The sequence below is a fragment of the Onthophagus taurus genome, chromosome 11, assembly GCF_036711975.1.
Source record: "Onthophagus taurus isolate NC chromosome 11, IU_Otau_3.0, whole genome shotgun sequence".
Lineage (NCBI taxonomy): Eukaryota > Metazoa > Arthropoda > Insecta > Coleoptera > Scarabaeidae > Onthophagus > Onthophagus taurus.
Window position 1 is genome coordinate 2,019,478 of NC_091976.1, and position 144,179 is coordinate 2,163,656.

The following is a 144,179-nucleotide window of genomic DNA, read 5'->3' on the forward strand; positions in this document are numbered from 1 at the left end:
ATTCGTACGAGGAGGAGGAGGTTAATTAACTGAAGGAAGTGATGTTATTTTGAGGAGGTTCATAAAAAAATTATCATTAACCTGTTTACCCAGACGAAAACAATGATATTTGTGTTTTGAGTCCCTTTTATCATCGTGTGCGTTAAAGAATGTATAAATGACAGTCGTATTTTAATGATGAAAAAGTTTATTTAAGTTTTTCAGTTTCTACCGGTTTCGGCGTGTTAATGCCATTCTCAGGAAACCACGTTATACGATTTTATGTTTGTTTAAAGTTTCAATTCAAATATAAATTTTATTTCTTTTAGTGACATTTATTGATGTATATAGTTAGATTTAAGTTGTGTACATAGTAATATTAAGTAATAATGTTTCTTTCCTTTTGGGGTTCATCGAGCGTTTTATTTTTAGACCTCCGAAACTTGTTTTCAAAAATTCACATTCTTCTTCTAGAATACAGAGACTTCAGTCAAGTTTTGTGTTTCATTTCGACTCTTTCATTAAGTTCTTTAATTCAAGAAAAAATATAGCAAAAGTGTTTATTGCAAGTTTTTATTATTTCGAGGACACTAACAAGGGAAGTGTCACAACTGTGTCTCACCGATTTCGATGCAATTTGGTACAGTCATAGAATGGGCCAAAATAAGGTTCGTACATTTTTTTATACGTGCGGTAAAAGCCCCTGGGGCGAGTTATAGGGGTTGAAAGTTTGGAGAAAAAGTACGTTTTCACTTATATTTTAAAAATGAAAAGTGCTATCAAAATTTGGTAAATTGTAACTGATATTCATTTTAAAAGAGCTTTCTTTTGATGTATCACACATATACCAGAGGGTTAAGAAGGGCGAACTACCCCTATTTTTTTGGAATTATTTAAAAACCACCCTATCGATTTTGGCGGCATTAAGTATACTTCCAGCACGTTCAAAAATATTAGTTAAGGGTTTTTTCCCATTCGCTCTAGATCATCCCCAGCGAAGTTACGGGGGTTAACATGTAACCACTTTTCGTAAGAATGATGTGATAAAATTGTCAGGTATTTTGAAAATACTTTAACAAAACCGTAAATTAGTCGCACAATAAAATGTTTAATGTAAAATAAGGCATAATACACCATTTAGGGGTGGTTGGGGTTAACCACCCCCTTAAAAATTAATTCTATCCCGGGCATTACTTGTTGATTACGGCGAAATTTGGTACTGTGTTTGTTTTATATAGTTTATTAGTTTATTTTTATTCTACATAATGTTGCCAAAAATACACCTACCAAAAAAATTTTGGCACAATATTTGTTTTTTTAGTGCCGCTTGCTAAAGGTCATTTCTCAAAATAGTTTTTTCTAGTATAAAAGAACGTGTGCCCAGTGGGTAGATTTTAGTTTCAGAGCAACTGACAGAAGCAATACCTTCACCTTTTTATGAAGGTGAAGGTAAAAGTGAAACCAATATTTGGTTGTAAGTAGGTCTTAATGCAGAGTTATACATATTCACTTTAAATTATGAAAAAGTTAACCTTTAAGAACGACCGTATAAATTTCAGATAAATTTCATAAAAACTGAACCGTATTTGGTAAAAATACGTATATTTTATTAAAATTGGTTTCTCTTGAAAGTAAAAATGGTTGTAAGATATCGAGGAGGGCGACAAAAAAATAACTGTACATATATATCGAAGGTATGAAGTTGAAAAGTGTTAGTGCTTCATACAAGTGCTTTCCAAGTAAAGTGAACAAGCTCCAATATAACATGTAAGTTACAATTTATCTCATTTATAATTTTTACTACTATATAAGAAATACATATTTACTACCTTCAAATTTCACATAATGAATCTGAACGATATAAACAAAATAGCAGGCACATCGTTTATGAATGGTGAACTGTTTAATGAATTCTACAACGATCTTGGGCACGATTGCGGGCGAGGCTACTATTTATACAAATTTTAACCGAAAAAATGTTTGTAGATACATATTTGTATATGTATGTATGTATTCTATGAATTATATTGTATATTATATGTTTATTTTATATATTGAGCTTGATATCTTAAATTTTATTAAAACTAAGAATTACATATTACAAGAATTATTTCATTTTTTGATTCAGTTTAATGTCATTCATTGAAGAGATTAGATAGGTATATGTATGATGACCGAGGAAATATATGTTTCAACATAAACATTATCGGTTTCAATTATAAATGTTATTGATATATTATTAGTAAACGAATTAATTAAAAGACATAGTGAAATATCCGGTGGTAATTCCAAGCGAGGGTTAATTATTGAAAAATCGGGGGCTGAAAAGATGAACCTTATCCTATCATTACTAACTGGTGCAAGTGGTTTACGATTCCTCAATATATATGTTCTAGTTCTTTAAATCAGAGTAAATATGAATATCTTCGAAATTTACTGCAGTCGTTGGATGATTGTGGGTATTATGAATTACTAATATCAATGATTTTGTAACACTAGCCGAAGTTAAGGACTAATCGCTTGTAATATTTGACGACGTAAGTTGTCGTTGTGGTCAAAACATTATAAAAGATTTTTTTTCGTATGGACGTCATACTAATATTGATTGTTTCTTTTTATTTCAAAGTTATAGTGCTATCCCTAAACAATTAATTCGCGACAACTCTCTTCAATCTTTTTGTTTTATTTAGAAAAGACCTAACAAATATGAAACATATTTTCACAGATCATTTGATTGGTTATTGATTTAGATTGCACTAAGAATTGTGGTAGATATCGAAAAGGATTTGATGAATATATAATACTTTAAAATGAGCTCATCTAAATTAGTATAAAACAGTCTTCTACCGGATAAAGCTGTATCAATGTAATGTCAGCACCATGCATAAAAATTTAACTCAACAAGTAATCAATGCTCGTGATGATCTATATCAAAAAATTATTACATTAAAGGGAGACATAGAAGAATCAAAGCTACGAGTTGAATTAGAATTTGTTCCATTTACGTGTCACTTAAAAACTATCTCTACAAAGTTTGGAGTATTGAAAACAGAACCGTTGACCTTTAAGTCAGAAAAAGCTGATGGCTTTTCCTGTGATGATGGTGATGCTTATTCACGAATTAAAAACTTACAATCAAAAATTGGTAACAAACCAACTACTTATCGACCTAAAACACCTAAAGCAACAAAATAAAGATGAAACGAAAATTACTCACATCAACACCACAGAAAAAAGCTGATGATTCACCAATCAAGGATGACTCTCCATATCTAAAGAACTATGATGATAAAATATTCGAAAGACTTTCTGGTGAAGAAACTATTAGCGAAAAGAGCAATCGAAGCTAGAAATTGGGGGCTTTCCCAATTTTTCACGCGGCGTGACATTAGTCAATTCTGGACTCCCCTTGAACATTCAAGGCCAAGGTCATTCGGCGTGGCCTTAGCCGACTTAGGAATTTGCTCCTTGATCAGTCAAGATTAAGGTCACATTAGCCAATATCTACTACTACTGGTAAATCCTCGACCTTTTTTTCTACACTGACTTGTGTCCTGATTATTTTCAACTTAGTTAATTCATATAACATATTATGTTCATCGTATTCGTTGGTATTTTTGAAATCAGAATAATCTATCGTGGATGTTAAAAATCAATGTACGGACAATGTTTTCATGTTGAATTCCGGAACTTGTCGATGTCCCCTCATTATCAACGTGGTAGACTCGTACAGGTACATTTGCTTCATATGTTGTGTTAAAAGAAGGAACATACTGAACTCAAATAAAAAAAATTAAAAAAGCTGGAGTGGTTTCATTTTTAAATTATTGAGAGATATACTTATCGATTGAAACACAATTAGAAAAAAAAATATATTGTTCATTTATCTTTATTTAAAGGAAATTTCCACTCTAAAGTGTCACTTCCGGCAGATAAGTTTTAACCTAAAAGGAGATACAGATCTATGTATAATCTGTGTAAAGAACCTTTCAACAGCTCTCTTTAAGAACCCCTTAAGAATGATTTCTTAAGTGTTAAAATTATCTTCATTTTTTGCCTCTATTGAAGGCAATAAACAGGCTCTAATGACATGCGTTGCGTTAAAGGAAAGGGTAGGATAAAGAAAATAAGGACTAACTCATTTGCAAATAGAAAAACAGAAACAAAAAATACAATCATTTTGAACAAGGTCTAGGTGCTCGGAGAGGTGCATCGCTTACTATGACCACGTAATGATTATGCAAAATTACTTGCATCTCCTGTGATTAATCTTATTTTTGTTGTTGGTTTATTGGTTGCTCGCCATATAATACGTTTGCAGTAACGGTGGATTATATTCTTCTGCGTTAAGAAATTGCTAATTGATTCTTCTTTAATATCTAGTTCGACATTACATATAATGGCTGAGTAGGGTTCAGTAAATTGAGATTTGGATCAAGGTGTGTAAGGATCACAGGTGACTTTCTGATTTTTAAAGAGTTTAAAAGTATTTTCAGTCGTGGTTTATGTAGATTGCATTTGATTAAAAAACCTTCTTTGTTGAAGGAGATGATGTCGTCGCTATTAGTTTTATATTCATTTTGTGTTTCTGATTATTGTATCGAAAATTCAGCACATGGGAGCATTTTGTTATAGGGAATCACTATGTAGCAAGATATAAATTTTAGGTTTAATTCCCTCATCTTATCACTGTGTGTGAATGTTTGTTAGTTGTTGGTTGTGCTTTCGAAAAGTTTCTGTTAGTTTCAGTATGTATTTTGTTTAGTGCATTTGTTTAGTTTTTATTTGTGTGTTTTGAATCAACATAAAGAGGTTCCATAAATACGTCGTTTAGCTACTCATGTTGTTGTACGGACTGGTTTCTTCCGGGAAGTTTTTTGATCAGGTCATTTGAATTTTCATTTCTCCCTATGGGTAATGAAACTCTTAAAAAATAAGTTAAAGCGAGAACTCGAATGACAACACGTCTATCCCCTCTTGTTGTTTCTCAAAAACTAGTAGTACTCTCTATATTAATTCTTTTTCGACCTCTATCAGATCAAAAATTGTTCAATCCTAAATATTAAGTATTTTTGATCAAATTTTATTTATTTTATTTTCTTTTACTTCCGAAATTACAGGGTTGCTCCTAATTACAAATTTCCAAATTTAAGTCTACTAGTACATAATATAACCAATAAAAACAAACAAAACAACCACGATCAAGAATACATGTTAATTAATGTATCACAGAACGCGCGGAGCATATGTTGAACCAAAACTATAAAAAATGAACAGAATTACATCACAAATTACAGAATTCAATAATAAAAATCAAGTTTGGCTACTGGGTGGCTGCAGCACTTATCAAAGGTGTCAAATGTTGTTTAAACGATCTAATACCAATGCCAAACAGAGGTATGACGGAAGAAGCCGACAGTGTGTTGTACAGTGAAAGGATTCTAATAAGAGAAGAATTTCGTCTCAGCTCAGTTGAAAACCGAGAAATGTAGAAAAGATTCTTAGCCTACCACAATATGCAGGCGCATAGAAACCAATATTTTCTAATATTAATGGAGCATTTATACTATTATTCAACACTTTATGTAGAAAACAGAGCGATATAATTTTTCTTCTGAAAGACAACCTGGTGATCTTAAGTTAAATAATTTGCGTGCAAATTCGTACGATCTAAAATTGAACAGTAATTGCAGCGTCTGTAAGTTTGAGAAACTGTACCCATTTCTAAATGACAAATCCTAAGAGACGCAAAGCTGTGGTTGCTGTGACTTTAATATGTTCAACAAAGCATAAACCAGGCGAAAACAACACACCCAAGTTTCTCTTTTTAATAACACACCTCAAATTCACATTATTTATTTTATATACAAATTCTATAGGCCTCTTCCTCAATGTATACGTCATTGATTCATATTTAGACACATTAAAATGGAGCTTGTTGAGCCGACACCAATTAAATACGTTATCTAAATCAGACTATAAGGACCGGCAGTCAGTTAAGTCATATACAGTTGTGAATATCTTCAGATCGTCCGCCAAGAGTAAGCATCTGGTTGAGTTAATTACCAGGGGCAAATCATTTATAAATAACAAAAATAACAAAGGTCCCAGATTACTATCCTGCAGAACCCTTGAATCAATCCCCAACATATCTCCTGTTTAGCAAAACAGAAGATTACCGGTATAGGTCTATAATTTGAGGTCCAGATTTGTGAATCGGAGTCACTCATGCGACCTTCCAAACATTTGGAAATGTATTCGTCACAAGTGATAAATTAAAAATTATGTATAATGGCATTACAAAGGCGTGTTTGCAGCCCTTCACAATGTAAGAACGAATACCATCTGGTCCCTCTGTACGTTTAGACTTAAGCTTATTTATGGCATCACCACTTTCATTCATTGAGAAGCATTCCAAGTTGAACAAATCGAATGAGTTATCGTTGATAATGTCATCATAGAACGAAAGAGAATAATTCGACGTTGAACCATAAACGGACAAAATGATTTGCAAAAGCAGATGTGATATCTTCGCTAGAAGCAAGAAGAACTCCGCCCGCCCTGGTTGAAGTTATCCCTTTTGCTACCAATAAAATTCCAAAATGCCTTCGGATCAACTACAATATTATTTTCAACATCTCGTGTATAACTATTGTAAGCTATTGCAATGTTCCGCTTGACCCTGGCCCTATGGGCTTCTCTATATTTATCCAAATGGTACGTGGAACCTTTTGTGTGTTTAAAATGGAAATCCTTAGCCTTAATATCTTTTATTATACCTTGATTAAACCACACTGGATATTTACGAGCCCCAACTTGCCTTATCGGGACACAATCAGCTAAGATATCATATAGAATATCATAAAATTCAGCAACTGCACCATCCACATTAACATACGTACTCAAAAAAAAAGTATGAAATTCGCATTCTAAAAGTTAATTTATTTGCGGATTTGTAAGATAATTTAATTTCTAGACAAGGGTGGTAAAGATCTTCCTCCTCAAATGGTAAATCAAAAAGGCCAACATCAAGCGCAACATCTGACAAAACTAAATCCAAGGGTTTTTCCCTATTATACTGATGTGCGAGTTGCAATTGCAAAAACAAAGAAAGTCGCCAATTGCATTGTATTTCACACTGTTGACAGCAAAAAAATCAGAGCTGGACTCGTTCACCAAAGGCAAATTAAAATCACCTAGAATTATAAACTTCGCATCATGCGACATATATAAATTACTCATAAGCTCGGCAAACTTTTGATACACCCCCACACCGCCAGCTGGCCTAATGTAAACCACCACAAAGATAATAGAAACATTAAAGAAATGCGTCCTGCCCGTAACAATCTCCAAACCAGTATCCAACGGAATCTGAGATGATAAAAATTTTGTGCTAATAGCCAGCAGTACACCGCCACCCAGGGAACCATACCATACCTACGATCAATTTTGTACACATTGTATCGAGAATCAATTACTTCAGCATTATAAATTGACTCATTTAACTAAGTCTCGGTAAGACAAATAGCTGAAAAATTGTGATTAAGCACATTTAATAAGAAAGACGTTGTTTTAGATCGCAATCGCCGCACATTCTGATAATAAATCAACAATTGTTTCATCAAATGAAAATTAATTGAACGATACAATCAAAAAAAAACAAAAATACTGTTGGTTAAAAAAAAAGAACTATATAGTGGTAGAAAAGGTATTATGGTATTATGTGAAAATAATAATAAGTTGTACAGTATTCACTCATTTATTGTCACTATTAAGTTCTTTTTAAATAAATGCTGTTAAGAAACGTCTTAAAAAAATTAGATAAAATAGCTTACAAAATTTTAAAATTGCAGTTTCTCCAAAAATTAATAAAACACATTCAGAAGAAATATGAGCGCTAAAAGTCAAGGCCCTTCAGTTTAGAGACCGATATCTTTGCAACCGATAGATTAAAAAAATTGCGTTAATGTTTATTATAATCACTGATCATTTCTACATAACATATATTATGTGAATTTGATTCACATCTGATTTGGTTGCGTACCCGATAAATTAAATGAGAAAAGTACCCGATTTTTGAGGGTTCCGGCAACTTTGTCCACTTTGCGATTATTTTTCTCAAAAACTATATGCCGAAAAAATTTTAAATTTGAAAAGGTGCATGAGGGGCATATTTTATTTTTGCGATATTTTTTATAGCTTCGCGAAAAATCGTGGTTTAGTAGGATGCGGTTATGTCGAAAGTGACTGGGTGAATTTCTACGCGGTTTCAACCGAAATATTGCAAATAATTACGTTTGTCCCTCTAATAGGGCCGTTAAGTATTCTTTTTTATTGGCTCATTCGAAAGTTTTTTAAAATTGATTGACCCCATATTTTTTAATTTTTGATTCTGAGGCTTAGTTTTTCCAAAAAAAAATAATAAAGTTAGAAATTACAGGCCGCGAATTTAGTAGCGCGTCACTCAGATTTGAGCGTACGATTGGAGCGTATAAAAATCAATAAAATTTCTGGAGAGAGACAATGCTACGAATCTTATGCGCTAGAAGAAAACAGAATAAAACGGGAGAGAAATCACGTCTGTGATTTCTTTCTTCTTACTTAAAACGTCACAATGAATCAGGGGTGGGGAATTTTAAAGTTTTACATTAATTATTGCAAAAATTAAACAATTTTCGAACGTGAAAACGTTACTAATCCGTCTAATTTAATTTACATTATCGATTTTTTTAAAGACGGTCTTTCTAATCGATTGACCGTAACGGCCCTATTCTTTTAGAACGATTTGCGTGAATTATAAATTAAAAAAAATAGTAATAAGGCATGCGGGGAGAGAGGGGTTCCATCCAATCGAAAAAGATGGTGCTGATGTGTGTTCTAGGTAGGACGCCGCGCCTTTATTTCAATATGTAGGTACAATAAAAGCGTGACGTCCTGTCTGGATCACACACAATCCTAACTGGACAGAAACATCTTCTTTCCGCATGGCTAATTTCTGATTCTTTGTAATTTATAATTCGCTTAAATCGCTCTAAAAAATTAGATAGGCATAACTTTGAAAAGCTGATAACGAGATCCGACAAACACAATTATTTGACATATTTTGGTTAAAACCGCGTTGAAATTCACCAAGCCGTTTTCGACTTAACCGCGATTTTCGCTATAAACTATAGGTATTATAGCTATTGTGTTTTAATTGTATACTCAAAGTGGTAATAAAGAATATTATGTAGATATATGTACATAATCTTATTCTACATCATAAATGTTAATCTTCTGTTTAAATTGAACCGATTTCATATCTACTTTATTTTAGCTTAATCTAAACGTGTTAATTCTTGTTGAAATTATACTTTTTAACCATCCGCTCGGATACTCGTTAATCGGTTGGTTCCCACACATTTTATATTTTTTTAAATAGGTCCGCTCGCTTCATAGATGTGATGCACTCTTTCTATTTCTTTTCTTTCGGTCGATCGGTTGGTGTGCTGGTTGGACCGGTTAATAGAGGTGATCACTCACTTATTTTCGTTCGGGTTTCCATAGATTAAACGCATTTTTCCTAAATGTAATTAACAGTAAAATGTATCTTACAAGTTATATCTTGTCTTATTTGTTTTTTTTCTAAAATAACTCCTTCCCGCGCATTTTTAAATTTAATGAATCAAAATTACACCAATCAAAGCTTTTTTGTGTATCTAATTAATAAATCTATAAAGAATGGCTGCTTGACGCATTAAAAAAAATTAAAATGATCCCCTTAAAATTTGGTTTTATACCCGCTGTTCACCATAAACGGTCACCTTTTTGTCTTTTATGCCAACAATCCTTGACCAACAAATCAATGACGCGAGGTCATCTTGAGGCACATTTGAAAACGAAACTTAGTGACCGCTTAGTGAACAACAAACTTTTTCTCTTATATTTCCACCTATTTCTCGGGCCCATATCTTAAAATAAAACTAAGCACACGGTTGGAAAGCTTGGTCTTTTCTCTGTCCTAAACCAAGTTTTCGTCCGCCGATATGTTGATAATGAGAGCAAAAAATAAGAAACGTCTCACTGCATTCAAATTACCTCAAAATTACCAAACTTCACGGCCTTGTGCAGCCGTTATCAGATGGAAATTCAACAAATGCTTTACATATCCGGAAAGAGGACTATCCTATTCCGAGTGTTCGTTCGCCAATATCTATCAGCGTCTGTAAGAAAAACGCACCTGAAAAAGCCACTAATAACTTTCCTATTTGACAGGGAAAAAACTCTACAACTATATTCAGCTTATGGAAAATTTCCTGCTCTTTCCAACGGTGTGTGACACACCGCGACCACACGTTTGCACAATCATTTTTTCTGACTAAGAACTACCTAAACCACTAATTTTTGCCGCGGCTAAACCACGTTTGGGTCAATAACTCTCTTATATGACGGAGAGAAAACTCTAGAACTATATTCATCTCATAGGAAATTTTCCGCTCTTTTCAACTGTATATAACACATCTCAATCACACGTTCGTACAATCGTGCAACAAACTTTTCCCTTGTATTTCCGGTTTACATATTCGAAAAGAGCTAACCTTGGCCTGTCTTATCTCAAGTTTTCATAAAGCCAAGCATTCTCGCAGCACAGGATGCGACATCCTCTATGTGCGGTATAAACGATAGTCTGCTATGAAAAATTACTCCCAGATCTCTGACAGAAGTTAATTTAAGCAGGGAGATTGCACCTATACAGTAGGATGAAGAGCTGATTACGATCGCACCATTCCACCAAGATATCAAGATGCGACTGCATCGAAGCCACGTTATCATCCGACTCATAGGTCATTATTGAATTTGGAGCCTAACATTTTTGCATTTAATACGAAAACGGTGGTTTTTATCAATATTCTCTAAGAATGATAAAAGTTTCTAAACTAAATTTACTATTAGAAACTGCAAAAATAAATGTAAGGTTTATGATAGAATAAAAAAGTTTTGAGTAAAGAAATTTTAGGAACATCTGTATAGCATTGTTGCCTAATGATTTTACGTGATATTAGTTTACACTGTACTAAATTTTAACGCTTTACCCTAAATAGTGTTTAAGATATTTAGAAAAATGTATTAAAATTTCCTAACTTTGATGGCCTGTACTTTGCAATTTGAGGATTTTTACTAATTTCTTTTTACATGAATCGTCATCATTTCCACTCTAGTATATGTGGTTACATTTGTTCCCTGAGTCACCGCAACACACTGTATAAAATGTTATTTAAAAATCATATTATTTTAAGAAGATACGATTACGACTCTGTTTAATTGGGATCGGTTTGCTTCAGAGTGTTCCATTGAAAAATCTTATGGAAAAGCCATTAGAAAAATACGCGGCTATTTAACTTAATATTATCTTTCTTTATTGAATTATAATGTTGTCAATATTATACAATAAATATAATTAATTCAAATCGGTTTAAGAAAAACAAATAATTAAAATATAATTAGAAAATCAATTTGAAGTGTACACATCTATATATTTTAAAATCAAAGTTTTATAAATTTAGCTCTGTTCTCACAGAATCTTAAAAAACGGAAGAGAAAAAGACAGAACCAATTTGCGTCCTTTTCCTGCGCACAATTTCTGCTTTTTATGCTTGCGCTGCAATCTCTACTTTAGTTTATTCTTAATGCTTACAAACGCATTTTTGTCCCAAGTCGCAAGTGGTACTGAGTGCAGTAACGTGTTAACTATCGTTATAGCCAGGTGATTTTCGTTATATCAAAGAAATAATGATTGTGGTTAATAAATCGTTTCGTTTAAAATGAATCCTGATTTATGGTAAGAAATTGTCGCTTTAATTTTTTTTGTATTTCAACTTTTAGAAAATGTTTAATAAACAAATTAATACTTTAATAAGCCGCTTCACAAACATTTATGCATATAAGACGTAATAGAAATAATTTTATATTGATATAAAATCTCGTTGTATATTTCCGGTATTTAAAATAAACAGTGTTATCGGTTTTAAATGTTACCATGCAGTTTGATAATAAATATCTCGTTAACGTTTGATATATGTAAATATTACAGGGAGCTTTGATAGATAATAATTTTACTTGGACTGCTTCCAAAACTTTTTTAATGTAATATATGTATATGATAAATTTTATTTAATGTAAATTGACTTGATTCATCTAAATAAAACGGAGAAATAACTAGCGATGTTTTAAAAATTTTAAAATCGTTATAAATGCTCACGAAATGATTAGAAAACTTCTAGACATTCTCTGAAATAATCTGCAAATGTTTGAAAATACGCAAATGAATACCAACTTACTTGTTTACTTGTTCTTAGAAATTGCTAAATAATTTTGGAAATTTACTGTAAATTGGATCGTCTTGGAAATCTATACCATCTAAAATAATCAGAAAATCTTTGAAAATACGAATATGGCTGAAATAATTACCAAAATCACTTGCAAACTCTTGAACACTTTTGAACATTTTCTGAAAATGTTTAGAAATTGTCTGTTAAGCTTTTAAAACTTTTGGATAGTCTTGGAAATCTATATTATCTGAAATAATCAGAACATCTGCAGAAAATTGGCCAAGATGGTTACCAAACCCACTTGGAAATTCTTGAAAATTTTTTTGAAATGTTTGGAAATTGTCTGTTAACCTTTTGAATGTTTTGGATCGTTTTGGAAATCTATACATCTCGACTAGATCTCAGAAACGCTTATAAACCCTCTTGAAAAAGATTGAAAAATCCACGAAAATTCTTTAAAGTCTCAAAAACTGAGTGAAAATTCTTAAAACCTTAACATTCTTGGACATACTCTAAAGATAAGGTAAGAACATAAAAAAAACCGCAAGTAACACAACGCAGATTGGAGAGGTCCATGTTGAGGTTGACAGATCCATAATGAAGTGAGAAAAAGAACGGTCGTAGAGGACATCATCGTGCGTATCGCAAAGCTAAAATGGAGATTGGACATGTGGCTAAGTTAACAGATAGGTAGGTTGACGAAGAAAATTCTGGAATGGCAACGGAGGGCTGACGATGGATAGAAGACCTGAAAAGAATAACAACGAATTGGATTGCAATGGCCCGAAACAGAGACTACTGAAAGTGTCTTGATGATGATTAATGTTTAAAAGTCTACCGCTAAGAAGACCTCAAGAATTTCAGTAGCAAGTACCGCATCCACGTCCCACCTAAATTTTCTTTTGTTCTCAAAATGATGAAGGTGCAAGATGTTCAGCAAATTTAATAGAAAGAAAATGTGAATGCACTGTGGACCAGCTTTTCCATAAATATACTGTCAAAGACAATGGTTAGTGGTGGTATTTTATAACATCATAAACATTAGTGCTCTGAACGTTATATGGATTCATCTAAATGAAGACTGGAAAACAGAGGTTACAAAAGGAAAATTTCTCAAGCAGTTAGCAAAAGAACTGATTAATAGTGGAAAACGTAGAGAAAAATTCACGATGTCACAACAGTGTTCTCAAGAAATCCAAAGTTTGAAAAGAAATATATGAAAAAAACTATTTTTGTCTAATTAATCGGTTATTATTTGATTATGTGATTAGATATGAAAACTCTACAAAAAGATAAACAATTGTGAACAATTACGGAAATTATTAATATTTATTTTTAAACTAGCAACTTATAAGTGTAATTATCTACGATAATGGTTTATCCATAACATTTTTAAATTTAAACTTATTTATTACATTTTATAACGCCCATGCAGTTATACATACGTTTTGTGATTACGACTTTTATTTAATTAAGTAGTGTGACTCTACAATAGTCATTATGGGTAAAATCAGAAAACAATTTTCCCGAAAAAAATCAAACAGAAGACAGAGTTCCAAATGGACTGCTTGGACACACATGTAAGAGACTAATTTATTATAATAATATAAAGAAAATTATGACAAACTTCTCTAATTATGTTTGCGATTGTCAATTACTAATTACTAACAAAGGAAGTCATAGCAATTCTCCTAGAAATGGTTAAAGTTACTCAAAAAACCTGTAAATATTATTAATTAACTTTAACAACTTGTATCTCAAGAATCAAGTGTGATTTTTCAAAACGGAGATTTTAATTATAAAGTACCACTGTGTCACTTGCAATGATGACGTCGGGTACGATAATTAATTAACACACTGTAGATGCATTCATTAATAATTGGTGAAAATTTCACAACAATTTTTCAAGAAGTTGATTTTTCAGAAATTGTTAAAGTTACTCAAAAAACCTGTAGATATTATTAATTAACTTTAACAACTTGCATCTCAAGAATCAAGTGTGATTTTTAAAAACGGGGTTATTCATTATAAAGTAGATTTCTTAATTAACAATTGGTGAAACTTTCATAACAATTCTCCAAGAAATTTAATTTTTTGAAGTTATTAACTGGTTGGGTGGATGACTCTGTTTTATTAGCCCTTCTGACCGAGTAAACAGCTATGTACATTTGAATTGATGAGGAGTTAGGAGTTGAGTTATACGGGGTCATTCAAAAAACCGCTGACATACTTCTGGAGTAGATAATACATGAAAAATTAAGATGAGTAGTCTTAATATACATGGGGTCGCAAATGCCTCGTTGACGAGATATAGCGGATCAAAGTTTCTTTAAAATTAAACATTATCTGCTACAAAAAGCACTTTTTTAAAAATATTGTTTACGCCATTGCTCTCTACGCGTGTAAAGTGATCAATTATCTTACAAAACTTTGATGAAAGCAATAGTTTTTAAGAAAAACGCGTTTGTAGAAAATTTGTGAATTCAATCAAAAGCTGTAATCAAAGATTTGTAAGAGACCAATTGATAGATAATTGATCACTTTACACGAAAATACTGCCCGTTCGACAAAATTAGCAGTGGAGTTGAAAATATTTTTAAAAAAGGGCTTTTTATTGCAGATAATGTTTTATTTTAAAGAAACTTTGACTTGATTCTTGATTTTTATTTTTGGAGTCACTTATAAAGCAGTGTATGCCACTGAAGTTAATATTGAGTAAGAATTGCGAAATTGGTTAAATGCTGCTGCCAAGACAATCCGCCAACACCCTGGTTTAGGACGCGCTAGTGGGAAATCGAGCCCAATTGTTTATAGAAACTTAGAGAAATAACTTCGAACACTTGCTGTGATGTTGTTTTTAAATGTTCTTTGTATTGTTGATTTGAGAGTAAATTTCACGGATATCCAAGAAACTTTTTTTCACTTATTAGTCATTATTTGTCATGAGGAATATATCCCTAAGTTTATATGTATAGGTTGAGAATCACCCTGTATAATACCTATATTCGGAAAAGTATTCGAGATAATATTAAAACGACAAATTTATGAATACCTGGAACGTAATCAATTATTAGCAGGCAGTCAATTCGGATTTAGACAAAATAAATCAACCACATTGGCTATTAACGATCTCGTAAAGTACATTCAGTTTTGTTTTGAGAACAAAGTTTATGCCTAAGCGCAATTCTATGATCTGACAAAAGCGTTTACTCAAACTAAATTTTAATATTAATTCAGTTAACTTCTATCGCTCTTACCTGTGAACCGCCAACAATTTGTGTCATTTAATGGGCAACAATGTGCCCCTGAAATTCTCTGCCCCTGAAACATGAGATTTCACAGCCTCTACAGGTTTTCATGTCTCCGTCTCTTTCCTACTGTAGTAGTAAAAAGAACAAAGACGGGGTTGTAAACAGGTTTCATTGTAGAATGCTGGGATTCTTCACTCAGAGCCGCATTAAAACAACACTTACATGCAAATTGTGAAAAAATAATAGGTTTAAAATAATTTTAGTTTAAAAAAATTTAAGTTCGACCCTGTTCTTACGTCAGCTAAAATATGTTGTTTTCTGCGAGTACGGATGAGTTGAAAACTGTTAATTTTACTTCAGCAACTTACACCTCCCGAACCAAGAGTGATTTTTCAAAACGGAATTATTCATTGTACCTAATGTAAATCCTTTAATTAATAATTCCATATCAATTTTCTGAAAAGTTAATTTATCAGAAATTTTTAAACGTAATCCGAGAAATGACAAAAATTACTGATTGAGTTCAGTGACTTGCATCTCAAGATCTAACAATGATTTTCTTTCCAAACGAACTTATTCATGCAAGGAAGATGCTTTAGTCAATAAGGGTGAAAGTTTTTCGTGTCCACGAGGTTCATGCGTATAATGTTGTGTTACCGTGATTAGTGTGGCTCGCGTTGTGTGGTATTTTATTCGCGTTTAACTCTTGTCCAGAAGAACTGTACCAAATTTTACCGCGCAAGTGAACCCCTCAATGATTTTAAGTAACCCATAAAGGGTTACATGGGTTTGAAAATGTCAAAAAAGTGTCTAGAATAAAAAAAATGTCTAGAATATTCCGAAAATTCCAAGAGTAAAACTCTGGGAGATAGAGGAGTCTAGGAGAATAGGGCTATTTTAAATATTTAAAATTTATTCTAAATATTTCTTACCCAAGAGTACAATACGTTGAAGATATTTGTCGAAAGTTTCAAGTCAATCGGAGTAAAAGTCAACGAGATAAAGCCTTTGGAATATCCCACGATGCTTAGCAACTGGTGTGAAGTTATCCATAAATCCCAGCAATAAACTTAAAACATTAATAATTCCGTAACCAATACGATTTGGGTAACCAAATTTCACACACAGGTCACTCTTATCCTCAAGAACAGCTAACCACCCCCATTTGGTAAAAAAAAATTTTTTCAACCCTCACCCCCGAAAAAGGGATGTTTTCGCCCTGATGGGCACCTTCGAATTAAACGAAATTCTACCACATAATAGAACACACTTCTAAGTATTTTTATCAATTTTCAAAACACCGTAAGCCCTAACGGTTTTCGAGAAAAAAAATCAGTATTATAAACCGCGGATGGGACTTTAGGGGTGAATTTGACCCCGTTGGGCACCTTCAAAATTGATGAAATTTTAGGATGATTTAGAGGATGCCTTTAGCAATTGAAATCAACCATCCAAACACCGTAAGGTATAACGGTTTCCGAGAAAAAAAATGTGTTATTAGACACTATAGGTACACAGCGCGGCGCGGACATTGGGGGTGAATTTGACCCCGTTGGGCACCTCCAAAATTGACGAAATTTTAGGATGATTTAGAGGATGCCTTTAACGATTGATATCAACCATCCAAACACCGTAATGTATTACGGTTTCCGAGAAAAAAAATGTGTTATTAGACACTATAGGTATACAGCGCGGCGCGGAATTTGGGGGTGAATTTGACCCCGTTGGGCACCTCCAAGATTGACGAAATTTTAGGATGATTTAGAGGATGCCTTTAACGATTGATATCAACCATCCAAACACCGTAATGTATTACGGTTTCCGAGAAAAAAAATGTGTTATTAGACACTATAGGTATACAGCGCGGCGCGGACTTTGGGGGTGAATTTGACCCCGTTGGGCACCTCCAAAATTGACGAAATTTTAGGATGATTTAGAGGATGCCTTTAGCAATTGAAATCAACCATCCAAACACCGTAAGGTATAACGGTTTCCGAGAAAAAAAATGTGTTATTAGACACTATAGGTACACAGCGCGGCGCGGACATTGGGGGTGAATTTGACCCCGTTGGGCACCTCCAAAATTGACGAAATTTTAGGATGATTTAGAGGATGCCTTTAACGATTGATATCAACCATCCAAACACCGTAATGTATTACGGTTTCCGAGAAAAAAAATGTGTTATTAGACACTATAGGTATACAGCGCGGCGCGGAATTTGGGGGTGAATTTGACCCCGTTGGGCACCTCCAAGATTGACGAAATTTTAGGATGATTTAGAGGATGCCTTTAACGATTGATATCAACCATCCAAACACCGTAATGTATTACGGTTTCCGAGAAAAAAAATGTGTTATTAGACACTATAGGTATACAGCGCGGCGCGGACTTTGGGGGTGAATTTGACCCCGTTGGGCACCTCCAAAATTGACGAAATTTTAGGATGATTTAGAGGATGCCTTTAGCAATTGAAATCAACCATCCAAACACCGTAAGGTATAACGGTTTCCGAGAAAAAAAATGTGTTATTAGACACTATAGGTACACAGCGCGGCGCGGACATTGGGGGTGAATTTGACCCCGTTGGGCACCTCCAAAATTGACGAAATTTTAGGATGATTTAGAGGATGCCTTTAACGATTGATATCAACCATCCAAACACCGTAATGTATTACGGTTTCCGAGAAAAAAAATGTGTTATTAGACACTATAGGTATACAGCGCGGCGCGGAATTTGGGGGTGAATTTGACCCCGTTGGGCACCTCCAAGATTGACGAAATTTTAGGATGATTTAGAGGATGCCTTTAACGATTGATATCAACCATCCAAACACCGTAATGTATTACGGTTTCCGAGAAAAAAAATGTGTTATTAGACACTATAGGTATACAGCGCGGCGCGGACTTTGGGGGTGAATTTGACCCCGTTGGGCACCTCCAAAATTGATGAAATTTTAGGATGATTTAGAGGATGCCTTTAGCGATTGAAATCAACCATCCAAACACCGTAATGTATTACGGTTTCCGAGAAAAAAAATGTGTTATTAGACACTATAGGTATACAGTGCGGCGCGGACTTTGGGGGTGAATTTGACCCCGTTGGGCACCTCCAAAATTGATGAAATTTTAGGATGATTTAGAGGATGCCTTTAGCGATTGAAATCAACCATCCAAACACCGTAATGTATTACGGTTTCCGAGAAAGAAAATGTGTTATTAGACACTATAGGTATACAGCGCGGCGCGGACTTTGGGGGTGAATTTGATCCCGTTGGGCACCTCCAAAATTGACGAAATTTTAGGATGATTTAGAGGATGCCTTTAGCAATTGATATCAACCATCCAAACACCGTAATGTATTACGGTTTCCGAGAAAAAAAATGTGTTATTAGACACTATAGGTATACAGCGCGGCGCGGACTTTGGGGGTGAATTTGACCCTGTTGGGCACCTCCAAAATTGATGAAATTTTAGGATGATTTGGAGGGCGGACTTTTGATAGAAAAAAAACTTTTGATAGAGAAAGAAATTTATTATATTAATGGTCTGTTTTACTTATAATTAAATTGTGTAATGGATTGAGAATATGATTATAATTACTTGCTACCGCGTTCCAGACCGTTTCCAACCCTTGTTCATTTAAGTAAATGTCATCCCTGTGTAGAAATTTGTATTAAATACATAAGAAAAGAAACATTTTTACGTTTTGTTACCCTTCCATCATGGTTCTGTTAACAATTGCTTCAATGTCGGTACAATTGATTTGCTTTTCAGCACAAAACCGTCGAATGTAATGATTGATTTCCTATAAAGGCATGGAGAGTATTTATTTATAGCATGACAGAGAAGTTATAATATCTTACGTTCACAGACTCGAAGTTTTTGCAGGGAGGAATTGTGCAAATTTGTATTCCTTTAGGATTTAAGGAAAGAAGGAAGCGGAAGAGGTGAGAATATTGGGACTTCAGTTGGGATGGTGATGTTTTATGGAGTATATCTTTAGTTCTTATCATTATAACGATATGACGTTCAACAATATCTCCACAAAAGCAAGGGTAACATGTTTTTGGAATACACTTTGCGCGCCGCAAAAGTTTTAGTATTGTTTGACCGCCTGCTGCTAAGTCGAGGAAATATTTTCCGTTGCTTGACTGTTTTGGTTGTCGTCCTAAAATATATACCATTAGTAGGAATTAATTTCACATCTGTTAGAACAAATACTTTGTAGTTAGTTCTAGTACGTAGCATTCGGCAAAAATTACTATCGCCCAAAAACAGTAATTTCGTCGACATCTTCACTGGTCACTGGTTTTAACAAGAGATAACTAGAACAGCTGATCTCTGCAATAGCTGAGGAATCTTTATATATTATAAGTTTACTCCTCACCTTTCGGGCAAAATCTAAAAAATGTGTATGACGCTCTAAAACAACACCGAATAAGTCGGCAACTATTTTCCCGGAATGCACTTATAATGCAAAAAATATGGACATATTTTTTCCTTAATACCTGCGCCTTTTGTAACTGCACGTGGCGGAGTTCTTACCCTTTGCCAGTAACGACTAAAAGCCCATAAAACTACAAAATGCCTTTCTTAACAAAATTTATTTTTTCCATGAAATATTAAGAGTTTCGCAGTTTTCATAATCTATTAAAATCGCTAAAGGCACCTACTATCTGCTCTACATACGTGTACAATTTAATAACGAAATTGTTTCTCTGAAGCCGTGGTCGGTGTTTGGATGGTCGATTTAAATCGCTAAAGGCATCCTCTAAATCATCCTAAAATTTCATCAATTTTGGAGGTGCCCAACAGGGTCAAATTCACCCCCAAAGTCCGCGCCGCACTGTATACCTATAGTGTCTAATAACACATTTTTTTTCTCGGAAACCGTAATACATTACGGTGTTTGGATGGTTGATATCAATTGCTAAAGGCATCCTCTAAATCATCCTAAAATTTCATCAATTTTGGAGGTGCCCAACGGGGTCAAAATCACCCCCAAAGTCCGCGCCGCGCTGTATACCTATAGTGTCTAATAACACATTTTTTTTCTCGGAAACCGTAATACATTACGGTGTTTGGATGGTTGATATCAATTGCTAAAGGCATCCTCTAAATCATCCTAAAATTTCGTCAATTTTGGAGGTGCCCAACGGGGTCAAATTCACCCCCAATGTCCGCGCCGCGCTGTGTACCTATAGTGTCTAATAACACATTTTTTTTCTCGGAAACCGTTATACCTTACGGTGTTTGGATGGTTGATATCAATTGCTAAAGGCATCCTCTAAATCATCCTAAAATTTCGTCAATTTTGGAGGTGCCCAACGGGGTCAAATTCACCCCCAAAGTCCTCGCCGCGCTGTGTACCTATAGTGTCTAATAACACATTTTTTTTCTCGGAAACCGTTATACCTTACGGTGTTTGGATGGTTGATTTCAATTGCTAAAGGCATCCTCTAAATCATCCTAAAATTTCGTCAATTTTGGAGGTGCCCAACGGGGTCAAATTCACCCCCAAAGTCCGCGCCGCGCTGTATACCTATAGTGTCTAATAACACATTTTTTTTCTCGGAAACCGTAATACATTACGGTGTTTGGATGGTTGATATCAATCGTTAAAGGCATCCTCTAAATCATCCTAAAATTTCGTCAATCTTGGAGGTGCCCAACGGGGTCAAATTCACCCCCAAATTCCGCGCCGCGCTGTATACCTATAGTGTCTAATAACACATTTTTTTTCTCGGAAACCGTAATACATTACGGTGTTTGGATGGTTGATATCAATCGTTAAAGGCATCCTCTAAATCATCCTAAAATTTCGTCAATTTTGGAGGTGCCCAACGGGGTCAAATTCACCCCCAATGTCTGCGCCGCGCTGTGTACCTATAGTGTCTAATAACACATTTTTTTTCTCGGAAACCGTTATACCTTACGGTGTTTGGATGGTTGATTTCAATTGCTAAAGGCATCCTCTAAATCATCCTAAAATTTCATCAATTTTGAAGGTGCCCAACGGGGTCAAATTCACCCCTAAAGTCCCATCCGCGGTTTATAATACTGATTTTTTTTCTCGAAAACCGTTAGGGCTTACGGTGTTTTGAAAATTGATAAAAATACTTAGAAGTGTGTTCTATTATGTGGTAGAATTTCGTTTAATTCGAAGGTGCCCATCAGGGCGAAAACATCCCTTTTTCGGGGGTGAGGGTTGAAAAATTTTTTTTTTACCAAATGGGGGTGGTTAGCTGTTCTTGAGGGTAAGAGTGACCTGTGTGTGAAATTTGGTTACCCAAATCGTATTGGTTACGGAATTATTAATGTTTTAAGTTTATTGCTGGGATTTATGGATAACTTCACACCAGTTGCTTAGCAAGGATGTGCTTCCAAAGCGCTGTCCACAATAGTAGAAATTGCTGCTTTAGTTGCCACTTGCAAACGAAGGTATCTAGCTTTGCTGATTTTTTGCACGGGATGGATATAAAATTTGGCCGAAATAGGCACGAGTACGCGCAGAAAGAGGATGAATATCGCATAGTCATAGCTGAGAAAAGAGTTGAGGCTATAACTCGAGAAGCAAGAATTTGATTCAGGCAGGAACACAAGGATGCCCTGGACATTGCAGCTTCAGCAGGATCTTTGCTTTACGAAGCTGGAATTGACGATTGTATTTAAATGCCGAAAGTTTGAGTTAGTTTAAGTGCTAGTGTCAGTTTGAGTGTTAGTGCTGATGTTAGTTCTAGTGCTAGTATTAGTTCTTGTTCCGTACCAGCCTTGAAAACCTTTGTAATATTAGTATTCTTACCTTTTACCTAATTTTTATTGAGATTTTGCTAGGGCTTTTCCTTTTTTTCGATTAGAACATATTTTATTAGTACTTAAAACTTTAAACGTGTTTTTCTTAAAACTCTATTTTTGAAGTCGGTAGACAAGATTACTCGGAAAGTAATGCATCGATCTTATTGAAACTGTGTACACTTGTTCACACTAACTGTTTGATTAGAACTGATTTTACAGGGCTTTACGTAGTTAAATATGTACCAACAGTGCTACCTTTTTTTTAGAAAATATTTTAAAAAATCTGCCGGTTAATATCTAGCTAAAAATATTTTTTTAAATTAATAAAACCGTTTCTGAATAATCGTTTTTTTTGAGGGGTCTTCGAAAATCGCATCCCACCGGCTGAATTTTGAAAAATTTTCGAATTATAATTTTCTGAAATATTGTCTAAATGTTTTTCTTTTATATGTATTAAAAGTTATTACTATATTAAAAAAAATGAGATCTTCAATTTATTACCAAGGAACAAAAGGGATAGTTCTCTAAATGGACACTCTTTTTCAAGCGTTCTTGTGTTAAGCTAAGTTTCCATATGCACGGATTACTGGCACCAGTTCATTTGCATGTGGAAATAGCAAAAAACTACTAGCGCCAATAAAGTTGTCGCTGCTTCTACTTTTTGGTGCCAGTAACAGTATTTATAAAGAAAACGTGTAACTATGAATGTGTTAAAATTTCACAGCAAGTCAATACACCTCAACCTACCTGCGATGAGTTTGAAGCATTTGGGAAAACAGTTGCTGCCCACCTACGACAACTTCCATTAAACAAAGCCTTGGAAAGTCAGGCTGAAATTCTTAATTATTTAGTAAAATAAAGACTAAGAGCCGATTGTAAAATGTACCGATAAATCTACGTGATAACTATCCGGCCGATAAACTTACTGGGAGGATAAAGATATTCGCTGTTGCACAAACTGTTTTTATCGGTAGGATTGCTATCGGCGAAATAAGTGTCGCTTGGTAGTAGCTTTTCCCATATCTAGTGATTTGTGTCGTAGGTTGGTGACGCTAACGTCTTTCTTTGAAGTTTGAATTATGATTTTGACAATGATAGTAATTGTTTAAAAAAATTGTTCACGACAGACAACTGATACAATGTACGTATAGCGTTAACGGTTAATGTTATAGGTTAATTTATGCAGTAACCATACAACGTTTTTATATAAAAACCTTGGTAACCATAAATATCTGGCGGATAACTGTCTTACCGGCACCGCTGAGTACCCGATAAGTTATCCTGCCGATAATCTCACCAACAAAAATATCCGTACATTCTAATACAGCACAAACTAACTTATCGGTCAGATAACGCTGTTGGGAAGTTTATCGCTATATTGTACAACCGGCCCTTAATCAGCCAAGTTCACTATCAGCATCCCTTCAGCTTCACAATTCAAATTCAAATATCTGTTGGTTTTTTATGGAAGATTCATCTACCGCTTTTGGATTAGGAACAGAAGGCACATCTTATGATGACAATTATAACACTGCACGACTAATACGGGAAGCAATGAATGATGCAGACTTAAATTTATAAAAATATCTATCTAAATCATGATGAAAATTTGTAATAAAGTAGTAGTCAATAAAAACATGAAACTCTCTTAAGTCATTCTTAAATGATTAAAAAATGCTTCCTGATTTTCATGGCATAATGCTCTAATTAAAGTACTAGACGCACCTAGGTTATTTCTACGTGCAATTCACGATCTAACTCAGCAACTACGTTTTCGCTTTTTTGTTAATAACGTGTGCAGTTCCAAGGAGCACAGTTGGACTACCACATTGATGCCAGCGCGAAGTACATCATTTCACGCCATTTTATTACTGTGCCAGTAATAATAATAATAAACATATTTATTGACTCAGAGAAAACTACAATAATAAAAATTAAAAGGAATTACAGAATAAATTCTGAGCAAAAAGGATCGAGTCAGTCTTACCATTAAGTGACACTGTTTTTCGTTGATCCTTTTTAACGAGAGAAAAACAAATAGCAAATGTGTAATGAATAAAAACAATCAAATGGAATACAGGGCCAAAAACTAGGTATTATTGAAAAGAAAAAACAAAAGAATAGTTGTTTATGACAACTATTCCCCGACAAAATATTTGAAAAGGTCAACCCGCTGCCATCACCTGCCGAGCCAGCAAGTGCTCCTTAAGTTTACGCCTGAAACGCTGCTTACTCCCCAACTTAATTTCATTTGGGATTGAATTATAAACACTAGACACAACATAAGAGTAGGGTCTTTTAAAAATTTCTAAACTATGTGTAGGTATCGTTAAAGTATAGGACTATTAAAACTCTAGGTTAACGATGAAGCTATATTTTATTAAAATTTATCGGTGCAACAAGTTTCGGAATAACTTATTCCTTCATCAGGCACGACTGAAAGTACACTGTGTAATTTAATTAATTAATTAAACGGAAAATATACAATTAAGTTACCGTCAAATTAAAAAAGTTGGAATTTGTAAAACCACATACGCAATCGGATTGAAAACTGGAAAATTAACAAATATTACAGAACCATCACAAAAAATTCAAATTGAAATTCGGAAACCTTAAAATGTTTTTCTTAAAAACCAAAAATTTAAAAATTTAAAATCCTGGAGGACGTGTTATAATATATTTATAATAAATTCTGAAAATTTCAAGGTTAGTGTAAATTCATCGTTAAAAAAATCGAATTATTATAAAAAACTTATCAAAAGAAAAGGAATTTTTCCAATATTAAACTGTAAAGAAGAGAAAGGGTATTATTTGGTTATGTAATGAAATTTATTATCTGTCTCGGATGGTTGATAAATTTGGACTATTGGAACAAGTACGAGAAGATGATCTGAAAGGAGGTAACGCATGCGTTGACGTTGGAGTTTTTTTTAAGAAGCTGGGAAATTTGAATATGAAAACAAGCTTATTTTATGAATTTAGTGAAATATCTAAAGTTATTCAAATCATTAATGTCATTCATAAGGCGACTATTGTAATTGTTGATGTTGATGTAATATTCTTCTAAAAGGTCTAACTCCTTAGATTTGTGGACATTTCTGACAAGTTTTAAATTATTGATATCTATATTATGATTAAAGTTGTGAATATGTTTGTAAACAGCTGAGTTATCCTTCGTTAAATGTTCCTTGAATCTTGTTTGTATATTACGACCCGTTTGACCAATGTATAACATGTCACATTCTGAACATTTTATTTCATAAATGCCACTAAGTTCTTTCTCTCCAAATTTATGTTTGTTATTGAAAAGTTGGTTGTAAATTTTATTTTCGGTGATTTAGGCCCACTTTTACCATCCTCCTGATAAACTATCTAGAGGATAGTTGCCATGGTTACGGCGGTTTTAAGCGCTCTCATTGGCTAAGGCTCGTTACTACCATCTTCTGGTTAAGCTATCTAAGGGATTATTACCATGGTTACGGCTATTTTACGCGCTCTCATTGGCTAGTAGATGGGTTTATCTGTTAGATAAATTTAACTAAAAGATGGTAGTAACGAGCCTAAGAACTGGATTTATCTATCGGATAAATTTATCAGGAGGTGGTAAAAGTGGGCCTTAGTCAAAGAAGGTTGATAAGGTATAGATAAGAATTTTTGTGTATATTTGTTGTGTGAGTATACTATTTTATTAATGTGTGAATTGTGGACATTGAAATATGTTTTGCATTTCGGTGATACTGAAGTTATTGTTTATTCCTATTTTAATAATTTTTTGAATTTCTGAGATGGTATCTCGCTCATTAAGGGGTACATTGTACAGGGTGTCCCAATTTCGATGTCCGCATAGGCTATCTCCGAAACTAAAAGAGATACAAAAAAGTAGCTTACATGTCATGATCTCGTTTTTCGAAAAAATACTAATGCCGAAAACTCCGAACAGCTATCGTCTTTTGTTTTCGCCCTATCGGCAAAAAGTGAAAAAAGTGAAAAAAAAAGCGAATATCTCACTTATTATCAACGATGGAGTATTATAAATAAAACATTATATGGGCAACTTTTTACGAAGAATTCAGTGGCGTAGGAAGAATTTTTTTCCCATCTTTTATTTTCGAGATTTTAGACGTAACTTTATTTTTTTAAATAGAAACCATAGTTGGCTATGACCTAAAATAATTTGTTATTTTCTTCTGATAACAAATATATATAGTTTGTAGGGTATATTTCTTATAGTTATTGAATAATTAATAAAAATTCATTTTGTTCTATCTAAAACTAATGTACGTATTTAAAAGTTAATGTTGGTGATAACCATACTATGATGGAACATAATGTATCAAATAATTGCCAAAGTTTTTATTTAAAAATTCAATAACAACTCTATCATTATGAGCTGGTACGATGCACCAGCATGTTAGGTGTCAAAGTATAACAAAACTGAATAAAACATTACAATGAATTTCGAAAATTATGAAAATGTAACATGATGGAATGTGGAATGCTATATATTATCAGATAAGAATGCGACGTTAGCCGCGGAATTATATTTCACAAGGTATCCGGAAGAAAGGCAACCGCACGTAAGAACCTTCAGCCGGTTAGCAGAAAATTTAATAGATTTTTGGTCCTTCCCCAAACCACGTGCTAAAACACACCAAAATGGCCTGCAAGCGGATGAAGTCAATGTATTGGCTTCACTTGCGATAAATCCATCAACATCTTGCAGAGAAATTGAACAAGACATCTGACCCAAAAGCCGCTGCTCCCGAATATGAAAGAAAAATAAGTATAAACCATACAAAGCGGGGCTAATTCATTATTTACGTGCCGGAGATGTCAATCTAAGATTAGAATTTTGTAGATGATATTTAGAAAAATTAAATAATCTGCTGTTTGTTCAAAATGTCATCTGGACCAATGAAGTCTCTGACTGTTCAAAGAAGGTTGTTCAATGTATGGTGTGCCCTTTTAGATAATAGAATGTTGGCATATAGTATCTACCATAAAAACTTAAACTCAGGTAATACCCCAATATGTCAAGGCAGCACATCGTGCCTTTGGTCGACAATTTGCCATTAAATAAGTCTCAAATGATATATTTTCAATATGACGGAGCACCAGCACATAATGCCAGAGTTGTTAGTGAATTTTTAAATACTACTAGGTACAACCTTTGGCAATAATTGGAAACAACGGGCACGTTCAGCCGGTGTCAACTGTTGAGTTGCTATATTAGCAGGCGCGGCTGAACGATATGCTAAGTCAGCGCTGTTACGCAGCAGTTTAGTAAATATCTCAATGTAAGTAATCTGCGCATAGTTTGTCAGCGGTTGTAAAATTCTAGGTGAGGATTAATATTTTTTGTTTCTCCCCTTTAATTTTGAAAACTGGCAGAACTGTATAAAATGAAATGAGCCTTAAAATCAACATCATCATCCATTATCTCTTGTAATAACACAAAATTTTCAAAAATATTATTGTTGGCCATAGTTTTAGGTTATGCTGAACTGCTAATTCTTAATTGCTTGTTCAGCCGATTTCGTTCCGCTGTATTAAAGCTCATACAACTATACAACTGACTGATTTAATTCAACTGTTGACACCTGCTGAACGTACCCAATGTTTTCCATCATGGTATGGTTATCACCATAACAACATTAAGTTTTAAATACATACAATAGTTTTAGAAAGAACAAAAAAAATTGATACATTATATTCCATCATAGTATGTATGGTTATCACCATAGCAACATTAACTTTTAAATACATACATTAGTTTTAGATAGAATAAAATGAATTTTTGTTAATTATTCAATAACTATAAGAAATATACCCCACAAACTATATATATTTGTTATCAGAAGAAAATAACAAATTATTTTAGGTCATAGCCAACTATGGTTTCCATTTAAAAAAATAAAGTTACTTCTAAAATCTCGAAAATAAAAGATGGGAAAAAAATTCTATCAACGCCACTGAATTCTTCGTAAAAAGTTGCCCATATAATGTTTTATTTATAATACTCCATCTTTGATAATAAGTGAGATATTCGCGATTGTCGTTTTCGCAAAATTTTCAGTTTTTGCCGATAGGGCGAAAACAAAAGATGATAGCTGTTCGCAGTTTTCGGCATTAGCATTTTCTCGAAAAACGAGATCATGACATGTAGGCTACTTTTTTTCTATCTCTTGTAGTTTCGGAGATAGCCTATGCGGACATCGAAATTGGGACACCCTGTATAATCTATTAAAGAAAAATCTAAAACTCGTTGTTTTATGTTGATAACAGTTTAATATTGGAAAAATTCCTTTTCTTTTGATAAGTTTTTTTATAATAATTCGATTATTTTAACGATGAAACACGTGAGTCATAATAACTTTTTAGAAAAATTTACACTAACCTTTTACACACGCCCTTCAGGATTTTAAATTTTTAATTTTTGGTTTTTAAGAAAAACATTTTAAGGCTTCCGAATTTCAATTTGAATTTTTTGTGATGGTTTTGTAATATTTGTTAATTCTCCAGTTTTCAATCCGATTGCGTATGTGGTTTTACAAATTCCAACTCTTTTTAATTTGACGGTAACTTAATTGTATATTTTCCCTTTTATTAATTAATTAAATTATACAATGTACTTTCAGTCTTCAGTAAATTTTAATAAAATATAGCTTCATCGTTAACCTAGAGTTTTAATAGTGCTATAAATATTAAACGATGAATATTGAATCTACAATTGCTAAAAATAATCGTTAAAGTATGCCTGTGTCTAATGTTTAGGTTGTGGACATCAGGTCTAAACGTAATTTTATTATAAAGATAAGGAGGAGATTTATGCATAATAATTTTATAAAATAAACATGCAGAATGTAACTCTCTACAACGCGACATACTCAACCAACCAATCCACCCCAAAGTATGCGATATTTTCTCGTACCTTCTTCTCTCCAGTACACAATTATAACATTTATGTGGAAACAACTTCTGGCGCCAGCTAATTGGCGCCACTAAACTGGCTTCGTACTGGCACCAGTAATCCGTGCATGTGGAAGCTTAGCTTTAAGGTCATTTAATGGCCCGTAAATTCAAAGATAAATAGTAGATGCGCGCCCTTCAACCGCAGTGGTCCTATTTCACAGCTCTGAATTCCGTTCAGATCGCAGATTTTCTACTCGTAACGCTGTTTCTACTAATTCAAAGTTAAATTCTAAGTCCGCACCGAGATTAGTACTAAATCTTTTCTTCGAGTACAAATAATTAAGTGCAACGAGCTTAAGTTTTGAATTATAATAAATAATCTGCTTAAAAAAAATGGTGAGTGTTTTTATAACAAATTTGTGATAATTCTAAGAATTGTTTTTTCCTTCTCATTTTATTTTAAATAACATGTAAAGGGGTATATTCAAACAACTTTTTATCAACCGTAGAATGAGAAATATTAATGTAACAAGTAAAAATAAGAACAAAATAATTATCAGATTCTTTTTTTAAAACGAATATGTATTGAACTGACGAAAGAAATTCATGTCTTGATAATTTGCTTATTATTAGAACAATTTATATCGATTATATTTTAATACCCCTCTTTTTTTTAATATTTTATAGGGGCAGGTGGTCAAACGATGATATGGACGTATTTAGACCAAACGACGAAAATTACGCCGTATCATCGACGACGCACCATCACGAAAGGGCACGATACCACGGGGCCTTGAAAATGAAACGACATATGTAAGTAATTTCATTAATGTTTAATCGGCACGAATGAATTTAAAACGATAAAAGTTGTTTATTTCTTTTTATATGCAACTTATGAGTCAGGTGCACAGATATTTAGCAAATATACAGGGTGATTCACATAAGAACCGACACAGAGCAGGGACATGTAGAGGACAATAAATTAAGATGATTTAAAGTAACTTACCTCTATACTAAGTTGTACACCTGAGAAGTTATGGCCTTCAAGGTTGGCTCTTAAATTTTTAAAAAGTTTAATATCTTCGTAATAAATTAAGCTAGAACAACCAAATTTGGTATACGTTATGAGTGTACCAAGGATATTAATTGGTAGCAAATTGAACTCAATTAAGGTATTTCAAAGGGTTGATTAAGGGTGATGGTACCATAAATTTTGACAGATTTTTTTAACCTTTTGGCGGATTTAATAAATGACTACTTCATTTCATGTGGAATTTAATTCTAAAACTTTTCTTACCCTTATTATTTTTTAAAAAACTTTGTCGTTTTCATAAAAAACTTAAATAACTAAAGACACTTATTTCGTAATTTTACTTAAAAGAAGCGAAAATTTAGTAGTCGGCTATGAAATTGTACATTAAACTTGACAAATAGGTTAGAAAGTTATTTGACAACAAGATTTTATAACCTATTTGTCAAGTTTGACATACAATTTCACAGCCGACTACTGAATTTTCGATGATTTTAAGTAGCATTAACGAAATACGTGTCTTTAGTTATTTGGGTTTTTTTTAGGAAAACGACAATGTTTTTTAAAAAATAATAAGAGTAAAAAAAGTTTTAGAATTAAATTCCACATGAAATCAGGTAATAATGCATTAAATCCACCAAAAGGTTAAAAAAACCTGTCAAAATTTAGGGGACCATCACCCTTAATCAACCCTTTGGAATGCCTCAATTGGTCTCAACTTGCTACCAGTAATACCCTCGGTACACTCATAACGTATACCAAATTTGGTTTTTTTAGCTTAATGCATTACGAAGATATTCAATATTTTAAAAATTTAAGACCCAAGTTTGAAGGCCTATAACTCCTCAGGGGTACAACTTAGTATAGAGATAAGTTGCGTTAAATCATCTTAATTTATTGTCCTCTACATGTTCCTGCTCTGTGTCGGTTCTTATGTGAATCACCCTGTATTTATACAGGTGTCTCAGCGAGACCGGTCATTAGACGTTTCTGGAGTTTTGGCCAAAATAAAAATTTTAGAATTCAGATTTAAGTATTATCAATTGCGTTCTCTTCGACTAAAATATTTTCAGATTTCTAACACTTCCGGTTATACCGGAAGTCGCCACCTAATTTATTTTTTTAAATGGAACACCTGTATATTTTTACAAGTTTGGATTTGTTTGTTTTCAAGACTTATGAATAACTTTACTTTATGCAATTTGATTCAGCCGTTCTCGAGTTATTCGAATTTTTCTAAAAAAAATCTGCCCCAACAGACATTTGTTCAAAAGATCAGAGAACACGCGATTTTTGAGATATCAATTTAGGATTCAGAACATGCTTAAGCAACATGATGGAGTATGTTTTGGTGTCGAGAACGGCTGTCTAGATCATTTGATCACTTTACTATGGCACGTTAACTTTTCGAAATTTCGATGTACCATAACTTCATTTTTTTAAATGGCACCCCCCATATTTTATTGCTTTGTCGTCTTCCGCGTCTCATTTTACATCTTTCATACTCCATATGTCCTATACCTAACATTAATAGTTTGGGAAATAATTAGGGTTTTTTGAAAAATGCTCACATATTCACATTTACCTCCGATGGCAAAAGGTAAATTTAGAAAAATAGAAGCAAATTTTTTGCATTTCGGACAAATTAATCACTTGTTAAACTGACCAAAAAATGTAGTACATAATGCAGCGGAAGAGGTGAATACCTTGGCTTATTTCGAGCTCAGTCCTAACGCCTCAATTCGAGCTGCCAAAGAAAATCTGGTAATCTTACTACGAACTTTGTTGCGCTTTTCATGTATAAAAATTATGTTATTGTTATCGATTTTAACTCTTTTTAGTACTAATATTAAGATACCTAACAGATAATTATTAGCTCACATGCATCAAGTGACGTAAACAAGTGAGTCTTTGACAAGAACTCATTGAGAAGGCTTGTTTTCCATGGCACACTAGGCTAAATATCCATATGATATGTGTGCATTTTTCAAAAAACCCTAATTATCTCCTAAACTATAAATGTTAGGTATAAGACATATCGAATATAAAAGATATAGAATGAGACACCGAAGACGACTACGTAATAAAATATGGGGGGTGCCATTTAAAAAAATGAAGTTATGGTACTTCCAAATTTCGAAAAGTTAACGTGCCATAATAAAGCGACCAAACGTTCTAGACAGCCGTTGTCGGCACCAAAACATACTCCATCATTAAACTAAAACTAGAACTAACACTAGCACTATCACTAGAACTAACACTAGACATATTCTATTTTTTGCTCATATTTTGTATTGTTTCGTTTTGAGAATGCTATTATTTCAAATACGGCTGGACGGATTTCAGCGCGTTTTCCACTGTTTTGTGTGCAATAACTCTGTATGTCGAATTCCGGTAATAGTTTTTCAAAATTAAAATTTTCTGATTTTTTAGAGCGAGTAAAGTATTTGAAAGAAATCGGAGTTAGACAGACCCGTGTGACGATAGCAAGTAGTGGTGGAACGGATATTCGGCCGATCCGGTCATTTTTTTAAAATCCGCCCGGATACCGGATAGTTACCAAATATCCGGTTTTGGCCGGATAGTAAAAACCTATTACTTAGTACTCCACCATTCACAGGAATTAGTATCTCTTTTAGGTTTTGGACACTGCAGATAATAATCAAGTTCAACCCCAATAGGACTTTTTTCATTGAATACAACTTTATTTATCATTAGCGACCCCATTGTAACAATCCCAATACGATATATAAAATCTCTAGTTGCAGTTTCGTCTATTTTTCTTTTCTTCGCTTATAATTCATCATCACGTTCATTACTAACAGAGCTGTCGCTGATATCACTTTCGATTATTAATTAAAGTATCCTCTTTTGAATGCAAAAAGCTGCTTTGAAAAATCACTTTCAGCTCTTCAGAAATAAATTTTTGAAATAATCGTCAATTTTTTCGAATTTTGCAATTTTCGCCGATTAAGTTTTAAAAATTTGTATAAAATCCATTTCTTGGAATATGAATTTGAAAATTTCACAAAGTGCTAATAAAAGTGTCCTCTTTCCAAGGAACCAACACGCTTTCAAAAATTAGTTTTACTTTTTAAGAAAACAATATTTGAAGTTTTTATAAAATTTTGAAAAATCACTTTAAGTTCTTGAGAAATAAATTTTTAAATTATCGAAAATTTTTTCGTGGATTAAGTTTTAAAAATTCGTATAAAATCCAGTTCTTGGAATATGTGTATGAAAATTTCCCAAAGTGTTAACAAGAGTGTCTTCTTTCCAATGAACCAACCCATTTTGAAAAATAGCTTTTAGTTTTTGAGAAAACAATATTTGAAGTTTTTAAAAAATTTTCGATGTTGCAATTTTCATCGATAATTATCAAAATTCGCTATGAAATTAAGTTCTTGTAGAATCCTTGTGGAAATATCGCCAATTATTAATTAAAGTATCCTCTTTTTTGAGTTGCTTCGTGAGTTAAATCAGCATCAAAAAAGTTCATTTTGTATCTTGGATCCAAATAAGTTGTCATATCTTATCAGCTTTCATATTAATTTAATTTTTATTCAAATATCGCAATACTGTGGCAATACAGGGTATCACTTCAGAAATGCACCAACAATTATAACCGTAATGGCCGGAATAATTTGGATAACCGGATATCTGGCCGAAGGAGATGTCGAATATCCGGTGTCCGGATTTTCGCAAAATCACTATCCATATGGCATCCATATGGCAACAAACCTCCCAGCAACAAAGTTTTACCCGTAATTTCTTATCTATTTTCTTAGCTGATATCCTCCTTAATATTAGAGATAGCGAAAAACTAAATGCATCACTTAAAAGCTTGATTCTTTCTGTAACAGGGTTTTCATCTGCCGATAAGTTGATACTAAGATCAATAAAAATTTAAGAACACCGCTCTGTACTTAAAATAGCTCAAAATTAGCAAACTTCAAGACCTTGTGCAATTGTGATCAAACCGAATTTTAAAAACTGTTATCACAGTCAGAAAGAGCGCTCCTTCAGGTATCTTAATCCGGGTTTTCGTCGATCAATATCTATCGGCATCATGCTGAAATCACTCTTAATATACACCTTTACACGCAGAAATGCTTAATTGCTCTTTCTCTAAACAACTTTCTTATATGATAGGGGAAAAACAATAGACGTATATCTATCTTATCGAAAATTTTCTGCTCTTTCTAATGGTGTATAACACGCGGCGATCACGAGGTGCACAAGTACGTTTTTGGCCAAAAACTACAAAATTCACACGTTTTAGCCACTTTTAAACCTTGTTCGGGTCGATAACTTTCTTATATGACCAGGAGAAAACTCTAGAACCATATCTATCTTATGGAAATTAATAATAACCCCTGTAGACCTCTAGTGTCCACAAGGGTGCGTTATCTCCCACTTTGACAAAGACTGTTTTAAAATAACCGTTGGCTATTGTGAAGCTTTGTTCTTATTGGATAATTTACCACCTAGCAGCAATACCTTGGTGATTCTCCATAATACGGCGTCAGTTTTAGCCCCAGTGTCCCTTCTGGTTATTGTTATTCTGTGGCGTTACCGGTAGTTTTATTATTTCTAAAAGTGTGTTTTGAACTTTATTGTCCGTTCTTAAATTTTTGAGTTTATAGTTTACTGTTTATTGTTTACTTTTTTCGTGGTGTTAGTTGAGTTTAGTTTATGTAAAGTTTTTATAAACAATGGGTAATTAAATAATTATAGTTAAAATCCATTATACCAGTTGTTTGATACGTGAGAAGGTAATTAAATTTAATATTCTTAGTATTGTACTTTTGAAACTGGTTTTATTATTTATTTAATTAAGTCTTACTAGTTTCGGCCCATGGCTATCTTCAGAGACTAATGTCATACGAGTTAACTAAGATGTCATATTGCACACGTTAAAAAGAAGTTCTTTTTAATGTGTCGATCTGTTGTTTGTCGTAATCTCAAAGTAATTTTATTTAAAATATTTGCAATTACGTATAATACTTTATACACACTATTTATATCTAGAAGACTATTAAAAACAAATTGTTTGCATGAATGAATTTATTCGAATAAACTACTCGATAATGGGAATCATTCATTTACTAATTTAAAAAAACAGCGTCCATCACTGCGAAGAGTTAAGTAACAAGAATTAGATGCAACATAGAAAGGAAGTTAATTAAAAAGAATTGACGGTTTTGGAAAATAACTTTTATTAGGTTTTCAGGTTTTCGTATTTATATCTTGTTCAGATAAATTTATTTCTTGATCAATTATCTTTCCTTTATAAGCGGTATACGGGGTGTATATTATTTAACCGTTATTTAGAGTTTTTTTTATCGAAAGAACGTTTTAATTATTTAACTTTTATGTAAAATTACAATTTATATCATAAGACTTTATGAATACGGAAGCGTAACTCGAACACCGCGTCGGCGATTGGAGTACTTCGTGGAGTCGGAATTACAATTCTCCAGTATCGAAGTATTCGCAGTTATTTATAACAAATATTTGCTAACGCATCACATTCGGTGATTACAGTTGAAGGGTCCAGGGAAAAAACGTGATAAGTCACAAATGCGTAATTTCATAAGAGAACTATTTTAAAGTTACCAGACTTTTTCTAGGCCGATGGGAAGTAATTCTTCGATTTTGCTATGGTAATTAATATTCGAATTTATTTTTTATTGATTCTGTGAACACGATAATTCTTAAATGTTTGCGTTCTACGCGTAAATAAAGTCAGACTAAGGTAACAAATAGAATTGCAATGCAAGAAAACGGTAAGTCCCATACTTATCATCTTTTTGCTCTTTACCAAAGAAGAGTTAATGGAAAAAAATTTAATATTTGAGGAGAGATCAATGCAATAATAAACACAGGTGCTTATAAAACAAAAAAAAATATAACTACATTATTTAAAGTATCAAAATCAATTTTATTAACGAAATCTGTAACAGTGTAATGTTTCAGTGATTCACTGAACCAAGGACCATTATAGGCAGCTTTGTACCGTATAACATCAGAATCTTCCTGGTTAATATCTATAATTCTGACGGGTCTTGATTTAAACGGTAATTTTTTTTTATAAAGAGTGTCCAAGTAAACGGTCCAGCTTTGAAAGAAATTTTGCTGAACTGGAATTACATGAAAGGGAAATGGCTTCCTCCGTGCATTTTTAAATACTTCCAGCCATTCATCGTGATGTTCCACATTAATCTTTTGATTCACAAGAGCCATGTTCTTATCACACTCTAGGTATGAGTGTCCCCTTATGGGAAATGTCATTTTCAATGATGTCAATTTGCGTTCTTCGTGTACTACGTGATGTAAAAAACGAAACATTGTCACATTTTTGTTTTGGCCACCACAAGAGTCACAAAATATCTCAAGCTCTTTCACTTTAGTGTCTAAAATGTTATATATAAAGTGGTGAAGTAAGGAGCAAACATCATCGCTACCTTTTTTACCAACAGTTTCTGGGTAGACGTAAAACACGCTTTCACCAGTTGACAATATATGGATATTGAAAGCAAATACAGAAAGTTGTCGTTTATAATAAACATCATTGGTCGGTATATTGAGGACTGGCAAATTTTTACCAAAATCTAAGCAGATTGCTTCTCTAGTTTCAGATTTCTTACACGACTTCCTAGAATTTCGCTTTTTTCTATAAAAGGTATCTGCGTTTAAAAGATGAAGTTTATTTTCTATTGCTATGCGATCGACTTCAATTTTAAGTGTTAAATGTTTTTCCCTATCCGTTTCATTGCTTATTTGTGATAGTAAACTCTTCTTTCTTGCTGCAAACTCATCACAGTTGCTACACGTATCGGTACGTGGGTAACCAAACGCTATGTTGAAGTCATTATTGAAGATTGTTCTATATGTTTCATAAGAAATCTTCAGTTCGCCATGAATTTCTTTAAACATCAAAAACAACTTTTTGATGTTTAATTCTTCAGGCAGATATGTCTTAGTGGAATCGTGCAAACTGTAGTGACTAGATCTTCCTTTCAGAGATTTAATATGGGCATGAACAGCACTCTTCACCTCTTCAGAAATTTTGTTGGGGCGATTTTTGTGTTTGCCTCTCTTATCCTTTGGTGCTGTTCCGTAATTTTTTAACGATGCTAGTATATAATCGACTTTTGATCACCCTATACCATGCAGAGCCATAAATGCTACCTTACAGACAACTTTTCTTCCACATTGTTATCCATGACTACGCGGACTTTATAACAGTAACTAGCTTCCCGAAATAACACTTCTGCTTCCGGTTTTCTGTTCCTTCTTCGCCGAATTGGCAATATAGATATTAATCCTGCCAAATGCAAATTTTGTTCGTCCTTTGACTTTAATTTATTGAAATGATTAATAATTTTTTCTTTACTTTTTTTAGATAATAGTTGTTCAAAACATTTTTTCTTGAATGTTCAGGGTCTTCTTGTTTCATGGGTTTGTAACAGCAATTTCTTACCGACCTCAGTAATTCTTCCAAATATTTTTCTTTTCTTTGTTTTCAACTCTTTACATCCACCGCTATCATCTTCACTTAAACCAACAGATGGACTTTCAGACATTTTGAGATATTTTACAACACAAAAACCACAGAACTACTATATTGTTACTAACAATGTGTTGATTACGTCGTCAAGGCGAAAAAGAACACGTTTTGTTGCAACAATAATAGTTATTTAGGGCTTAATGTCGCGATACACATTATATTTTTTCTGCATTTGTTACAATTTTATTAAAGTATTTAAACCGTTTTGAATTACGTTTACCGGCTGTCACTGTCAACTAAAAATTTAATAAATGACAAGTAATACCAACCTAAATATTGTTGTCATTGTATATTTTTTATTCGTTTAAATGGACTAAAAAAAGTCTGCTAACATATCTTGGGATACTATTAACCACAAAGAATTATATTTTTTTTGGACTTAACGGTTTTTTAGACTTACCATGTTTTTCCCCTGTACATCTAAACTTATTTTGTGAATATCTCAAGACTAAACATGTTTTCATCTAAAACTCATGGATCATCTAGTAGGTCGTAATTTTTACTACAAGATTCAATCATTTAGATCAATTAATGAAATATTGGACTTATCACGTTTTTCCCCTCAACCCTTCAGTTGTTAAGGGGCGGCTACATTTGGTAACTTTATATCTACGTAGAATTTTCCCTTAAATTTCAATCTCACAATGTTGTGTACCATTTCTACCCTGGTTCTGAAGTTCCATTTATCTATTCGATTTGTATAATTTGGAGCTTGTACTTTTGTTCCAATTTCTAATTCTCTTCTAACTTCGTCGCGTGATAATTTTTGTTCCTCTCTAAGTACGTATAATCTACTCTATCTAGTCCTGTTCTTATTTTTTTGTTTAACAACATTTCTGCAGGGCTCTATACTTGTAAGTACTTGTACTTGTGTTTTTTTTAAATCTAACAATACTTTTCACACTGTTTATTCCATTCAAAGTTAACATTAGTTTTTAATAATCGGTACAAAGGACACAATTTTGATGTAAAATTCGCTAAAAATGATTAATAGTAATAAACCAATCCTAGGAAACTTCTTAATTGTGATATATGTATTTGTTGCTCGCTCGCATTTAGAATAGCCTCTACCTTCATCAATTATGTATCTAAGGTAAGATATTTGCTTTCTGCAAAACTTACACTTTTTCTTGTTTAAGTGTAAATTATTTTCACGTAATCTCTGCATAACCGAACGTAAACGATGATACAATTCCTCAATAATTTAATTCTAAATAACGACACCATCCAAATCCTGTACCAGTCTGTCCATAAATCGTTGCCATGTAGATGAGGCAGTTTTAATACCAAACATTAGTCTCTTTACTTTGTAAACATTTTTATGGGTTCATATAGCCTGTGTCATGGAACTTTCTTCGTCTACTTTCATGTGACACCTTTCATCTTATTGAAAACATCTTCTATCTTTGGTATCAGGTAATGATCATCTTGTAAATATTTATTTATTGTGATATTGTAAGCAGCACATAGACTTATTCTTCCATTTTTTTTTTGGAACTGGAACTATTGGTGTCCCCCGAGTCGAATGAATTGTTTTTTCAATGATTTCTTGTTTTTCCAATTCTTCTTCCACTCTGGACTGTAAAGCATATGGTACAGGTCGTGGTTTGCAGAAAATTGGTTAGGTATTCTGGTCGACGAATTTGTAACCGTAATTGGTGTAATTCGTCAGAAAAAACTTTTTTGTATAAATCCAAAAACGTATTCAACTTTGTAACCTATATACTATGTATATGGCATCTACTTCTAAAGGTAGAACATACAACTTCTATTCAACTACTTGGTCATTGTAACCAATGTTGACTGTCGTTGAACCAGTATTGTGAATGATTTCTCCTGTATACGTTCCTAGTTTCACATTTGTGTTGGGACATATCCCTTGAATTGTTGCATCGACATTGTAGAAACTGCTGCACCTGTATCCAATTCTATGTTACATTTCCCTTCGTTTGTTTGAATTGTTAATAGAATTTTCGATATGTAAAGAACTTATTGTAACAATTTTGTTGAGTGTATGTACTTCACCTTCTTTCTCTTTTTTTGCCACATCTAAAACATTTGATTCGAAAATGTTTCTGGGTATTCATTGTAAAGCTTTCATGTTTCCATTTAAATGGTTCGATTGCTTCTGGATTGCATTTATTTGATCTTGATGAAAACTCATTTTTAAGTCCTCATCTCTGCACGAAGACGCCGCACGTGTTATATATTATTCCCGGAATGACAGACACCCGACGATTCTTGAAATTAAAATTACCTATTATTATTTTTCATCTGCTCACTATGCTCAGTTAAATTTTTCTGTATTTGTTTCAAGTTCCATTTAATTTTTTATAGGCTTAGTTAGATTTCTCTTTATTTGTTTCAAGTTTGTTCATTGTTCAAGAAATAAAATTTTCTGTACAAAATTCTTGAAGTTAAAATAACGAAAAATAAAAACTTTTTAAAAACGGTCTTAATCTTATCGCGCCACCGACTCTTTTTTTGGAACAAATTTTATTGCAAAAGCAAAAACAGATGAAGATATTATTGAATGACTAAATAAACTATTTGACCGTGTGGCGGACATCTGGACGACAGAGATGAAAGTAGAAAGCCTTTACAATTCGAGAAGGACAGGTATGTTTGTAACCCTTACAAAGAGAATTTCTCGGGTTGTTGAAGGGTACCACTCATAAAAGAAAAACTTTTTTGTTTGTGTATCGATTTGAACGATTGATAGCTTATTAGAAAGATCTCGTAGAGTAGGGCCACAACAACTTAAATTCTGCGAAAAACAGTAAAATACATAAAAAAATCTCTGAGTTTAGAGTCCTAAAAACTTAAAACTAATTAACATAATATCAGGTATGATTACCAAATCAGACTGCGTATACTGTCATCTACACATAAGTGTATTTTAGTCGTCTCTAAATCATATCGGCAATTACTTTTTTCTAGTAAATCCATAATCACTGAGGTGTATGATTTAAAATAAGGTAAAAATTAAAAGAGCTCATTCTCAATTTTCTAATAAATACATATACTTACAAGGGAAGTATCAGAACTGTCCCTCACCGATTTTGTTGAAATTTGGTACAGCGATAGTATGGCTAAAAATAAGGTTTACGTATTTTTTTATACGTGCTAATAAAGCCCCTGGGGCGAGTTATAAGGGTTGGAAATCGGGGCGAAATATATATATTCGCTTATAGGCTGAAAATAGCTATCGAAATGTGGTAAATGTAAACTGATATTCATTTTCAAAGAGCTTTCCATTGATGTATCACATATATATCTGAGGGCTTCAGGGGGTAAACTACCCCTAGTTTTTTGGAATATTTTAAAAACTACCATGTCGATTTTGGCGATATTATGTGTCGTTATAGTACGTTTAAAAATATTAATGACGTGTTTTTTTTATTTGCCTCTGACCATCCCCTGCAAAGTTACGGGGTATGATAGATAACCCCTTTCCTTAAGAATAATGTGATAATCAGTTACACTTTTGAACACTATTTTGAAGAAAACTATTAATTAGATCTAAATTAAGATTTACGCAGTAAAATAAACCCTATACGACATTAAGGGGTGGCGGGGGTTAACTACCCTAACCACCCCAAATAAATTTTTTTTTGCGAAAATTGTTTGTCGATTTTATAGCAATTTACCACGCTGATTTTTTTATACGTTAGTACTATTGTAAGAACTTACAAGGGTTAGAAGTTTGGGGTAGAAAATATATTTTCGCTAATAACTTTCATACTCCTACAGAAAAAACTTTTTTATCCTTATTCTATTTAAATAACATAAAAGCTAGGATAATTATATAAATATTTATTAATAATGAGTTAAAAAGCAACTGAAAAAAAATGGTTAAATATCACAAATTGTATTCTACATTGTTAGAATCCTCTGGTACGTTTGGACCGAGGGTAATAAATACAATGTTCAAAGCAGATAACACATTCGTTTTGGCATCAAAGTCTGGTAAACTGACTTCTGCTCATATGAAAAATTGGTTACAAAATGTCTATTTCCCAAACACCGGACCCAAATCATTACTATTACTGGATTCTTGGAGTGGCCACTGCCAACAGGTCAAATTCAACCCCTGGATGTATTTGGTTTTAGAATATGGAATAATTTCATTAGAAGATTTTCTGATCAAATTATTCTCTATCAGTACGATGTCAATTTGCATCAGCGAGATAATATTTTAAAATTGCAATCCCTAACGCATAACCAGTTGTCTTCCCCACGATTTATTAATGTTTTTAAATACGCGTGGCTTGCGTCTGGATATATAGAGGAGAGACCAGAACAGTTGAAAATCTCGTGGAGGTTTGTTTTTCTAATGAAAAACCTACGTGCGATATCTGTGGAGAAATAGCTCTTGTAATTTGTGCATGGTGTAAACAATCGTTGTGTTTAAAACATTCTTTCCATGATTTTCATTATTGCCACCAATACATTGAATAAAAAAAGTAAAAAGAAAGAAATTAAATTAATAATGTAGAATACAATTTGTAATAGTCAACCATTTCTTTGCCAGTTACTTTTTAACTTATTATTAATAAATATTTATATAACTACACTAACTTTTGTGTTATTTAAATAGAGTAAGGATAAAAAACGTTTTCTGTAGGATTATGAAAATTATATGCGAAAATATATTTTCTACCCCAAACTTCTAACCCTTTTAAGTTCTTTCAAAAGTACTACCTAACGTATAAAAAATCATCGTCGTAAATTGCACCAAAATCGATTTTTTCGCAAAAAAATTTAATTATTGGGGTGGTTAGGGTAGTTAACCCCAGCCACCCCTAAATGTCGTATAGGGTTTTTTTTCCTGCGTAAATCTTAATTTACGTCTAATTTATGCTTTTCTTTAAAATATTGTTCAACAGTGTAACAGTTTATCACATTAGTCTTAAGGAAAGAGCACTTTGCAGGGGATGGTCAGAGGCAAATAAGAAAAAACATGTCATTAATATTTTACATCTAATTAATAGTTTTCTTCAAAATAGTGTTCAAAAGTGTAACTGATTATCACATTATTCTTAAGGAAAGGGGTTATCTATCATACCCCGTAACTTTGCAGGGGATGGTCAGAGGCAAATAAAAAAAACACGTCATTAATGTTTTTAAACGTACTATAACGACACATAATATCGCCAAAATCGACATGGTAGTTTTTAAAATATTCCAAAAAACTAGGGGTAGTTTACCCTCTGAAGCCCTCAGATATATGTGTGATACATCAATGGAAAGCTCTTTGAAAATGAATATCAGTTTACATTTACCACATTTCGATAGCTTTCGATAGCTTTCGTTTTCAGCCTATAAGGGAATATATATATTTCGCCCCGATTTCCAACCCTTATAACTCGCCCCAGGGGCTTTATTAGCACGTATAAAAAAATACGTAAACCTTATTTTTGGCCATACTATCGCTGTACCAAATTTCAACAAAATCGGTGAGGTACAGTTCTGATACTTCCCTTGTTAGTACCGGTTTCGATAATTACATATCATCATCAGCTAAATCTACAAGCGAAATTATAATAAAGGCATATAGAAATAAATAAAATAAATAAATAAAATAAGTAAACTTACAGTCAAATAAATAATAAAAGTCACAATATAAAATGATTTAAAAATTAAAATAACGAGAAATAAAGATGTAAAGTGGACGACACTGAACAACACTACAGGTTAAAATGGAGTAATCACAAAAGAATAAAACAAGTTTCACGGATATATTAAAAACTAGAATTTTAAGTGTGAGTATAAAGGTTTGTAAATGAAGCAAAGCTGATCATTCATTAATTTTAGATTTTTATGTTTGTGTTTATCTATCTCGAGTTGTTCTAAAAGGTCTAATTTTTTGCCCTTCTTACAGTTGTGTAGGAGAGACACATTGTTATAATCGATGTCATGATTAAATTCCATTTTATGTTGGTAGACATTTGAAGAAGAAGTGTTTTTATGTTCCTTAATTCTTTTTGCGAGTTTTCTACCTGTTTGGCCAATGTACAGGGTGTCCCAGACCACCCGTACCAGCCAATTTATTCGGAAACGGTGAGTCCTAGAGAGTTGAAATAAAAAATTCGTCAACTAAAGCAGACACCCTCCTTCTAGATAGTGTGTTACGACCGACCAACAACATCCGGAAGTGGGTGCAATTGAGTAGTACTTTAATATTTTATATGTAAAGAGGGGTCAATTACGATATCATCGTAAAGAACTCTTCAATAGAAATCTCTTTCGCTTGAAAAAAATTTTTATATTGCTAATCGTTTTCGAAATAATAAACCCTAATTGTTGGTACTTTTTACCGGTGTTATTTAAGTTGACAAATAGATGTCGCTATTCGTCGTTTTGAAAAATCGTGTAATTTAGAAATGGCTGGTTAATAACAAGAAATTGTTTTTACTAACAAAATGAATAAAATAACAAGGAGTTTTTTTTACCACAGAAGAATATTACAAAACACTAAATAATAAAACTTAATAAATTAAAGTAAAAATACCAGTTCTTATTAAACAAATGAATAAAATAACTATGGAAAGGAATTATTTGGACGACAAAACGACACAAAACGCTCAATCTAATAAAAAATTAACAAAATCAAGATAATAAAGATTATAAATGTTCAAATTGTCTACCATTTTGAGCAACACATTTTTCAAGCCGGAGCCTTACACTATCTACCGCATTTAAAATTTCTCTTGCACTTAAATTCTGACACGCTTCTTGAATTCTGTTCTTCATTTCTTCCTTTGTTGTTGGTCGATGTTTATAAACTAAATTCTTAAGTCGACCCCAAAGATAGAAATCAAGAGGGGTCAAATCGGGTGATCGTGCTGGCCACGCCACACAACCTCCTCTTCCAATCCATCGCCCAGGGAATTTTTGGTCACAAATCGCACGAGATACCGCAGCATAATGTGCTGGGCAGCCATCTTGTTGTAGCCACAATCTCCTCCTTATTGCTAGTGGAATGTCACCCAACAAATCATGCTGCAATGTGCCAGCAAGAAATTCCGCATACCTGCGACCATTGAGAGTGCCATCAAAATAAAAGGGCCCAATTATGGTGTCGCCCAAAATCCCGCACCACACATTTAGAGACCACAGATTTTGATTGTTCATTTCAACCATCCAATGGGGGTTAACTTCTGACCAGTAGTGGGCATTGTGCAGGTTTAACTGCCCATTACTTTTAAATGTCGCTTCATCTGTCCAAAGGATATTCCGATGAAAAAATTGAGTTTGGCCTAATAACCAATTACAAAATTGTAATCGGTTATTAAAATCTTGATCTCTTAATTCTTGGCAAAGATTTACATGATAAGCGTAAAATTTATTTTCTTTTAATATCCGTTGGACTGAGCTCTTGGTGATATCGAATTCCCTTGCCATATCACGGACGGATAAATGAGGGTATAACTCAACACCGGCTATTACCTCCGCTGTTCGATTGTCTTGCACGGTTCTTTTTATTCTGTGTCTGATGTTGTGATGAGGACGAACTACCCCAAATCGCTTAACTCTACAAGCAAGACGACTGAAGACATGACGACTTTGCTGTGGTCGGTAAGGAAAGCGCTCGGCATACAATCTTTCGGCAGCCCGAAAATTTTGTCTGCATTCCCCCAATAACATCAACATGTCATACGCTTCTTCATTGTTGAAAGGCATGTTGATGTTTAAATAAAATTCTAATTAGTTGTTCAATATAAATACGAAGAATTGATAACTGCTAGTTTCACAAAGTTGACGTTCTGTCAATAACATTTTGTTAGTAAAAACAATTTTTTGTTATTAACCAACCATTTCTAAAATACACGATTTTTCAAAACGACGAATAGCGACATCTATTTGTCAACTTAAATAACACCGGTAAAAAGTACCAACAATTAGGGTGGATTATTTCGAAAACGATTAGCAATATAAAAATTTTTTTCAAGCAAAAGAGATTTCTATTGAAGAGTTCTTTACGATGATATCGTAATTGACCCCTCTTTACATATAAAATATTAAAGTACAACTCAATTGCACCCACTTCCGGTTGTTGTTGGTCGGTCGTAACACACTATCTAGAAGGAGGGTGTCTGCTTTAGTTGACGAATTTTTTATTTCAACTCTCTAGGACTCACCGTTTCCGAATAAATCGGCTGGTACGGGTGGTCTGGGACACCCTGTATAATGCCTCACATTCGTTACATTTAATAGAATAAACACCATTTTTATTTAACATATGTTCTTTGCTTTTGAAATTAGACAATATATCTATAAGTTTGTAGCTATTTTTAAAATCAATATTGATATTGTGTTGTTTTAGAATACTTTTAATTTTATAATTTATGTCATTATAAGGTAAAGAACGAAATGTGGTGTGTTCATTAGTATCCTTAGTAAATAATGGGTTTAATTTTATTATAACATTATACATATAGTATTTTATTAATTATATTTGGGGGATAGTTATTTTCTATGGCAAGTTTATTTATGAAATTAAATTCGTTTTGTATAGAAGTTGCATTAATAGAATATCTTAGCATTCTGTAGATGTACGATTGGAATACAAATTTATGATTATTAGGATGGTAAGAGTCATAAGGTATAATTGTGTTTAAGTTTGTTGATTTCTTATATATGTCATAATTTAGATCTAAGTCATTTCTATTTATAGTTAAGTCAAGAAAATTAATTTTTCTATCTTTTTCAATTTCTAAAGTGAATTTCAACTTCTCATGAATATTATTTATATAATTTAACATTGCTATAAGATCATCGTTGGTACCTTCCCATAGACAGAAAACATCATCCACATATCTAATCCATTTTTTGATGTTGTTAGAATAAGGATTAAGTTTGTTTATAATATAATTATTCTCTATATAATCTAGATATAAGTCGGCGATAAATCCAGATATAGATAGACCCATAGGTAAACCTTTCTCAAGTTTATAAAACTTTTCGTTAAATTTGCAATAATTCTGTTGAATAATAAATTTGACAAGTGATGTGATATCAGAAGCTATATTTGTGTCTTTATAATGTTCCTCAAATAATTTATAAACAATGTCAATAGTAAAATCAGTATCAACATTTGTGTAAAGATTAGTTACATCAAATGAGATCATAATATTGTTGTTAGGGTTTATGTGTTTTATTTTATTAATAAAGTCAAGTGAATTTTTTACTGTGAATTGAGGATTAAAATTTAATTTTGTAAAAATATCATAAATAATATCAGTAATTTTTGACGTAGGTGATTCGTAACAAGCAGTAATAGGTCTTATAGGTAAATCGGACATCTACAGAATGCTAAGATATTCTATTAATGCAACTTCTATACAAAACGAATTTAATTTCATAAATAAACTTGCCATAGAAAATAACTATCCCCTAAATATAATTAATAAAATATTATATAATGTTATAATAAAATTAGACCCATTGTTTACTAAGGATACTAATGAACACACCACATTTCGTTCTTTACCTTATAATGACATAAATTATAAAATTAACAGTATTCTAAAACAAAATAATATCAATATTGGTTTTAAAAATAGCTACAAACTTATAGATATATTGTCTAATTTCAAAAGCAAAGAACATATGTTAAATAAAAATGGTGTTTATTCTATTAAATGTAACGAATGTGAAGCATTATACATTGGCCAAACAGGTAGAAAACTCGCAAAAAGAATTAAGGAACATAAAAATACTTCTTCTTCAAATGTCTACCAACATAAAATGGAATTTAATCATGACATCGATTATAACAATGTGTCTCTCCTACACAACTGTAAGAAGAGGAAAAAATTAGACCTTTTAGAACAACTCGAGATAGATAAACACAAACATAAAAATCTAAAATTAATGAATGATCAGCTTTGCTTCATTTACAAACCTTTATACTCACACTTAAAATTCTAGTTTTTAATATATCCGTGAAACTTGTTTTATTCTTTTGTGATTACTCCATTTTAACCTGTAGTGTTGTTCAGTGTCGTCCACTTTACATCTTTATTTCTCGTTATTTTAATTTTTAAATCATTTTATATTGTGACTTTTATTATTTATTTGACTGTAAGTTTACTTATTTTATTTATTTATTTTATTTATTTCTATATGTCTTTATTATAATTTCGCTTGTAGATTTAGCTGATGATGATATGTAATTATCGAAACCGGTACTAACAAGGGAAGTGTCACAACTGTGTCTCACCGATTTCGATGCAATTTGGTACAGTCATAGAATGGGCCAAAATAAGGTTCGTACATTTTTTTATACGTGCGGTAAAAGCCCCTGGGGCGAGTTATAGGGGTTGAAAGTTTGGAGAAAAAGTACGTTTTCACTTATATTTTAAAAATGAAAAGTGCTATCAAAATTTGGTAAATTGTAACTGATATTCATTTTAAAAGAGCTTTCTTTTGATGTATCACACATATACCAGAGGGTTAAGAAGGGCGAACTACCCCTATTTTTTTGGAATTATTTAAAAACCACCCTATCGATTTTGGCGGCATTAAGTATACTTCCAGCACGTTCAAAAATATTAGTTAAGGGTTTTTTCCCATTCGCTCTAGATCATCCCCAGCGAAGTTACGGGGGTTAACATGTAACCACTTTTCGTAAGAATGATGTGATAAAATTGTCAGGTATTTTGAAAATACTTTAACAAAACCGTAAATTAGTCGCACAATAAAATGTTTAATGTAAAATAAGGCATAATACACCATTTAGGGGTGGTTGGGGTTAACCACCCCCTTAAAAATTAATTCTATCCCGGGCATTACTTGTTGATTACGGCGAAATTTGGTACTGTGTTTGTTTTATATAGTTTATTAGTTTATTTTTATTCTACATAATGTTGCCAAAAATACACCTACCAAAAAAATTTTGGCACAATATTTGTTTTTTTAGTGCCGCTTGCTAAAGGTCATTTCTCAAAATAGTTTTTTCTAGTATAAAAGAACGTGTGCCCAGTGGGTAGATTTTAGTTTCAGAGCAACTGACAGAAGCAATGGTTACAATAAACCCAATGAAGAAGCAATGGTTGTAAGTATATTTATTAGAAAACTGAGAAAGAGCTCTTTTAATTTTTACCTTATTTTAAATTACTTTTTTGGTGTGATTTTAGTGTGTGATACCAAACATCCAAAAGTCGTAATGAAAACTTAAATTCCGTGGGATTAATATATCTATCGCCTATAAGTATAACCCAAAATTGACATTAATGTTCCAATAACAACTAATTGAGACCATTAGTACGAGCGGCTTGCAAAACGAAACTAAATGCCCTGATGGTGGTTCCATCTGTGGATAAATTTTTGCATAGATTGAGTACCGCCTCTTACAGGGGTGTTCTATTTAAAAAAAAATCGTTTAAGTCTCTAGGTAGCACATTTGAACGATATGGGCAACTGACGTGTTATTGCTATATAATTATTTAAGCTTTCTAAATAACTATTTAAATTATATCTATAACATTTAAAAAATTGGGGTGAATGGCATAAATAAGCAAAATAAACCATTAAAACTAGTTACGCTATTAAAACATAAAACCATTTCCAATTCACATTTCTCCGTAACTATTCCTGTAAATTTTAACCTTCTATTTTAATAATAATTTTCTGAAAAAGAGTCCTATAACATTTGTGCGTTAAATGGGATTTTCATTTTCGGACAGAGGAAGTATTAAATAATGCAAAAAACCATATTGATACAGAGACCTTTCTTCATGAAAAAAAATTAATTGTTTTGAACACGTCAGGTCGTAAAACCCTACAAAAGATGTAAAAAAGGAGAAGAGGTCGGTTTTGAAGAATTGTGAATGGGGTAAACAAAAAAAAAACAGAAAAAAAGGATAGAGTACTTATCCTAACAGAGATGTTTCCTGGACAGTTGAGAGGGCTAAAGTGTTCATTCTTATTCTAACAACTCTGTTGTTTAAACCACTCGGTAACTTATTTGAGATATCTATACCGTATTTATATTTTAGTTAACAGTTTATGGATATGTTAGGCATGCAAGAAGCAAGATTTCTATAATTTCTTTTTGCTATTTTAACTTTGCATTTTTGTCTCTCATCGATTCTCTCATCGATTGAGTCGAAGGAGGAGGTGCCAAAGGTAAATGATCGTAAATGATCTACATACGTATAATGCGTGACGTTCTTTTAAGATATCGTCTTTAAGATACTACAACTACTTCGCTGTAAGAAATAAATACTTTATTATAAAGACAAATTCAATTAATAAAAACTTTTATTTAGAAATCAAGGCAGCATCCATGAACCAATGAATGATGAATTGGAGAATTTTCGGTCAACACAAAACACGTATATGCAATTCAAGTTATATTTACGTAAAAAGATCTCTAATAGATCCGTAATAGAAATTATAGAACATCAGAAAAATGAAATTTAGCTCATAATTATGTTTCGATTCTATTTGTACTTTAAATCTTACTTTCTAAGTTACTAAACATACCCCCGTTCAATTGTTGCCAACTCGTCGCATCACTAGCTATTAGAAAAAGACAAATCAGCCGTCGCATTTTTAAACGGCTTCAGGACTCCCAATTTTTTCTGCGCCCTTTACCACCCCTCTGTAGGCCTCTAGTGCCCACAAGGGGGCGTTATCGCTCACTGTGAGATTTATTGGTATAGGATTATTTTCGCCTTGGTTACACAGAACTTTTGCTGACAAAAGTTTGTTTTGGTATTTCGGTCCTTTGGTTTAGTTCGTTCGTTTCGTTCGTCGTGTCCACTCAAAAGAAAGCACGGTTCGTTGAATAGTTTAGTTTAGTGTATAGATTTAGTGTTTAATTAGTGATTAAAGTTTGAGATAGTGACTACAAATTTTGCATGTAAAATATGGGTAAAATTAAAACGCCGCATTCCAAACTGAGCGCTTCAAGCCAGCGAAGGTAATTCTTTATCGTACTGTTGATTTATTATAATTTCCCATAAGCCGATAGTACACGTTAATAACATTTTTCTTCGCATATTTGTAGAATAATTCATTCGTACCTCTTTGCTATTAATTGGGATACAGAGCTAAATCGATTCAAGACAATATGGTTTCTTTGCGAATCGGTCAGTGGAGAGCAACCTGCTTGAATAGACAAATTATATTTTAACATCATTTGATTAATATTGTCAAGTTAATTCTATTTATACCGATTTTAACAAGGTTTTTGATCGTGTGGATCACGGACTTCTTTTATCAAAACTTCATGGTTTTAGCGTTCATGGTGGGTTATTCCGCTGGTTTGATTCATATTTGCGAGGTAGAAGCCAGATTGTGTCTTTAACGGATATTGCTCTGACTTTATGTCAGTTCCCTCTGGCGTACCTCAGGGTAGCCACCTCGAACCCTTGTTATTTAATCTCTATATAAACGATATATTCAAGGTTTATTTCGAGCTTTATCTACGTATCTTTTTGCAGACTGACCTTCTCAGGATTTCTGACTTTTGCACTAAAAACCACTTGACCCTAAATTTGTGTAAATGTAATGTTATTTCTTTTTCGAGAAGGAAGAATATTGTTCATTACGACTATAGCATCGCTGGCGAAAACTTAACACACATTTCCTTTATTATTTATTACAGACCTTGGAGTGACTCTCGATTCCAAGCTTCTCTACTCACAGCACATTGACCTATTGTTAATAAGGCTTGGCGTATGCTCGGTTTCATTATGAGATCCACTTCTTCCTTTATAAGCGTTGACGCAAATTAAAAATTTCTATTTCGCCTATGTTAATAATAATAATAATAACAATAATAATCATTTTATTGATACTGCACAAGAACAACACAATAAAAAAGATGTGTATATGTATATAAGCATTGCTATTACAATATCACTAGGGATCCTGCAGAAAATTCTGATTTAAGGATCACTTAAAAAAAAAATAGAGAAGTAAAGAAAATAGTAATAATACTAACTACTACATGAAGCAAATAACAAAATAAACATAACAATTGTTTCTATTTTAAAATAAAAAAAATAAATAAATGGATCTTTCCACTATTAATAACAATAAGCAAAAAAAATCATACAAGATAAATGAAAGAAAAAGAGAAAAAAAGCAATTAAAATAATAAAAAATAATAATAATGCACAATCAATGAGTCATTAAGTACTTTTTGTATTTCTTTTTGAAAGAAAACAAAGAACAGGCAGCACAATCATATCACCAATCAACACGATCATCACAATCATCACGATGGTATATTGTTTAGTATTTTCGCGCAATTATAGGAAAATGATTTTTTAAATGTTTTCAAACGGTGTTTAGGAATAGTTACAAAGTTTTTGCAACGTAAATTTAAATTATGCACATCAGTCCTGATGAGTGATTCTTTCATACAGGTATGGCGGAATTTTGGTGGTGATTATCTGCTGCACACGGCAAGCAAAGTGAAGGGCTCTGCGATCACTCAGATTCATCCATTTAGCTATCGGCAACATGTATGACACTCTCTCCCTTCGTCTTATACCGTACACAAATCTTAAGCATGACTACTGAACCTTCTGAATTCTCTCCACATCTGCAGACAATAAGCAGGGGCCATAAACAATATCGCAATAATTAAATACTGATAACATAAGTGAGTCACATAACATTAATTTAGCGTTTGTTGTAGTTAATAAATGACGATTAGGATAAAGTAATTTTAGCTTTGAATATGAATTTTTTAATAAATTGTTAACATGATAGCCAAAATTCAACCTATTATCCAAAATCAGATCCAAAACGTTAACTTCACAAGGTATTCGTGCCTTATTTATTTCATTACCCAGATCTTGCTCAATATTCACAATGCCTTTAGCCATACTACCAAATACAATCATTGAGCATTTAGAGAGATTTAGTCTTAAATTGTGTTGCTCAGAGTACTTTTATCAATAGGAAAAGAGTAATACACTACAGTGTCACCAGCATATTGATGATATTTATAAGTTTGCATACTCTTATGCAGTTTAGATGTATAGATAGAGAACAAAATAGGTCCAAGTGTATTGAACCTTGCGGTACTCCTGTGCTTATATTCATGAATTCTGAGGTATTCTGATTTAACTTAACACATTGTGACCTAGCCTGCAAATAACTTCTTCGTTATTAATCCTATTGATTTCTTACCCAAACCTATATAATGCAAAACAGCCAGTAAAATTTCATGATTAACAGTGTCGAATGCTTTACTGTAATCCAGTGTATTAACACCGTCAAATAACCATTGTCACAAGCAGACAAAATATCGTTCGTAATACACGCTAAAGCACTGTCACAACTATAACCCGTTCTGAACCCATATTGATATTCAGGATAGATATCCGATTCGATAACATGCTTTCACAGCTGAGATGCTATTATTTTTTCAAAAATGTTTGATAGTGTTGGTAATATATTAATCGGTAAGTATTACAAGGATCTGTAATAGTTACCGTCACTCTTTTTGTCCGTACACTTGTATTTCTTCAAGGCATTATTTCTTAATTTGATCAGTAATTTAATGTAATTAGTAAACCAAGGTGACTTACGTTTTTGCGGGAGAATGATGTTTGTCAACGGAGCATGAAAATGTATTATAGATAGCAAATTGTGTGTAAAGTATGTTAACTTTTGATCAATATCAATAATAACGTCTATAGTAAACCAAGGAATCGCCATCAAATCAGATATAACCATATCGTAATCAAACTTGTTAAAAGATTTAACTGTGCAACTCATTGGTTCCCTTATTTCTTCTTCTGAATCATATGTATCACGTAACGAAAATAGTATCATCACGACTCCAAACACAATTTTTTCCAAATTCTTCTTTAAGGCGGCGCATTTGAGAAGCATGGTGCTGCGTTAGATCATCCGCTATAATTACACTTGAGTTTTCAAGTGATTTCTTCGAGAGGAATATTTTTGGTTTAGTTTTATAGCTGACAAATTTTACAATAATAGCTCGATTTTTGTTATTTTGAGCGCTACCTACTCGATGACAACGATCTATATCCACAGGTGGATCCGCAAGATCCACAACTAGATGCTCATTTTTTCCTTTACAGTGTTTATTACCACCAGCTCCGTGTTTTCATCTTTATATTCATTTATTCCAAAGATGCGAATATTATTTCGTCTACTATACTGTTCTTGTCGGTCGAGTTTAACCTCGTGTTCGAGATTTTTAACTTTATCTTTTAATTCACAGATTTTATCTTTAAACTCTTTAAATTGATCTTTTAAAACCATAGTAAAAGTTTTAGCAATATTATTTACGAATGATTCCTTTTTAAAGAGCTCAGTCATTACCTCTTTTCTAATTGCTTCTTTGTTACAACCATATCGGAATATTTCAATAATAGATTATTAACTTACAATATAGTAATGAATATTAGAAGTCAATAATAATTTCCCGGAGTACTCTGTACCATTGTACAGGATGTCCGATATCTTCCGTATCAGAGCATTATACGGTTGTAGGATACATTATTTTGAAGCGATCTTTCTAATAAAATTTGTTCGAAATGTTTATAATAACCGCACGGGAACTGTTTAAAATTCTCCGTTATTATCCAATAGCGGATGATTTTGATTCACACAAAAAGTTTATTACTCTTTCCGTGTCGAATCTATTGGTGAGTACACGTGAGAAACGTGTTTTGATCGGCGCGGCGGTTCTGTCGAGGATTGGGTCAATTACCTGAATCTGATTTACGATTTGCCATTATAAACATTTCGTAAAAAATTTATTAGAAAGATCGCTTCAGAATAATCTTTCCTACAACCGTATAATGCTCTGATGCGGAAGATACCGGACACTCTGTATAATCACAAAATATAACACAAAAATTGCATTTTATTGAGAGAACGAAAGAAAGATGTTTACGCGACCATAGTTGCTTGACGACAATTGTTTACAGTGTTCTTAATTTTTGCACTGTAGTTTGGAGTCAACTATATCTTATTTACATTGACCGAATTGAGAAAATTTATTCTAGATTTCTGAAATATCTAGCTTTAAATTTTTCATACCTTATATTAATTATCATTCGTCTTGTAGATCTTTTCGGTTAATGCCTCTTCGACAGCGTCGCCTCACAATATGTGTGATTCCACAGTTCTTTTGAATTCGGTTAATATTCAAGTACCTCCCCGTCTACTTCGCTTTCATTTCTTGTTCTGTACGCTTATTCCGCGTAGCAATGCTTTTCGGAACTCTCCTATGTTGCGAATAGCTCGCCAGACTGACAAACTTGATATCGATTTATTTCAGCACTCATTTTTTACTTTTAGACGCTTACTTTCTAATGCTCAACTAGTTGCCTCCTACGTTTTGGTAGTTCAGGATTTTCGTTGGTTCAGTCTTTTCATAATATTTCATTTCGCCGTTGTTATTAGACATTGTTTATTTTATTTTACTTTTTGCTTTATTGTATTATTTTTTTTATATAATGATATTTACTCATCAACATTACTCATTCATATCGCCTCGAGGTGCAAACGTTTGTTTTATTATGGTACTTTGCGTGCTATTTTTGATTGGAATGTTGTAAATAATTCAGATTGCGTCGCGAAACAGTTGCGTGTTATAAGTGGTAATTATTCTATCGTATTTATTTCATAGATTGTGCGACGTAAATCTTTTAATAAACGTTTCATTATTTCGGTACGTCTTTTGTGCGAGATTCCTGTTTGTTTTCCAGCATACAGAAACTCTCCAATTATTAGAAAGGATAGAATGGTTTACCGTCTCGGTTCAATTACCACCAAGTTAATTTGATTTTTAATTGTTTGTCTTAATTTTGATTTTTTTTATTCCATTTTCCTTATTACACGTTTTCTTCTTTTATTGTAAATTTTTTCATGGTACAGATCCTTTGAGTTTGTCCTGTCTCTGTAGATAATAAATTGTAAATAAATAAATAAAAATAAAATATTTTTGCCGCATCATTTGCTACAACGTTTAGTGAGTGGTTAGAACATGGAACAAAAGAGGCTCTTGAATTAGTTTAAATGATTTTTTTCTCGGAAACTATTAAATTTTCGAAGAAGATCAAAGAGACAAAAAAGTTTTAGAATACTTTCATCTATTTGATTTTATCTAACTGATTTTTCTTCATCTAACAAGACTTTGTTTTGTAACTAGTTAGAAGGGACGATTGAAAGTACCAATACCCTCTAAACGTGTCCTATTATGAGGTAAATTTATTCCTCAAATTTCATTTTCCTAGTGAAAATTGAACGGGCGTAGTTCCGCAGGGGGCCAAATTCGCCAACTGTTCATATAATGTATGTATGAAAATATCCTTAAAGTTCGCTAAAGATTCACCCCCTGAAGCTTGGGTATATTATTCAGATACACCCTATATATTATTCAAGTACTATGTATTTATAAATATTTTTAAACATTTTTAACTAGCAATAATTCGTAGTTTACGATGCAATAATGAAAGATGAACTGAAGAAATTAACGTACGATGAATCAGTTTTTATTTGAAATGCATTAAAGCAATAAATTTAGAAAAAATGTACATATCGTGTTTCGTGTTTATGCTTGCATGGCGTTCCTGGTGGTCGCTTACTCGGCGTACCATTTATATACATAAACAATATTTTTAAAAATATTTTCATTTTATAGCATTATGTCGGCTATTATTATTTGTGGAACTCTGCGTATTGAAAATATAGTTTTTAATACAGTGATTAACTCTTCCGAATTCTTTTGCTTTAAATTAACTAACTATCTATTTTGAATAATAGTCAATTAATACCAAATACGATTTATTATATTGATGTAGCATCCGCGATTAATAAACAGTTTCCTTGTTTGTATACAACATTTAAATCATATTTCAATAATTTTATATTAATTCTTTGTAATCTGTTTGATGGATTTTTATTTATGTCTTTTTTAATTATACTAACGAATGGTAAATGGTCTGTGTGAACTTCCACTTCTTCACCATAAATATTGCCAAAAACTCTTTTTCAATTTGACTGTAGCGTATTTCAGTTTCAGTTAAACTTTTTGAATAGTTATCTTTTTTTCTCTATTAAAAATTGTCAAAACTGGTTGCTTTGCAATTAAATTTTTTAACTCTTCAAAACATTTTGTATGAGCACCCATCCATTTAAATTCAACATTTTTTTTAACATGTCTCTTAAAATATTTGTTTTTTGATATACATTTGGGATAAAGTTTTTACTAATCTTAAAAATCCTTGTAAATACTTTTTATTCATTGGTATATGATACTCCACAATAACTTTAATAGTCATTTCATCAAAATCCTTAGTATTTAACTTCTTTTTTTTATTAAATTTTATATTAGTTTCATCAAAAATTAAAATATCATCTATGTATATAAATACATTTGGTATATCATCAAACATTCCTTCATTATATTTTTGAAAGACTTCAGCTGAAACTTTTAAACCAAATGCTAATCTTTTGAAACTACAATTTCCATACATACTGCTAAATGTGCAATATACATAAATATACATAATATAATATATATAGACTGAATAATATTTAGCATTTTGAAGTCTAGATTTTAAATCATTTAATGTCGGAATGGCATAATAATCATTTAATAAATTCTCATTTCGATCTTTCGAATTTAAACAAAACCTTAAATTTCCGTTAGGTTTTTCAACAATGACTAATTTATTTATCCATTCAAATGAATTGTTAGCTTTTTCTATAATACGTCTTTTATTTAAATCTTTTTTGTAACTAACAAGCTGGTTAACAACAAAATCTTGCTTTTAAGTTTCAATAAACTTTATTATCAAACTTAACTTAATATATATAAATTGTGGAAACAAGCTATAGTTTAGAGCAAGCTCGCAAGCTCCTTTTTTTATTAGACTCGTAACCAAAAACGCTTATTCAAAAATTTAAATATAAACACCTAAACGTATTCCAACACTTAACTAAACAAACAAAATAATACGATAAAAAACCCTCGCGGGCTCGATACATTTCAATGCTAGACTAAATAAACGAATTAATACAAATAAAATCTAACAGAATTCTGGTAGGTGGATTACAAACAGACTAGAGCCTTAAGGTAGATTCTCTCTTGGATATTTCCTATAATATTCCTCTAAAATTTTGCTATTTGTACTACGTCATCGAAAGTCGGATTCTTTTGTTGTAATAACTGTTCTGGAACTTCTGTATCACGAACTCCTCTTATGAATTGTGTTCGCAAATGTGTTTCTATTGTAGATGTTTTACATTTTATACAATTGAAATCAGTAGTATCTATTTGCCGATTCAAGAACCTCCTCCTCGAACCGGCGTTCTAGGATTAGGTTAAAAATAAAACAACTTTTTTAAAATAGCTAATATTTCAATTTTCTAGTAAATCCATAATCACTGAGGTGTATGATTTAAAATGAGGTAAAAATTTAAAAGAGGTCTTTCTCAGTTTTCTAATAAATATACTTAGTACCGGTTTCGATAATTACTTATCATCATGAGCACAAAAATGTAAAAAAAATTTTAACCTGTAGTATTGTTCAGTGTCGTCCACTTTACATCTTTATTTCTCGTTATTTTGGTTTTTAAATCATTTTATATTGTGACTTTTATTTTTATTTGACTATTTAGCTGATGATGATAAGTAATTATCGAAACCGGTACTAAGTATATTTATTAGAAAACTGAGAAAGAGCTCAGTCTTTTAATTTTTACCTCATTTTAAATATTTCAATTGTTGATTACAATCTTCTTCAGAGCATTTTATAGCAAAAAGATTTTACAAAAAAAAAACGTAAGTCAAGCAACAATATTTAAGAAGCAAAAAACATAACTTACTTATAACTCGAAGTAGCGTAAACTCACAAAATTCGTCAAAAATAAATTGATCAAAAACAAGTTAAAATTTAAAAACAATGAAAATTGAGTAATGAACCATTAAAAACTTGAAAAACTTAATAATAAAACGTGGAATAAGTAGATAGATGCACGACCGTCAAATGTAAAAAGGGAAAACTTGTTTTTTGGGCAATTAAGTCATAAAAACCACCAGAAATATCGGAAACTATAAGTTCCTTTAGTCTCAGAAATCGAATTGAATAGAAACAAAAGATGTTCCGTTTTCTTCCAGTACCAGCGTCATGTCGGAGCTAACAGCGGACGATTCGCATTAAATCTGAACAGAGCTGTACAGTGTAAAGCAAAAATTCATCAAACATATGAACATAAAACAAATAATAAGTTTAATTTATATTGAATTTCTAAATCTTCAACTTTAATTAATATAAATCTAATTAAAAAGGTAAAAAAACATCATTGGAGAAAGTTAAGGTTAAACCTATCTAAGACAAACAAATAAGTATAAATGTTGATAAGGTTCTGAGTATCTGTTTTAAAATTTACAGCATTCTGTGTATAATTGATGTGTACCATCTCCAAGAACAGCCTATTATGATAATTACTTTCTGAATCCAAGATTTTTACATCCCGAAAATCAAATTCATCTCCGCACTCCAAAACGTGTTTTTTACGTCTTTTTTAGTCTACAATCACTAGCATGTTTTGAGATTCTACATTTCAACTACTAACTGGTCTGACCAACATGCTTTCCATCACAACCCTTGCATGAAACACAATAAATTAAGTTGGATCTAAAATTATCATAACAGTCAATGATCCTTATGTTATCAATACATTTCAACGTTTTCTTTAACAGGTTGCTTAACCTTCCTATGTATTTAAGAATTTTATCCTATGTATGGTAGCTTTTTATAAGTGAAACGCTCTGTATTAATTAATTCAGGACTAGTTAAACTGATCTGGTTGATATTATAATGTGAATATGTTGAAAACAAAAGTTTGTTAACCAATTTACGAGGATAACCATTGTTGACAAAATTTGTTCTAATGAAATTGAGATTTTGTTATAAAAACTGATTATCTCAGATATTCGAAACTCTATACCTCTACTTGTTCCACGTTTTATTATTAAGTTTTTCGAATGGTTCATTACTCAATTTTGATTGTTTTTAAATTTTAACATGTTTTTGATCAATTTATTTTTGACGAATTTTGAGATTTTACGCCACTTTGAGTTACAGATAAGTTATGTTTTTGCTTCTTAAATATTATTGCTTGACTTACGTTTTTTTCTTTGTAAAATCTTTTAGCAATAAAATGCTCTGAAGAAGATTGTAATCGAAATATTAGCTATTTTAAAAAAGTTGTTTTAATTTTAATCTTGCTGACCGAAAATCCGATTAATTAATTTTTTTCTATTTGCTGTAATACTTAATTTATACAGGTTTCCCAAAACTCCCGGGACGGAGCTTAAGTTTTGAACGAGTGAAGAAAAAAATTTGAAAATTTGGGGTCACTAAAGAATCATAAAAACTACATTTTTAGATAGTTTAGAACTTCCATGCAATGTAGAGTTTTTTTAGGGGATGATCACCCCTACATTTTTAAATAACAACCCCTATCGAGTTTTACCTTATTTTAAAGGTAATGGAAAAAGAAACACAACCCCATAAACCAAAACCCGATATCTTAATTCTTTCATGAATTATGGGGGATTGACTACCAAATGGGAAAATGGGATTCTGTGAAAAAGTACGTGAAAAATGTGATGTTGACAGAAATTTTCTTTTGAACGTTGTTTTCTCTGATGAGGCTACTTTCTACTTGAATGGTAATGTTAATAGGCATAATTGTCGTTATTAGAGTGACGAAAATGCACGTTTAATAAGATAAGGTGAAAAGTAGAGTGTTTGCAACAAAATCAGAATCAATCAATGATTTGGGAAATCGCATACTTGAAGAACCACCAATATCACTTGGGATATAGATCTGGGATGCTCCTGATGGTTCAAAATTCTATCTATGAGCGTTTGGGTTATCGCGAGACCGAATCGTAATAAAAGTGCAAAAAAGCATGAAAACATTCTTCAACAACCCCTCATAATTCTTGAAAGAATTAAGATATCTGGTTTTGGTTTATGGGGCTGTGTTTCTTTTTTCATTACCTTTAAAATAAGGTAAAACTTTACAGGGGTTGCTATTTAAAAATGTAGGGGTGATCATCCCCTAAAAAACTCCACATTGCATGGAAGTTCTAAACTATCTAAGAATGTAGTTTTATGACTCTTTAGTGATCTCCAAATTTTTTTCTTTACTCGTTCAAACCTTATAGCTCAGTTTTTGGGACATGTAGGTATAAAAATAAGTGCGTCATAATCTAACTGCGCCATATTTTTTAATTTATTATTCAAAGTTATATAAGTAGTGTTATTCAAGTAGACAAACAACTGAGTCATAATCTACCTGAATCGATTGTTTATGCAAATATTTGCAAAAATAAGACGCATTCGATGCATCCTCCTCCTCCCAATAAGTTTCAGGAGGGGTTAAGGTTTATAAACGCCGGCGAAATGTGGTATTGACGTAGTTCTTTCGTAACAAGTGGAAGTGTACAACTTTAAATTGTAAAATGTTAGTGTGTGAAGATTGTGGAAAAAGTTTTTCTCGATCGAACGATTTACAAATACATCAACGATTATCTTGCATTGGCAAGAGAATCAAGCTTGACGCACCGCAAATTTCAAAAGAATTTAAATGTGAGGCTTGTGATGAGTATGTAAACATTTATTTATTTTATTTAACAAGCAATGTTACTCTGCACATTTACGAAGCAACGCACATAATCGTAACGCCTTTGTTACGTAACTTTTTTATAAACTTTTATTACAATTATAAGTTACAACTTATGCCTAACAATATTCATATAATAAACTTTACATAAGGAACAATCCTTCCTTACCGATGGTGGACCATCAATATGCACGACAGTTTGCTTTGTAATCGCTTTTCGTTCCTATATTTCAACGGTGATTTAAACCAAACCGCCGCTAGATCTAAAGGTTTCACTTTATCGATATAATAATTGATTGGTAAATAACATAATTCGAAGTTTTTAATATTCGCAAAAGATAAATCAGATTCGTATCTTTCTATAACATCCCACACTCTATTAATTATAAAAGTTAAAAGTCCCAATCTGGTAACTAAGCGCCAAAGACGTTCCATCTTGAACTGCTCTACCACTACTACTCGTCTGCCTTTCCCAATTCGTTTACATATACAGTAGATTGCCGCTTAACTGTGGTAAGTGGGGGAAAATAGAAACTTAAATGGGGGAAATTAGCCACTTCAAAATATTTTCGTCATCCAGTTCTTCATAACCCTGAACATTTTCTTAACGACTGAAATACATATAAAGGTTCTTCACTATCAATTTCATTTAATTTATTGACGCATAATATAAGTACATCCATAATATTAACAAAAGAAAATTTGTTTGTAATACATAAAAAATGAAAAATAAAAAAAAAATACAAATAACAAATAACAAATAAAAAGAAAAACGAAAAATGTGCGCCAAATGGAAATACGGCGGAACAGTGGAGAACACTGACCTGTTCTTCCGGCACCCCATTAAAAAAAATCTATCAACTAATGGTAAAAAATAATAAACTTAAAGAAAAAGGAAAAACGGCATCGCAAAAAACTAGCAATCATAATATAAATAGTGTTGTGTTGGAGTCTCGGAGAGAAAAATAAAAAAAACAATAATTACGAGACCTCAATTATTACAGGTCAAAAACAGCCTTAAGATTTTCTTCATGAAGGAGACACTAGCAAGGTGCTGAAATTCAGGAGGAACAGAGTTATAATACGAAGCAATAGTGTAAGAAAACGACCTCTTAAAGAGCTCAAGCCTGTGATGTGATATTACCAGGTAATCTTTTTTACGTATATTAACGTTGTGAACGTCAGTTCGGAAACGAATTCTTTCATACAAGTACTGTGGTACCCTCTTATCCAGCACATGGTGGTAGAAAATAAGTGCATGCAACCTACGACGTGCAGTAAGACAAGGTCCGTAAACGACATCACAATAATTAAGATTAGACAAGAGAAGTGTTTCGCAGAGCAATATTTTTATTCGTTTATTAAGTAAAAAACGGTGTTCATAAAGAGATTTAAAAGCACAGTACGACCGCCGCATTATTGAATAACATGCTGCGTAAAACGAAGTTCGGAATCCAGTGTGACACCCAAATTTTTTGCATCACTTGAAATATTCAATGGACTATTTTCAACAAAAATCTGTATATTATTTTTTATTCTATTCCTGCAACACTTTTATGGGGTTAATAACTACATTATGCTTTTCTGAAAGGCTAACTAGAGCATCCAGGTCTTCGTTAATATGTATTTGCGCAACAGCAAGATCTTTTTCATTAAAAGATGAATATATCTGAGTGTCATTAGCATAAGCATGATACTTACAATGACGCAGACAGTCGTATAACCGGCATGTATACGCCGTATACAAAATGGGAGCCAATACAGAATCCTGAGGTACACTGGATATAACTTGAGTGGGTCTAGATCTATTTCTATGTATCATGACATCTTCCCCTGATCAACCGCAGACAACAAGTCGTCAGTGATATTCAAAAGCACTTCACATTAGCCATGATGAAGTCTAAACCCAGATTGGAATTCAGACAAAATGTTGCACGCATTCAGATGATGTCTACGTTGTTACGCTAAAATTTTTTCAAATGCCTTCGAAATCACCGGCAAAATATTAATCGGTCTTAAATTCGACACCGCGTTAGGATTACTTGCTTTAGCGATAGGTAAAATGATCGACTCTTTCCAGCAAGATGGAAAAACATGTTCAGTTATACAAAAATTAAAAATGTGTTTAATAAAATGTATGATCAAAGAAGTTTATCATACATATGGAAAGCTGGCCACCTCTGCAGCATTGGAAGAAATAGCGCTTAAGGCATCTCCTACTTCCTCCTCAGTCACCGTAGTAAACTCAAACACATCCACAGAATCTTTAACATTGTTAATATAAAAATTTAAAAGGTCTACATTTGGCAGTCGGTCACTTTGTACTAAACAAAAATAGTTGTTGATTTCATCCTGCATCAAAAAGTGAAAGAGGAATCTCCCTACTTTTGTTATAATGGGCACCGCATTTCTTTAAACTTGACCATAATTGCTTTTTATTTTTACTCCTTGCTGAGAACTCTACATAAGCTCTTTTCTCTCTTTTTACTGCACCTGTAGTATAATTACGCAACATTTTGTAATAGTCCCAGTCATGTAAACTGTTTGTGCGTTTAAATTTATGAAGTGCTTTGTCACTTAAATCCATCAAAAGTTTCACATTATCTGTTAGCCAAGGTGTTTTTTTTTGTAAACCTGTGCGTTATAATAGGCACATGTCGATCAAATAAATTTACAATATTATTATTTAGAAAATTCAGTTTGGCAGAAATATCATTGAAATCAAAGATGAGAGACGAATTTAAGAAACGTTCAGTGGCACTCACTGAACGTCTCTTAAATCGAACATAAACAATTCATTATCAATATTTCTAAAACTGCTGAATGTTCTTGCGACGGGAGGAAATTTGTCAAAATAATTGTACAAGAAACGAGATAATAACCAGAAATGTCATGAACCGCCGCCACCACAAAATCGATTAGCGTCTTGTACGAAGGTTAATGCTAGTGGGCTCATCAATATATTGCTTTAAACTAAATATTTCCAACAGTGCACAAAAATTACAATAAGCAGCACTTGCAGAGTTAAATGCATCTATGTTAAAGTCCCTCAAGCAAAATATCGTGTCACTAGACCGCATAATCAAAGAGAGTGCATTTTCATACCTATCGAAAAAACCATTAACATTGTTATGAGGTCTGTAAATAACTCCAACTTTAATATTTTTTTTATTTTTGATATGTATATTAAACCGTACCTGTTCAATGTCATCCACCATATCCTCAAATATGAATGTGTACTTGTAATTATTTTTAATATAAAACCCCACACCACCACATCTTGTTCGTTTAGGAACGTGATAAAAAGTGTAACCTCCGATAGCTAAAAAAATCAACATCGACATGCTGAATTTCATGTTCTTCAGCTGATTCATCGCATAAAATATTCTTAAAATATTTTTTAATTGTAGTAGCTTTCACATTTTCCCAAGCATACGATATATTAAATACAGAATCTCAAAGCGTAATTGATTTCTAAAACTGTAAAGGAGCATTGTTGTCTTTTGCGACCAGATCCATCATTAAATTTTTTCTGTACAATCTCTTCATTGTTTCAATTACACCCTAACTGAATTAGGATGGTCACATTTGGCTGTGATATTCCCGTTCTCGGCTGACAACGCTTCAACTGGCGGATAAGATGGCGCATTATCAAGAAGCGATACTGATTTTTGACGGAGACTTTTGCCGTCCATATATTTTTTTTACTTGTGGAACAAATTTATTTTTAAATCACATTTCAAAAATGTTTCGTGTCATCCACGCAGAACGGTTATTATAGTATTCGACTGGCAGCTTTTTATGTGTTTTAAAGCTCTAGGCGACTTTGACTTACCCATTACAGCTAATGTTAGCTTACCTTCTCCAGTATCATTTGAGCAACATAACGCTGTAATCCGATCTTTACTAATTTTATAGCCAGCAGCAGTTTTTTCTTTAGCAGATGCTAATGTACCAGTAGCCGAATAGACGCCGGTCTCATCAGTAGGTTTAGGCAAATAAACTATCTTTAATAATGTTTGATAACGTGTCACAAAAAAATGTAGTCCCAACCTCGTCAGCACTAAGCTGTTCTTCTTGTATTGAAACAAAATTAAGCCGCAACACCTCCACCAACACTACCTAGAGCACCTAAAGCCTGAAACATGAGAATTGAATGTGGAAAACCTCCTGTTTTTGGAATTCGAATGATTCGACCGTTAGGCTCGGAAATTCCTTTTCTTATATCAAATTCTTAGTACCTGATCTTGATATTGCGTTTCGAACGAACCGAAGTGCATTTACAAATTTTTCGAATATACAATTTTCGCCGATTAAGTTTTAAAAATTCGTATAAAATCCATTTCTTGGAATATGAGTATGAAAATTTCTCAAAGTGTTATAAGAGTGTCCTTTTTCCAATGAACCAACACGTTTTGAAAAACAACTTTTAGTTTTTGAGAAAACAATATTTGAAGTTTTGATAAAATTTTCGATGTTACAATTTTCATCGATAATTTTCAAAATTCGCTATAAAATTAATTTCTTGAAGGATTCTTGTGGAAATATCACCAATTATTAATTAAAGTATCCTCTTTTTAATGCAACAAACCTTTTTGAAAAATCGCTTTTAGTTTTTGAGAAATAAATTTTTGAAATGATCGACAATTTTTTCGAATTTTACAATTTTCGCCGGTTAAGTTTTAAGAATTCGTATAAAATCCATTTCTTGGAATATGAGTTTGAAAATTTCCCAAACCGTATATGCTATGTCGTGTCACTTTTCTAACATAATCACTTTTCTAACTTGGTACCCGGTCCACAAAAATAATACCCTGGCAAATGAAGTTCTATCGGAAGTTTATCTATCAACTTATTAAAAAAACCGCGACCAATTCGTCTGCCTGTCAAACGATAACTGTTACGATTAAGTTCTAACAAATTCATTTTATAATTTTACTTCTTCCTTTTCTACACAGTTAAAAACTAGAAATGAAATTCCGCTGTAGTGCTCTAAGCTTTTATTAAAATCTATTATTATTGTTATTATTCAGCTCCTTTCCTCCTCAAACGTATCCCCCCAAAAAATTTGCCGATTCAAGAATCTACTCCTAGAACGCCGGTTCGAGGAGGATTACTGAAATCGTAATTTGTGATAAGTTTTCTTAATTAAGCAAGATAACATTGAATTCTCCCTTTCCTTTTTAGCTCGATTTTCAAAAATCCGAAAAATGCTTTATTTCCGTTCACCTATGCAGCCCAAACCGCATAAACATTAATTTTTCCAGATTGCAATAAATAAACTTTGCTTTTGTTTCATACATATTTCAAACCATTTCAAGAATCAGCTAACAATGATTCCCCATCGAATTATCAATCAATAAAAGTAATTAAAAAGATTTACCAATGCTGGGTAATTACTAATTACGAAAACACGTGGTTTCAGAAAAATATAATAAATAAATAAAATTGGATCAAGAATCAGTTGTCAATGTGAATCTATCAGCTAGACCGACTTTACCGAAAAAGTTTCAGCTACCGATGAGCTACTGTAAAGCTACTGAAGTCCTGAAGTGTAATCATTTTTTTATAAGGCGGAAATAGACAACGTAGAATAATTTAACCGACGATAAACGTTTATCTGAGAGGCGAAATCAGCGTTGAACGATTTTAAGTAGATTCTGTTAATTATTTGTCCTAATATTAATAGAAGTTATTCCGCATCTTAAATAATCAATTAGCTTCGTACCTATTGGTCATTCACAAAAAATACCACTGCCGAAGGATGGTCCAAGATACCGCGGACCTTGTGAAGAGGTTTTGTACTGATATGTGCGTTGATTAGTCCCGATTAATTAAGATTAATATAAACCACGTGCCGGGAAAGATGTTTTCCACGTGTAAGTGCAACAAACAGATACAGATTTTGTTTTCTACATTTTTCTGTTTCATTGTAAACTTAAATGAAAGGTTTTAATTGTATAAATAATTTTCTATTAATTGTTAATAATTATATTAACAATTATATTCGTTGACCGATTTTTACCGTTCAAAATCAATTCCCATTAAATCGAATACACCACATCTTTTGGTGTTATTTAGAATTCCGAAATGTAATTAATTGTTGTAGCGCGCCGTTGTTACATATTTTTCTAATTGCCACAACAGGGCGTTCCACCCTGGAAAAACAAGTTTTCGTCCGAAAACGAATATATAATAGGCGAAAATTGTTGTTGAGTTTCAGTTTTCTTTCGAGAGTTTTCCGTGTTGGAGACATAAACACCGTAAGTCCTTTTTCGAAATCATTCAATATTATTTTCTAGATAGAGCTAACGAAATTCATCACCGAAGATCAATTACCGAATTTATTTTTTTATAATTAGTTTTCATTTGAAATTAATCTTATTTAAAAAAATATATCTGATTATACAGACAAAATCTGAATACGCGTTGTTTGATCGTTTATATTATTATTTCCGTGTAAACCGAGTAATGAAGCAAAGGCGTTAAGATTACCTACATTTTTTTTATAACATGTAAATTTAATCATTTACTTATTTAGTAAAAAGTATTAAAGTATTAGCGTAGTAAAATATGGCAATATTTAATTTCTATTTAAACGAAACTATTTAACGAAACTATGAAACTATCTTTGAGACTTTTTTTTTACTCGCTGTGTTTGTAAGCCGTTTAATCGCCATTATACAGGTGTTTCTGTAAGTTGTGGAATAATTTTAATCACAAATACTAGAGTCAAAATGATGATGATTCGTGTAAAAATGTTTGGTCTAAACTCTAAACCCATAAATGGCTAAGATATAGGCGTTCAAAGTCAAGAATTTTTTAAACATTTTCTTAAATATTTTCAATATGGTTTGTCTTAGATTAAATTTCGCAAACGGTGCAATGTTATCATCAGAAATCGTTTCAGATCACTTTTGAAAATACGCAACCACGGAATCAATGCTATACAGGCTGTTCACAAAGGTTATTTCGTTAACACTTTTTTATTATGTCGTAAACCATTAAATTCCAATTGATTCAAAAAGCCTATTTTATTTTAAAATGATTTTCACTCTTATTTATAATTTTAATAACATTATTTACTTTTTATGCCAAGAGACTGTTTTGTAAATTGTAACAAATGCGTGAAGAAAATAGTTAAGACAAAAATTACGTTTTGGGGAATTTATTTTTGCGACGTTAAAAAAAATTGAAAACCAAAATTTTGTATGTGGAATCAGGACTGATAAAACGTCACAAATAAAAAAAATACAATTCCCAGGAAGTGGGTGGGCGCCTCTTATTTGAGGTTGAGTCAAATAAGAAAGCTTTGCTGATATTAGGGCAAGTTCAAACATCCAAACACAAAAAAAATGAAAAACAACAACAAAAACCCGCGTATTTAACGCCGTTGGACAGGGTAACAAAACAACAAAAATACTAAAGTTCAAAATAAAAATTAAATTTAATAATAAAACAAAAAAATATACAGGATTTAGATCCTTTACACAAGAAATATGGATTAAACAAAAAAAGTTGAATACTTTAAAGTGTATCCGAAATCACTTCCTTTTTTTTATATATACAGGGTCATCCACGACGACCGTCCATTAGAAGTTTACAGGGTTCTGGCCAAAATTAAAATTTGAAAATTCAGATTTAAGTGTTATCAATTGCGTTCTCTTCGACTAAAATATTTTCAGATATCTAACACTTCCGGTTATACCGGAAGTCGTCACCTACTTAATCTTTTTAAATGGAACACTCTGTATATTTTTACATATTTGGATTTGTCTGTTTTCAAGGTTTATAAATAACTTTACTTTTTGCAATTTGATTCGGCCGTTCTCGAGTTATTCTAATTTTTCTAGAAAAATCTGCTCCAGCAGACATTTGTTCAAAAAATCAGAGAACACTTGATTTTTGGGATATCAATTTAGAATTCAGAACATGCTTAAGCAACATGATGGAGTATGTTTTGGTGCCGAGTATGGCTGTCTAGAACGTTTGGTTACTTTACTATGGCACATTACTTTTTCGAAACTTGGAAGTACCATAACTTAATTTTTTTTTCCGTCGACCGTGTATTTATATGATTTATAAATATATACAAAATCATTCATTAAGGACACCTATTAATAAACGATTTTCTATTAATAAACGATTTTAAGAAAGTCCGACCGAACTAATATAGTAGTCAATTTTTCTCCAATCAAATCGGTAATACCGACCCAACCGACCACTATATCTATTCGGTAAGACTACAAAAATAAATTATGACACATTAAAAGTGAGGTTATTTTGCCAGTGACAGAATTGGGAGATTTTTCAACGATGGATTTTCTCTATCATGCGTCTTTTCATTTTGTTGAAAAGACGGTCAACAGAAAAATATTGTAACTAACTCGTATATTAAAATGCGATTAATTATCTCAATAATTAACAAAATATCTCGATAATTAATCGCCTTCATTAATAGACTTGTTGGTTAAATAACTATAAATGGCACCCCCCATATTTTATTACTTAGTCGTCTTTGGTGTCTCTTTTTACATCTTTTATATCCGATATGTCCTATACCTAACATTTATAGTTTGGGAGATAATTAGGGTTTTTTGAAAAATGCACACACATATCGATATTATTTACCCTAGTGTGTCATGAATACCTAGTGCGACCTAGTGAATAACCGGATGAAGTGGAAGTTTGAAAATTTGTAGACTTGTGATGTTTGATGCCAGCTTTTTAACTAAAGTATTTTCAGGTTCCGGGTACTTGTGGTTACACCGGAAGAGGTGACAATTTTCATATTTCAAATGGAACACCCTGAGTTTTATTACATTTTTCAATCAAAAATGTCAACTACAACGTTACATTTTATAATTTATAAATCATCTAGTTTGACCGCCGGAAAAAAAATTTGGTGTTGTGGAATGTTGTTGTGGTTATGTATTATCAGAGGATCAGTAAGGAAAGAGTAAACAGTTTGACATTTGCTAAAGCTATGGTTTATTTCTGTTGGTGTGATGACTAGGTTACTTTTTGTAGTGATCTGTTCTCAAGAAATGCCACATTTGGAATTTAGTAATGAGGATTATTTGAATTTGATAATAATTTATGGAGAATGCAACCAAATAATTCCGTATACGTGTCGGCTGCAACATACAAATGGCCTAAAATTGAACAAAAATTTCAAAAATGTAATGAAATACAGGCTGTTCCATTTGAAATATAAAAATTGTCACCACTTTCGGTGTAACCGCAAGTACCCGGAACCTGAAAATATTTTACTAAAAAGCTGGCATTAAACATCAGAAGTCTGCAAATTTTCAAAAGACCACTTTATATGGTTATACACTAGGTCACACTAGGTATACATGGCACACTAGGTTAAATATCGATATGATATGTGTGCATTTTTCAAAAAACCATAATTATCTTCCAAACTATAAATGTTAGGTATAGGAGATATGGGATATAAAAGATGTAAAATGAGACACCCAAGACGACTAAGTAATAAAATATGGGGGGTGCCATTTAAAAAAATGAAGTTATGGTATTTCCAAGTTTCGAAAAAGTAACGTGCCATAGTAAAGTGACCAAACGTTCTAGACAGCCATACTTGGCACCAAAACATACTCCATCATGTTGCTTACGCATGTTCTGAATCCTAAATTGATATCCTGTTACCACGCTTACCTTCCCTTCCAACACTGGGAAGGCCGTGCCGAATGGTCGGACGCACCCCATTGGTCGGCATTCATGGAGCCGAGTTAAAAAGGAAGGCCGTTCGACTCAGAGGACATTATACTACAAACATCGTTTCTATATTGATCTCGTGTAGAAAAGTATTGTAAATTGTAAATAAAAAAACCAAGCGTTTTTGGAATTTGACTTCACCACGTGTTTACTCTCCTCCCCCCATCTCCGGTAACAATCCCAAAAATCGAGTGTTCTCTGATTTTTTTTAAAAATGTCTGCTGGAGCAGATTTTTCTAGAAAAATTCGAATAACTCGAGAACGGCCGCATCAAATTGCAAAAAGTAAAGTTATTCATAAACTTTGCAAACAGACAAATCCAAATATGTAAAAATATATAGGGTGTTCCATTTAAAAAAATAAAGTAGGTGGCGACTTCCGGTATAACTGGAAGTGCTAGAAATCTGAAAATATTTTAGTCGAAGAGAACGCAATTAATAATACTTAAATCTGCATTTTCAAATTTTTGTTTTGGCTGGAACCCTGTAAAGTTCTAATGAACGGTCGTCGTGGATGACCCTTACTTAAATTATTGGCAGCGTTAACTATATAGATGTGAATATTTTGCGATAAAACGACTAATACTTAGATTTTAAAGCAACTCACAGTTTCTTTTTTTTTTTTCTATTTTTTTCGTGGTCCAGATGTTTGACATATACGTCACCGTAATACAAAAATGACGGAGTTATACTGCAGAATTTGTCGTCAGTTCTTCGAATCCAAAATAATTAAATTTATAAAATGATTATATAAAGTGGCCAATAAAATGTCCAATATTTTATTTCCAAAACTAAAAACCCTTAAAACGGAAAACGAAAAGAAAATAAAAATAATCTTTAAAACGAGAGAGACATACCTGTTACAGGGTTTTTATATCCCAACCAAAAAGAAAACCGTAAATGTCGATGCAAAACAAAATGTGTAATAAATCCCGGAATCCGGTGTAAATATAAGTGTAAACCAACTAAACGACATACGTTTTCCAAAATACGCCTAATTTATGAATTTTTCGAGAGAGATCCCCAAAATTAGGATTAAAATTTCCTCGTCAAAAAATTCTCAAAATCACGTTCCTTTTGCCTCGAACGTTCGCGACCGACTCTCTCTCTATACACGAGCGACAAATATCAAACGGGTTTTTCCCTACACCCCCGACCATTACCAAAATTTGAAAACACGAAAATAAATTTCAAAAGGGAAAACAAAATATAGAAAACAATTAAGCTCTTGCAAAATTAAACCGTAACATTTTCTTTTCCTACTTGTGAAGGTGTAATTTTGACTTGCTTTTATTCCTTTGGTTCAGTTTACGTGTGACTTTCCTAGAGTTCAGATTCAAGTTTTGGAAACCACTCAGTGTTGAAAATGTCAAATGTCAGAAAGATTTCCTGAGTTACACCTGATCGGAGAACATTTTAAAGGCTTGTGAATAGTCTTAGGGAAACTAGCTCCCTTCATAGATATCACCCATATCATATCGAACTGAAATTTTTTGTGTGTGTGCTTTAGAACAAGTAAATATAAATGAGGACTTTTTGTCAAAATGTATTGTTTACCGATGAAGCAAGTTTTAAATCGTGCGGAAATGTCACTGCAATTGACACAACTCTACTATCCGTGCCAAAAATCAATTTTAAAGATAAGAGTTGAACAGTAGACCACGTATGCGGAGCCTTTCGATGTGTCAAATCTTTAAAATTCACATATGTTAGTAGAAATGTTCAGTGATTACAACAAACTTCACCGCAATTTTTTTTCATAGAGCGGTTGCGCATCGATCCCTAAAGTGAGGGGCCTTGACTTTTGACACCAATAGTATGTGCAAAGTTTTTTAGTAACTACGTAGACAGTTAAGGGTTGCCCTCTACGAACTAGATATATTCAATTTCGTCTTTTTGCATTAGCATTACATCTAATCAAATTTTTTTAACGCTTCGGTTTTTACATTCCTGTAAAGAGATGAACCTTTCACATTTCCAGGACCAAAATGTTTCTTAATATGTTCTCCAAATAATATTCGTTCTACACCTTTTATGTAATTACTTAACAATTGTGTTTTTCTGATCTGTTTCAGAAAGTTTCAAGATTAAAGTAATCAGGAGAGATAGCGGCATGCAATCTGTTTTTAATTAATTTCTTTTGAAGTAGGGGACGCCTAACTATTGTATAACTGTGTGGTATTTATATCAATGCAGCTTAGTTTTCGAAAAAAAATTTTTGATTTTAATTTATTAAATAGTGCCTCAAGGCACTTAAGTTTAGATTTAGTTTCTAAGATTTCTTCCTACAAACATCACTAGAAAACATTCTCTAGCCCGCTATACTCGAAAGACCGCCTTTTTTGACAGTCAAACTTGAAAAAAAACTTAACTATAACGCTATCTCCACTGGTATTTGAAAAGCCGACGGATTATCTTTGTTGGCAGAATAAAACTTGTTCTTTTTCCATCTTCATTAATTTTATCAACGTTTCCTTATCTCATCGTATGGCAGCTAGCCTGTAATGCTCCTTATCTTAAATTTACAGTGAAGCCATTTGTGGAGAATCTATGTATGTCTAAATAATTTTCATTTCTGAAAACTGGCAAACGATTTTGTAACTGGTGATCATAGCTGATTATATAGTTATACAGGGTATTTTACATAAAAATGAACCGTTTTCGAAAGGGGAAATCATATGACGATAACATTTTTGACCTTGACCTTATTTTCAAGGTCATATGAAGGTCACGACCAATTTTTTAAATAGCACCCTATGTTTTTGATTGCAAAATCTGAATCTATGGATAAAAGTAAAATAATTAAAAAAAAAATTACCGTGTGGTTTTGCCAGTACGACGGCGAAACATCTCTTGTAGACAAAATCTAAATAATTTATTCAAAGAGTTTTAAATATTTTTTATTTATAAAAAAATTATTAAACTATTCTATTAATCAACAAGAAGTATAAAATTTATAATAAATGTTCAAATATTTCCTCGCCCACTTCAATACATTAATTAACCCTTTTACTAAAACTTTCTTTACATCTTAAAAGGTTTTCTTGGCTACTATTTCTGCATGCATTTCTTATCCGCTCTTTCATGTTTTCTGGCGTAGTCGGTACTTCGCGATAAACATTATCCTTAAGGACGCCCCACAAAAAAAAAATCAAGAGGTGTTAAATCAGGTGATCTGGCAGGTCAGGAAATTGGACCTCCCCTTCCAATCCATCGCCCAGCATAATTCCGATCTAAAGCTTCACGTGCTATATGTGAAAAATGTGCTGGACACCCATCATTTTGCAGCCACATATTTTGTCTTTCTTCCCTGCTCAAATCTACAAGTAACATCGGTAAGACATCATCTAAAAAATGTCGGTACTTCTCCCCATTAAGCATACCATTAATAAAGTATGGACCGATCAATTTATCACCAATTATGCCACACCAAACATTAACCGACCAAGGTCGTTGATGTTCTATTCACGCAACCATCTCGGATTTTCAACGCTCCCATAGTGCATGTTATGTCTATTGACTTGTCCTTTGTTTGTAAAAGTAGACTCATCCGAGAATAGCACGTTACTAAAGAAATTGACGTCCAACTGTATTCGTTGTTGTGCCCATTGACAAAATATTAATCGATTTTTAAAATCACCTCCATAAAGCTGTTGATGCAATGAAATGTGGTATGGGTGATACTTGTTGCGCTTTAATATTCTTATAATGCTGGTCTTCGATATTCCGGCATCAATTGCAAGTCGTCGAGTGCTAACTTGAGGATTTACCTCAACGCTAGCTATTACCGCAATTTCCTTTTCTTCCGTAGTTATAGTTACTAGCAGAGTTCTTTTTCTCGATTCCACATTTCCAGTGTTAGTGAAATCATTCACAACTTTGTAAAAGATAGAAGACATATTTCGACTTTTTCTGACACACTCCATGATTTAATGACTTAGTTTAAACATTTTGCCTTAATGTAAGACGATGGAATGAATTCAGAATTTGTTGCCAAGCAGTTTTTATGCAAATTTAGTTTTACCTGTTACATTTTAAAACAATTCAACCAATTAAGTCTCTGAAAGCGATATTCTGAAAATGCCGACATAAGCAGTTCCACAAACTCTTGTTTTTTATGCGTTATTCCATTATCAAATTGACAAAGGCGGAAAAATGTCGAAACCTTCTAGACGACTTTGCAAAGGTATTTCCGACGAGCCAGGCCACCCGATGTACCTCTTCTGGATTTTTTTTGTTGAGCATTCTTAAATAGTGTTGTAAGAATTAAGAACTAAAGACAATGTATCGAAATGTTTCGGGTAGGAAAATGTTTAAAAATTCATAAGTCTTATTTGTTCTTGCTAGATTATAAACGTTAGTTAATTGTTTCTGAAGAAGTTTCAATTTTTTTCAAAAGATGTTTTGCCGTTGTACTGGCAAAATCACACACTAAAATTTTTTTTTTTGAATTACTTTACTTTTATCCACAGATTCAGATTTTACAATAAAATAGATAGGGTAAAATGAACCGTTTTCGAGATTGTCTCACGTTAAATGGACCACCTGTATGTTAAAGAAGAATGTATGACTTAAACCGAGTTCGATTGCAGTCAAAGTTCTACAGTTTGTAATCTGGCGGAAGTAATTTTTGTTGCTCATTGACATGTATTGCATTCCTCGCCTGTAAGCGATCTCGGCTAAATTCTAAGTCAGCGTGTTTAAGTTGCTTATGCTGAGGTTCTTTGTAGCCGTAACGCCACAATTAGTAATATATCAATACAATATTAGATAATACATATTGGATCATCTCGGCTTAGTGTAACAGCGTTATGTTTCTCTGTCCTTATTAAGCCGAGGTTCTGCAACACGATGTATGATTTAATAACACCTGTTGTTCAAAATTGTATTGATGTATTGTTAATTGTTGCGCATTGGCTTGATAACACACTTTGGAGTCTGTAAATCAATATGTTAGCTTGCCAGAAGATATTGTTTCACTCTTTAGTTGATTGACTGCTTCAAGACGCTCTTTTCCTTTGTACTAGTTAATCTAGATCTCCATTCAACATGTTTTGCTAAACAAATTATCTACAATTCCTAAATGGTAATGGAGACGTTTCCTTCTTGGTTTTGGAGTTAATTTTTATTAAGAGTGTTAGCAAACTTACCAATAACTATTTGAGTGTAGGTTTTTTCTACACTTGAGTTTACTACTTGAACTTGTGTAATAATCTCGAAATAATTTTATTAATCCGTTATATGATTCGATTTAAGTTAATATTAATTTGAGACAGGAAATACGAGTGTAAATAACTCGATGTGAGGATGTGGCTAGACGGAACATGATACCCTGTTCGTATGTTGACGTCGTCCATCCGTCAATAGCGCTTATGCTGCTAAATTAGTGGAAAATAATCAGAAGAAATCGTGAGCAATAACCCTAGACTTAATAGAGGGGAATGCTGCTAATTTTCATTGGTTAAAGTTTAAAAACCAATAAAAATTGTTAAAAGGTTTAGACGCGTAAGTGAGTAAAAAATTGGCAGACAGTTCGTTCGAGATCTTAATAGTGATCACTTGGCTCATCTTAGGGTTCCAGTTTGACCTTTGGTTACCAGGACTTTCCTTCCAGACGATCTTTTGAGTTTCCTTAGTGAGCCAATTCATTTGCTCGCTATTCATTTTGGTTTGTTTTTAGTTTCTTACACACCACTGTTATATGTTTACTAGGGCATAATAGGAGGTTGTTTTGTTTTATGTTTTAAATTAGGAGTGGTTTAGATAATTTTATAGCAACCTTCACATCTAATTACGTTATCCAAACAATATATACAGCTAAATGTTATTATTCGATAAACATCAACTCATCTCATAAATTCTATAACTGGTTATTAATAATTATTTATTTCTTTTTTCAGTAACTATAGAGGACGTTATAATAATAACTACAATAACAACAACGACAGTACAAATTACAGAGGATACAGAGACTATAATCGAAACTGGGATTTTAATAATCCACACTATAGACCCAATAAATATCAGAATTACAACAATAAACCATATGACAATGACATTGAATTATATCATAACAAAGCCTGTTATTCTAAAAATACGGAACCACATGTACAACATTCTTTAGAGTCTCCGATAGAAACTGAAGTGATAAGTGATAAAGAAACATTCACTGATATGGAAGAAACAACATATGATTTTGTGGTTGTAAGTGATTCCGAGGATAACATAGTACAATCGAGCGTGGAATCTATCTCTCTATGTAGTAAACAAAATAAAAATGATATAGATTCAGTTAAACTGGACTTTTGTGGTATTAAAGCCTTTGATAAGGAGAATCAAATACTACAGCAAAGCAAGCAACAATCTCGTGAATTAGATACTTGTAAGCATAATGAAGAAATTGTAGTGGATTCCACTGAAAATATTGTAACGGGGAAAAATACTTCACTCTGCGTTTCAAGTTCCCAAGATTTATGCATCTCAAATAAGCATGCTGAAGAGGATCATCAACCAGATAGTACCACAAATGAGAAAGTCCAATTAACAACACCCCATCTCGAAGTAAGTGTACTAATGTCATCTGATGCTATTAAGGCTCTTGATAAAGAATTGGAGAATATGAAAACTTATCCACATAATAAAAAGGATCATGTTGAAGTGGCAGTAGTTTGCGTTGATTCTGAAATTGCAAATACACTGAAAAACATGGATGCTAAAAGAAAAGGAAAACCGTTTAGGAGTAAATCTTGTTTAAAATTAGCCCGAGTTGAAAAATTAAAGAAAAAACGATCGAAATCTTTGTCGGATTCAGTTTCCACCGATATCCAAAATTCTAAAAGTAAATTTCGGAACACAACCACATTAAATTCAAGATATAATAAAAAGTCAACCACACAACAGCCAAAACGAAGAAGCAACGTAAAAAAACATCATGGAAAATCAAACAATGACTTCACCATATACAATAAACCACATTTAATTGATTTACCAGATGACCCAACAAAAATTTACGCAACATTGTCTTCAAATGATCCAAGAAGTAATTACAAAAATAAAGTTATTTCCAATCCAAATACCATTAGTAATAAGCGACGAAAGACGGAAGACCATCAGAATTATCATTCAAAAATTTATGCTTTAAAAGTTGGAAAAGAAGAAACTCGGAAAACATTAAGTTTGTCTGATATGAAACGGATAGGAAAACGAAGACGTAAAACAGAACCTTTGTTTTCCACTAATAAAAACAGTAAAATACATTTCGCGAAGGAAACATCCGAAAGAGTAATGATTGATCACATTAAACCGTTTTCTATAAAAACTCCAGTGAAACATACAGCAAAATTAGTGCGTCAGTATTTAATACATCCAAAAAAATACTACCAAAGAGCAATAATTTTAGAACCTGTTAATGTAGAAAGCGAGCCAAAAATAATTAAAACAACACCGGACATTGAAGAGCTTACAACAAAATTCGCAGAATATCTTACACTGTTTTGTTTAACAACTAAAAGCATAAAATTAATGTCTACGTTAAATGGCGAAGATCACACATTATTAAACTACCTGGAAGGGGTGAAAGTAACATTTAGAAATAGTTGCAAGCTTATACCATATTCAAATATCGATATCAAAGAACTCATTACGAAAGTGTATAAAAAAATTATTTTGGCGAGTATTGGTTGTTCACACCTGGACATTATATCTGCATTAAAAATTACTTTTGGTGATGTCGCTTATGGATTAGGTAAAGAAATTATTCGCTTAGTAAAGGATAACTCCAAGTCTATTTTTATTAAGCATGAAATGATTGATGATGATTGTGTAATAATTGATGTTAAAAATGGTGAGTTTATTAAATTAATTGAAAAATCTTTTTAAAATAAATTTGTTGAATGAATTAAAGTACTATATTAATGCATACATTTATTTTTTTTATAGAAGTCGAAGCTCGTTCTACTACATCTACTTCGCCAAATATAACCCAATTACAAAACCAAACTGAAAAGTCCAACCACCAAATGAATATGCCGATTCCAGTTCATACAAACACAACAAATAATAGAAATCCAGATAGAGTTTCTAATTTAAACAATGTGTTAACATCAAATCCCAAACTTGTTCAGATGCTTACTTCAAATAATGAATACTCAAGTTATTCTGGATTACAACAACTTCAAACAGCACATTTTGAATATGCTAATCAACCCATTAATAACAACCAGCAAACTGTGAATGGAACTATAAATCAACATATAGCGCTTAATCGAACTGTTCCTCAACAACAACCGCTTCAACAGCAAGTATATCAGCAAGTACCTTATCATTCTTCTGAATGTCAACCTCAACGTATCAATGAAATGGTTTATCAACCTCATACACCTAGAAACGTATACAACCAACAATTAGCAGCTTCCTCTCAAAACCAAAGCGTAACCCAAACAAATCCATTCAGAATGTCTGGTGGTATTGCAGTAAGAAAGGATTTATTAGCGTCTAATTCGAACCAACCTCATCATTCAAATAGTACTGCTCTGCAAATATCTAATAAAACTGGTCAGATGCAGTGGAGTGCTCCATCGGTAAGTATAAAATAAAACTAACTTAAAATGATGTACTATGCCACTACATACAAAATTATATGGCAGTTCAGCTTACCCCCTTTTTTATGTATTGGACATATGAAGGCAGTCTGCCAATCTGTAAATTCTTCTGTTTGAGTTCTAGTCGGTTGTTGTATGATTCTCTGTCGTGTTCTCTTGTCATTAATTTCCTTGCATTCCGTCATCAGTCATTTCTCTTTACCTATACTCTCTTTACTATTTCTTTTTTATTTTCTATTTCTATCTAAACCTGTTCTTCAAAGTTATTCTTGAAAAATATTTTTATAAAATCTGACCGAGACATCAAAAACGTTTTTATCAAATTTTTTTTTGATAATTCATTGATTTTTTTTCTTTTCGCTTTTTTATGCTATATATATATATATATATGTATTTTTCTTTTTTTTTTTTTATTTAAGTTGTCGGACGCCTTTATATGATTATTTTGTTTTCGACGGCTTGATTTTTTTTTTGATTTTCTTTTCTGTCTCTAGTTTTTGTTTCTTTTCTTTTTTTTTATTATTTCCTATGAATATTGCTTACGTTAATATTAGATCACTGTTACCATGTTTTGTTGAATTTAGTCGGTATGTTGCAGACAATGATTTTGATTTGGTGTTGATTGTTGAGACATGGTTGACGGGTGAGGCGGCGGTGGATGCGTGTCAATTGTTTAATTATTCTTTCTACCATTGGTCAAGAAGTGGTGTGCGGGGCGGAGGTGTTGGTGTGTATGTTAAAAATAAATTTAAAAGTAAATCTCTTACTGTCGAATGTTACTCCTACTTGGAGCAGACGTGGATAACATTATGTTTTAATAAAAATAAATATAATATTGGGGTTATATATAGACCACCTAGGGAGAATATCAATAGTTTCCTTGACGCTTTTGAGGCGACACTGGGGTTGGTAATTCCTCAATGCGATGAATTATTTGTTGTAGGTGATATAAATATTAACTTGCTTAATTCTCAGAATACATACACTACTAAATTTTTGAATCTTCTGGACGCATATGGGTTGTTGCAACTGGTGAACGAGCCTACTCGTATTACTCCTTCCTCGGAAACCTTGATAGATGTTGTTTCTTCTTGTGTCGATTTTGCGTTTACTTCACTGGACAGTTTGCATGGTCTAACTGATCATGAATTGATTAGATGTAGCTTGACAGTCGCACCTATTGTTACTGAACCAGTTTTTAGGGCTTACCGGGATTTTAATTCTATCAATCTTGTTGATTTTACTGCTGAATTGGAGTCGTTGCCGTTCTCTTTAATTTATGAACTGGATGACGTTAATATCAAAGTTAATTTTTTTAATAATCTTATTATTTCAATTTTCGATAAATATGCTCCACTAAGGAATAGACGATTTTCTAAAAGACGTAGTCCTTGGCTTACGCCGCAGTTAAAACAAATGATGTGTTTGAGGGATAGGGCTTACTCTAAATATAAGCACTCTAAGAATATTAATGATCTGTATAGTTACAAAGATTTGAGGCGGTACGTGGAAGGAGCGATAAGAAGAGAGAAAGAGGCATACTTTGGTTCGGTGGTGGCTCAGCGTAGTTCTGCTAAGCTATGGCGGGTCCTTCGTGATTGGGGTGTCGCCAGACAGAGGCGCCAACCATTGCCCGGGAGTTTAGGTAATGCAGATGAGATAAATGATTATTTCGCTAGATCTTCTGAATTGGGAGGGGTTGTTGATCAGGATGTTGTTGACTTCTATAATAATTCTAAATTAAATCCTACTAATAATTTCCTATTTGAAACGGTAGATGAATACATTGTCGGTTCACTACTTTTGAAGTTAAAATCAGGCTCGGTTGGTTTTGATGGTGTTTCTTCCTTAATGTTGCATCTTTGCTGTCCCCATATTCTACCTTTTGTAACACATATTATAAACTACTGTTTAGCTAACTCAGTTTTTCCAGACGCTTGGAAAACTGCTAAAGTGATCCCACTGCCTAAGATAGCCAATCCTACTTCGTGTGGTGACCTTAGGCCGATTAGTATTTTGCCTGTTTTGTCTAAGATTTTGGAAAAAATCATGGCCTTTCAGATGAGATTTTTTGTTGAGGGTTGCAGTGTTTTGCCGACGACACAGTCTGGGTTTCGTAAAAATCATGGATGTGGTACAGCATTGATGCATATAACTGATGATATACTGCGGGCAGCTGATGATGACATGGTTACGGCTTTAATTCTTTTCGACTTTTCGAAAGCATTTGATACGGTGAATTATACAGTTTTGGATTCTATTCTAAAGTACATTGGGTTTTGTACTAATGCTGCTGCCTTAATATTGAATTTTCTTTCTGATCGAAGACAGGTCGTTTCCTGTGGCATGATCGTCTCGGCTGCCCGTGGATTAATGGCCGGTGTACCACAAGGTTCTGTATTGGGTCCGCTCTTATTTAGCATTTATACTTCTGGTCTCCAAAATTGTCTCAAATATTCTAAAGCTCATTTTTACGCCGATGATTCTCAGATATATTATTCTTTCAGACAGGATGATGCTCCTGTGGCCCAACTTAGGATTGCGGGTGATGTTGCTCGGTTTACCAAAATGGCTGCCAGTCACAACTTAAGATTGAATCCCTTAAAATCGGTTATGTTGTTGTTTGGTAGACGCAATGCCCGCAACGCTTGCTCTCATTTTAGAATTGAGCTGGATAGTGGTGACTTGGGCGTTGCGGGTTGTTGTCGTAATCTTGGCCTCCTAATGGATTGTGATGTCAGATTTAGGGATCATGTTACTTTAAAGGTCCGTAAATCATTTGCGGCGCTGAAGCTTATTTATAATATTAAAAACTTTTTATCTAGGGACATTAGGGCGAGACTGTGTGACGCCTTGGTACTCAGCCAATTTAATTTTTGCGACACGGTATACGGCACTTGTCTGGATCAGGTAACTGCCGGCCGTATTCAGAAAGTTCAGAACGCCTGTCTGAGACTGATTTTTGGGTTGCGTTTGAGAGATCACGTTAGATGTTTCTTGAAGGAGGTGGGTTGGCTTAATATGGCTAACAGGAGGAAATTACATCTGTTAACTTTTTATCATAAATTACTTTTATTTAAGTCGCCTTCTTATCTTTATAATAAAATATCATTCCGGACTGATGTTCATAATTTGAACATCAGATCCAAGGGCTTGATTACTCCACCTCAGCACCGCTCGGTTTTGTTTCAACGGTCTTTCTCTTTTAATCTACCCAGGCTTTACAACCCGTTGCCAAGTTCTCTTAAGTCGTTGCCACTGAGCACCTTCAAAAAAGGGCTCCGCGAGATCATTGTCTGTGACCAGAATGGGGCTAATGAGTAATTTATATCATTTTCGATTTTTTTACTATGAGTGTTATTTTTATTACTTTCTCTCTGAATGGCTGTTTTGTTGGTATTAGTATTATTGTCAAGATCGAATGTTTTATGTTTTGTTTTTGAATTTTAGATTTTTTTTTTTAACGCAGGGTTGGGTGGTAGAGAGGACTATGGTCCTAACTCCGCCCTGCGCACATTTGTAATCTTTTTTTTTCTGTTGTTTCTATTAATAAAGGCATTATTATTATTATTATTATTATAATATTGCAACAATCAACATTTGATGATTTTCTAGACGTTGTATCCTACTATCCAGGTAGGACTTACTTATAGTATAATATAAGCTTGTTGTGGATTGTTCAGAGCTGTGGCCAATCAAATAATATATTTTTTTGAATTTGATGTTATGTTCATCACGTTTCTTCTTAATATGCTCTTTTCTCAAAACTTGATATCGAGAGTCATACGATAGTACTTCGCTATTGCCATTAATGTTGATTGGTTGTTGTGCAATCATCTTATTTGTGAAGTCAATATGCGTGGATTTCGATTTACTGCGTTTAATGCGGCATTTTTTTATCCAGATTCAAGTTTTATCAAAAGTAGATTGCAGCTTTCTGGTTGAGCTTGCTGTCATGTTTACCGTGTCTTTGGCGAAAGAGGGTATTGCGCTGTACAATATTGTTCGAACTTCATAAATGTAAATCAGATACAATATTAAATGAACAGAAAGAAATAATCTTCCTTTATGAAGTAAGCCCTCAGAGCGTGACACTCTGTAAAAGTCTGTGCGACATCAAGAATTACGTCAAACGATGTACTTGCCCGATGGTCTTTGTGATTATTTCTAAAGCCAAATTTAAGGGATGTATCAAGTATAGGTATCAAGTTATGTTGATTGGGAATAAGTTTGAGGCGCTGCAAGAACAATTTCTCAAACAGCTTTGGGTTGTTATGATTCTGCTTCGCTTGGGTTTTTGCCACATTTTGGAATCATTATGGAATCATCATTTTGGCCGTTTTCCATTCATCTGGTCTTTAGTTTCCACAACAACTTCCTTAGGAGTGATTAGAGTGGGATCCCATCAAGGTAGTCACTGGGATGGAGACTCGGCAATTCATTAACTCCCTCATTAGGATGGAATTGTGCTCCAATATACTCTGCAAAAGTATTTACGTTTTCCAAATTATTACGAGCCCAACAACCATCGAATTTTCTAATAGGAGGCACTTGTGTTACTAGTTACTTAAGATATTTAATATGTATCCAAAGACACTGTTATTGCACGTTTTTCAAGTTATTGTCCATAACATTTCTCCAACTACCACTGTGTCTCCTTTCATAGGATTTTTGCTTTTGCTTATTTTATTCTCCAATCTTGTCTGGTAAAGATTTCTTATTGATTAATTTTTTTCTATGGGGTTTTATTGCCATTTTAATCTTCCCCAAGACGAGATTATGATCACTTCCTACGTCTGCAGCATAGACATTTTATATCTAGTATTTGTGTGTAATATATCCCTCTATTTATGTAGATGTACTTTCTAATTCATCTATTTCCTATTTACAATCGCCCAATATAACAATCACTTCTCATCTTAGTACTTCGTCGATTGTCTTTTGTAGTTCTTCATAGAATTTTATTCTGGAAGAATTTTCTGTACTGACATTGGTGGTTCAAATAAAGCAACAATAAAAATAAGCGACAAGTTAAGAATTTACCTTGGATTAGCTCTGGTTTTGTGTTCTGCTTGATCTACTTCCTTTACATTTGCACATCGAGGAATTAACTAGTATTACAATTAATTTGCAACTCTGTTCTTTTACAGATGGACAACCTGAATAACAGTTTGATCACTACACCATTATTGTTATGTAACACTTGCAATATGATGGCGTTCTATGAATGTTGCTGCAAAACAAAGGTTTATTGTTCATTTTATTGCCAGGTGAGTTCTAGGATATTCTATTCTTTTATGCAGTGATTCAGTATTAGTACAAGAAGTCTTTAAAAGATACGTTTCTAAACACATTATGATATAAATTTTGAATCTTGAATTTGTACTGAATTAATCTATATACAATGTTTTAAAGTTTTATATCAGTCGTTCACTACACAAATCGATTAACTCCATAAAATAAAAAGTTGAGAAATGCGATGAGGTTATAAACATTGCTTTTTTATTGTGTCATCTTTTTCATTGTTTGCAACACGGTGTCTGCGCTGATCAACCAACGACTTGTTCCTTAAAATATCAATAAAATCAACGGCAATATAAATACTACATTCAAACGATCTGACGATAAACGAAAAATATTTTGTACAAGTTTAACTACTCATTTATTACACTTTTAATTGAATGGCGTCTCAAATAAATTATATTATTCAATGGTTTATCACTTAAAATTAAGATTTTTCAAAAAGTGGAGTTAAGCGAGTTGTGCAATAAATAGCTCATACCGGGAATTTCATATAACTCGCAATATATGAATGCAGTAACCATAGCTACGAAACTATACTATGCACTTGTACTTACACTATGCACTTGCACTGTCCCACATCAAATGTAACAGTACATTACTTAAACTGGCATTGGGTAGTTTTGCAAAGAAAAATATTGCTTGGAAAAAGATGGCGTCCTTATGACAACCTGACTTTTCGGCACGACTAAACACGAATGTTTCTAGATACCATAATCTAACGTTGAATAACAATTAAAACTAGAACTAACACTAAACTTAGAACTAGAAACATTCGGGTTTAGCCGCACGTCTTCTAAGACGGCTAAACCTGAATGATTCTAGTTCTAGGTATTGTGTTAGTTCTAGTGATGGTACTAGTATAATACTAGAACTAACACTAGACTGAGAATTAGAAACAATCGGATTTAGTTGCACGTTTCTCAAGATGGCTGAATCCGAATGATTCTAGTTCTAGGTCTTATGTTAGTTCTAGTGATAGTAATAGTCCAATACTAGAACTAACACTAGATCGAGAACTAGAAAAATTGGGATTAAGACGGCTAAACCCGAATAATTCTTCCGAATGTTTCCAATTCTCGGTCTAGTGTTAGTTCTAGTATTGCACTAGCACTATCACTAGAACAAACACAAGACCTAGAACAAGGATCATTCGGGTGTGCATTTTATATGGGGCAAAGTAAATAGGTATGCCGTGGTTTCTATGGAAATATATTTTACCTAATTCCATTATGAAAATTAAATTTTACATGTCTTTCTGATGTTATGTAACGTAACTTTTTTTTTATAACTAGTGATGTAATTAATAGGGCCCGGAACTTTTGTAACGGTACGATACGATTTACCCCCTCCACTTGTTCTCCTAGAAAATGATCGGTTGTTATTGACGACCGACGATCGGTTTTTTATTGCGCATCAATGTCAACATTGTCAACTGTCAGTACGATTTCACTGTTGTCCAAATGTGCAGTATTCGACGCTTTTCATCCGCATAATTTCGTCAAATTTGCTATTTATCTTTCTTTAGTTACCTTTAATTGGAAGTTGGAGTTCTGTTTGAGTTCGTATTATTGTTTTTTTAAGAATTGTTTTTAGTTTCCCTTTGTGGTAAAATTGTTGTTCGGATTTGAGAATTGTTCAACAAATTGCCGAAAACAATATACCTTTAACTCTTAAGGAAAAATATGGTTCAATAGCTCAGTATTTTATTTATGCTCTATTTACAAGTTGTGATGTTGAAAGATTATTTTCTAGGTACAAACTCATTTTAACGTCAACTAGAACGTCATTTACAGAAGAAAATTTAGGGATGGTTGTTTCAATATGCGTTAACAGCAATTTTTTTATATCCGTATCCGATTTGTGATTGATATTACAAATCGGATCATGTTTTTTTGAATTAAAGTTATAAAATATACTTTTTTTTAATATTTTCAAATCGTACTGACAGTTGACACTGACGTGTAATAAACCGATTGTCGGTCGTCAACAACAACCGATGAGGTGAGTTGACTTGACGCCACCGCCTTGTTTTCTAGGAGAACAAGTGGTGGGGGTAAATCGTATCGTTCCGTTACAAAAGTTCCGTGCCCTAGTAATTAATTCCATTATCTAACTACAAATGAACATCTGCCACTAATACCATAAGTCAAGTTTTGAACAAAAATAGCTTTTTCAATGGAATTAGATAAAATTTTGTACTTAACAAGTTATGAAACGGGTAATTTTGTTTAACTCACGTAATTTGCAACAAAATTAGTCTTTTCATAACTGGTTACGTAAATATTTGTACATTGCATTTTAAGTGAAATTCGGTGTATAAAAAAATTAATAGCTGACTATAACAATAAATTAAGTGATGCATTTTTTTTTCAGAAAAAGGATTGGATTACTCACTGTTATGAACATAATTATCGCAGAGTCTAATTTTGTCAGTTAAATAATATTATTTTGAGTTCCTATTTTGTTATATTTTTATGATTTCAATTAAAGTAGTTTAATGATTTATTTTTATTTTTTAAATGATTATATATGACAAGTTAATTAATGATTAATAAAAAGTTATTATTATTAAAAATTCGTTGCCATTGTATATTAATTGTTAATAAGCATGATACATTTATTTAAATTCTACCGCCCTATTCAAACGGAGTAATATGAATTTATACTACAATGTATTAAGCGAATTAATAAGTATTATTAGTTTAAGATGTTAAGAAGAAGTATAAATTTCTTTAATTTCTTTATAAGTATACATTGTTATAAAAAATGAAATAAAGTTTTCTACTTAATAGCAAATTTTATTTATTTCCTGATAGTAATTTTTTTCAACTTAATTAAAATTTATTTAACAATAATACATAACACATTTTAGCTATAACGCAAACGTGGTTGGGTACAAATCTAGTGTGGTCTTGGTTTACCTCTTGATAAAGGATTATACTTTTTGTCACCAGCTTCATGGTTCTTTGGTTGGTGGAGTCCTTACATTTATAGTTCCTTTAAGCTTCAGCCGCTGTTCTATCGCATTTCCAATTCATTGGAGCAATTGTGTGTGATATTTAGATGTGCTCTTGGAAATTAATCTCATTTTTTAACGGAACTTGACGAATTTGTATAGTTCCGCTGTTGGTTAAAAGAGGTCGTCGAGAGTTCAATTCAGTTATTCATAGCGACGCTTTTTTATATCAGCTTACAATTAGTCATCCTACCGTTAAAATATTTTATTCATTGAGGAATATATTCTGGTTTAGCCTTACGCGATGCCTATTCTCGATATTATTTGGTGTTCTTTTTTTTTTTTTGCGAAATGTTGATATTGTTATAGTTGGTGTTATTTTCATAACTTAACATTTTTACTTTTAAACAATTAATTTTTAAAAACGATAGATGGTACTAACATAAAATTAATATCTGTCTACAAACAGCCAAATAAACAACTAATAGAAAGCGACATAAGACTCATATTTAATACCGATACTCCAACACTCTTGATAGGCGATTTGAATTGTAAAAATACAATATGGGGATGCCGTGCTAGTAATCCAAATGGAATAAAACTCCAACAAATTTCAACAATAAATGCATTACAGATAATACCACCTGAAGAATACACGTATTATCCGTATCAGCAAGAGCGACTACCAGATATAATTGATATTGTTATACAAAAAAATGTCAGGAAACCTATTGCCCAACAAGTTCTAAGCGAATTAAACTCCGATCACGTACCAATAATCATATCGTTTCAGAGTTTTCCTAAAAACTTCGCACCACCGCCAAAACTGATAAATGGCAAACCAATATGGGAAAAATTTCGAGAAACACTAGATCGAATGGCTAAAGCTCCAATTAACATCGATTGTAAGGAAGAAATAGATCAAACAATCTCCAATTATACAAACAACATTTGCGAAAGTGTAAAACTATCAACAATTCCTCATAAAAAACGAAATAACAAACCTTATCAAGCACTTACACCAGCTGCTATATCAGAACTAATAAAACAAAAAAACAGTTTGAGACGAGAATGGCATCGAACGCGGAACCGTGAAATTAAAAACAGAATGAACAACTTGGCACACCGAATTAAAAAAGAACTTGATGTTTTTCGAATTGAACGCTATCAACAACAAATTAAAACATATGGAAACAATGATCCTGGCATGTGGCGAACAACGAAAAAGCTAATACAGCAAAAGCAAACTATAAGCCCTATCAAAGATGACCAAAATACGTTTTATTCAGATACTGAAAAATGCAATCTATTTAGCGAACATTTAGAAAAAATTTTTCGTCCTCCTACTATAATTAAAAACACGCAAAGAATAAACATACTAAACTACATTGAAAATCATATGCCAATCGCTAGTGAAATTGAACCAACATCACCTGATGAAATTAAAATCATAATCAAACGATTACCTAAAAAAAAAAGTCCAGGGTACGATTTGATCACTAACGAAATTTTAAAACAACTCAGCAATAAAATGTTAGTTTTTTTAACAACTCTATTTAATGGATGTCTGAGAATTGGGTATTTTCCAGATAAATGGAAACATGCCCAAATCGTAGTCTTTCCGAAGCCTGGAAAAAATCACAGTTGTATGGACGGTTATCGTCCTATTAGTTTACTAACAGTTCTATCAAAGATTTTAGAAAAGATCATCCAAAGCCGACTAAAAACAGAATTAGTGATAGAAAGGACTATTCCGTCATTTCAGTGTGGATTCAAAAATAACCATTCAACGTGTCATCAACTACTAAGACTTAGTGAAGCTATTGAAAAGGGATTTGAAGCAAAGCAATACACAGCGGTAGCTTTCCTAGACTTCGCCCAAGCGTTCGATAAAGTTTGGTTAGAAGGCCTTAAATACAAACTACTACACCTAAAACTACCATCATATTTAACAGCTATATTATTCTCATTTCTTGATAAACGAACGTTCCAAATCAAAATCAATAACGAATTATCAACAATTAAATCTATAGAAGCCGGAGTACATCAAGCCAGCGTGTTGGCCCCCTTGCTATTTAATATATATGTGCACGATATACCAACCGTTTCAGGAATACTATCAATGTTTGATGACGACACCGCTATTATCAGCCAGAGAAATAACATCATGGAAACAACTGACGCACTACAAAATGATATCAATATCGTATGCAGATGGGCCAATAAATGGGGAATTATGGTAAATCCGGCTAAAACACAATTGAAGATGTTCACGTTAAGAAGATTCCGAGAGCTACCAGAAATATCAATTAACAATGAAGGTGTAGAATGGTCAACCGAGGCTGTTAAATATCTTGAAGTATATCTCGACACGAGGCTTCACTGGGGCTTTCATATCAACCGAAAACTCAATGAGGCAAATGTACGGTTAAACCAACTTTATCCCCTCATAAATCGAAAATCCCAACTAAAAATAGAATGCACCCTCCTACTTTATAAATCATTGTTGAGATCGCTATTAACATACGCCAGCTGTGTATGGTCAAATACCTCCAAAACCAATTTGCGGAAATTGCAGACTTTTCAAAATAAAGTTTTAAGGATTGCAACAAATGCACCGTGGTTCGTTAGAAATGACCAACTTCATAAAGAATTAAACATACCTACAGTGACAACTTTCATCAAACGGCTTAACGTGAAGTTCTTTGAAAACTTAAAAAAACTGCGAAGGAGCAACACACTATAAGTTAGGGAAGAAAAACATCCATGTACGTCTTAAAAGAAAAATGCCACAAGACCAATTAACTAACGATGGAAGTAGCGAAGAGGAGACAAGTGAATAACCTCATACAGTATAATGAATAAAACACTAATTCTAAACTACAAATATTGTGCATAACATGTAATAAAATGTTGATCCAATAAAAACTGTAATTAAAAAAAAAAATAAAAAAAAAAAAAACAATTAATTTTTATTTTCAATTATTTATTCAAATATTTCTATTACCTAAATGTTGGTTAACACAAATTTTTTGCCAGTATTAGATCCTAACTCAACATTAACAATGTATTACAATAATATTAAACATTTTCGACCCAATTCCACAGGAATCAGATTTTTGGCCATATACAGGGTGGATCAGTTTTTAATCGGGAAGCTTTGCTAGGATGTAGTACTTGCCAAAATAACACAAGTTTTTTACATAAACATAGGGTCCCAACTCTTTTGTTTTCGAGCTATGAGCTGTCAAAGTTGAGCCAAAAATTTACATTTTATCTTTTATTTCGACTATAAGTAAACCATAGAATTTGAATTTTTGTATGTATGTACTACTGGCTGATACCTTATTTTCAACCATACCTTAAACTTCCCTAGTACCCTGTAAGGGGATGCAATTCACCATCCCCTTGATTTATTTTATAAGAACTTTTGTATATTTTTGTATGTAATATTAACATAAAAAAATATGGGTAATAAGCACATATTTTCTTTAAGGAGGCGATTCGAACCTCTTGGGTTCATAAAATTGATAAAAAATCGGTTTAATTTCGTCAGTCAATGATTAATATTTCAACAATATTCATGCATTTAATTTTACAACATTACTGAAGTCGTCACTTGATTATATTGTATACAGGGTGTTTCGGTGACTCGGGGAATAAATTTAACCACATATACTTGAGTGAAAATGATGACGATTCATGTAAAAAAAAATAGTAAAAGTCTTCAAATTTTAAAGATACAGGCCATCAAAGTTAGGAAATTTTAACACATTTTTCCAAATATCTTAAACACTATTTACAGTAAAGCGCTGAAATTTGGTACAGTATAAACCAATGTCGTGTAAAATTGTTAGGCAATTTATGAGTTGGATCGGTCCGCGGGAACAATGCTTACCGGCTGTTTCTAAAGTTTGTTTGCTCAGAACTTTTTTATTCTTTCATAACCCTACATTTATTTTTGCAGTTTCTAATAGTAAATTTAGTTTAGAAACTTTTATTACTCTTAGATAATATTCATAAAAATCACCGTTTTCGTGTTAAATCCAAAAATGTTGGGTTCCGATTTCAATAGTGCTATTACTAAAAAAAAGAAATCTAAGTTTTTGAACACCCTTTAGTATTTTTTATTACTTGTCTTGTTATTTTATGTACTTTTTTTATTATTCCTGTTAATGTTAATTTTTAATTTATTGTTTTTGAGTTCTTTTATTAAACCAACTAAAACAAATAAAAAATGTGATTTAGCTAAATCTACACTTGGACATGTTGCATACATAATAGTTATGACAGCTCAGTTCGATTTTCACTTGTCATTGCTAATTCAAATTATTTATTTATTTATTTTTTTTAGTGTTATTGAATTCGGAGCCTAACATTTTTGCATTTAATACGGAAACGGTGGTTTTTATCAATATTCTCTAAGAGTGATAAAAGTTTCTAAACTAAATTTACTATTAGAAAATGCAAAAATAAATGTAGGGTAATGATAGGATAAAAAAGTTCTGAGCAAACAAACTTTATGAAAAGCCTGTATAGCATTGTTCCCGCGTACCGATCCAACTCAAAAATTGCCTAATGATTTTACGTGATGTTAGTTTACGCTGTACCAAATTTCAACGCTTTACCATAAATAGTGTTTAAGATATTTAGAAAAATGTGTTAAAATTTCCTAACTTTGATGGCCTGTATCTTTGCAATTTGAGGACTTTTACTAATTTTTTTACATGAATCGTCATCATTTTCACTCTAGTATATGTGGTTACATTTGTTCCCCGAGTCACCGAAACACCCTGTATATGATGGTTTTTATTGTGAAATAGTTTTGTAAAAATTGTTATTCTAAGATGGTTTTTTTATTGTAAAATAAAATTAAAGTTGTTATTGATTTTTATTATTTTTTATAATGTAGAACCGTTTTTTTTGTGAATAAATAGTATTATTGTTATCTATGTCTATTACAAATTATTATTACTTTACTTTAGATTATTTATGTTCTTATATCTTGATAACAATTTGCTGTGTTATTTCTTACTTTCTCAGTGTTAATGTAATCACTAAAAATTAGGGCGGAAGGACTGTGATCAGCAACTCATTCATAATTGTCTACAAATCTTCTATCTGTTATATATATTTATTTACTCAGTAGTTAAAAGAGAAATTGGCCATGAACAAATGTTATTACCAACTCAAGATTAGTAATCAATTTATAATACGTTTTATAACATTTTATTGGCAATTAATTATCTTTTATATTTATTTTTTTTTTAAATTTTTAATTAGTACCTAAAGCCATCTACAAAGTAATTGCCAAAGGTTTACTTAGAAGTTTACTTTAATTTTGTAAGTTTCGAAATCATCTCACACACCCCTTTTTTAACCCATTCTCTCTTTTTGCAGTTTTTTAAAAATGGAATAATGTGTTATGTTGATTTTTGATAGAAAAGTGATTTCTTACCGATAAAACACGTGTGTAAAATTTCATAAACTTGTAGATCGGTACTTTTTTAGAAAGAGATATTCTTTGAAGAAGAGTTTTCTTGAAACCTTATACAACCTATTCTGTTGATATGTCCTTGATTCATTTAACGAAGCAACTTATAATTTTAACTCCTCAACATTGACGGTAATTATAACTATCTTTATCTAAAAAATCTGTAACTAACAACCTATCGATACTTCCAGTCGTGCCCGATGAAGGAATAAGATAATTCCGAAACATGTCGCACCGAATTTAAAATAAAATAAACCATTTTCATCGTTAACCCAGAGTTTTATTAATATTCATCTTTTTCTTATCCCAAAAGAAAGCAAAACGTACCTTTTTTATTATTGTTATTTAATATTAGTAACAATATAATTATTAATACAAAGGATACAAATATCAATATTGTTATTCGGGAATTATTTAATGCTTTCTGAGAATGATCCATACGAATTAGAAATTCCTGGCGTGCAACCTTTTTTTTTCTTTTAGAAGCCAAAAATCACGTCTCGCTTTTACGATGTCCGGGATGAAGATCTATCTTCAGGGTAAGTTTGGGAAAAATTATGTATCCGCAACTTTATTCGTACGAAGAAGTCGTTACAAAATTAGACGCTACACCACGTAAACTTTGATGGTTCCCACAATTTGGGAACTACGTGATGATTTTTGAGATTAGCTAGTGGCAGATGTTATTTTTTGGCCCCGTGGTCAAAAATTGTTCCCTTCCCCAAATTCCCTCATTGGCTCAGAAAATTATCGTAAAATATCCACCCCGTATTTTGGATTGGCCCAGGTGTCGAGGACATCCAAGTGATAGGAACGCCTCAAGAAGGTTTTAGCACCCCTCCAACACCCGAGGTTACTTAAGCGCTTGGTCTAAATCTTATTCTTAATCGTGAGCATAGCTTACAATCAGAGAGATTTTTGAATCAAAAGTTTATCAACGCTCCGTTAGACAATAACTTAGAATTCGCTTTAAGACCAACTCTAAGTTTCGTCGCATATCGAGAACTGTGACTTAGTTTTATTTGTGAACATTCTTTGTACTTCGGGCATCCGTGTCGTGTCGGTTAATTGTGATTCAACTGAAATTCCGAGGAGCTACCAAAAGGATCCAGGTTTGCAATCCATCGAGGTGCCACTAAATCGAAATACAAGTTCTGAGTAAGTGTAGCAAGCAAGATTTGCCTCCATGTGATGAAGGAATCCATGATTTTCATTTACAAGTCAAGACATCACGATTTATAGAAATGTTAAGGTCTAAGAAATTGATGGAGTTGTTTATTTCCATCTCGGTAGTAAATTCTAAATTTGAGATGTTATTAATAAGGTTTTGTAAAGCTATCAGTTTAGCTGAATTACCGTTAAAGATTATTAAAATGTCATCAATATACCTGCCGTAGAAAGCAACATTATTAATAAAAAAAGAGTTGTTTTCATTGAAGAAGCCTTGTTCAATAGAGTTAACATAAATATCGGCGATTAATGAGTTTTTTAAAAGTATTATTATATGAGGTGGTGTGGCTTTTATTATTGCTTATGGCATAATAGTTATTTATACTACAAGTGGGCTGGAAATATAATTACTGTACGACTGTGGAGAATTGCAGGACGAGGTCGTGTAATCACACGAGTACTGTAATTATGCACTAGCCCACGTGTGATATACAGCATTTTATCTACGACTGCTAAAAATTACTAAAAAATCAATTTCTTTAAAAAAGTCTATTTGACATTTATAAAAATATTTTGAAATGATTGTTGATAATTTTGAATTGTCAGTTTCAACAACATGTTTACTCATCTGGAATAAGTGTTTCGAAATGTAAAAATATAACAATTAATGTTTATAATAAATAGTATTGTTTCTCTTTAAATAGGTAGCACTTTTTCTTTTGTATTGTTGCTCGTTTCAATAAATTAACTCTGTTCTGACTGGGCTAAAAATGCGTTACGTAATGAAACCAGTGCGGTAATGAACTTCATTACGTAACTCAAATCACTCCAAATGAGTGTGGTAATGATGACTTATCCAAGCAGTCGTAGATAAAAGTTGTTTTCATTAAAAAATTTAAAAGTTTTATTGTTATAATCATGTTTGTTTAAAACAAAGAGGCCAGAATTGTTATCCCTATAGGTAACAAAGAGATTATTTTGGGTAATTTTATCTTTCAAAAGTTTAAGTTCTTTCTTAATATTTCAATATAATAATTAATATTTTATTATAATAATATTTTCAATTCTATGCCAATTTTCTTCGATGATGTTAACTGCATGCACTGAGAGAAATAGATTGTACGAATCGTATTATAGAAAAAATATTATACATGCAGCAATTCATTGTATTATATTCATTATATTTATTGTACTGAATGCAATCTCGTCTCGCTGTCACTATTCGTAGTAAACGTATTATACCATATAGTATATTTTTAGTGCATAGTACAATCCATTTCTCTCAGTGTGGTTAAGTGGTATATTTGTAAATAATGATTGAACATCAAAGCTAATTACATCGTAATCACTGACATGTTCAAAACTTAAGTTGTTTAGTTTCTTTTTTAACTCAAAAGCGTTTTTTAGGTCAAAATCATTATTAAGCTTGAAATCGTTCAATGATTTGTTGAAACATTTCTGTAACGCGCAAGCAGGATCAGCCCTAGTTTCTGTATTTTGTCAATGAAACCATACTTCTCAAGTCGTTTTAGATAATCATTTTCCTTATTAATTAATGGTGGACATGGATCAACATGTGTGGCTCTATTAAAATTAAATTTTTATTATTAATGAGGAATTTTCTTAAATCACGAATGTCTTTATTGAGCATGTTGCGAAAACCAGCTAATTTTAGGTTATTTATAAACCTGTTTATTTATCTATACTATTTATTAACTAACTTACTTATTAACTTAAATGTTATGATTAACTTTATTTCAATAATTAGATATTTCGTTTATAATAGCACTTGATATGATTTTCAGATGATTCTAAAGTATTAAATATTTTACTATCTACTTGTGTGATTACACGACTCGGTCTACGACCTCGTCGTGCAATTATCCACACTCGTACCGTAATTATGTTTCTAGCCCACTTGTAATATAAATAACTATTAAACAACTTTATTTATCATTATTTATTTGACATTAACAAAACAAAAAATCAAAGATACTTGCGATAGTAATTATTTGTTATAAAACTATTGAGCTTATTTATTTACATTAATTATAATATATGTATTTGAGGAATGAGTAATATTGAAAGAAGGTGCGGAGTTTATAGCTAAATTAATATTTTGTTTGCTTATAGAACTAATCTGATTGAAATTTTCAGTTTGATAGTTACATATATGTAGTAGTCTCTTGTATCGAGTTCGATATTTTATGAGCTGTATCCGTTTTATTTTTAATTGACTCATCAATGTAGCTTTCCACGACTGATGTGGATTTCCAAATTTCCAACCCCCGTGTCTCTTTAGTGTAGTTATGTCTCCACCTGCATCGACGAGTAAGGTTGCAGACGATCTGCGGAAACTATGTCCAGAATATTTCTCGGGATTTGGCAATTTCAAAAACTCAGCTATTTGTCTTCCAATTTTATGAATTTGTTAATACCGATCCTTTGTGAAGTGCACTTGCCATTTTGGTAATTCATAAAAAACGCCTGAGAAGTTACATATGCCGAACGGAGATCGATGTATTTTTTACAAATCGGGTAAACATTATCAGTAATAGTAAATTTTCTACTGATTTTTGTTTTCCTATTATTTTCATGTTATACACTTCATTTGCCAGGCATGCATCTATTCCCATTATCATTGTAACTTCATAACAAAGAATAATATTTCATTAATATTATTTAAACAAGTTTTAATGTAGCTAATTTCTTACCTTCTTTGCAAGATATTTTTTATCACATGCTTTAATAAGAAAATGTATTAGTTTTCTTCAAAGTGAACGCAGTTTTACATAATTTTCTATATTGACTCCTTGATTTATATTTAGCGTACTCATAAGCATAATTCCGTAAAATATACCAGTAACACTGACTCTAAAAATGAATTAACTTTCTTGGTCGCCCTCCAGTCCATAAAGGTGTTGTACACGGATCCGTAAAGATTTCGGGAAGTGATATTTGCAGCTTATGTCATCTCCGGTGGAGTACACATTATCTCTTCCTCACTATCAATTTCCATTTTTTATGTATTTTTGGAAACTGCAGCACCGCGTCATTTTTCGATAGGACCAAGGTGCTAGCCAGAGCTGGAGGAATTATCTTCAAAGGATGACCAGAGAGGCAATAGAGAGAGAGAGAGAGAGAGATCCATCGACGTGGGAATAATACGAATAGAAGGGGCGGTTGGGGACTTAGCCGCACATGGAAAATGCTAGTTAACTCGACGAAGCCTTCTCCACACGGATTTGACAAGAACAACTTAATTGATAATTAGTCAGAAATTAGTGTTAATAAATTATTAATTATTATTTCATGTATATTTTGTCAAACTTTTACTGATTTTGTCATTTTGAACTTGTTTCTGGAGAAGATTGCAACGCACGTCTTAATCCGAAAGTTCACAGTTCTAAAAAAAATAATTAATTAACATTAATTAGGCCTAGTGTTAGTTCTAGTGATAGTAGTAGTTTTAGTCTAATTCTTTCTCTAATCCTGAGTCTTGCAATTGGGCTGGAGATTGGGTAAGACAAATCGGAAGTAGAGCCATGCCGTAAGCATGTTATTTGCTGAGGGGAAGCTAACTCGAGACGAATTTCGATGAGTCGTGTGTGGAGAGTTATTCCCCAGAAATAAAAAAGTTATTGTAATTCAATGCACTTCAATATAAACATCACAACAAAGTATTACAGATTAATACAAACCTCTGCAAACTTTACGTGCACAACGTAGCATTGATAAGAATATTCCAGGTATCCTTTCGGGATCAGCAAAGGTTACTCTCCACAAGACCCTGTGTTAACATCTATTAAACAATCTATTAAAGTTTTGCATCACGTGCAACACAAGGGAGTATGTACAAATGGGGAGTGCTACAGTATGACTATACAGCTTCAAAACAATCTATCCAACATATTGTGGGTACTACCTTGATGCTGAACTCACAAACTCTTGAATGGCTAACCGAATTGGATATAAAATTTTAGATTTTGTTGTACTTTCTGATGACTGTTATTTTATTCGTATTGTGTGTTATATAACCGTACGCTAAATAAATAATTCCGAAATTGTTACAAACTATAATAACTCAAGACGACAACGGGTCCAACCCCTCCTGTTCACACCATTTTAGTGTAGAAATTCAAAACCAAAAGACAACCAAGATTACTTCTTATTAGAGATTTCGTCTGCTCAACTACTACATTTTCCTTCGCCATCCATCATCTAGCGAGTTTTCAGAGTCCAGTCTTAAAAATTCATAAGAAAAAGAGTCGAGATAGAAATTTGCACTATACTCTTAAGCAATGCCCAATCAGATATACAATATACTCCTGGAGAAAAGAACGAAAACCATAATTTGCATAAAATATTTTATACGCCATTACAAATAAAATTAGACCTGATGAAGAATTTGGTCAGAGCTTTAGACAAAACGAGGCCAGGAGTATTTTGAATGCAATCAAAAGCGTGATACAGAATTTCTTAGGAAATAAAAAATCTGAAAATTACTAATATTATATTAGATTACTAATGTTACTAATAGGTTGTAATATAAGTCTCATAATAAATTTCTTGTATACGTACATGCACTTTTTCCCCCAAATTATGACGATGTTAGTTTTTACAATTAATATACAATGTACTAGGATGAGATGGGATTGTCAACTCTGGACCCTGGCTTCGTTTTATCTTTTCTTTGCTGCCAGCCGTGCATATCCGTCCCTATTATGGGTTGGTTGCACTATCTTACAATTATATGTATCTTGTATCTTTTATTCCATAATTCTTGCGATTTCAACCATTTTAACAATTGTTATCAATTTGCTAAATCGGCTGTCCGCTTAAATACACCTCCGGAACATCGATATTTCTCCTATATAACTGCCCGTTGCGGTGTTAAAATCCAGCTACTAACTGACTTGTCCTGGCCGATCCTGGTTTTTTGTTGCCCCAGTGGAACAATGCGAACGTGTTGTTTGCGATGTTGAGTCCCGTAACTTCCCGGGGTAGGTTTTCTGGAAATCCTTTATCTGAACCAAAGGATTCGCTGTCCTGATGGTCGGAGAAAGTTTTTTTTGTTTTAGTAAAGTTATAAAACTTTATTGCTCCCGTTATTCGCATTTCGATGGGAAAAAAGGTTCCGTTGAACCTCGAAGGGTCAACGTTTTTATGGCTCCGTTCTTTGTCCTTCAATAACCCGAGAAAGTCTCTTACAAACATTCCAGGCTTTCTCGGATTGTAAAAGCTTTCCACGGATTGATCTCGTCGCCCAAATGTCCGCCACATGGTGTACGGCGCTTCGTGACGTTTCGGCGATATTCGACGTCGCTTTCTTATCTCGTTCCAGAAATGTACCTGCTTCTTTTGCTAGGAGAGTCTTGCCTGCGTCCCTCGACGGTTTTATGGTCACCACATGGATACTTCCAGTTTGCACTTGTGAGCGAAGCGCTCTTAAGCTTTGTTAATTGGTTCATTGTTTTGAGCCTCTCGACGCATAAAATGTATAACATTTGCTATAACGTATCGAGTTTGGCCACTTAATTTTTTTGATTTTACTTTCCAAACGAACTCTATTATGACAAAAATATCACTAGTTTTATAGAACTGTGGTATACATTTTTAACGTGCTCATTTGTAAATAGTTAGTAACGATACGATACGATACGATTACGGACCTGTTTAATTGGGATCGGTTTGTTTCAGAGGTTACGATAGAATGAAGTTCGTTCTAAAAGCTCCGCCTACGTGTCTACTGCGCAACCTTTATCTTTAAAATTTTCTCCGCATACTTATTTCTGTCAAGTGGTACTAAAGAGATGCAGGTACTGACACCAGCCCCTTTTTACACTACCTAACTAAAAAGTGTTTATTTCACCACCTTTGTTTTTCTAAAAGTCATAACGTTTTTGAAACATTCGTTTCTCGAGCTCTCATGAGTGAACATCGTGCACGTCGATAAAGTAAAGTTTAGTGTAATTTATTGTTAATTATAATTAATTTAGTCTTTACGTGAATATAATTATGGCCAAGAAAAGCACATTCAAGGGTGGTGTCGAAAAAGCAACAGTTTTTGAAAAATAAAGCAGGGCACAAGTAAGTACGAATTCTTAATTTCACTTTAAATGTTACTTCGTTATCCAATTTGACCACAATTTAAAAATATTAGTTATCACATAAAACATGAGCTTTTAAACTATTCTTATGTCAAATATGAGAATGAGATAAATGCTATAAAAATTGGTCAGGCTCATCAACTGCAATGAAATCGGACATGGCCTAAAATATGTAAAATTAATTGACGACGACGACAGTAGTACCACAAAAAAAAATTAAATTTCATAAACCCTACGGAACATGATCAATACAAAAAGTTTAGAAAGTTTGGTTGAACTTTTTAAACAAGTGCGAGCACTATTATTGGATTCAAAAGCTTTTGCCCCTCACTTTGTTGAACGCGAATAACAAAAAAACTACTCCGTAGAAAAATCAAGACCAGCTTCATTGGAGGCGAAATTTAATTCTTTATAATGTGTGGTGATTTCGATTTTTTCTCCCACTCGTATAGTAATTGTTACAGGTGTAATGAAAAAATGTACAAGATTTCGGACGATCGGCGAAGAAGCTCGAATTTTTTTGTTCAGGAACGGTTCATCGAAAAAATTCTAAATTTCGACCACACATTGCCTAAAGAGTACTAAACAAGCCAGTATTTTTAGATTTCCATTTAAAAAAAACTACATTATACGAAATAATATCTCGATAACGCGTTATTGTATGAGATTGACACTAACATCATTCTGTCTGATGAAATTGAATAAAACCCTAACCCTCATTGTACATGAAGTACTCAATGCGATTTTATAATGAGAGTTAAATCAATCCGCGCGAAACTATAATTATAAACTATAATTACCACACATTATAAAGAATTAAATTTCGCGTCCAACGAAGCCGGTCTCGATTTTTTCTACGGAGTAGTTTTTTTGTTAATCACGTTCAAAGTGAGGGGCAAAAACTTTTGAATCCGATATTAGTGGAGAATTCGTTCCACTACAACTTCCAAGACAACTCCAGCAGTGAGTTAAAATTTCGTGTGGTTATAAGAAAATCAGCTGAAGATAGAAGTGCTCAAAATGTTCCGTATGAACAAAAACTTTTATTTTTCTTTCGCAATAAAGTAAGCGGCGTAGACATAAATTTGAGGATTTATTCTTCATGACAAATCATGAGTAATAGGTGAAAAAAATTGTAGCAAAACTTTTTTAGTTTTCTACACTGAGAGAAATATATTCTTGAACGAAGATTATTACTCTTGGCACAAGCTTATCATATTCTTATATATCCACAAGAAGATCATTTTGTTGAGTGAAGAAAAACCACATATTCTCCAAGCAAGTATGCAAATATTTTTGATTCTCAAGAAAACGAATTCTTAGTGAAGGTAAATCAATCATCTTAAAAAAGAGTATCTTAGTGTTCCGTCAACAATCCCATTTTCGAATTGAGAATAGATTTCTTATGTCAAGAATAACGTAAGTACCTTTCTTTTTAGAAAAACATATTCATGTAATAACAACCTGGTATAATACTTCATTTGAGTATTATAAATTATTGACGCAAGAATAAATTTTTTGATACAAAGAATTGATATTCTTCGATGCTAAGAATATGAGATACTTCATCCGATAATATTTCTATTCTTAAAACAAAACAAAATTTTGTTTTAAGAGTATCTTATACTTGTTTCTAAGAAATACATTCAAGAATAAATTTTTCTTGAATGTCAAGAATAATTTCCCTCAGTGTAGATATCCATGAAATTTACTTTCAAATCAAGAATACATATAAGATTTTAAAATGACATCAAAGGAAGTGTTGCAAGTTGTTTCCAATATTTTCTATACATAATTGGGTTCGCTGAATCCACGATGTCCCTCTAGCGCGGCTTATACCAGGGTATTGGCGGATTGTCTCGGCAGCAGTTTGTATCTGATTTTGCAATCCTTGCCCAGTATTCACTTCCTCAGCTGCAATGTTAAATAATAATAATAATTTATTAAACACCTCTGGCACAACAGTGGATATGCATTGTCAAAACACAAAATAAAATAATAATAACATAAGAAAATTACAGAGTACAATAAATTCACAATTAACATTTTAATGAAATTAGATTACTAAGCCGTCAGAGAGATACTCCCGCTGGCTGTAGTATCCGTCCTTTATCAGAAATATTTGAACTTTACATTTAAAACTGTTTAGTTCATTTATTTGTTTTAGACTCTTCGGAAGCTGATTATATGATTTAACAAAATTATATTGTGGACTTCTTTCGTACAAAGACGTTCTGTGCTCGGGCAGTGGCAGACTGTTATTATTTCGCGTGTTATAACAATTGTTATGGTTATTAAAGTGTTGAATGCTTTCTTAACAAAAATTACGGCTTTTCATATATTGATCAGCAACTCTTGTTCCCTAAAAACAGCCCTGCATGATTCAGCGACTCCGAGCCTAAAAATTATTCTAGTCTTTTGTGACACAAAAGCACGTTGCCAATCTGTAGCTAGACCCCATATTAAGATGTTATATGCAAGGCGAGAAAAACACAATGCATAATAGGCTTGTATCGATCCTTCAGCCAAACACGATTTTAGCCTTCATATTGCATAATAACCGGAATTCAATTTAGAGCATACCTAGTCTACAGGTGTCCGGTATCTTCCGCATCAGAGCATTATACGGTTGTAGGATACATTATTCTGAAGCGATCTTTCTAATAAATTTTTTTCAAAATGTTTATAATAACCGCACGGGAACTGTTTTTCGACGTCCAATGGCAAATCGTAAATCAGATTCAGGTAATCGGTCCAACCCTCGGCCGGACCGTCGCGCCGATCAAAACACGTTTCTCACGTGTAATTACCAATAGATTCGACACGGGAAGAGAAAGAAACTTTTTCGGTGAATCAAAGTCGTCCGCTATTGGACAATCCCGTGCGGTTATTATAAACATTTCGAAAAAAATTTATTAGAAAGATCGCTTCAGAATAATGTATCCTACAACCGTATAATGCTCTGATGCGGAAGATACCGGACACCTGTATATGTGATCTAAAGGACAAGTTATAATCAACGTTTAATCCCAGGAATTTTACCGATTCCGATAAAGGAACGGCCAAACACGTAGGAACGGGGAAAACACGGCGTTTATGAAAATTTATGCAGATCGTCTTCAATCGTCTTTGTCGAATTGAGAGTTATCCTATTTTTCCTACACCAACTTTCGAATTCTTCAATCACTGCCCTGATCTTGCACGATACTTTTTCGGTGTCTGGAGCAGCAATGGCAACGGATGTGTCGTCTGCATGCATTGTCAAGTGAACTTCCCTGTCGATGTGCTTGGGTAGGTCATTAATAAATAATAGAAATATTAAGGGTCCAAGAATGGAGCACTGGGAGACTCCCAGTTGAATCGGAGCATATTTCGATGACGCACCCGCTAAAATTACCCTCATTCTGCGACTAGTCATAAATGAAATGACTCAATCGAGTATCGGGCCACGGATCCTTAATCTAAACGGTTTGTGTCCAAGAAACTCCGGAGATAAGGAGTCGAAGGCACGAGTCAAATCGAAAAACAAGTCAAAGACGAAGTCACCCCTATCTAGGTATTCATAAACATACGTGAAATAATCGATCGTGGCCGTTTCGGTGGAAAACCCGTCACGAAATCCATGCTGAGCATCTAACACAATATTGAACTTGTTGAGGAAGCTCGCCAAACGTTCTTTGACCACACCCTCAAAGATTTTGAAAAAAACACTATTTAAAGAAATAGGACAGTAGTTTGAGATATCCGACGGGCTTTCCCTTTTATACACGGGTATCGTGTTGTAAGTCTTGAGTTTATTCGGAAAGGTACCCGTGGAAATTGATCGATTTAAAATCATTATTAGAGGTGGGGCTAAGACATCCCGTAGAAACTTGACATATCCGACATGGACGCTATCAGGATCAACACCTACAGTGTTCAACACTGTAGGTGTTTTACAGATTTTTGATTACTACCATCATTTCTGACACAGTAACATTATCAAAATACATACTCGCATTAAGGAATCCATCCGCCGTACATGAGTCCGGTGACGTCGAACCAAAGTCTATGCTCAGAGATTCGGGAACCATGTTTACAAAAAAGTTACAGTAATGGAAGTAGCATTCGGCTGGATCCGCGATCAATTTACCGTTTATTACTAACTTTGAAGCAGTACTCTTCCGTGTATCTTTACCCATTTCCTTCTTTACACACTGCCAAAGCGCTTTTGTACGATTCTCAGAATTCACTTTTGACAAATGATTCCTTTTTGTATTATCTATCAGGGACTTGTACTTAGATTTCAATTTCGTGTAACTTGCTTTAAGTTCAGGGAAACCATTGGACATGAGCCAATGAGTATTTTTCAAGTGGTTACCTGTATCTTTGATTTCCTGGGTGACCCATTTTGAGAGGCCACAACCAGCAGGAAGACGGCGTCACTGGATGACAATACTGAGTTCCAGTCTATCACATTAATTTTACATCTAAGTAAAGCCAAGCGTTCATCGGAACACAGTCTTCCGGTCACAACATGTGGTACCTCTTCATTTGGTATCTGACTTATCTTCGAAATGGTTAAAGAACATACAAGATGATCAGCAATATTGGCATTGAAAAAACCAAAAGAACAAAACTGTGGAGGTATATTTGTTATGATGTAGTCCAGTGTGGATTTTGTGACAATACCACCCTGGTTGCATGCAATTCGGGTCGGTTTAGAGGTATCACCGTGTAACCAATAAAGAACAGAATATATCCGCGACAATTCCAGAATCAATAGAGTCAATATTAACATCAACGTTAAGGTCTCCACACAAAATAACAAAGTTATATTTTAAACACAAAAAATCAAGCAGTGTAGACAACGCAACGCAAAAACACGTCAATTGAACCGTTGATTCACACGCAAAACTAACCGCACAGCATTCAAAGACCATCTCAAGTTCAAATTTCTTTAAATCGAGTTCGTCAATGCCGAAATCAGATCTCGCAAGGATCAATGATCCACCATGTTCTCTTGTGGTGCGATGAAAGGAAGCAGCCAATCGATAGCCGGGAAGACCCATGGACTATCTAGCTTGAAGTTTAATGAATCAAGTTAAATGCCTGTGTTAACCACTGTACGCCACCCTCAGTATCAGCCAAGAGGACGTCATCATCTGCATGGCACTCAATTTGTAATCATTTATAGTGTAACCATAGTTGATATTACATATTTTGTAATGTTTGCCCTGTTCTAATTCTTTTATCCTTACTTTGTCGAACGTTTTGGTTAGATCAATGAAACAGAGGAAGGCTGCTTGACATTTTTTCGTCGCAGTTCTGATTCTTTTTGATGCTCCCAAAAATTTTCCTCAACATTGTGTAATCCGCACATATCATTCCTCATCTCGTTACTAAATTTTGCCATGCATCATTTGTGTAGGCAACTCTTGCAATCAGAAGGGGAATTATTTAATGATTTTGGGAATAAACCATACGAATTATATATTCCTGGCGTGCAACCTTTTTCTTCTAAAAACCAAAAATCACGTCTCGCGTTTACGACTGACGTCCGGAATGGTGACCAGACGTCGAAATAAATTTTCGGAAAGATTAACGTACCTGCAAATTTATGGGGAAACGTAGATAACGAAAAATTCGTTAGAAATACGTAAAGTTGATGGGTCCCACAGTTTTGGATTTATGTGATGACTTTTGGGATAAGTCAGTGGCGGATGTTATCTTCTGACCCCGCGGTCAAAAATTGTTCCCTTCCCCAAATTCCCTCATTGGCTCAGAAAATTATTGTAAAATATTCGCCCCGTATTTTGGATTGGCTCAGGTGTCGAGGACATCCAAGTGATAGGAACGCCTCAAGAAGGTTTTTGCACCCCTCCAATACCCGAGGTTACTTAAGAGCTTGTAAGACCTTTTTCAGGATCAGAATCAGAATTCAATCACAATCAATTAGAATCACAACGAACCTAAGAGATTTTTGAGTCGAAACGTCGTCAGCGCTTCTTAGAATTCGCTTTAACGCCAATTCTAAGTGTCGTCGCATATCGAGAACTGTGACTTAGTTTCATTTGTAAACATTCTTTGCACTTCGGGCATCCGTTTCGTGTCGGTAATTGTGTTTCCACTGAGGATTTGGTGCGAGAGTGGTGTTGAAACCTTCCCCTGAGTAAGTCTGTTTGCCAGTTTTCGTTATCACCTATCTACCAACGAGAATTAGTTGTCGGGGTTAGATTCAGAAATATCTCTTTTTAAGTAACGTCGGGTCGTAAATAAACGTAGGTAGATTTTAAGGTTCATTTTTGTTCATTGTCAATTCTTTCTTGTTATTTTGTTAATATAGTTTAAGTGTGGTTAGAACACTTGTCTTTTGATTTTCCCCTTTTCCCGACAGAGCCTTAGTGCAAGAACCCACGGTTCTGAAATAGTGATCGCGCGCTTGTCATTTAGTTTTGATTGATTTGCTAAGATCAATTAGGGGTCCTTCAGACTAAGAGTTAAGAAGCGCGAAACACTGTTTCTGGTGGCAGCTGGTCTTATTACCAAAGGTCGAGATCGTTCAGAGGCGGCCTTACCACAGACACACTTAAACGTATGTAAATATTTTTTTGCAGAAGATGGTATCAGTCCTAAACGGATGACATAGTTTGATGTTGCTGTGTAAGATTATTTCTAGAAGCAAAGACTGTACGCTTTGGAGCTGATATGATAGCGAGACAATCCACCAACAGTGGCCTAAACCACTGTTGGTGGATTATCTCGGCAGCAGTTTGTATCTGATTTCGCAATCCTTGCTCAGTATTAACTTCGGTGACGTACACTACGCTTTTTAAGTGACTATCTCAATGGCCAGGCCAATAGACTATCTCGACTTGTCCATTTTCCGGGAAGCACTTTATCTAGATGTCGCCGCATATATCGGATATCTATGGAACTAATAATTTTTTTCACCTATTACCCTTTATTTGTTTGAGGAATAAATCCCCAAGTTTATGCGTATAGGTTGAAAATCACCCTGTATTTGCAAACTTAAAGGAATGCGGTTTAGACGGAGATATCAAGGACTGTTTTCCAATTCTGTTCAACAAAATTAGGACGCTATACTGAAAATAGTTGTAAACAGAAATACAGCATGTTGGTTAAACGACGCAAGACGCAGCAATGTAAAAAGCGCATAAGTTTAGACCAATTGAATTACAACCGGACAGTGACTACGGAGATGTTGTGGAATTACCACCACAAGAAGAAATTGATAGAAAACGAGAAGTGGTCAATTTATTGACTAAATGAAAGAAGAAGCAGATGAAAAGAAATCCTTGTTAGAAACAAGAAAGATTATTTAGATAATTTAGATCAAATGTTGGTGAAGTATGTAAAAGAAAAGCATCAACACCGCCGAACATACTTTTAAAATACTTACAAGAACTATTTCTCTGCCTACTATATTCCAGTCTATCTACCTTCTATAATGGTTATGGGCAAATTATCACGTAGTAATCTAATGTAACTGCAATAAATCAAGAAACATCAGTTAACAAAATGCAGCATATGCTATATCCGAGTACTAAATGCCGATACAACCAAATATTTAGGTATAACACTGGTAGCTAAACTGAGCTGGAAGCACATGTAAAAAAAGTAGAATTATATAACGCTATATGAAATTTAAAGAAATAGATTCCATTCAGTCAATGTATAACAAAGCACATTTGTATAAACAAATTCGGAGGCCCAGACGTGAGGTTGTGCCAATAAGAATAATTTAGAAGTAATCCTTCTTCTTTTATTCCACGTATGGTTCTTCAGATGTAGATGTCAACATTCATTCCACCGTTTCCTGCCCTGATTTTTTTGCAACAGGATTAAATTTGCCACGTTTTGGCACTACCGTCGTCCATTCTATTTACGCGTTCCAGCGTTTTTTTCGGTTTCTTATCCATTTTCCTACGTCTTGTATGTTGCGTTGTTGTCGTATGTTTTCACTTTTGATTCATACGGTCAAGTCATACGGTGTTTTTCCATGAATGCTTCTTACCATTTCATCTCGACTGTACTCATCATTGCTGTCTCTTGAAGGTGTCTGTATTGTTTTAACTGCATATGTTATTATAGATTTTATTAGATATTTGTTCCTCCAAACGATGTCCCTTAAGCAGCTCGAGATTTGAGATGCTTTCTTCGTTTGTTTCCAGATTTCACTACATAGATTTCCAGAACTTGTTATATTAGCTCTCAAATATTTAGATTATATTATTTTAAGGTTGATAACCTCAAAAAGGTAGAGGTCAAAATAGAAATCGAATCACCGAATCTATCCACCAAAAAGTGCAAAAATCGAGTTTTATTTAATTTACATAATGGAAAGAAACAATGATAATAAAAAAAATTTCAAATATATCTGTGATTCTGTCTCTGTGATTATATCTGGGTCTGAAGTCAAACTGATTTAAAATAACAGCTTCAACCTGAAACTTCATTTGGTGGTTTTCCGAGTTTAAAAATCATTTCTGCTTTCTACTTTTTATATTGGAATGGTATTAGAAATAAGTAATAATGGTGTTAATAATTAAGTAATTAATGAGTGAACGAACTGACTGTGAGTTAAGAGTGGTCAGCAATTGAGCTATAATAAAGATTCGTGCCAATCCGATGACCGTGTCAGTGTTCTTCCTTATGCCTGTTAAATATAAGTAATATAATAGTTAAAATGGATTTTATCAATTAACCCATAAACTACACCTAATAATAAGAAAAGGGACATTACAATATATTGGGCCCATATTTAAATTTAAAATATAAATTAGATTCATCCCAAGCTTCTTTCACCTGCATATCAACGCTGCCAATCCAAAACGGGAGAAATTGTCACTTTTTACTTAGCTGCACTGTTGAATAAGATTTTTAAATTTGCATCCAACGGGACGTGATAAAAGTTTTTTGTGTTTCCTGAAAAGTCAAGTAAATGTCTAAGTAAATTAAAAGGTGTAATAAAAACCATAGCATTCCATTTAAAATAACGATTTTGTGATCTACTTCAGGTGGACCGGAAGTGACGACGTAAATTTGAGAAACGTAGATGCAATGAAACAAAAAAAAAACTGGTGTTTATGCTGTGTCGGATGTTCTACGCCTCAGATACAGCGTGATTGGCATTTTTTGCACTGTAGTGCAACGTTGGATTTTCTTAACGACAATATTTCAATTCTGATTCCTAGAATAATTTATTCCGTGAATCGTGTCAATACTCTTGTCATATCTAAACATGCTTAGAGGTTGTTTTTTATATCTAATTACGTTATCCAATTCATTAAAATGTTATTACTCGATAAACATCAACTCATCTCATAAATTCAATAATTGATTATTAATAATTATTTAATTTCTTTTTCTAGTAACGAAACTGAAGTGATAAGTGATAAAGAAACATTCACTGATATGGAAGAAACAACATATGATTTTGTGGTTGTAAGTGATTCCGAGGATAACATTGTACAATCGAGCGTGGAATCCATCTCTCTATGTAGTAAACAAAATAAATATGATACAGATTCGGCTAAAATGGACTCTTGTAGTAGTAACTCCTTTGATAAGGAGAATCAAATGCTACAGCAAAGCAAGCAACAATTTCGTAAATTAAATTGTGTTAAACGTAATGAAGAAGATGTAGTGGATTCCACTGAAAATATGGTAACGATGAAACATACATCACTCTATGCTTCAAGTACTGAAAATTTGCATATTTCAAATAAGAACACTGAAAAGGCGGCTCAACCGGATAGTACGACAAATGACAAAGTCCAATTAACAAGACCTCATTTTGAAATATCTAAACAAATGTTTAGGAGTAAATCTTGTTTAAAATTACCCCGACATGAAAAACTGAAGAAAAAACCATCGAAATTTCTGTCGGATTTAGTTCCCACCAACATTCAAAATTCTAAAAGTAAATATCGGAATATCAAATTAAATTCAAGATATAATAAAAAGTCAACTATACAACAGTCAAAACGAAGAAGCAACGCAAAAAGACGTCATGGAAAATCAAACAATAACTTCACCATATACAAAAAACCACATTTAATTGATTTACCAGATAATCCAACAAAAATTTACGCAACATTGTCTCCAAATGATCCAAGAAGTAATTACAGAAATAAAGTTATTTCCAATCCACATATCATTGGGAATAAGCGACGAAAGACGGAAGACTATCAGAATTATCATTCAAAAATGTGTGCTTCAAAAGTTAGAAAAGAAGAAACTCGGAAAAAATTGAGTTTGTTTGATATGAACCGGATAGGAAAAGGAAGGTGTAAAACAGAACCTTCGTTTTCCACTAATAAAAACAGTAAAATACATTTCGTGATGGAAACAACCGAAAGAGTAATGATTGATCACATTAAACCGTTTTCTATAAAAACTCCAGGGAAACATAAAGCAAAATTATTAATACATCCAAAAGAATGCTACCAAAGAGCAACCATTTTAGAACCTATTAATGTCCAAAGCGAGCCAAAAATAATTAAAACAACACCGAACATTAAAGAGCTTACAACAAAATTCGTAGAATATCTTACACTGTTTTGTTTAACAACTAAAAACATAAAATTAATTTCTACATTTAATGGTGAAGATCAGACATTAATAAGCTACCTGGAAGGGGTGAAGAAAACATTTAGAAATAGTTGCAAGCTTATTCCATATTCAAATATTGACATCAAAGAAATCATTACGAAAGTGCATAAAAAAATTATTTTGGCGAATATTGGTTGTTCACAGTTGGACATTATATCTGCATTAAAAATTACGTTTGTTGATGTCGCTTATGGATTAGGTAAAGAAATTATGCGCTTATTAAAGGATAACTCGGATTCTATTTTTATTAAGGATGAAATGATTGATGATGATTGTGTAATAATTGATTTCAAAAATGGTGAGTTTGTTAAATTAATTGAAAAATCTTTTTAAAATAAATTTGTTGAATGATTTAAAGTATATTAATTCATACATATATTTTTTTTATAGAAGTCGATGTTTCTTCTACTACACCTACTTCGCCAAATATAATCCAATCACAAAACCAAATTGAAGAGTCCAACAACCAAATGGATATGCCGATTCTGGTTAATACAAATACAACAAATAATATAAATCCAGATACAGTTTCTAATTTAAACAAAGTGTTAACATCAAATCCACAAGTTGTTCAATTGCCAAGTTTGAATGATAAATACTCCAGTTATTCTAGATTGCAAGAACCTCAAACAGTACATTTTGAATATATTAATCAACCTAATAATAACCAGCAAACTGTGAATGGAACTTTTAATCCACATATAGCGTTTAATCAAACTGTTCCTCAACAACAAACGCTTCAACAACAAACACATCAGCAAGTATCGTATCATTTTCCTGAATGTCAACCTCAACGTATCAATGAAGTGGTTTATCAATCTCATACACATAGAAACGTATACAATCAACAATTAGCAGCTTCCTCTCAAAACCAAAACATAACCCAAACAAATCCATTCGGAATGTCTGGTGGTATTGCTGTAAGAAAGGATTTATTTACGTTAAATTCGAGTCAACCCCTTCGTTCGAATTGTACTGCTCCACAAATACGTAAGAAATCCGGTCAGATGCAACGGAGTGTTCGGTCGGTAAGTATAAAATAAAACTAACTAAAATGATGTACTATGCTACTACATACTTATATGGCAGTTAAGTTTATCCCCCTTTTCATGTATTGGACATATGAAGGCAGTCTGCCAATCTGTAGGCATCTTCTCAGTGATGATCACCTAGTGTCTTATTATATTTTAGTCTCTCTATGCTGCTTTTTATTGTTTCCAAGCTCGGCTTACCTTTTTACTGTAAGAAGAAAAGTTTACTGTACAAGTTTACTTTGTCGCGCCTTGTTTTGTTTGTCAATAATCTCCTTGCATTCCTCGTCGTACCAGTCATTTCTCTTTACCCCTTCTAGAGTCCTAACTACCTCTTTAGCGATCTTCTGCAGCATCGGTTGTCCAGCAAGAATCTACTACTCTCATTTCCTTCTCTCCAGCTTCCGCTTCAGCGTAATTTTTTCCTAACTCTAATATATGGGCTTCCATATATTGACTCAATTTTTGTGTATTGTGTTTCTTAGCTTTATCGGCTACTTTCTTTTTATCTTCAGTAATCCTTTCTCGTAGTTTGTTTTTTATAAGGTGGTGGTCAGAGTTCGAAACAGCTTCTCTGTAGCTTCTTACGTCTATGATACTACAATATGATCTGCTATCCACTATCACATGATCAATTTGATTGATTGTTCGTCCATCGAAAGACACCCACATTTCTTTGTGGATAATTTGTGTGGGAATGAGATAGTTTTTACACGTAGATTTTTACTTTCAGCAAACTGTAATAGCATCTCTCTATTGATATTCCTTTTCTGGTTTCGTCCAACTATGGGGTATCACTTGCGTTTGCCCGTCTTGGATATTTTTATGACATTGAACTGCATCAAAGTTTTTAGACAAGGCAGCAAGGTCAAATAAGTTACATGATATGGGATGGTTTCTTTCTTGCTTGTTGACGTATGCTTATATAATCAGCTGGAATGTTTATTATTCTCTCCACGGAGTGAATGAATTTACCTTCGCTTGTATATGGCTAACTACCAAAAATTTTTGTTCTATAGTTACATTATAGCTTATTGCTAAAGTTAATAAAGCATTGGCCATGCCGTATTTGATTTTGATAGCTACAGCCATAATCGTTTCATTCTTCATTTCTACATCTTCGGTTTCATTTCACAAATAAAATGAAACGTTTCTATTTATAATGTTAGAGAAGTAAACATTGTGATGTTATGGTGTTGTTCACTGAACCACTTTGTGTTATGTCAGGTTGTTGGAAAATCATAAACGTAAGTCAGATACAAGACTGGATGAACAGGAAGAAATAAGTTGTATGATTACTTCTAAAACTAAATTTTCTCAACCAACTTTGGGTCGACATAATTCCAGTTCGCTTAGGTTCTTGTTACATTTTGGAATCATTGTGACTTCGGCCGTTTTCCTTGGTTTCTAATTTCCACAACAACATCCTTGTGGCAATAAAGGCAACAACTAGTAGGATCCAATCAAGGTTGTCACTGGGGTGGAGATTCGGCAATTCATTAGGATGGAATTGTGTTCAAGATATTCTGCAAACGCGTTTACTTTTTCCAAACTGTTCTGAGCCCAGGTCTCCTCTTTTCCAAGTATCTGTTAGATTTCTGTTGTTCCCATTTTTAGCTGATCTTCATCGCTCTTCGAAATTAATTCTTTATCCTCTTCTACAATTCGATTGGGAACAAGAGTTGCTTCAACTGAACCATTTAGAATTTTTACAGAAAGTCTGTCGGAAATCACCGAAATGCGTGATATCTAATTGCTCAGACTCACCATCATAATGTTCAGCAGAAGGTTTTATTTAGTACATTTAGATTATTGCCTGAACGAGTGTGTTAACTGCATTTGCGCAAAGTTTGCCTAGAAACTATACATAAAACTGTTCCAGCAATCTATATTTTAAATCTTTCTATTTCATTTCTATTTTCCTGATTTTCTCATCATTTCCATTTGATGTTTTATTATTTAACAGGTGAAATCATCAACGGAAGGTGCTTCTTTCGTTCTTGTTGATGTTTTACCTATTGCACATCCATAACCTTTCTCCAACTACCCTCTGTGTCTTCTATCGTGGAATTGCTTATATTATTTTCCAATCTTGACTTGTAAAGATTCCTAATCGTCTCATTTCTTTTTATTGGTTTTTATTACCATTTGTTCCTCGTGTATTTTGAAATGTATGTATGTAGCAATTCGCAGAAACTGTGATTCTCTGGCTCTGTGTTCTGCTTAATTCACCTCCTTGCCCTTGTAGGATTACAATTAATTTGCAACTGTGCTCATTTACAGATGGACAACCTGAAGAATACTTTGAACACTGCGCCATTATTGTTATGTAGTACTTGCAATATGAGGGCGTTCTATAAATGTTCCTGCAAAAAAAAGATGTATTGTTCATTTAATTGTGAGGTGAGTTGTAAGATATTTTATTTTTTATGCTGTAATTCAGTATTAATTAGCTTTTATATAATATTTTAAGAGTTTTATATGAGTCGTTCACTGCGCAAATCGATTAATTCCGTAAAACGAAAAGTCGGGAAACGCGATGAAATTATGTACATTGTTTTTTTATTGTGTCATCTTTTTTATTACTGGCAGCATGATCTCCGAGCTAATCAATCAAAGACCAACTTGTTCTTTAGAGTTCTTCATCATTTGTATATCTGCAAAAAGCCATAAGAAGTGAACAATGACATTCACAAACATTAGCTGCATTTTCATATGTAGCCAATATTGACTATATCCTTTATTTTACAAACGCACTTCGTTGCACGCATTGTACTTACGAATGATGTTCTAGTAAACTGGCTCCATCACACCTGGTGTCTTGCACTGACCACAACTCGTGCCATAAACCAAACTCTTCATATGCCCCTAGAGAAAAAGTCCAATGGAGTCAAATCCGATAATCGTGGAAACCATGCGATTGAACCACCTCGGCCTATTCATCTTTGTCCGAATAGTCGGTCCTGATGTTCCCGAACATGAAGTGAAAATTGATCGAGGGGTAAAATTTTCAAAAAGTGGAGTGAATCGAGTTGTGTAATAAATGGCTCATATAAAAAAAATTAACAATAAATTAATTGATGCATTTTTTTCAGAAAAAGGATTGGATTGCCCACAGGTACGAACATATTTATCATTATCATAGAGTGTAATATTAATTTTGTCAGTTAAATAATATTGTTTTGAGAGTTCCTATTTTGTGATTTCTATTTATGTAAGTAGTTTAATAGACTATTTTTATTTTTGAAATATATGAACAGTTTTATTTGTTTTAATGAAAAAATGTTTAAGTTTACTTAAATGAATCATTTAATTATTATTAAAATATCATTACCATTGTATATGTACGTTTACCATTGTGCATAGTAAATTAATTTAAATTCTACCGCTCTATTTAACGGAGTAATATGTTATATATATCATTAGTTTAAGATGATATAAAGAAGTATAGATTTCTTTAGTTTTTACATTGTTATAAAAAATTAAATAAAAATTTTCTACTTAATAGCATATTTTATTACCCGATGGTAATTTTTTTCAACCTCATTAAAATTCTTTTAATAATAATAATGTATTGACTAGAATTACTGCAGATTGTAAACACGTTTTACCTGTAACGGAAACGTGGTTGGGTACAAGTGTGGATTTGGATTATCTCTTGATAAACAATTATATTTTTTGTCATCAGCCTCTTGCTTCGTGCCTCCTTGGGTGGTAGAGTCTATAGATATTTATTTATAGATAATTACATCATGTTATTATGAAGAACACCAATTGGACCGCATTATACATCACTTGACTAAGCGACATTTTATTATCGTTATTACAGATTTACTTGCTGTCTGGTAGGTAAAGGTGTAACTTATCTTAGAAAAAATGGAGAATACCGAAAGACCTAAAATACCATTTGTTTTAAAGAATAAAGCTAAGCGACAACACGTCATACGATTTCAAGTCTGATTTGCATTGTAGGTCTAAGAACCGACTTAGATACGACACCAAGAAATTCTACAATAGAAAAAATAGATGAACCTACAATTTTGAATCGGTGTCGTTTTCTAGATGTTAGTATAAAATTAAAAGTTTGTCTTTTATTTTATATAGAATTTAAGTCTAACTAGTTTCGGTCCTTGGCCATCTTCAGAGACTCTAGAAATAGATTAACATCTCTCATTCTACAAACGACAGCGGTAGATAGCGCTAGTTATCATAAGATATCACTATGTTGCATATTTTTATTGCACTAAAACTGGAACCAACACTAGACCTAGAACTAGAAATATTCGGGTGTAGCCGTGCGTCTGAAGACTAGCGTATAGTGCTAGTTTTACACTAGTACTATCACTAGAACTAACAGCAAGACCTAGAACTAGAATTATTCAGGTTTAGCCGTCTTGAGAGACGTGGGACTAAATCCGAATGTTTCTAGTTCTCGGTCTAGTGTTAGTTCTAGTGGCAGTGGTAACGTTAGTTAGCATCAAATATTACTATGTTATATATTCTTATTGGTTCTAAAACTAGAACGAGAACTAGAAGCATTCGGGTTTAGTCGTGAAAAAAACTTTCAGTAGTCAATGTCAACCTTAATTTTATTATTATATTCGTAATCTTCATAAAATAACCTTTAAAGTGAGTCCAAACTTGACGCATTTATCTCATAAAACCAAAAAGTTCGAACTTTTAATTTTGACATATTTGTTAACTACATAAAAACTCCTTTAAAATGAGTTCAAATTCGACATATTTAACTTTAATATTAATGGAGATACAATCACTTCCGGTTTGAAACGTCAACGTCAATTTTGACATATCTGTCATCTTCATTAAAAAACCTTTAAAGTGAGTTCAAAGATGACGCACTTATCTCAAAAAACAAAAAAGTTAGAATAAAAAACATTAAATCCAAAGTTAGCAACAATGAAGGTAGCAATTCAAGTTTTAAATATTAATACCAACCTTAATTTTATACTACTATTTTTTTTTTACTATATTTTTGTTTTTGTGACAAATATTAAGATATTTTATAAAAATTAAGAATATGTCAAAATGACATTGACATTTCAAACCGGAAGTTCTTATACCTCGAGTAATATTGGAATTAAACGTATCATGTTTGTACTCATTTTAAAGGATTTTTAATGAAGATTATAAATATGTCAAAATTGAGGTTGTCATTTTAAACCTGAAGTTTGTTATCATATAATAGAATTTTTATAACTGTAGTTAATCTAGCACTTTAAGTGACTAACAACTTTTCCGCACTTTCTTTTTATTTTTAACGTTTTTTTTTTGTCATTTCATGTTGATTAAAAAAAAATTGTCGATTGTTAAGTCACATGATGATTCTTGAATTTTTCCCTAGTTTCTTAATATTTCTTGTGTTAAATTAAATTTTAACCTGTAAACTTGTAACACTTCGTCCTTAATTTCATTTTACAACTTTTTAAACTTTAATTTTGTAAATTAGTAACTAATAATCTGATTTCGACTGTGATATGTGATCTTTTTTAACAAACGAAAAAGTAACATGATAAACTTGTTTGTAAAATGGATAAGATGAGAGTTGTTAATCTATTTGTAGAGTCTCTGAAGATTGACAAGGGCCGAAATTAGTTAGACTTAAATTCTATATCAAATAAAAACCAGTTTAAAAGTACAAAACCAAGCTCTAGATCAGTAACAAAAAATATTTCGCGACTCCCCGACCCTTTTTTTCATATATGTTAAAAATATTTAATCCATACAAAAATTTACGATAATTAAATTTAATAATTGTCGTTATTTATGACGACAATTATTTGAAATTTGGGTTTACTGTGATTGAGAATAAACCGTAGTGCGTAATTTGCTTTGAAATTTTGTCAAGAGACCATCGAAGTTGCTACGCTACCTAAACACAAAACATCCTAATGAAAAAAATAAACCCGTGGAATTTTTTGAACGAAAACTAAAAGCTCTTGAACATCAAAAAACTGCTATAGGACAAATGTCCAACCTAAATGAGAAAGCGTTGCTCGCTAGTTATCGAGTAACTTTTCGTGTGGCTAAAGCAGGAAAACCTCACAGTATTGCCGAAAATTTGATTTTACCAGCGGCTTTAGATATAGCAGAGATTATGTTTGGCAAACAAGAGGTCGAAAAGCTCAAAAGTATACCTCTCTCTGACAACACCATTCAACGCAGGATAAGCAATATGGTGACTGACGTTCGTGATCAAGTCATAGAAAAAATAAAGAAAAGTTCTTTTGTGTCCTTACAATTTGATGAATCAACGGATATTACGGGTTGTGTGCAGTTTGTAGCTTTTGTGCGTTTTGAATCCAATGAAATATTAATGGAAGAAATACTATTTTGCAAGGCACTTCCCAAAAATGCTACAGGTCAGTTCTTGCATGACATGTTCGTTGAAGCTACGCAAGATATGAATATCGATTGGGCACAAAAATGCATTGCTATTTGTAGTGACGGAGCAAAAGTCATGACTGGTGCGAAGAGTGGATTTATTGTTAGACTGAAAGAACAAATGTCAAACGCTTGTTGGATGCACTGCTTTCTCCATCGCCAAGCTCTTGCAGCCAAAACCTTGCCACAAGAATACAGTCAAGTTCTAAATATTATTATTAACATTGTAAATTCTATCAAAGGAAAAGCGTTGTAGACTCGATTGTTTCGAATCATTTGTGAAGATATGGGGGCACTACATCGCAATTTGCTTTACCACACAGAGGTTAGGTGGTTATCAAAAGGCAAAGTACTGACCAGAGTTATGGAACTTCGCGCTGAACTATTAGTATATTTACAACAAGCCAAGTCACATTACTCTGAATTCATTTCTGACCCGGAATTCCTTTTGAAATTGGCTTTTCTTTCCGACTTATTTGAGCATTTAAACAACTTGAATAAAAGTCTTCAAGGGCGGGATGAAAATGTCATTACAGCAAAAGATAAACTCCATGGCTTTATAAAAAAAATTGAATTGTGGTCATCATCTATAAATCAAAACAACTTTGATTCATTTTCGTCGACACAGACTTTCATTGAAGAAGTCGGAAGCGAGATAAACATTAACTCATATATATCTGGTATGAAAATGGTGTTAGATAATTTGCAGAAAGAGTTGTGTCATTACTTCTCAGTGCAAGAGATATCGATTAATACTGGGCAAAGATGGATCTTAAATCCGTTGTTAAATGCAGCTATAAATGAGGCAAATTTAGCAACTAAGCTTAAGAATCTGCTGGAATTATCTGCCGATGGGATGTTACACTTGAAGTTCAAGTCTGAAAATTTTGATACCTTTTGGTTAAAAAGAAAAACAGAATACCCGGAATTAACGACCGAGGCTTTGAAGTGTTTGATTCCATTTTCTACCTCGTACTTGTGCGAGTTGGCATTTTCATCAATGGCCCAAATAAAAAGTAAACTAAGAAATCGTTTAAATTTGGAAAACGATTTAATACTTAAAGTTGCAAAAACGGATTCACGATGGGAGAAATTGATTGAACAAACTCAAGCACAACCTTCACATTAAAATGAACGAGTACTCGAAGATTTTATTTTTTGTTAATGTGTTTGTATAAACAACATAACACGTATCATTTTGTTCACTTTTTTTAATCTACCTCCTTGGAATTTATTGATTTTTTTACTGAGTTCACGCGACCCCCCTACAGAGGCTTCGCGGCCCCCCAAGGGGTCGCGACCCACAGGTTGAAAAACACTGCTCTAGATTATTTTCTTCAAAAATTTTTACATGAAGCATCATTTTGACTCTAGTATTTGTGGTTAAATATATGCCACGACTTACAGAAACAACATCAAACAATTTTCGATAGCTTGAACCTGTCCATTCTGAGAAGTCTTATATTTTTAGAGAGATGAAAACGAAAATTTCCTTTTTGTCAACATTATTCATTTGTCGCTTAGTCAAGTGATGCATAACGCGGTCCAATATGTTATATGTTTTCATTTGATTATTTTTTATTTATCGTTTTCATAGTAACAGAAAAAATATAACATATCATCTAAAAAAACTTGATAAAATAACGCCACAAATATTCCCCTTTCCATTGGAATTTATTACACCGATGCTTCCAACGATGCAATTGAAGCGACGTTAGAACAATCAATCAATAACATTTCACAATTAATTGCATTTTTCTCAAATAAGCGTCCCCCCTAGTCAATTAAAATATTCAACTTATGATCGTGAACTTTTAGCTATTTATTTAGTTATTAAACATTTTCGCCATTTCTTAGATGGTGATCAGTTTAGAATTTTCACAGACCATAAACTTTTAACCTTATCTTTTTCCTCTAAAACAGAAAAAAGTTCTTGGACAACAGATATTACATTAAAGGTGAAAACGATATTGTTGCTGATGCTCTGTCAAGGTTAGACAACAATATTGATTCTTTTGAATAATTTGAACTGAACCTTCGCATTTTGCAACAAGCCCAAACTACAGATAAACAACTCAACCTGCTTAAAGCTCAAAATTGTAATCCTAATTCTAAATTTCGTCTAAAACAACAAATAATTCCATTTTCTAATATTCCAATTTGGTGTGAAATTTCTTCCCCTTCTTATCAACGTATTAATTATACGTACATTCTAGATAAATTTCGTCATTCGATTTTCACTGATTTACATAGTATTTCTCTTCTAGGTATAAGAGCTTCTAAAAAATTAATCAGTACAAGATATTCATGGGTTCATATAAATTAAATTAAATGTTAAATTTCGAAAGTCCAAAGACATACAAAACCTTCAATTATGAAGATTGATATTCCTAAAGACCGTTTTGAACATATCCACGTTGACATTGTAGGTTACCTTCTTCTTTCTGGTGGTTGTACTTACATTATAACAGTAATTGAAAGATTTACTAGATTTAAAGAAGCTGTTCCTCTTTTATCAATACCTACATCAACTATTGCTGAAACAACCGTTCTTACGTTTTGGAATTCCTCACTCAACATAATCAATTTGAATCTTAATTACTTAAAGAATTTAATAAATTTTTTGGTTCGTTTCAAATCCATAATTCAACATAGCATCCTCAAAGCAATGGTATTGTCGAAAGATTTCATAGAACTTTAGGAACTGTTGTAATTGCTACGGGTAATACAACTCATTGGAAAGACGAATTAGTAAAGACCATAAAAGAAGATTTAAGTTGTCCATCGGTTGAGTTACTTTATGGTCAACTACATCATTGGTGTTGATGGCAAATTGGATTTTAATGCTAATTTGGTGCCACTTTTAGATCTTCATATTTCTTTGATTTCGATTAGGTATACAGGTGTCCCGTATCTTCCGGATCAGAGCATTATACGGTTAAAGGATATAATATTCTGAAGCGATCGTGGGAAATAGGTGAGTTTCGTGTCGTGTTCGTTACAAAGACACTTAATGGACTCTATAAGTTAGGTTTTTTAGTATTTTTAAGATAAGTTTTAAGGACCACATAAGTTAAGATTTTTAGATATTTAGTATTCTAAAAATGCGCTTTATAGCCACATTTTCTTTGTTACAGACCCGATAAGGTGGTCCCCTAATTAGGGGATGCTTTCAGAAGGGACCAATTTACGACCCATAGTTTAGGACGCATTGTGCCCCTCAGGCGCCCGTGGCGTCGTCTTCGCCCCACCAAAAGTTGCATTCAAGGGCTCCGCTGTCCTATATAACCCTCGACCGTAGCATTCTTATGATCATTCTAATTCTAATACTAAGTCTAGTTCCATAATACTATTCTATATCCCTAATTCTAAGTCCGTATTATACTATATTCACGTTCATCGAAATTGTACCAAGTTTGTAAATTAAAAATTGTACTTTTGTGTACCGCCTTCATCGATGTTGTGTATCCTTACTTAAATGTTGTAACGTCGATATTTAATAATATAGTTATTTCTTCGATGTGAAGGGCAATTTATTAAATTAAACAACTCTTCTTCTGTTCTTGATTTTAGTATAATTTTATTTAAGAGACGACGATGACGACAGGTAACAATTTGTTCTAAGACTAACTGATCGACTCGGTCTAACAGACACCACTGACTTGACTTTTCGACTGCTCTTAGTGAAGTGTACTTAACGACTGTTCTTAGTGAACTCGACTTATATAACGACTGTTCCTAGTGAACTCTGTTTTTACAACTGTGCTTCCTACGGAAAATATCATATAACTAAGTATGTTTCCATCTGTTTCTGGATATACACAGAGACAAGGAGAATTAGAGGTTGTTCCCATCTATTTCCGTCCCCTGATATGTTTATTATTCACACATGTCTCTGGTGGTTGTTGGTTAACTACAGAATCATTACTTTTGATACATTATTATATTGTAAACTTATTATATTCTTATTATTATAAACATAAATACTACGTGAGCATTACTACGTAAACGGGTGGTACCACAACAGTACGACATAAAGGATTATAGCTAAGAAAACTGTTGCTTATCAATTAGTCGTCGATCGAGGTATCCAACATTTTGACTGAAGATAAAGTTGTAACTTCGAAACCGGTACCGATTTATATTTTCAAATAAACGCAAGTAAAAAGTTTTAGTCAAAATTTTTTTCAGTTTTTGTTATGGTTATACCTCAAATTGGAGCACAGAAATATTTAAAATTAGTAAAATTCATCTCACAAACCCGACGATGTATACGATTAAAGACTTGAAAGGTGAGGATATATTGGGGGCATTCTATGAAGAAGAGTTATTGTTAATTAATACACGTTAATTAAGATAATACATTAAACTTAATACATTTATGTCCATCGACTAAACTATCGGTCGACTAAAAATCGACCGTGTGTGCCTACCCTAAATTTTAAAATGAATTAACTTAATTTGCATAAATAATAATAGCTTCATTAGATTGTGTAAAGGAATCTACCTAGAATCGGTAAATTAAGACATTTTAAAACTTTGGCAATCGTCTCATAGAGGGTACTTTTTAAAATTATTTTTTTATATAAGATAAGAAAAGGTAAAGAAAAAAAACTGTTATAATGTGTATATTCTAATGTATAAAACTAAGGTATTACATAATAAATATTATTTGAAAATAAAGCAAAGTAACTAATACGGGGAAAGAAACCGATGTAAATCCTAAACCGCAGCTACTAGCGCTAGTGCCCTTCTCGACGCAGGTGGCACCATCTAGCGGACGACTTGAGCGTAACGCTAGAGTTTTCCAGAACTCTCCTTGTATAACTACTCACGGGAAATCCTGTACATGGTGAATATTACAGAACTTTGCATATTCTTACTACAGATGGTATCAGATCTGAAAAAATGCTTATTTTAATCAAAATTTGTCCAAACCTTCAAATGCTGAAAAAAATGGAGGTTCTAAGAAATAACATTACTAAATCGAAAAACATCACACGGCTTGATAGTAATCTCTCGGATTGTAATGAAATTAATAAATTTTTTATTGCTTCTTCTCCATACAACTTTCAGTTAGATGCTAGTGAATTATAAAATACACTTAAAAAATACTATTGAAACTACTTTTCCTTTATAATCTTATTTATGAGCCTTGTTTGATGATGAAGAATGCGGAGAGAATAACAAGGATTCAAGAATCTTGTCTCAGATTTATTTATTGTATGCGTCGTAATAAATGGGCCAATGAAAATTGGTTAAATATGGTAGAAAGACGTAGACTTCATATTCCTTATCGAATAATTTTTATTATTACTAACTGCAGGCCATCTTACCTATATGAAATCATCAATGCGTAGAAACATTAGATTTCCATTCCAAAACATCGTATGCAAGCGTTGAAACATTGCTTTTATTATATGGTTGGTTCGATTTTTAATAACCTTTCTATTTGCTACACAGATTACAGCTTACAATCATTTAACAGCACTAGTGTAAGCGTTTAGAAAATAAATTTTTCTTAACTGTAATTGTTTATCTTTTGTTATTTAATATTATTATATTATACAGATATGAAATGATTTATTTCATACAAAGGTTGTGTATCATTGTGTATCACGAAGAATTATCAAATGGTCTAGGAGATATTAAAATGTAAACATTTAAAAAGGCATTGGCCTCCCCCTCCCTTATTATAATAAATATGAGATATGTCACGAAACAAAAGCTATGCGGTACTTTCTAAGCTGTCAAATAATGCCAAATTTATAGCCCATCATCTAACTTTCTGAGATAGCGGAAATTTTATGTTTCTCTATGACAGTTACACCGCTTAGCGGTCGACTTACGAACTTCAAAACAATTTTCAGCTATTTCTCTTGTCACCAATATGCACCAATATATCACAGCAAAGTATTACAGTTTAACACAAACCTATGCAAACATTATACACGTACCCAACGTAGCATTGATAAGAATATGCCAGGAATCCTTTTGGGATCACCAAAGGTTTGTGGGGAGTACAAGACCCTGTGTTAAAATCGGTTCAAGTTTTGCATCACGTGCACGAGACTATGTCACATGTACGTGGAGAGCAATCTTAAGGGCAAGTGGCCATTTAACACGGCACATACAATGAAGTTCGAAGGTCAGAAGCGCGCTGGATTTTGAGGTTGATAGACTAATAGACTTAAGTAAATTTCGACAAAAACAGTTTCCAAAATTGCTATATTGCCTCAGTAAACCTTCGAAAAAAGAATGTTCACCTTATTTCTATGTGAATCGCCATAGATCCCGACAACCTCCATTATATTAATCTTGCTGAGAAACTGGTTAAAAACAAGTATAACATCAATTCTGAGTAGGGAAAAGACTGGAACGCCAAAACATCACCAAGAATAAACCAACAGATCCTCCTCACCAAAAATTAAAAGGATTTCGACTTTCTCACCACCTTTGGAAGAACCACAACAGAGTATGTACGGTACTTGGAATCTGTAGTGATAGCGTTAACAAATGGAGAGTGCTGCCATCGCCTCAATGTGACTGCGAAGCTCCAAAATAATCTATTCAGCAAATTGTGGGGTGCTGCCGTATTGAATCTTATCCTAACGCTGTGAGGAACTTAACTCTCCTAACTCTTCATGATCCTAACTCTTTGATGCTAAACTTTGCAAAAACTTTTAATGGCTAGCCGAATTGGATGTAAAATTTACCAATAACAACCAAAACGTAGGTTGTACTTTTTAATGACTGTCATTCTATTCATTTTTTGTAACTTACCTACTATCGTATTGCGTGTCTTATATGCCATACGCTAAATAAATTAATCCGAAATTGTTACAAACTACAACAACTCAAGACGACATTTTCTGAAAATAAGGCGAGAATTCAAAAAAGATAATTCTTGTGCGCCAACTTATACTATATTAAGACGGTGGCCAAACTGCGGCTCGCGAGCCACATGCGGCTCTTTGCAGGATTATTTGTGGCTCTCGATAAATGTACCCAAGTACCCTTTTAATATATACGTATTTAATTGCGGCTTGCAAAAAATTTCAAATTGAAAAATGGCTCGGACTATCAAAGAGCTTGGCCATCTCTGCTATATTATATACTTATATTATACATGTATTTATAGATCTATTCCGTTCCATGTGCCCTCTACTAATTCTTCTTCCTTCGCTGTTTAAGTCCCTTTTGTCCACCCCATTTTATTGTTGAAACTCAAAAGCAAAAGACAATACTTCATATTAGAAATGTCGTTTGATTTTCGTCTCCTCAATTACTGTATTCTTCCCCGCCGTCCATCTCCTCACGGGTTTTCCTACTCCTACCTTGAAAACGCATAAGACAAAGAGTACAGATTAATTTTTTTAAATTGATATACATTACAACGTACTTGAATGAGATGGGAATATCTACTCTGAATATATCCATCGCTTAATCTTTCCTCCATTATTACTGCCGGGCATATATGTTCGTCCCTATTATGGTTTGGTTGTAAATGTTTCAATATTATACCTTCTCTTTCATAATTCTTGCGATTTTAACCATTTTAGCAATTAGGAATACTTGCAGTTCACACTTTAGCACTACCAATAAAAGTCTTATTCCAAAAGCCCTTCCCCACCGAGTTACACCCCTTTAAAGTTAAGGGAAAAAAATTGTTTTTATTTAATAAATCCACTATGGAGGAATCTCTACCAATGAAATGAATATCTGCCAATGAAATTTGGCAGATAACTATTACTAATAAAATGACACTTTTTGACGATTTTTATAATCCTAAAATGTTATTACAAGGCTTAATAAGCGAAACATATGTCGTGCTGATTGAAAAATTAAATAAATTTTACTCGTTGTGGACTTCTAGAGTTTTTTACATTAGTTATTACAAGGGGTTGAAAAAATCCACCCCTATAATACTATACATCAGAACTTTTTAATGCGTCTATATTTTTCTATTTAAAAACTTGTTTTAAATAGTGGAACTCAATACGCAACTTTTTATCTCTTAACATTTTCTCCTAAAATCGTTAGTTTGTCCATAAAAAAAATAAAATAATACTCAGACCTATTTGACATTAAACTTTGTAGATGATTATCCATTTTTTTTTTCACCAAACGTGATAAGTATCAAAAAACGATTTTTACTGTGGTGAATTTTGTTTAATTTATTTGTCTTTACCGGTTTCGTTCACTGAACATCATCAGAAGGCTTGTCATAGGCTAGAAGAATCAATATTACCATTAATGATTTTATGGAAAGTTAAAGCATCACGACATGAACGACGCTGACGGAGCGATAAGAAGTTGAAGGAGGCACAAGCAGATACGTAATCAATGTAAGCGATGTTGCCTTTAAAACATAAATACTTTAGGAATTTCTTTTGAATCCTTTCAATTCTGGATATATATGTTTGATATTGCGGAATCCAAACGGAGCTGCACAAGCTTAAAACGCTATGCACATACGCAAAATACAATGTTCTTATGGCATAAATATTTGTAAAATTTTGCGTGACTCTTATAACGAAGCTAAGAATGCGCCAAGTCTTAGCAACAGCTCCATCAACGTGGCCTTCAAACGTTAGTATGTATAACATTCGCGTACATAATACATATAAATTATAATACATAGTAATAATAGCTGTTCTATTTTGTATTGATAAATTTCTTCTTTAGTTCTTCGTGCCTTAGTCGTATTGGTTTATTTATGTTATAGCATATAGGTCTTCATTACTGATATTGTGCACAAGATTTTTCGGGTGTCGGATTTTAGTTATTATTCTTATGCACCTCCTTCTGCTTTATCAATGAATCGTTAGTCTTTTATGTCGAATTAATTGTCAGTGAGATTTTGAGACATTGATGTGTATCACGGCGTTTTTGTAGGTGAGTGTTCGGAAGTATTTGGCTCTTCTGATTTGTCTCTTTTGGTTTTGTAATGCTTGGATAATTTTAGGCCATTATGTAAAATTATTCCCAAGTATTTAACTGATGGAGATGGTTTTATGCATAAGTTGCCAGTATTCACTGTTGGAAAAAATGTTTATACAAATGCAGTAGTTTGGAACTATGACTTAGCATTTTCCTGGATTGGGAGTATGTCTCTATTTATGTAACCATTTTAATGCTTGGTTATATAGAGTTTGTAAGTTTGATCTGGATCTTCTGCGTAGATGTCGTAACAGTAGAATGCGTAGTTGTATGAGGTGGGAGAAAGGGGGAATCCTGAGGAACGCCTAGTTTGGGTACCTCGATGTTAAAAGAAACGGAAAGAAAATGTGTCCTCAATCGCTACATGAAACGTTCTGTTTTTAAAAATTCGTAGTTGAAAATAATTAAGTTTCTTTTGATATCCATTGTTTCTATGTTGAATAATAATCCCATATGCCAAACTGTATCGAATGCTTTGTTAATATTCAGGAACAAAGCAATTGTTTTCTTAATTAATTTTTGTTACCGTTGGATGTTGTTAAGTAGCATAATTAATGGATGTATACTGGAGTTGTTTGGTTTGAAATCAAACTGGTAAAATGAAATAGAGTTAAGGTAAATGAATAATCGTTGGTTTATTATACTTTTAAAGATTTTGCCTATGACCGGAAGAAGTATGATTGATCTAGAATTGTTGGGTAGATGATGTTCTGAGTCGGGTTTAGGGATTGCAATTATGCTACTGGTATTCCATTTATTTGGGATTTGATCGTATTTGGGTCTCGATTTTAAACAATAATTGATAGTTAAACTAAAACTAGAATTAACACTAGCACTATCACTAGAACTAACACTAGACCTAGAACTAGAAACTTTCGGGTTGGGTTGGGTTGGGTTGGGTTCAAAAAACGGACGTTTTTTGAAAAAATACAGGGTGTCACACAAAAAACGCCCCAAGCTATAACTCTGTCATTTACATTCCGATTTTCATGAGCGGGGTCAAATGAAATGGTTTCATGAATACCATGATTCATGCTAGACATAAATTTTTTCCAAGGCCATCTACAATTTTAAGCGATTATTAACTTTTGCTTTACAAATTGCTCTATATATTTTTCTTTACGTCATTGGATAGAGATTGTTTTTCTGAATCCACTGATGTACAATACATCCATTTTGAATATAATTTTAGCAGAGAAAAGACACCTGTATATAGAGGTTGCCATACAAGAACGCCGCAAGCTGTAACTCTGTCATTTACCTTCCAATTTTCATGACCCAGCTATCAAATGAAATGGTTTGATGAATACTATGATTCATGCTACAAATAAACATTTTCCAACGCCATCTTCAATTTCAAGCGATTAACAACTTTTGATTTTCAAATTGCTCGGTATGTTTTTCATCACGTTATTGGATAGAGATTTTTTTTCTGAACCCATTGATATACAATAGATTAACATTAATTGTAATTTTAGCAGAGAAAAACAATTAAAACATTTTCCGAACATTGTCTCTAGTGTGCCATAGAAAAAAATAACGGGCAAAACTGATAACAGTCATTAAATGTTATTTCAATGCCCGAAGCAGTTGTAAATGATACTTATAAGTTGTTTTTTTTTATTTTTTCCCATGGCACACTACAGTATACCACAAGTGACTTTAAGAAAATGTTCGGAAACTATTTTAATGTTTTTCTCTACTACAGTTATAATTAATGTTGATGTATTGTACATTCATGGATTCAGAAAAAAAACTCTATCCAATAACGTGAAGAAAAACATACCGAGCAATTTGAAAATCAAAAGTTGATATTCGCTTTAAATTCAAGATGGCGTTGAAAAAAAATTATTTGTAGCATGAATCATAGTATTTATAAAACCATTTCATTTGATACCTAGGCCATGAAAATTGGAATGTAAATAACAGAGTTACAGCTTGGGGCGTTTTTTGTGTGACACCCTGTATTTGATGTTTCGGATGCCATGTTGCAACCTTCTTCAGAAACAAGTTCGAAGTGTTTCTAGTTCTAGTGATAGTGCTAGTGTTAGTTCTAGTTTTAGTTTAATTAACACCGGCCGTGAAAGCCTTCGTACTTATAATAATTGATAGATTTTCGTGTGAATTTGTGTGTGACAGATTTTTATAGAGGTATAGCAATTTATTTAGTAAGACTTGAAAATTTAAATTAGAAAGGCAATAGACAACTCCCAATACAAACACTAAACTTAATCTTTTAAGTAACTCGCTCTAATCTAACAATTCCTTCGCGACATACACCGCCACATCTTCGCCTCTACGTTTCCTGTCCTTCTTAATAAGAAAACAATTACGTGAAGTACTCCTTCACTTAACCCCTAAACACATAATTTTATATATCACGTCAGAGAAGAACACCACAGACGACAACAATGATCGTATGTTTAAATAGTAAAAAAAAATTTTGCTAAATTTTACCATTTAAATGAGTCTCAAAAATTTTTAAGTAAACAAATAACAAAATCCATTTACCATTTACTTTAAATCCATATTCCCAAGAATTCTATAGGTTAATCCGATTCAAAAGAATTTATGAACTTTTTAATTCAATGATGTGCTAAAATCCAAGTTTGATGGTCCATCGTCAGTATTTCATAGTAGATAAAACTCAAGTTATAATAGTTAAAACGATTAAAACCATAAAACACCCCCTTAAAACAAGAATAGATAACAAATTTCATTTTGAAATTAAAACTAACCTTAAACTTAGAATTTGAATACTTCCTTTTTGCTTCCATTTTCATTTATTTTCATTGCCATTTTGGAATGGCATTTCAAACAACATCAGCGAACTCGTAATGCTTGTTTGCATATAACAAACACGTTCTTTTCTTGGGATCACCGCAAGATCACTTCGGTCTTCTAACATCCCGGAAGTCGAGCCTTCAGCAATCAATACATGCTCGATTCGCATGCGCCACCCTAGCTACGAAATTAGAGGCTTCCGCAAATTCCAATAGTATAATTAGATTTTCCTTTTCGGAAAATATTGCTATTTGAATATTAATTTTTGTGGAAAATAAAAATAAAATTAAATTACATACTTTTTTATAAGGTGTTATTTAATTGCAATTCCGAAGATTCTATTTGGGAATGTTGGAACGAAACTAATTTTCAGAGGGTAATGCATTAAACCGCGACGACAACAACAACACTTTCTATTAACCCATTTTGATTCAGCAAGTGCAATATCGAGTCAATTTGCAGGCGATCGTATACGGTTCAATTTTCACTTACAATTATTAACAAAACGATTTGTCTAGAAAACGATTGTTTTCAATGAAGGTTTGCTCTAAGAATGTGATTTGTTTTCAATTCAAGTTCTAATCCATTTTTATTGTCAAAGATAACAAAAGCGTTTTTAATGAAAATGCTACCTTATTGTTTGTTGTGTTATCATTTAAGCTTATTAAATAAAACAAATTAATAATAAGCTCAGATACAGATATCATTTACATTCCTATGACACCTTTCATAATTATGTGGGTAATTCACGCTGTGAGTAAAATAATAATGAAATGAAGCAATATAATTTTTTTTGCCTGCTTATATAAATATACAATTTATAATAATTTGAAAGTTATTTCATAGTTTTTAGATGATAATTACATATAGGAGAGGGCTTAGAACAGAGCCGCGGCACTCCATATTTAACAAGTTTTTTGCCGCTTGCATACCCACCACACACCCTGTATTGATATCGGTTTTTCAAGTAATTCGTAAAGATAACCGGTGCCGGTCCAATCGCCCCTATGCTCTTCAGACGATTCAACAGCAGCTCATGATCAACCACATCAAATGCCTTACATAGGTCCAAAAATACAGCCAAAACTTTTCGTCCAAGATCCACATTATCATAAACAAACTGCATTCATTACTGTTCCTATTCATCTGTTACTATTCATTACTGAAGTTATTGCACTTTGTGTACTTTTTTTTAGGAAACATTGCTGACTCTCCGCTATAAGACCAATATGATTTAAAAATTGCAGTAATCTATTTTTCAGTACTAGCTCGTATATTTTGGCAAAAGCAGTTATGACTGATATGGGCCGATAATTGGTTGCTTCTCCTTTCAGACCCTTCTTGAATATCGGTGTTATCTTTACAATCTTTAGTTCTTCCGGGAAATTCCCCTCCTGGTTCTATTAATAAGACTAGATAGAATCGGTGAGTGTACCTCTTTCAAACATTTAACAACTTTAGGCTTGATACCATCATGACTTGGAGCTGAATTAGTTTTAAGTGTTGTTATTATAATAATAATAATAATAATAATGCCTTTATTAATAACTCGCAAAAAAAAGGAAAGAAAATAATAATACACTCTTAGAAAATAGACTTATTTTCTGGACGAAGTTCAGTTTGGTTATTAACCAACTGCTCTTCCACTTAATTCAGAATATATAGAAAATATATATATAAAGCAAAAATGAGAATGTTGTTAACAATACTAATAAACAAATGAAAAAAAAACAAAATACGACGACATGTCAGTATAAAGCGCTACATCAGTAACTCAGAATATAATAAAAAAAAATCATGATGACTCAAGCAGGAGGGAGGATTTTAATTTACTCTTGAACGAAATACAGTTCAATCCTATAAGGTTCATCGGTAGATCATTGTACGTTTTAGCTATCTGGTAGGAAAAGGATCGGTGCGAGGCGCGGCGTGGTACCGTCAATACATCTTGCCTCCTTATATTAATGTTATGGACATCGCTTCTGAAAGATAGGCGTTGCAGCAAGTAAGGAGGCCGCTGACTTTTAATAATTTTATAATAAACGGAAGTTGCATGCAGTTTACGTCTGTTCTTCATGTTCAACCACCCAGTTTTTGCCAACTTATGACTAATATGGTCATATTTACGAATTCCGTAAATAAACCTCAGACAACCGTTCTGGAGGTTCTGGATACGACGCCCACTCGCCTCCGTTAAATTTGGACCATAAACAACGTCGCAGTGATTTAATTTGCTTAGAACCAAGCTATCACACAGCATAATTTTTAATTTTTTACTTAAGACATCCCTATGAGCATACAAGAGACGCAGGGCGCCATACCCACCCCTCAAGCACCTGGCCACATGCTCCTCAAACCTCAACTGATGATCCAATGTGACTCCTAAAATTTTTATATTATCAGAAACAGTAAGAGGTTCGCTATCCACCACCAATTGACCGGATATCAAAGGCTTAATCGCTCTCCTTGTGACACTACCGCAAAACAGAAGAACAGAAGACTTAAATGGATTTAGCACAAGTTCATGGCGTTTCGCAACATCAGAAAATAATGATATATCTGAGTTAAATTTTATGCAGGCATCAACCCAATTATTTCTATTAAAATTCAGCAGAATTATTAATAATCAATAATCAATAATTATTAATCTTTGTTATTCAAGAGGACCTCACGAGAGATAAATATCAATTACTCAAGAGGGCGCGGGAGATCGTTGGTAACAAAAATGCGTGGACTAGAGACGGTAGGGTCTTTATAAATCGCAATAACTCTGTTATATTAATTAAATGTGCCAGGAACCTCGAAGAAATACCTTCTCATTCTAATGCCGATAGGTTAAGCTTGGCTTAGATTGTTTTTTTGTTGTTATTCAAAACCTTACCTATCGCCTTTGCCTTTTTTATCTCTCGGTTATAAGCTTATATTGTTATTGTTATTATTGCTATTATTTTTTTTTTTTTCTTTTCATTTATTTTCTGTTCAATTATTTAGTTTTGTAGCACGCGCGCGGACAGCTTTCGCTTTGTTTGCTCAGACAGTTGATCGCTTTTTTTGCTTCTGCTGTTTCTTCTTTTTGTTTCCTTTATTTCTGTTTCTTTTGTCTTTTTGTGTCTTATTTTGTTTTGTCTATAGACTGTCACTTATAGTTTTCAGTTAAAATGAAAATAGTTCACTTAAATGTTCGATCTTTACCGGCACATTTCGCGGCAGTAAAAGAATTAATTTTGGGAGAGAATATTGATTTATTTACCTTTTCTGAATTATGGATTTACCCTGATACCGAGATTTCAAATTATTTTATAGACGGTTATCACTCCGCCTTTCGTGGTCGTATTCGTGGCGTAGGGGGCGGTGTAGGTATTTAGTTGAAAAATTTTTATAACTTCAAAATCTTGTGTGAGACTGCTACCGGGGTCTTGGAAAGCTTATGGATTGAGGTGCGTGCCGATGCTTTTTCATTGATTGTTGGAACATTATATCGCCCGGGCGGTTCTGTTGGTGAATTTTTGTCAGAATTTGAAGATATTTTATCCGTGTTGGTTCCTCAGTCAAATCAGTTTATTTGCCTGGGTGACTTTAATATTAATGGTTTTGATATTGATGGCGTTTATGGCAATCGTTTTTTGCCTACAATTCAGCAGTTCCAGCTCAGACAGATAATAACGCAATCAACTAGATCTACTCAAGTAACTTCTACACTAATTGATCATATTCTTGTTCATGATGATGTTTCTTTTTCTGATTCTGGGGTGATGCCTGTTCACACTGTCTCTGATCACTGTATGGTTTTTGTTCGGGTTAATGTTGAAAGTGGGTCTAGTAGTTCTCCTGAGGGTTTTACTTATAGGGATTTACGGAACTTTAATCATGAAGTATTTGTGCGTGATCTTATTTCTTTACCTTGGTATTAATTAATACGTTTGGAGGATATTAATGACAAACTCTCTTTTTTTAACAACGCTCTGGTAAATCTCTATGATACTCATGTGCCTTTACAGACTATTACTAAGCGAAAAAAGTACTGTCCATGGGTAACTGACAATGTTAAGCTTCTCATGACATTGCGCAATGAAGCATATGCCAGATTCCGGGCTAGCGGCAACCCTGAACATTTTGTTTATTATAAACAGTTGAGGAACTTCACTAATGCCTCCCTTCGAAGAGAGAAGAAAGCTTACTTGAATTATGTTTTCCGAGATCGCACTTCGAAAGAACTTTGGAACAATTTTAGAAATCTAGGAATTGTTCGCAGTAACACCCATTCTGTCCCCGCTAGTATTGGTGATGCAGATCAGATTAATGACTTTTTCTTGTCTACCCAAAGTGATGAAGTTGGCGATCCTTCTCTAATAAACAATTATGAAAATACCTGTCTACCTCAAATTTCAGAAAAACTTTATTTTACCTTGACTTCTACAGAGGAAATATCCCAAATAATATCTACATTCAAAACCAACGCTATTGGTGTGGATGGAATTGGTCTTAGGATGATCTTGCTTTGTTGTCCACATGTACTGCCTTATATTTGCCACATTATCAATTGTTGTCTCGAAGACTCTGTGTTTCCCAATGCTTGGAAATGTGCACTTGTTATCCCAATCCCGAAAACTAAGAATCCTGCACAGTTGGCCGATCTGCGTCCTATAAGTATCTTACCTGTCCTCTCCAAGATTCTTGAGAGGATCATTGCTCTTAGATTACGTAAGCATTTGGAAAAGTTTGATATTTTACCTGGTTTCCAATCTGGATTCCGACCGGGATTTAGCTGTACCACCGCGCTGCTGGACGTGACGGATGACATTTTTGGAGCTATTGATAATAAAAAGGTCTCAGTGCTCATTCTTTTAGATTTTTCTAAGGCTTTTGACCGTTTAAACCACAAAACCTTGCTAGCTATCTTGCACTATATTGGGCTTTCCAATGCGGCTCTCAAACTTCTTGAAAGTTTTCTTGCCGACCGCTCGCAAATTGTTACTTTCCATAATGCTCAATCTTCTGCAGTAAATATAATTTCTGGAGTACCACAAGGCTCTATTCTGGGACCACTATTATATTTGATTTATACATGCGAACTAGCTAATGTGTTAAAATACTGTACGCCATATATGTATGCGGATGACACACAATTACGCTGTTCTTTTGAACTAACTGACTTGTTAAATGCGGAAAGAAATATAAATATCGACGTAGGAAACTTAATTCAACTTGCAAAAAAGCTTAATCTTAGTGTTAATGGCTCTAAGTCATTCGTGATGGTTTTCGGTGCTTCGAGTGCAGTCCGGTATGTCAAATCTAACCTTAATATTATAATTGACGGACACACACTGACTTTTGGAGACATTGCGAAGAATCTGGGTATGATCATTGAGGAGGATCTGAGATTTAGGAAGCATGCTAGCTCCCTACTACAAAGAGCATATTCCACTTTAAAACTGTTATATTCTAATAAGCACATTTTAAGCACTAAACTAAAAATTCAATTATGTGACACGTTAGTGCTCTCTATATTTAATTACGGATCTCCTATATATTATTCTTGTTTGGACAGTATAACCACTTATAAAATTCAAAAGTTACAAAATTCATGTTTGCGATTTATTTACGGAATAAAAAGATGGGGGCATATATCTCACTCGCTTGGTTGGGTGGGTTGGTTGAACATGGCTCGTAGAAGAGTTCTTCACTCGTTATGCTTGTATCATAGAGTCATTATGTTTAAGAGTCCGCCTTACCTATATAATAAGATACGCTACAGAACTGATGTTCACAATGTCAATGTTAGGCATCGGCATGCTTTAACAATACCAAAGCACAATTATGAAATTTATAAAAGATCGTTCTCTTATTGTGTGCCTAACATGTACAACCCTCTGCCGGATTCTTTAAAACGTTTATCTTGTAAAAGATTCAAGATAGAGGTAAAGAAACTTTTGCTTAACCAACAAAATGGTTTTGAGTAGACGGAATAGCGCCGGTTCTTTTCCCCCTTTCTTTCTTTTTTCTTTTCTTTTTTCTTATTCTCTATTCTCTCTGTCTTCCTTCGCTGCCCTTTCTTTTCTTTTTCTATTTGTTTTCTTTCTACAAATTTATATTATAATTATTATACTATAATTTATATTATATGTAAGGAATTTGTTTTACTTTTATTTTAGTTATACATTATATTATATTTTTATTTTTTTTCTCAACTCATTTCATTTTGGTTTTGTTCTTTTTTCTCTCTTTTTCTTTTTCTTTTGATTCTGCGACGTACATCGTATTGTGTCGTTTAGTTTTAATAGTATGTAATTTAATTTAAGGATTGATGAAAAACAGTGGGCTTACACCATTGATTGGTGTTAGCCAAACTGATTCAATTCTCTTTGGTTCATTGTTTCGAATTAATTTGTATATATCCAGTGTATTTACTGTTATTATGTGAACCAATAAATATTGTTTATTATTATTATTATTATTATTAACCTGGTCAAAATCAGATGTATAAATAGAGAACAATAGTGGCTCCAAAATGGACCCCTGAGGGACTCCACGAGTAACAGACAGAGCGCTCGACACTTGACTATTAATCTTCACAACCTGAGACCTTTCCAACAAAAATGACTTTATCAAAATTGCAGCTTGATTTCCAAGACCAAAATAATTAAGTTTAGATGCAAGTATATTATGATTTATTGTATCAAATGCTTTGGTGAAGTCCAACGATAACAAAAGTGCGGCTTGCCCGGCCTCTCTAGAAGCAAATACATCATCAGTAAGGTTCAATAAAGCTGTTGCGCAGCTGAAACCCGAACGAAACCCAGATTGTTGATCTGGCAGTATACTATACCTTTCGCAGTGTGCTCTAAGTTGCTTTTCCAAGACTCTCTCTAAAATTTTTGACATTACTGGTAGGATACTGATCGGTCTAAAATCCCTTAGGGCAGAAGGGGAAGATACTTTAGATAACGCAATTACTTCAGCCATCTTCCAGGCATTCGGAAAAACTGATTGATGAATAGCAGCGTTTATTACGTGAGTAATATAAGGAATGAGAAAAGGGGTATACAAGTCAATCATCCAGATTGAGATACCATCAGAACCCACCGCTGCAGTTTTAATGTTATTAATTATTATAGATACTTCATGTTCATCAACAGGCATAAAAGCTTGCATTATCTGCACTCTAGGGTTTACATTATTTTGATAAAATATGGGTAATTCGGGATCAGTCTGGATATAAAGTGAAGGATCACCGTGAACAAAATAATTATTTAAATCGTTTGGAAGAAAAATGTTAGGCACTTTGTTATCGATTTCTTTATTTATATTTAGAAGTTTAATCTTTCTCCAAAGATCCAAAGATATGCCATAGTATGCCTTCTTTTCAGCCCGCACCGTTGATGTTACCAGATTGCGATGCAACTTGTATGAAATCATCATTACTTGATCTGACGTAGAATATTACAGATTTGTTTCGGGTCCTCCGTTTCTGAATTATCTTTATCCAAAATTTTATGGATTCGTTCTTGCTTATTATTTATCATTATTGAATCATTTATGACCTTCCATTGCTTTCGAGCGGAATCTTCAGCATTATTAAATTTGTATTCCATGAATCGTTTTTTATTCATTATGACCAACTTCTTAACATCATATCTAAGTGTTTTAAAAGCTCACCTGTGAACCATCCCTCTTCAAGGTTAGTTGTTAAATTCCTATCTTTTGTTACTGTTACCTTCTTTAAACCATCTTGAATGCAATCAGCGACAGTACTGAATGTCATCTGTTCGGTTTTCAATGATTTAAGCTCCATTTCAATAACTCTGGTTAATAATACCTAAGGTATACCTTTGCTTCTCCACGCGTACACCTGCACAGTTAAGCGTAGTTTTCAGCAACATATGATCGCTTATATGGTGCGAAAGAAGCTCCAAGTTTGGGTTACAATCAAAATTTGTGATTACGTGATCGAGTATGTCCTAGGATCCACTCTTATAGCATATTCAGTATCTATCGTGTTTATTATTTTATAACCATTCATCTGTAACATACTAATATATTCCCGAACAATGCTTGTGTTTTGTTCCAAAGAGTTATGTTGAAATCTCCTATACAAATAGTATTTATACGTCGTAATGTCATTTCGAGCGCATCCATGAAAGGCCAGAAAGATGAGCCCGGCTTTTTGTAGACTCCGTACTGATTATATTATGAAATGTAAGTCTAATTGATAATAAGTTGTTACCATCCGTGTTTACAGAAGAGACCAGTTCATGGGGACAGTTGCTTCTTGTCAATATTGACACAACCCCTTTCTGTCCTCTCTACACACATGAGACCTCATATAACTTGGAAACTTCAAAGTCATAGCCTCGTCATCATACAGCCAAGTTTCAACAAGAATTAGTACATCAGCTTTATGTTGCATCAAAATGACATCAACTTCATTGATTTTGTGTCTTAGGCTTCTTATATTACAGTATACTTTTAGTTTACATTCAGAATTACAGTTCAGTTTTTTGGCTTTGGGAGATCTTCAATAGTGTTGAAAATCAATTTGGCAGAATTCTCAGAAGATCTCTGATGAGGCTACTTTCTACTTGAATGGTAAGGTTAATAGGCACAATTGCCGTTATTGGAGTGACGAAAATCCACGTTTAATAAGAGAAGATCATATTCAGAGACCGCAGAAAATTAATGTATGGGCTGGTATTATGGGAGAGAAGGTATATTATATATTATTCCATTTTTTATTAACGGAAATTTGGACGGAGATAGATATATGCAACTGTTAGAAAATCAAATGGTTCCAAGTGTACGTGCCGTATGCCCTAACGGTATTGACAATAAGTGGTTCCAACAAGATGGTGCTCCTCCACACTTTAGTCGCACAATGCGAGACATGTTAAGCCGCACGTTTCCAAACCGTTGGACGGTAGAAGAGGTGAAATTGAGTGACCACCACGATCTCCTGATCTAACACCACTTGATTTTTTCTTTTGGGGGTTTCTGGAAAGTAGAGTGTATGCAACAAAACCAGAATCAATAAATGATTTGGAAAATCGCATACTTGAAGAAACTACCAATATCACTAGGGATATGCTCCTGATGGTTCAAAATTCGATTTATGAGCATTTGGGTCATTGCGAGAACGAAGAAAGTCGGCAATTTGATCATTTGTTATAAAAATTGTAATAAACGTACAAAAAATAATAAAACATTTTATTTTCCCATTTGTCAACCCCTCATAATTCTTGAAAGAATTATATTCTTTTTTCACTACCTTTAAAATAAGGTAAAACTCGACAGGGATTGCTATTTAAAAACGTAGAGGAGGTCATCCCCTAAAAAACTCCACATTGCATGGAAGTTCTAAACTATCTAAGAATGTAGTTTTTATGACTGTTTAGTGATCCCCAAATTTTCAAATTTTTTCAATATTCAAATCTTTGTGAACCCTGTCAAAAAAATGAGCATCCCGAAAAGGGGACTTGTTGTTAAGCCAATTAAAAGCAGTAATTTTAATTCAAGATCCCATGTAGATTTAATTGATATACAATCACATGCAACAAAATGAGCCGAAGAGGTTGATTATCATATTCTGAACGTATTTACAATTTTTGCAGTGGCTTACATTTTCCAAATCTACAATGGTTATATGCTAATCGACACAGTTATTGAAGAAATGTGTGATGAACTTAAAATCGTTCATGGAAAACCGAGATACATCCAATCAAAAGGTTCGGTTGAGAGAAGCTTTCAGGACATAGAAAATATGTTGTCTGCTAGGTTTGAAACAAATGACCAAAAAGAATTAAATTTATCCAATTTATGAAACTTTCTCTTTTAAAGCATTCGAATGTTTTAATGGCAACCATTCGGAGCCTATATTGATTCGATTGGGAGTACATCAAGGCAATCATTTTGGCCCTACGTTGTTCAACATCTACATAAATGATATATTTGATGTGATTAAAAATTCGCTGTGTCTTATGTATGCGGATGATTTCGAAAACAGTATGATCTTGATAATGTTCAGCTTTATTGTCGAAGCAATACTTTAAATTGCTCTAAATGCAATGTCATCTCTTTCACGAGGAAGAGGAATACTATGTGTTACAATTATATGGTTGTTGGTGAGGTTCTTACCCGTGTATCATCCATTAAGTGTCTGTAACTATTGTTTAACATACATATCGGTATTCAAAGCTTCTTTTATAAAAGTTATTCCGATCAAAATACTGTATTGGTTTCGTTTACAGCACCAAACGTACATATCCAGGATTGAAAGAATTCAAAACAAGTTTGTTAAATACTTATGTTTTAAATGCTTAATACAATACTCTGACTATGACACTTCTTTGCAAACAGTTCAGGATTGTGTCTGTGATGATGTACTCTTCTTCTTTAAGAGTCCACATAATATATGTGATTCTCCTTTACTTTTCAGTGATATTAATCTACATGTACACGAAAAATCGTTGTTCAAAATCCTTACTCAATAGAAGATCTACATCGCATAACGTATATTCTAAAAACTACTTATGTCTTTTCTAGTCTTGATTACATAAAATCTGCTTAGGTATATGGCATATGTTAATAGTATTCTTTCTTTTTGCTCCGTGGTTTGAAAACCAATGTATGACATATATATTAACCGTTTCTCTGAGATTGGCTGCAATATTCACTCGATATAAGTCGGGATTAAAAATATTTAGGTGTTGGTTTAAGTGATAAATAACAAGTCTTTCTTTGTATACATCACGATTATCAAAGTTTAAATTACTCTTAAAATAATTTTACATATAAAAACAGAAAATAAATCAAATAAATCAATGTTAATAGAATGAATCAACCACGATTAATAAGAAAACGAGCGCATGCCCCCGTACTCCATGCGTCTCTGCGCATTAAAAATAATTTAAATATCGATGTCGGACTAACGATATTCTTTCAGTGATTGATTCGTAGCGAGTAGTCAATTTGTTACATATTTCACATTTCTTATCTATTAAATTTTTCATCGAATTTAACGCGTATGGTAAAATAAAACAATAATCATAAGTGAACACGATAATTTCCTCATTAAGATTATATAAGTTTTAATATTGATTTTGCTGTTTCCGATCAACGTCGTTCTTTTAATTGAGTAGTATTTAAAATGTTGAAAACACTCGGTTATTACCTTTTAGAAAAAAGTATGCGCAAATATATGATATGGCCCACCTCACACGGAATGAGAGGATACGGAGTAATAATTTTAATAGTTATAAATCTGGTTTGGGGTTTTTATCCCTTGATAACGGAACTTATGCGTGAGTATTAATGTTTATATCCCTTGTTTTAATGTCGTCACTTTAATCATTTCAGATTACAAGACGAATTTCGCAAAGCTACTGTTTCATTTGGAACTTACTGCGATAGGCGCTATAACTCTGTTTGGTAATATTCAATTACTACGAAATCGACGTAGTTTGCTCGAAATAATTGATTCATTAAGTGATTTTAATCATTTCGGTATCCCAGAAAGAATAAAATTTATTGAAAAAAATATAAAAATTATACTAAATATTATTCATTATGGAGGATTTTTTATAGGATATGCTATGGCATATTATGTTATGTTCGAAAATAATTGTGCCGGTATTATAAATACTAAAGATTGTTTTATTATCGAATATTTCGTTCCACATCATTTAAAACAGTACGAAATAACATTAATAATGTTATTTCAAATATATTTTTTGGGTATTTCAATGAATGTTATATTTTCTGGGTTGTTATTATATAGTTACTCGATGGAATTGTTAATCGCTCGAATAGAACACCTTAATAATGTAATCGATAATATACATTTGAACAGAAATAAGAAGAGAAATTTTAAAATTCTGCGACCGATTTTCTTATATCATCAAGATATTTTCAGGTAATTTTGCACACACTAGTTACATTGCCAATATATATGATGTGTTGCGGTTTTAGAATGTTTGACTGTGTTAAGGGATTCTTTGTCAGTTATATCGTGCCTACAAAAGTTTGCGTTATAGTTTGTTTAACTATGTCTACTACTGAATTTGTTCTGGTTTGACACTTCACATGATAATTTCAATTAATTAACCAAGTAATATTTTTAGGAAAAGAATTTAATAAGTTGCTGGATGATTATTATGTACTTCTTAACGTTATTTTTCTTCCATACTATTGGACAAAGATTTATCACAGCGGTAAGAATAAATTTTTTATATTATTAAATTATCGATTAATATACAAATGTTTGTTAAGTATGGAACCGGCTGAAGTCATATTTCCAAAAGTACTTATCGAATCAATACGAAATTTGAAATGTGAATTTGTCTAAATAAAACCTTTTGTTAAAAAAATGAGCACCACAGGTCAAACTTTCGAATGATGTCAATTTTGACTAATGGTGCTATTTAAATAAAATCAAGTAGGCGTTGCATCTTGAAAAATTGGATTTTGTTTAGTCAAATTCACATTTCAAATTTCATGTTGATCCGACAAGTACTTTTGGAGATATTAAGCGGTTCAATGCTTAACGAACACTTTGTATAAATAATAATTATACATATACATAGGGTCTTTCAACTAAAAGATTAATTTTAAATTAAAAGAAATGTATAGTATTTGTAATACCTGCCAAATCGTTGCTGGAACGTTGGCGTAGATCTTATTTTTTAACATACTCCTAAGAAAAAAACTTCAATAATGTTAAATCACACTATCTCGTTGGCTAATTCATATCTCCATTTCGGGAAATTACACGTCCAAGAATTTTTTTTACGCAATAGAGTTATTATTATCGTTCGGGAATGCAATTCATTCTTTGCAACTATCATCATTTTCAAAGAAGTAAGGTCCAATCACTCCGCCAACCTAAAAACCGCTCCAAACTGTCACTCGTTGTTAATGAAGTGTTTGTTCGACCATTTCTTTTGGGTTTTCAGAGCCCACAATCTGATAATTTGGCTTGTTGACATAACCAGACTAATGAAAATAATCCTCATTACTCAGAATAAATTTGTTGAAAAAATGGTGATCTTGTGCGTGCATTGTGAGCACCCAATCAGCGAATGTATGACGTTGTCCGTGATCTTATGGCTTTAATTCTTGCGTCAGCTGGATTTTGTAAGCTTTTAACGCAAAATCTTTATGCGAAATACGGTGCAAACTGGTTTTTGATAAGCCTAATTCCTGTAAACGTATATATATTTTCAGCAGACCTGGCCGGATGAATACGAAATGACCGAAATTTCTGGATGACAACTAGTACCTCGCACATCACGCACGTCCTCTTGCTTCTTATCCTGTCATGCAGGCTTAAGCCTATAATAGTTCTTAGTGTTCTCATCTCTGTAGCTTTGACGACTTATTTGGTTGTTACTGTTTCGGGTCTTGTTTCGGCTGCGTATGTTAGCGGTGGTCTTACACAAGTTTTATAGATTCTTACTTTGCTTTTTACAGTCATGTGTTTGTTTTGCTATATAATGTCCCGTTGGTGTGGCTACGGCTATGGTTGCTTATGATTTT

At 33.0% G+C, this 144,179-nt stretch overlaps 5 protein-coding genes and 2 long non-coding RNA genes across 12 annotated transcripts in view; 5 read left to right on the forward strand and 2 right to left on the reverse strand.

Annotated features, from left to right (window-relative positions):
- The first annotated feature begins 1,354 nt into the window (after positions 1-1,354).
- On the forward strand, positions 1,355-87,650 carry LOC111422159 (uncharacterized). 5 transcript variants are annotated; one of them, XM_071199755.1, is made up of 7 exons: positions 1,355-1,453; positions 1,539-1,746; positions 29,934-30,059; positions 77,142-79,084; positions 79,180-79,820; positions 84,992-85,111; positions 87,519-87,650. In XM_071199755.1, the coding sequence occupies exons 2-7, from the start codon at positions 1,676-1,678 to the stop codon at positions 87,567-87,569; spliced, it is 2,952 nt and encodes a 983-aa protein (XP_071055856.1). In that variant the 5' UTR covers positions 1,355-1,453; positions 1,539-1,675; the 3' UTR covers positions 87,570-87,650. The 5 variants fall into 5 exon arrangements, with proteins under 5 accessions (XP_071055856.1, XP_071055857.1, XP_071055858.1 ...); XM_071199756.1 differs by having other exon boundaries at positions 1,442-1,457; XM_071199757.1 differs by lacking the exons at positions 1,355-1,453; positions 1,539-1,746 and adding an exon at positions 11,653-11,797.
- Positions 19,051-21,390, reverse strand: LOC139431937 (uncharacterized). Its single transcript, XR_011641966.1, has 2 exons — positions 19,761-21,390; positions 19,051-19,707 (listed from the first exon to the last, which is right to left on the reverse strand). It is a non-coding gene; the product is annotated as an uncharacterized lncRNA (long non-coding RNA).
- Positions 87,651-100,564: 12,914 nt separating the features above from the next.
- Positions 100,565-115,742, forward strand: LOC139432226 (uncharacterized). Its single transcript, XM_071200673.1, has 5 exons — positions 100,565-100,855; positions 110,250-111,790; positions 111,883-112,520; positions 114,807-114,926; positions 115,619-115,742. Exons 2-5 carry the CDS (start codon positions 110,293-110,295, stop codon positions 115,673-115,675), a joined length of 2,313 nt encoding a protein of 770 aa, XP_071056774.1. The 5' UTR covers positions 100,565-100,855; positions 110,250-110,292; the 3' UTR covers positions 115,676-115,742.
- Positions 115,743-118,509: 2,767 nt separating this feature from the next.
- LOC111419661 (protein FAM200A-like) lies at positions 118,510-119,181 on the forward strand. Its single transcript, XM_023052507.1, has one exon. It carries the CDS (start codon positions 118,510-118,512, stop codon positions 119,179-119,181), a length of 672 nt encoding a protein of 223 aa, XP_022908275.1.
- Positions 119,182-119,613: 432 nt separating this feature from the next.
- Positions 119,614-120,054, forward strand: LOC111419662 (protein FAM200C-like). Its single transcript, XM_023052508.1, has one exon. It carries the CDS (start codon positions 119,614-119,616, stop codon positions 120,052-120,054), a length of 441 nt encoding a protein of 146 aa, XP_022908276.1.
- A 3,505-nt stretch (positions 120,055-123,559) lies between these two features.
- Positions 123,560-130,879, reverse strand: LOC111419664 (uncharacterized). 2 transcript variants are annotated; one of them, XR_002706988.2, is made up of 5 exons: positions 130,607-130,879; positions 130,380-130,558; positions 126,328-126,570; positions 125,709-126,262; positions 123,560-123,825 (listed from the first exon to the last, which is right to left on the reverse strand). It is a non-coding gene; the product is annotated as an uncharacterized lncRNA (long non-coding RNA). The 2 variants fall into 2 exon arrangements; XR_011641918.1 differs by lacking the exon at positions 123,560-123,825 and having other exon boundaries at positions 123,950-126,262; positions 130,607-130,869.
- Positions 130,880-141,623: 10,744 nt separating this feature from the next.
- Positions 141,624-144,179, forward strand: part of LOC111419663 (uncharacterized) — a 3,149-nt gene continuing 593 nt past the window's right edge. The window contains exons 1-4 of the mRNA XM_023052510.2: positions 141,624-141,946; positions 142,002-142,557; positions 142,614-142,713; positions 142,766-142,855. Coding sequence (XP_022908278.2) covers positions 141,793-141,946; positions 142,002-142,557; positions 142,614-142,713; positions 142,766-142,855 — 900 coding nt within the window. The 5' untranslated portion in view covers positions 141,624-141,792. The remainder of the gene's footprint in view (positions 141,947-142,001; positions 142,558-142,613; positions 142,714-142,765; positions 142,856-144,179) is intronic.

What these genes read in the sequence shown, in the direction of transcription:
- LOC111419662 (XM_023052508.1), top strand. Translation starts at nt 119,614, where the DNA reads ATGGTGTTAGATAATTTGCAGAAAGAGTTGTGTCATTACTTCTCAGTG.
- LOC111419661 (XM_023052507.1), top strand. Translation starts at nt 118,510, where the DNA reads ATGTCCAACCTAAATGAGAAAGCGTTGCTCGCTAGTTATCGAGTAACT.
- LOC111422159 (XM_071199755.1), top strand. Translation starts at nt 1,676, where the DNA reads ATGAAGTTGAAAAGTGTTAGTGCTTCATACAAGTGCTTTCCAAGTAAA. An exon ending in AACAAGCTCCAATATAACAT is followed by an intron (nt 1,747 to 29,933) that starts GTAAGTTACAAT and finishes AATATTTTATAG; the next exon opens with GGGCAGGTGGTCAAACGATG. An exon ending in AATAATTGATGTTAAAAATG is followed by an intron (nt 79,085 to 79,179) that starts GTGAGTTTATTA and finishes TTTTTTTTATAG; the next exon opens with AAGTCGAAGCTCGTTCTACT.
- LOC139432226 (XM_071200673.1), top strand. Translation starts at nt 110,293, where the DNA reads ATGGAAGAAACAACATATGATTTTGTGGTTGTAAGTGATTCCGAGGAT. An exon ending in AATAATTGATTTCAAAAATG is followed by an intron (nt 111,791 to 111,882) that starts GTGAGTTTGTTA and finishes TTTTTTTTATAG; the next exon opens with AAGTCGATGTTTCTTCTACT. An exon ending in TGCAACGGAGTGTTCGGTCG is followed by an intron (nt 112,521 to 114,806) that starts GTAAGTATAAAA and finishes GCTCATTTACAG; the next exon opens with ATGGACAACCTGAAGAATAC.